We start from the raw sequence: 121,896 nt of genomic DNA on the forward strand, positions 1-121,896 counted from the left end.
AGGGAAGGGAAGGGAAGGGAAGGGAAGGGAAGGGAAGGGAAGGGAAGGGAAGGGAAGGGAAGGGAAGGGAAGGGAAGGGAAGGGAAGGGAAGGGAAGGGAAGGGAAGGGAAGGGAAGGGAAGGGAAGGGAAGGGAAGGGAAGGGAAGGGAAGGGAAGGGAAGGGAAGGGAAGGATATGCTTTTTAAATATCCAAAATATCCACTGGCCCACTTCTACTATTTTGGTATTTTAAATTAAATTTTTATTTCTAATTTCAAAATAATTACTTTTTTTTTTGATCTTATACTGTTCCAAAGGCAATTGAAATCCAAATGAAATATTTCACATTTCTTAAAGTAGAATACTTAACTTGATCTGGTGTGATCTTTCCAGATATGTGAAATTATTCATAAGCGTGCATATGAGTGCACTTTCTGACAAGTCATAACTAAGCTTACCATAGAAAATACGATTTGTAAACTCTAATAACTAACAAGATTTATAATCTTGCAAAAAACAATGAGTAACTTCAGTTAGTCACAGAACAAACAACCTATAGTCATGCTAGAATTTCATAAATTTTCAGGAAAGTAAAAACTATTACAGAGCCAGCAACTCTCTGGAGTCATAAAGCATTTTTTGCAAAGCCAATGTCATCATTATATGCACACACTCATACAAATGGAAGGCTAGAACCTGCAACTCCACTTGACTGATCTTGTATTGATTTCATTGAGAGTCTTGGATAACGATGACCCAAAGTAAGCAAAGTGTCCAGAGCAAACAGATCTTCACTTTCCTATGTACTTTGCAAAGACAAGTAAGAATTAAGGTTCTTGTTTGGCAGATATGAAAGATTATGACTTGTCTAATGTTACGCAGGCAGACAGGCAGTTATGAAGCTGAGGAGAGCCCAGTTCTGACATGTTCTGAAAGCCCTGTCTTCCATGTTACCCATCAGAAATTATCCAGTCATAGGAGATTGGAAGAACTGTTCAGAACAGCTTCTGTCTGCTTTTTGTACAACATACATATAAAAATCCAAATTACAGTATTTAAAATTGTTAGAAATACTGAATTATTGCTAGCTGTCACCTAGGTCCTGATGAAACAAAGAGCTTAAGCATCATTGTTAAACCCTTTGACTTCAATGAGCTTTGAGTCAGTTGCTTTTTTGTATGCATACCCTTTATTGTAAGTGTTTTCTGATGCAAAACAGAGTCTAAGCTGGTTGCATTGCCTGCTTGCATACTAAATTCTGTAGCTGTGTGTAAATGACATTTTTTTTCTTTATGGTTAGTTACTAAATCTGAGGCATGATATTCGTTCCAAGTATCTAAAAGAGTTGGATCATATTGCACTACGTATTAACTAACATCCCATGAATGCAATATAATATATGCGAGGATTTGAACCTGCATGGATTTTGGTATTCTAAAATATAATTCCTTCTTTGGAGCTAAATATATTGAAATCTCTTTAGTGCACTTACATGAAAGAAACATCCTACCTTAAGAAATGCAAAAAATATTATCTCTGAAAGTTCTTGCTATGATTTAGAAGAAAAATGTATGATTTTGTGACTGTTCACTTCTGCCTTAGAAACTAGGGTAATATTTGATTTATTTGAGAAAATTTCATCAGGATAAACTAAATTTTTAGTTAACATATGCAGTTTAAAATAATAACGACAAAACCCTCCATATGTACAGTCCCTACAGGGAAAAAAATAGGAAAACACAAACTAAGAAGAAAGTTTAGAAAATATCTAAAATAAGTATTCACAACGAACTTGGACAGCTTAAAAGTTAACCCAAGTATTTCTGTTTGTCTACCACTACGTTATTTCATGTGTATAAATAGCTGAACACATTATATATATTTTTCTCTATTTAGGATAATCAATCATTCTGATTTCTCTCTAGTCTTAATCATTTAGTTCCTTTTTTATATCTTTTTGCCTCAGAAATGTTTATTGTTAGATGAGATCATCCCATGTGTACAGACATGCTAATGACTAGTTTCAACACTTGAAGAAAGAAAATCTCAAATGAAAACATTGCATAAACACAAAAGGCTTTGGCAGTAGGTCTTAACTAGAGCCATGTAGCTATGAATGTATTTGGCAGGGCGGGGTGGGGGGAGGGGGAAGAATAGCTTTTCACCAATACTTGGCTTATGATTGGAACGTTTTTCACATTAATTTCATTCCAAGTTTTTTGCAAGGAATTGAAAGTGAGAGTGTTTTATCAGTGACCTGGGAAATAAATTAGAGTACTCACGACAACTATTTCTCTTGAATTAAAAGTAATATACTTCACAAAGATGTAACTGGATAAATGATATGCTATGGGAAAGGCAGCTGAGACACACAAGTAAAAGAAATAAGTACGGTATATGACTACCTGAAACTTAGAAGGTGTCTGAGTTTAAAAAAAAAAAAAAAGTGCTCTCATTAATATTAAAGTCATAAAATATTTTGTCAGATATATGTGAGGACTATGGCGAATACAAATGATTAAGCTTTTTCTAAGCACTAAATAAAAAATAAAAAATAATAAAAAAAGAAGTTAATTTTTAAATCTCTCATTGGAAGGAGATGTTTTTACATGGATGCAGATAGTCTTGCACTTTACTATGTTGTGGTTTTCTAAAAAAAATATCATGGGTATATCTCAGCTGCGAGTAAACAGAACAAAAGCAACACAGGAAGGAAGAAGAGACCAAATAATTTATTTTTTCTTCTCCATGGTGTGTGTAAAATGAACTGTTTATATATAAAATACCAGATTCATGCTGGTGGATTTCTGCTCAACACTGATGGTATGGAGTTTGCTACTTTACTTGTTCATATATATATATTTATTTCTACTAAAGGAAATGGGTCCTTACCCCAAGACTTTCAAAGCTGATGGAAAGTCTTCCCTTTTTACTTTCCATTCCCTGGATCCAGCTCATGGAGCATAGGAAAGATATATATATATATTCCTGTATATTTGGGATATGGTAACAACATAGTTGCTGGTACAGAGGATTATATAGTTTTATTGGTGGTGTAGGTGGGGTTCAGTTCGCTGAACAGAGCACATGTGGCTCCAGAAGTTCTCATATACCTGCCCAGACCAGAAATCTCGAGGCCCGGCAACCTTAACTGCCCTGACCAGCCTTACTGGGTTCCAGCCTCCGCACTCTGCAGCTTTGGGCCTAGGAGTTCCATTTAGGCTCAGGCCCAGGTGCCCTGCTCCTTACCTGAGCTAAAACCTCGTGAGACCTGTGCTCAGGCCTTTCCTGGGCTTGCAGACTAGACTTGCCGGGTTGATGCTGGACTTGATTCATTACCTTTAAGTTGTCTTATGATTGCTAGATTCCTGATGGCCCTGTTGTCACAAGCTCTGCACTGCTCACATTGCTCAGCTACTGTCAGACTGCACCTGTTTTGGGTGGGCTCTCTTGGCTCCCATCCCATCTTCTGTTGTGGAGCAGTCCCACTCTTGCTCTTCCCTGACAAGAAAGTCTGTCTGTAGATCTGAGGTGCAGAATTGTTAACCGTTAGTCTTTAAGCACAGCTTGCAGAGAGAAATTAACTATGAACATAACATCAGCATCATCTCTTTTTTAGCTGTTGCTAGATGATTCAGAATGCTTTATCCAAGCACCTTGAGAAGGTGCTATGGGGGTGAAAAAGGTGGCTGCAACCAGAAGACTGCACCAGAAGAAGTGGGAGGAGAGGTCAGCAGACAGTCTTTGTGGGCTTTACCATGTGGCACCCCTGTACTTGCTGAGAGGAAACAAGGCAGCCAAAGAGATGGCAATCTGGCTTGGAAATAGCAGAGGAAATGGGACACATTTTTGTGTGCCTCAGCCTTCTCTGGCTAAAGGGGGTGGATCATAAATCTTTAGCCTTCCTTTAAGTTATGAGAGGACTACAGGAGGAGGAGGTAGTAGCCATCTTAGATAACAGAAACAAGAAAGACTTCATGCCAAAGGAGGGAAATGCCAGCTTAGTCTAAGAAAAAAAAGAAATACAGAAACTGAGGTGCTGACCAGCCAAGGAACTGCAAAACAACATTTTTAAAGAGCAATTTTTTCTTCAAATCCTGCCTGTCATTAAGTCTAAATGAGCAGTCTGAAACAAGAGTTAGCATCTCATTTCCACAGGCATGGTGAAAAAGGTGGGAATGAAAAACAGCACCTCCAGCATAAATTGTCCTGTTGTATTTGAAATATTGGAAGGTAGGCATTCATATGAATTGCAGGGACTTGAGAGCTGACAAAATAAAAAGCCTTTAATACAGGCTCTCACCCTGCATATTTCCAGCTTTTCAAATGGCTTGAATGCTCTTCTGGATGTGTTTGCAATAATTTTCTGTAAGTGTAGTCTCCTCATTGTTCTACATACAAAAGTAGGTGTCTCTTGCAGCACTGTTAATGCGGTAGCTGATACAGTAGCTTAAATAAAGCACATGTGCTTCAGCCAGTTTTATGGCTACTTTTCCTTTCAGGCAATTATCACCTAAAGAGGTTACAGTTTTACTCCTAAGTCACTGAAATAAGGGAAATTCTAAGTCACATAATAACTAGGTAGAAGACTCAGAAAGACTTTCAAAAGCTGCTAAGTTTAATCTTAAATGAATTCAATGTGCAGGTTTTTGAAAGTTCTGCACTAAGGCACCTAAATCTTTAGGTACCCTAATACCTGTAAACACTGGTGCCTTGATAATAATCAATATAGACTTCCAGGGATATTCTTCCAGTGAGTAATAAACCCTCTTTGTAGAACAAAACAAATGTATTTCTGCTGTTTCTTTTACTGCACATGCTTACCAATTTAAACAGCAAAAAGGTCATTTCGAGCTATAGTGTAGGGAAAACAAACAAGTTGGTATGAGTGCTACAGCCTCTGGCAGATTGTGTAGAGAATTAAAAAGTATATTCTTCAGAGGTGGTTTAACATCTAAGTGCTTAAGCATAGATATCAAATACAATTAATTAAAATGTACACTGTCTTTTCTTCAGATTAAGGCATTATGGCAATATATGGAGAATATATATATAATGATATTTAAGTTTTATTTTTTAACTCTTGCAAAAAGAAAAGCTCAGAATGACATTTTAAACATTATTTAATTAGGATAGAACACTGACTAAATAAACAGCTCCCATCAAATGAAAGCATCATTTCCACTTGTCTGCAATAGCCTTGCAATTCACAGGACATCTTGTCTCTCTGTAAACTTCTGCCATGAACTTCACAAAGTCACACTTTTGGTGTATTTTCTATTTTAAACTTAAAAATATTAAAGGAATATTAACAATACTTGGAATGAATGATCATTTCCTAGTTCACTCAGTACTGTACTTGAATTTATTTTCACTTCCATCACTAGCACCATGCAGTTCAATCGCACACAGCAGTGTCAGCTGAGACACTCCCCTCTTGGCTACATGTCTTACAAGGCAATAGGTCCCTTTTGTTTCTTTGCCCAAAACATGGGAATTTCCATGCAGCCTTCATCCTCAAGAGACCACCCACCCGCAAGTGCTGACAACAGTTACTATATACTAAGCATTTCCCAGCAGAGAATGATGCCAAATTATTTGACCTTTTCTTTACCTTTTGCAGTAGTTTTGTTCCACTGGCAATGCATAGTCCTGCCTAGAGAGGTTCTGCAAAACTGTCTGTAAAACCAGTTTTAAAGGAGAACATTTAGAAGTGGCATCACTTACTCATTAACTTTTCAAACCGTTACAGTCCAGGAATCAAGCCTGGTAGCCATGACTTTAAATATTTGGGATTATTTCTCTGCTCCCTCCCCTTCCCCACCCGCTTTTACGGAAACCGTTGTGGTGGCACGATGTGAAGCCAGCGGCTCCTTCGTGCTGACCTCTGTACATGGTTATGAGTTCTCCATCCTGAACAGGACGCAGAAACACTGGAAGAGGTTCATGGGACAGCAAAGCAGATCAATGAGCAGTAGCAGTGTAGAAGAAGGAACACATGCGCTGGGTCTCCGCCCTTTGGAGAAGACTGAGGAGGAACAAGAGAGAAGTTAAGAAAAGTTATTAATGACAGAGAAGAGGCATGCAGGGAGTGACTGTTCATTGCCTCTTCAAATGCAAGTATTAGGAGACATCTAATAAAACTACTGTCTGGCACGTTCAGATAAAACAAAAGTGTTATATAACTTGATGCTAGGAGCAGAGAATGATGAAATTTTTCATGCATTCAAAAAGTGACCAGGTAAATTCAATGGAAGAAAAAGCCAGCAAGGGTTGTAAAATATATTGCTTCTGACTCAGTTAGTCCTTGGAGTGCCAGTTACTGGATGTTGTGACTTTTCTGGGGAAATATTATTACTAAGAGATGTTAGTATTCTCTCTTCTTATCTTACATACCCAATGTTGACATCTACTTCCTGCACACTCTTCACTTCTCTAGTTTTTTTTATGCTTCTCTGTAGATTTTGAAAAGACATTGACACTGCTTGTTGCTGTCATTTTTTTTTAATTTCTGCAATTATCATCGGATCTTGTCATGGTAATTGCAGCACTCTACCTACTCTACCCACTAAGGGTACACTACTTTCCAAACAGAGGGGTTACCAACTGCTCAGATTTGATTCACTATGATCCTTTGGCATTGCCCTCTGGGATAATTGGGAAGTCCTTATTTCTCTCCCCCATTTTGCTACACTGCAATGATGCTCTACATTTGACTGCTTTATGCTTATATAGCAAAATCAGTGAGGTGAGGCTCACAGACAAGAATTGTCAGTTGCATAAGAGCTTTCCTTCACAATAAATCAGATTGAATTTCTTAGCAGTTTTTTCTTACACATTTCTGGGATATCTGAAGGATTCTATGCACATAGCCATTTCTTTGAATGTATTACACAAAAGGCTAGCTCCTGTTTGCAGGTAGGATTCAACCAGAACATTATTCCTTGCTTCCTGTGGGCAGCTTCCCATGCGGTCCTATTAAATTTGTCATTTATTGACCTATTAGCTATAGTCATTTATTCTGCCAATGAGCTTAACTGAGTAGCTTCACAACAAACCAGAAGGAGGGCTTTGAGTCTGAGCAATTGTCAGCAGAAAGTTCTGCCTGTTGCTGGCACTGAGTTCAGCTGAGCTCATAAGTGGAGCCCTGGGTCCAATGGGAAGAGGAAGGGCCTGAGGGTTGGATCAAACAGGGCAGTAGCTGCCAGGAGCATGCAGATCAGGTAGCTTACCAAATGGAGCCTGGAGCACTGCCCATACAAACTCATCGAGAAGCAGAGAGTGCAAACCCACAGTGGAGACACAACAATTTCTACTGAGCTTCCCTGCAAAATGCTGAGGGGATGTTTCTCGGGCTGTGTTCAAGGTGACTGGATAGGGTGTAGGTATTTCAGGCAACATGTGTGCATGCCAGTAAGCTGTGGCATATGCAGTACTGTAGCCTAACTATATACTGACATGGAAATTTACTTACCTGAAGATTAGTGCTTTGGTGTTTTAGAACAGCAGTGAATCCTACATTTAATATTATGTAAGCTCTGTGCAACTCCTCAGTTGCTGTTTTCCCATTTTTCAAACTTTTTTTGGCATCTGTGAACACAGCAATCCAGCTGATCACATCATATTTGTGCTTTTTGCATGTCCCAGAAATATGATGAAGAAAATGCACTTTTTGATTTAAATTTGTGAGCTGTTCACCTACTAGAGGGAAAGCCAGAAAAGCCTCTTCTCACTTTTTGTTTCTGAAAGAGATGAATTATTTTTTCCATGCTCCTGTGAGGTAATTAGAGTAGTAGCCCACTTCTTATACATGCAATGATAGGGGCACAAAGAAATTTTCAAAAGTCAGACTGAGAACAAGGTCCAGAGTTCTGACATTGACTCTCCTGCTCAGACTAACAAGAAACACACACACAGACACAAAAAAAAAGAAACCCAACTTCTCACATACAGATTATTCTGTTCCTTTGAAAGAGAAATATAAATACAGCAAAGCTGAACCACCATTTATAGGTGCAGTTTTGTGATTCTAAAAATAGCTGTAAGCAGAGTCTCTAATGCAGGAGTATTCCCTACAGGACAGAAGCAAAATTCCTGTGATGTCCTCACAAATTATCTTGTGCCTTGGAGTAACCTCCTCTACTGTGGAACTCTCTTTTTTCAGCCTTGCTACGCTGTTGAGACACCCAGTCATGGGAAACTGCGATTAAAACCCTCCTCCTAACACATTGTGGGAAGAGTCCTTTCAGTTGCTACCATGGCTACGATACATAAGCCAAGGTCATTGTTTGTTATGATTGTAGCTGTGCTGAGCCTTTTTTTTTTTTTTTTTAAACCAACAGCTGTTGCGTATCAGTGAAATTAAATCATTTCAGGCAGATATAAAGTATAGGATTATTCTAATTCAGGTGAGTCATGCTGTAAAGCCATATCTCAGTCCTATATAGAGCTATTTCTATCTTCTCTGTAGGCCAATCTCTGATCTTCATTATCACGATACTTTAAATATAGAGTAATTTAATTACTTAAATTTTTTTTGCACTATTAGTAAGGAGATCAGCTTGTGCTGCTGTAGTTGATACTGCACCTCCTTACTGGTGTAGTATAAGTTTGTATAGATAATTTGAAACAAACTTGTAGTTAGAGAAGTGGTTTAAGTGTGTATAATTGCAAACTTAGTCATGTTTTAGAGACGCATTTCCTAAAACTAATGACATTGGTGGCAATCAGTACTCGCACTTTATTTAAGTCGTATTATCCTCTGAATTAATCAGATTTATTCTGAGTGGATTTGGTATGAAGCATTCACAATTTCCAGAACAAGATCCACAAAGAAATGTGATGTAAAAAATGATTCTTCTCTTTTCAACTGTAGGGTTGATTTGGCTATTTTTATTTTTTTATTTTTTGATATTTCTAATTTAAATAAATTACTCTTAAGTATCTGTGCTATGAGAAAATCTGCCATATATTTTAAAACAGACTGCTATACTAAGGACCAGTTACAGACATCTGGTTAAACCATAGCCTGAGATGCTAAGACATGGTCCAGTGCTGTTCTCCTTTTATTCAGCCCCTGGCAGAGGTAAACCCAATTCCTAGTGTAAATTAAAGCAGATTCTGCTTTGCTTTATTTTAAGTGTACTGGGATTATTTTTTGTCAAGTATCTCTCAAGAGACTTACTCGTCACTTATTAGTTAATATTGGTGCAGCAGTCTAGCAGGGGGGTTGATATAAGGCAGAAACCCAGGCTGCAAATGGTGTAATGTTGGCTAACTTCTTTGGGTTAGTTTTTCCTATATATAACATTGAGAACCAACATACAAAAAAACACAGTCGTGCAATTGTTCTGCATTTTATTTACTTGCTGTTTCTAAAAGCTGTTTTTCATAGGTATCTTTCTGAAATACATAATGATAGTTGTGACAGGGGTTTCTCTCAAAAAGAGAAATATTGCCAATGTCTATTTCTCTGCAGAGAATTTTCAGTATGTCTACATTCAGCTTTGGAAATGGTGTATAACAACATATTTGGCATCTCTGGATCAAATATCATTCAATATCTACTTCCATAAAACATATGTATACAGGCACAAATATAAGCAAAACTGTGATTATCTTCCATTTCATGGGGACAGTCATCTAATACATGCTCTCAAATACATCTGTGACCTTAGTAAAACCTTACAGTTCAGGCTCTTATTCTCCATCGTTTCCTTTCTGATGGTGTTGACAGTATGCCAAGCAAGCAGAGAGCATTTCTATCTTGATATATGCTGAAAGGTTTATTAAGCACATCACTTTCCAAGGTTGAATTAGTGTTCAATTTCAGAAAAGTATACGAAATAGAATACCTCAGAAAGAATCTCTGAATATTAATTATCTCTTTAGTCTTAAGTCCTAACATATTGCAATATTTCTGAAGGTAAACAGGCCAAAGATCTGTTAGTAGGGAGAATACTGGATGACAAATTCTTGGGTAAAATTATTTACAGGAAGATAGGAAATGAGTCAGGTATCTCAGGAAAAAATAGCTGTCTCACAGGCATCTGAAAAAATGTCCAGATTCATTTTTTCATTTCAGATGGAGAAAGGAAGGGGAAATACATCAATAGGAGTTACAAATCACAAATTCCCGACTTCCTTCTTAGCTGCATACCAGCTTTGTCTTAAATTTTTAGTGCTAGGCACCAACGGGTAAAACAGGCAAGGGAGAGAAATTATTTGGCTTTATTCCGTACATTAACAAATCCTGGATGCTGACACTGAATAGAACTTGAATAAGTAATTGCTCTGCTTCTGAAATTCTTTGAAAATATCAATAGCACCACACAGAAAAAGGTTTCTGAAAGCTGCTTCAGGAGCTTTTTATATGCTATACGGAGAGTATTTTCATATGCTAAGCAGAATAAGTACAGAGTTACATGCAAGGAGGAATCCAAAAGATTCATGGAAAAAATATTTACTTCTTTCCAGGTTTTATCGTGCTGCAGCAAGATAAAGATAAAAATGCAGCAAATATGGATAGTTAAAAGAGTGGACTAAGTAGGAGAATGTTTGAGGACTAGAGAAAACAGAATTTCATAACTTCCATTTGCTCTAAGGAAGGTATCAGGGCAGCAATCACTAAGTAACATGGTTTAAACTTAGATATTTCAAAGAAAAGGCTTTCTAGCTGAGGGAAAGAAGCTTTCAACAGCATCATCCGGTACATTCTTTTGGGATGACTTGCCATTCACATGTGGCAGTGTATGAGATGGATGTCTTCCTGCAGTCTGAACTCTCTCCATCTCTTTGGTGTCCTAGAGGCACTGAAGAGCCTGTGAGATTCTTTGTAGGATCCAGTGGGAAAGGCAGCTTTCTAGTCAGGCACTTCAGGGAAATGCAGGACAGGACTGCGGTGGTTTGACACAGATGGGCAGCTATGATCCATCATGCCACTTACTCTCCCTCCTCAAAAGAACAGGGGAAGAAAATATGAGGAAAAAAGGCTCAAGGGCTGAGATAAGAACAAGGAGATCACTCACCATTTACTGTCATGGGCAAAACAGACTTAGCATATGGAGATAAATGTAATTTATTGCCTATTTATAACAGACTACAGCATAGAAAACTAAAAGCAAACTTAAAACACTTTCTCCCCATCCACTTTCTTCTACTTCCTCCCCCCAAGCAGCGCAGGGGAAAGGGAAATGGGTCCGCAGTCAGTCCCTGATGCTCCGTCTCCGCCGCTCCCTCACGGTCCCTCCCTGCCCCTGCTCCCCGTGGGGTCCCTCCCACGGGATGCCGTCCTTCCCGAACTGAGCCTGCGGGGGCTGCCCACAGGCAGCAGCTCTTCAAGACCTGCTCCCACACGGCTCCGTACCACGGGGTCCATCCATCCCCCAGGAGCAAACTGCTCCAGCACGGGTCCCCCACGGGTGGGCGGCAGCTCCCCCCAGACCCCCTGCTCCTGCGTGGGCTCCTCTCCACGGGCTGCAGCTCCGGCCCGGGGCCTGCTCCTGCGGGGGCTCTCCATGGGCCGCAGCCTCCTCCAGGCCACAGCCACCTGCTCCACCGGGGGCTCCTCCACGGGGGGGCTGCAGCGTGGAGATCTGCTCCGTGTGGGACCCATGGGCTGCAGGGGGACAGCCTGCTCCACCAGGGGCCTCTCCCTGCACAGGCCGCAGGGGAACTGCTGCTGCCTGCCTGGAGCGCTGCCTGCCTGGAGCACCTCCTGCCTTCCTGCTGCACTGATCTTGGGGTGTGCAGGGATATAGCTCTCATTTTTCACTCCTCTCTCCCAGCTGCTGTTGCACAGCAGTTTTCCCCTTTCTTAAATCTGCCCTCACAGAGATGCGAACACCACCACTTACTGGCTCGGCTTTGGCCAGCAGCGGGTCCCTTTTGGAGCTGGCTGGAACGGGCTCTGCTCTGACATGGGGCAGCTGCTCACAAAGGCCACCCCTACAGCCCCCATGCTGCCAAAACCTTGCCAGGTAAGCTGAACAGAAGGGTAATACTGAGAACACCTTTGATAATGCATAAATTGCTAATACATGAGGAAAATGAAAGAATAATTGATAGGGTAAGCTCTTTGTTTTTCTAAACAAATGACAGGAACAAGAACACTGGGACAAAGGACTTGCTTATACAAGATACGTGACCAGATTTTCCAGATAGTATAATTCACTAAAACAAACAAACAAAAAAGACATTTGTTCATACTTCCAAGGTTTACTGGTGCAGCAATAGTATAGTAGGTATTTCAGTATGGAAAAGTCAGTTGGTTTCCTCTTGTAGAGGAGCTTGCATGGAGTAGCTTTCAAAGCGTGCATGCTTGCTTTTAATACCTTTTTCAGGATTTGAAAAATAGAAGGGGTCTGGATCTTTTTTTCAGTTAAACTGTTGTAATTTCCTTTAATAGTTGGTCCTTTAACAGGAGTTAGATCCAGTCTGACATCTTTACTTCCATGTAGCAGGTCAGTTTATAGCTCCACAGACTATAAATCTGTTCAACTAGATCAGTGGAGAAACATCTCTCTCTTAGCCCCAGGAAAGCACCTATATCCACAGCTCTAGACCATTACCCTCTACAAGACAAGCTCTCTGAATAGTTGGTGATTCCCTGACCATTCCTTTACGGTGAGGAATGGAGGAAGACAGCCTGACTGAACAGACTGTTCACAGTTTGTTCACACAGATTGAGATATATTCGGAAAAAGAACAGCATGTCAATCACATCTCACAGAAGTCTTGTTCCCAGGGTACCTGTAACTTATTTTTATTGTAATCCTCACATACACATATCAGCAGTAAAAGCCATCAGCACAAAGGGCAGACCAGGCTTTAAAGAACAATACATGCTGAATATACTAAGAAAAATGAGTAATGACATTTTTATTTTTTTCAGCACAGGTCTCCTTAGATTAAATTACTAAGTGTTTATTTGCTGCTGCTCCCCAAAAGCAACATCAATTGACTTACATGCACATTTAAATCCAGAGCTGCTCTTGTCTACAAATATCTCTTTGATTGTGACAGAATAACTGTCTTCCATTGTGTTGTCATCCAAGATCATGATTTAGCAAAAGAAGCAGGAAATGACCTAATTAATTCTCTGTACTTAGTTGCACTCTTTCCAAAACTTCAGAAAAGTATTTGAAGTATATAACCTGCACTTGAGACAGCCTGTGTCCCCTTAGAAATACTACTCATTGAAAATAAGTACTTGGATTATTTTCATATCAGATTAGCTTAATATCTTCTTTTATAGTTCACAGGATGGGTGATGATCAAAAAATGAATAGCCAGCTAGTATTGTTATGCTATAATTTGGTGTGAGACCTCATACCCTTGTGCATTATTTACTGTCTATAATTGAAATGATATGGTGCATAGAGAACGATTAATTTCCTCCTAGAGTTTCCTCTAGTAACCTCATTATTTTAGAATTTCTTTTAAAGTGATTTAATCACCTTCCAAAGTGCTAATTGCTCTTGTGAGTTTTTAATATGATAATTTCATTAATTGCCATTAATGACCTAACTCTTGGTTGTTTAGAAATGTTGGCTTAATAACATCCTGTGAAATTACTTGGCAGTTTTCTTAATTGAATGTGGGGCGGTAGGGAACAGGAGGAAACATTAAAACTAAAATTCTTTCAGAATTTACAGCTTTATGAGACTTAAAATGTATTTTTTTTCTGAATGTTTAGCATGTAGCTAAACTTGTTTTACTGAATGATTAGTATATTTAGCATCTTTGAAAAGTCAAATTCTTGACTTCAACTACAAAAGGCATTGCTCAACTCTGCTGCATATCAGACCCTACATGCTTTAAATTTAGCTCCCAGAATACAAGAAATGCATAGTGTCTGTTCTGGAAAGATGTGACTTGGCCAGTATTACATACAATTTTAATAAAAGAGGCAAGAATAAAATCTAATTATTCAAGATAACATTCAGTTGCCGTGAATATGAAGCCACATTTTTTTTCCTGGAGTTTTTCATGCTTTATTTGTTACTCATGTGTGATTACATGCATTAAGTTGTACAGGTTTCTTTATTTCTTACAGCTTGAAAGGCTAAAACAAATCTATGATACTAGCAATTTAGCTGTTGAACAAACATTTCAGATCTTGGAATTTTTAGCTTTGGATAGAATTTATAGAGTCATGACGTTTGGCAAGTTTTTCATTGTTGAAAAGTATTTGAAAATATACCAATGCATATTATTTTGATAATTTACATTGAATACACTTACTTTAGAATGCACACCTACTTCTGTGATGTATGATTCCCAAACACTGAAAATGGTGGTTTTATTTATATTTGTATGTTCTTCTGTGTGCAATACATTTGTATGGAGCCAAAGTCCTGGTCTCTGAAATACCTAAGTCAATTTCAGAACTTTGCTCCTAAAACTGTTGTCATGGATTACACTGTTCTTTCAGTTATATAGATGAAACAAGAGGTCTGTTACTTCATAATTTAATAAATGAGAAGGAGAAAGAAAGAAAAGATTTGGCTTATTAACAAATACATTCAAGAGTTCAGCCATGCCAAGATGTTCTTACCACCATGTGAACTTTCAGGCTACAGGATTGAGCAAAATGAATACAGCTTTCATTTTAAGTGTCAGTTGATGTTAAAATTTCTCTTCAACAGAGATTTCTTCACCCTCTGAATTCTTACCAGGCTAAAACCTGTTAGCCAAATCAAGCCCAAATCTCTGATTTTCAGGTCCATTTGGTCCAATATGTGTACCTTTTAAGCTGGTCATTCATGATACCTACTGAGTAGGTAGCTCCTTTGAAATTGGAGAATTTCCCATTTATATTAGTATTTCAGTCACAAGTACAGGTGCCAGGCTTCTCTTTCCACCTTTAAATCTAGAGCATGTTCTGTTTTTTCATATTTATTTAAAAGCCAGAAAGCTGTATAAACCAGCTGATCATCCCCACAACTGTGTACAGCTTAAAGGTAGTTAGTAGTGGGTTGGGAGGTGGGAAGATAAAGTACAAATACAACTTCTTGATTCATTGTTGTTTGTTGTAATTTTTAACATTACAGTAGTAAATGAGGACTTCAGCAGGACTGTTGGTACATGGAAAAGTTGTGGTCTAACCTGAGACGAGATAAAGCAAGAGAATAACTAACGGAATCATGAAGAGAAAATAAAAAGTCATAGCAAAATATATCTAATTGTTATATAGCCAGCAGCTGATTATCTTAAGGTACTCATATATTTCCAATTAGTTTAATTATTTTTTTTATTGCACCTTTCTGTCAATGTATAATGATATCTGTTCAGACTTTGCCAATGTGATAACACACACATAAGAGCAGACTGCATCATCACTATATTATGGGGCTGTTACAGACCTTCTCTTGTCAGCAATGTCTGTCAAATAAATTAAGCTGCTTGACAGATAAGTAATTAAAAGATGCTTATCTATGATTTTTGGAAAAATTCCCAAAACCATAGATGGCAGGTTTAGAAGCTTATTTTAGTAACAATGGTACTGTATGAGTTCTGCAGTATGCATTAGCAGTTAACTCCCATACTACTGCAGTAGGTTGACTGGAGCATGACAGTTTCATTTCTCATACAAGGTAAACTAGGCAAATCTGCGCAGCTGGTAAAAATATAAAAAAAATAGAAGAAGTGAAAATCCCTTAGGTTCTCTTTGGCCTTCTGCCCATTTAAGGAGAAAGTAGCTCAGGCAACATGAATTTCCCACAAAATTAAAACAGCAATGTAAATAGAATCCATGATTCACAAGAGATGGGGCTTCATGTTTTATTATGTTTTCATCTCTCAGGACTACGAGGCTTTGTGCTTTTTAAATTAGGATACTCTGGACTCAGAAAAGGAAATGTGTTATTTTTCTTGACCCCCAGTACAGGAAATGATTAAAAGTGGTATTTACTTTCAGCAATAAAACGCTGGGTTAAACATGCCCTAGATCAGTAGCGCTAATCATCTGTTATGGTTCAAAATGTTTGGCTTTAGCACATTCTCAACACACAAAAGTCTTGAATTGCATTAATTAATTCATGAGACCACACAGTTGAAGAGAATGTGTCCAGTTGATGAGGTTCTTGGATGGGAATCAATGGCTTCATTGCATGGCCATATTAACTTTCTAAGTACCAGCACTATGAGTTTCATTACAGAGGACATAATAGATGGCAAGCATCTGAGCGAGGTACACCCGGGCAGCCAGTCACTTGCAATTAATAAACAGCCCCCTATGAATCAAGCTGTCCCGTTGGTGTTCAGAAAGGGAGAGAAGGACATCCCTGAACGTTCTGATTCACAGCTGACATCTAACCTCTCTTTCAAGTATCATGAAATGGATGTGACAGGATGGGGTTTTGTGCATTTGTAGAATATGTGCTACCGTGATAAATAGAGAGGAAAGATGATCAAAAATAGGAATGAGGAAAATAAGGAAGTTTGATTTTGGTAGTTTTACAGAAATCAGATGGTTTGACAAAAACTTTTTTTTTATTGACAATGGGATATTTTTGAAAATAAACTCAAAACAAGATTTTATGTATATTTTCTGTCTATTTTCTTCTGTCTGTTCCATCCTGTTGTTCTTTTTCCCCCACTGAAGACAATGCAGTCTAGTATTTAGGGCTTTCTTTTTTTTCTTTCGTTTTTTTTTTTCTTGTTTCCATTTATAGTTTTTCCAGAGAGAAGAACATTTTGAAAAGAAAAACAGGTAACTTGGATTTTTTCCTCCAATTTTCATATTTTTATAGCTTGGGAATTACCTATTCTGCTACACTCAGTTGCAAACAGAAAGGAAAAATGAGAAAAGTTAATTTGTATGAAAATAAGCACGGTGTTCTGGAATGAAAATCAGAAAATGCTTTTACAAAAAAAAAAAAAAAAAAACCTTCTTTATCTTTGGTTTTAATTCTTCCTGTTCCATGAGGTGTACTACAGTATATAACATAAGTATGAACTGCACAGGATCTCGAGATACTCAAGATGTGTTGGCCTCATTTACAAAATGTTGCCCTCATTTCCAAAACGGAGGGCTCTTCAGTGACATCCCTGAACATGGTGATAACACTGGCAGGGGCACCTGTCGAATGGGCTGTTAATCTGGGGTCCCACTGTGTTTGGGATGCTCCAGAGCCACAGCGTGTTAGCATAACATGGTACTTTATTTTGTTCTATTGAGTTCCTTGGTCTTGTTTTTCAGTTCCTCCTTCTTCTAAGTCTTATCTCTTCTATTTTTATTCCCATTTTCAGTGCTTTTCTTCTAAATTTTTGTTCTCTAAGTAGGAAAAAATTTTTTTTGAAGTAAAAATGAAATTGCTAGTGAGATACCAGTTGGGAAGTACTCCTGACTTGCTACACGAATCACCCACCGGCTTATTTGATGTATACTTGGCTACAAAAATGAATGCTACATAATTTTTTGTGGCAGTGCATTTGGATGATGGTGCATTGCCCTACAAATTTCTGCACTCTCCTCTAGCATGTCTTTTCGTGGTGCACCAGTGTACTGAAGCACAGGCTCCTGCAGAGCTGAGCAGTAGCCTACTGCAGCCAGCTCCTCCTTCCCCCTGCAGTGGGTGTAGTAACGTAACCATCAGATGCTCTGCAAGTTAATGTACCATTTTTACTCTGTGTGTGTGTTTCAAATTCCTCTCCAAAGAGTATCCTTTCTATGGCATCCTACAAAGCTTTACAACAGTAGGAACATTTGTTTTACTTGACATTATTTTGAGGTTGAATTGGACATACAGTTAAAAATATTTTTCTCTAACTAATGGGGAACTGGGTTCCTGATGTTGAGTATATGCAGGGTGTTGAAAAGATATAAAGCCCTTCTCTGTTAACATCTTAATGAACTTACTGAAAATCCCATCTGATGTCTTAAACTCACATTTCACATGTGCTGAACAGTTATATGTTTCTTTTACATTCCTTTGAAGTCCTTATACAAAAAAGATCATCACAGAATTTTTTAATCTGAAATATTAAAAGCAGTTGCATATCTGACTTGAGGCATGCTACTAACTGCTGATATAAGGCATACCAGAACAGGAAAAAAAAAAGTGTCAGGCCTTTATCTTACATGCCACCTGTTTCAGAAACAGTCAGCCACCAGCCTTTTGAACTTACTTCGGTAAAAGCACAGAACTGAGAAGGAGGAAAGGGAGCTGGGGAAGGACAGAGAGATTTCAAGGCAAAAGTTCCAAAAACAAACTGCAGTTTCCTTCCAATCTAGGGAGTACCCCAGCAAAGTCCCTGCCCGAAACAAAAGGCCTATCCTTGAACGGGGAGGGAGGAAGGGTGAGGTTGAATTTTGTGTTTTAAAGGGCACCTTAGTTCCATGTAAGTGTTTGTTATAGCACAGACCTGAAACACAGTCATTGCTGGCATCAACAAGTATAAGATCGGTTTGTTGCAACTGGGATGTGGATGTACTGCTTCATAAAATAATTTAATAGTTTTACGTTTTCGCTCCCTGAGCTTCATAGTTTAGTTCCCTTAGATGGACCATTTCCATTGGCTATATAATTTGTGAGACTTACAATAATTACAAAGGAACCCAATTTTCAACCTAAGCCTCTTTGTATTTTAGTAATACCTTAAAAGACTGAGTGGGAATTGATTAGTTAACTCTTCTTTTTTGTTTTGTTTTGTTTTGTTTGATTGATTGTTTGTTTTTAGAAAATTCTGTGCTTACATTTTAATTTTCAGGAACTAAATTCCAAATTGTTCAATGAAGTGAGATGAAGGCATTTAATTTGTCGTGGTCACTGTTCAGATGGAATAATTATGATGTTAAAGAGACAGCTACTCCGTGATGTCAGTGCCAGTGTCAGATGTCTCATGGTGCAGAAGCCTAAGAACAGTGTATGGAAAAAGAATCTAATAATCTAATAGCACCAAGTTATAGAAACTGGAAATATTAATATTGTGGACTATCAGTTTTGTTCACAGAACTTCCTGTGGTCAATCTTGAGAGCCAGAAGCAATAGTCTTACTTTGCTCTTGCTTTTTTCTGGAGCAACTTAAGCAGTGTATGTGGTTTGGAATACTTCTCATGCTTTTTGCCCTCTCATTCTGGTTACATGTATGGAAAAGAATTTACCAAAGAGTTTTGAAAATAAAAGGTCTTCAAGAGCTGACAACAATGTATGAACCTTCAAAAACTCAATGAACTGGGGTGCTTGTATTCTAGGACAAGAAATAGGATTGATGTATTTGCGTGTATTGCTTTTGTCAATGTATAGAAGAGCTTGCTGGCTTTAGACTTACAGCAGTAAGCTGTTTGATAAAGTGAGAAATAGTGTCTTAAGGCCACTTGTGCTGTGAAAGGGAGAATAAATGCTGTAAGGCACAGTGGAGACCTTAAAAAGCAGCACTGGCATGTTATGATTGTAATTCATGTTTACGTCACTTTGGTTGTCACAGACTCAGAAAAGCCAGACAAACTGAGTCATCCTGGATAACATCCAAAACCTCCCACATGCAACCTGGAAAAGACCGCCCTTTCTAAAATACATATATATCTTAAATATCCTACCCATTTTCTGAAAAGTTAGTTTGACATTCTGATGTTTTCATTTACAAGAACTTAATTACAAATAGTAAATAATACACCATTTTCTACTGTTTTTCTAGTAATAGTTTAAAATCCTGAAAGCAGATGGATGCACCTTCCTAAAAATACATAAATTACTGTTAATACTAAGAAACTCATAGGTCATGACTGCCATTCTGGCGCATGTTTCTATAGACTGGAATTCAACTTCTGTTTTAAGTTGTTTTAAGAGTACAAATGAAATATTCTCAAAAGTACTTTGTACATCTAAGAGCTGTCATGGAGATACAATTGGACCTGCATGGCAATTTCCCATCAGTGACTTCCCACAAAAGTGGGTAGAGTTACACAGAATCAAGCTGAATGAACTCTGGGAACTCAACAGACATTCAGTATAAATGACCTACAGCTGTACCAGATGTTGCATGACACTAAAAAGGCATCATTTAAGTTTTTTAGACCAAAGCTGGAGAACACTATGATCCATTAGTGTTCTTGGGAAAGTTTCTGTAGACCAACTTATGGTCAATTTTTGTAAAATTTTTGTAAAATCACGAATAGAGACCTTATTTGCATGTTTCCCCTGTGCACACCATGGATAAGCCCTCCACATGGAATCATCTGATGGTTACCTGATCTGTATAGCACCTAAGAGGGCAAGCTGTATAACAGTACCACTTATTGCCCTCTAACTGGGAGCTACCATATCCCAGTCTAGCTTGTCACTGAAGGACTTTGAGCTAAGTTTAAATGTCACGATGTATGGATTTGTTTTGTTGATAATTCAGAATGTGTTGAAGGGGAATACTGGGACACATCTGATAATCTGCCTTATCACCACTGTACAAATTTTCATGTTTCCAGTTCTGAACTCAGAATAAAAGGGGCTTTTATCATGTCTAACAGACAGTGGAGCATCACAGCAGTTTATAAACTGCTGGATTCTTTTAAAAATTATGCTGGCAAATATTTTTATGTGGTAATTGCCCTTTTTAGAAACTTGTTTGCCCGCCTACTAGATTCTTATAATCTCTCTTTTAATTGCTGTATATTTATTGGATTCTGACAGAAAGTTGCCAAACATGCCTCTGATGACTGCATACAGTCAAACACATTTAGATAGCACTTGCCTTAAGCAATCAGTGCTGTGAAAGCAATCCTTATGTAAAAGAGAAGGAAAAACCCTGTAAACCAAAAAAAGACAATGTTCTGTCATCTTCAGAATCATGCAGTCAGTCTAACACTAATGCCAAGCATGCTAAAACGGTGGAAAAACCCCAAGCATTGTACGTCAGCATTCCGGTATCTTTCAGAAATAATTCTTGTAGCTTTGGACTGGTGCGACAAGAAGACACAAGACATCAATATTTCCCGAACTGTAGCAATAAAATTATATGTCACTTGAAACATGTAACTTATTTTCTCTGTTTTATGTGCAGGATGTTTGCTCATGCTTTAAAATGCTCTGAGCTATATGTGGAACAGTGCTGTGTAAAAGAGAAGTGTTACTGGAAGACGTGTGAGAGGTAAGGTTAGTAACGGTAGGTTTTCTCTCTTATAGTTTATTTGGCCAGCTGGAAAAAGGGTCAGACAGAATGTTCTTATTGTCTAAATAATTGACTTGATTGGCTTAAGAGGTCTGTCATCTCCCTTTTTCTGCAAAAATAAATAAATAAATAAATAAACAAACATTCTTCTATCACTTTGCTGTAATAATTATTATGGGGACCTGGCTCCCTCTTAACTCTAACAGTAGAAGGCCTGACAGTGGTGCCAGTTGGGCCAAGAGTAAGACGGAAGGGGGGATAGAGGGGAAGGACTATAATAGAATTTTAGGGAAAAGTGGGTGGAAGTAACTAATGTGATCGGAACAAGCAATTCCATTACAAAAGAAAGTTTGGTGACCTATTTCTATCACCAGTTTTAGTTGCAGTACTAGCATGTCTTAAACTGACACATCCCATGCAAAGCGGGTAACAGATTTCTGCTCCCAAAGTGCATTAAGTAACAATATGTAAAAGCGCGTGGCTGGCTACCCATTGATTTGAACACATGTGCCTTTTTCCTACATGCTGGCACTACTTCTTCCTCAAATTTAGTAACCTAGAGGATTAAAGCTGTCAGTTACATATAAGGGTTAAGAACTCCAGGGAGGATTTATGATCTCTGCGCAGTCTCCAGGGAGAATAAGCAGACTGTTCCCTGCCAAAACACTCCTAAACTGCCCTGCAGTGAGGAGCGTTACAAGAAAAGCACCAGAGATAGATGGGGGGAGGGGGAACAGTGAAGGAATAGGGAAATGCATCTGTCAGCATCTTACCTGCTCTGTTTATTCTCCACTCTTACTTCAGTATACTTCCTCTTTTCTTTCAAGAAATACATTCACTGAAATTAATATAAAGGTGACTTAATTCAAGTTGCAGCTTTGTAGCATGTCTTCTGCTGCAAATATAAACTTCCTTAGAATAATGAACTTAAGCAGCTTTCTGGTAAAGACGTCTCGTCTCTCTATAGATGTGTTAATTGCTAGGTATCTAGCCTGAGCTAATTTTCATAGTTTACAAGTCTACTGATGCCTGAGACAGTGTTTTTTCACTTTAGTGCTCTTCTAGAGAATAATGCTTTTTTACTCCAATTAAAGATTAAAGTCTTTCTGTGCCTGAAAATCTGGGAATACAATTTGTTTTCAGCTTCTGTCATTTAGGTATTAAATAAAAATGAGTTTCTGGAATTACCACAGTCCAGCCTCCTGTCAAAACATGATCACATTCTCTGCCTCTCTCTCCACCCCAATACCTTCAGCAAAAATGTAGCAGTAAGCAGAGGTCTTTGAATCACTAATTTCTCAAAGGCTTTGTGAATGGGCTGTTTAAATGAGAAAAACCCCAGCTGGGGAAAAAAAAAATAAATGTGATTTATTCTGCAAATCTGCACCTGAGACAAACTGCTTCTATGCCCCAGCTGTGTGAAGTCTCTAGCTGAAAGAATACATATCTTTTTAAAAATGTAAAACAAACATCAGCCACAGTTCATTCATTCCATTGCTTGCAGAACAGCTTGCTTTTCCACAGCTGTATTCAGACTGGGGCAAAGGTGAGGGCAAGCACCAAGGTTCACAGGACTGTAAGTTAACCCATATGTGTATTCTTATGAGTAACATCATTTGGGTCAGCTCTTTACAAACTATCCAGTCAGCACTGAATTCCCTTACCTAAAAGTATGTGTGGTAGTGTTCAACACAGCCTTGAACCTGCATTGGGTGCTGTTTCTCACGGTGCAGCTCTTCCCCACAAGTGATGAAGTAGCAATGTCTTGTCAGTCAGAAACAGAGAAAAACAAGCCAAAGGGAGGGTTTCACTCTTTGGCCCGGGGAAGGGCCATGTCAACTTCACCTCAATAGCCTTTCCAAACTTCACATTGCGTGTCCTCACTTGTGTAACAATTCGCATCTTGTTTGCATAAGGTGTGCGAATGAGATGCATCTTTCCTGTGAAGCAGGAGCATTATTGAACAGTTATGTAATAAAGGTGTTAGTGTGCTTGTATGCACACATAATGCTGAGGGGAAAAGAGAATAGTGTGTGAAACTTAAGAAAACACAAAAAGTTTAAAACTCTTCTATAAATCCAAATTCAATATCTGTGCATCCTTGGTCAACCCTGTTGCACTTTATAAAACATTGGCAGTAGGAGGTGCAGTCTAGTGCAAGCTACACACAAACACCAGGACTATGATTTTGAATATGCTATGTAGCCCTGTGTATGTTCACACCCTTAGCATAGCTGTGAAGTAGTTTTCTTGTAGTTTCACTGGGCAAAGAGTGTCCATGTGTAACAATTCATAGATGGAGGGAAAAAACATACAGATTACGCAGACATTTAGTTCTAGCGGAACCCTGTAATTTGGCATGCTTTGGGTTGAAGCATCTAGCCAAATGACTCATTGAAACTGGATTGTTACATTAGAAAAGTATTGTTCTGGAAGGAAATTTAATGAATTGAAGGTACAATCTAACAAGACTCAGGATGCCAATATCAGTTCCAAGCAAATAGGCAGCTTCTTTATGGAGCACATGTATTTTTGGATAGCACTGAGACAGTGCCATAAGAACTGTAGGAGGATAGCAGAGTACAAGCCAGGATCTTAGAAAAAGTCACAGGCAGGAAACAAGCAGAAGAAATCATGGGGAGTCTGTCTACATCCAAAAGCCTCTTTGGAATGCCTCTGAAGTTAGGAACTGAGAATATATAAAAGAAGTGAGACAAGCTAATTTTATTTTTTTCAAAGGATACTTTGCTTTTACTGTTATCTTAACCACTTCTGTGCCAGAGGTACCAGCTTGGTAGATTTTATGAATGTTTTTGTCAAAAGGTGAACTGAGGCAGTATCACTACATCCTTTTTTTTCCTTTAGTTCCAGCACTGAGCTTCAGTGTCAGTCCTGTCACCCTTCAACACCTGACTTGGCTCTTTTTCCAAGCAATGCAGAATTTTTTAGCCTTGTCTGAATCCTTTTCCAGCATGGTCCCTCTTCCATGGAGGCCAGAAGTCCAAGGCAGATGGCTGATAGCAGTTGACTAAATCATGTCTCTAGCCACTGACTGAATAGGTGTAAAAGTCAAACTAAGCATAAGTATATGAAATACAGTAAAGCAATCATAGTGATGATGAATCATGGTTCCTTGAAACACTTCAGTGTTAGACACTGAAACCAGAGCATTTATTAGAGAAAGCTGGAAAGGAATTTTAATATTTCTTCTTTTCTCAAGGATAGTTTAAGATTTTTTTTTTATTGCTTTAGTTTTGTAGTTTAATAATCAGGTAATAATAATTTTCCTGGATTCCCTGATATTTTTTTCTCTGCCTTTCCTGCTCTGGAGTATATTTCTTTGAAAGAAATTCCTTTGGATTTCTTTCAAATAATTTTACCTGTTTGAAAGTTAGATGTCTTGTATAAATTCATCATCTAGATTCCTTCTCTACTAAGTGGAAAGAAAAGCACTTACCACCTATCTTAGATTTCTATCTTAAGGTGGCATGAATCATACCCTAGGCGTAAATCTCTCTCTCCATTCTCATAGTATGAGATTAGACAATTTAAAATTGATGTTTAAATTTAGATGGCTAAAGTTAGGGGTAATAAATCCCACCCTAGAGACTGTTAACAAAAACTTAAGTTATTCTTCTCTCTTACTTCCAAGTGAGAATAGATTAGATGTCTTTGTAATTGTTGATGCCATAAAGTTCTTGCAGACAAACACAAAGCAATCAGATATGAGAATAATTTATAAATATTTATGAAGAATAGAAAAAAGCAAGCCATGGTATTTATTCCCTGGAAGATATTAATGGCATTCATGGACAGGAGCGAAATTTGTTACTGATTTTTGGCAATTTCTACAAACAGAGGAAGACACTTTATTTTTCGTTGGAATTGTTTGGTAGACTGAATCACTTACAAAATTTAGCACACTGGTTTTCTGCATTACAGAAGAGGCAATGTTTTCAAACTGCAAGTTGTAAAATTTATAGTAGCTTAGTGTTCAAGTATGTGGTTAGAACTCAGTGATAGCAAGTGTTTTGGAAGTTCAGAGAAACTAATTGTATCAGTGGTATATTAATATTATTTATAATATTCATATAAATGTGCACAGTCTTGCTATAGGTATAGACAGGAAAAATAATGTTAACTGAACTCAACTATGCCTATCTGGTTTATTGATATTATTACTCTTGCCTTGATGCAAAACACAAGATGTGCTTAATACAATAAAATCTATCAAAAAATGAACTTTTGTGTAGTAATTGAATTATCACCTCATTTTTGCTGAAGTTAATTATTGGATGGTAAACCTCATTCATAAGCATAATATTGTATTATCAGTGTTATGCAGCAATTAACATAAATCAGTCTGTAAGTGAATAGCTTTTGTGATCTCTCAAAAAACATTGTGACTAAACACTGTTCCTTAAAAATATTTGCCATTAATTCCATTGTTATCCAGAAGATGTTCAGAACATGCTAACTGACTTCATAATTTTTATTTATGGTCTGTATTAGGACAATTTTGCATATATTGGCAAGAGAGCTAAAATGGGGATTACAAGATATATATTTTTTTAAAGCTCTGTTTAATGGTGGAGCTTATTGGGGATTTTAATTTTAAATTTAAATACCATTTAAATTGTCCTGTACTGAATTCTGATACTCTTACTGAAGTGCACAGTATCCTAGATTGTCATCATAGGAAGGTCAGTCCCTATATACCTTTTATTGACTTTGCAGAATCAGGGGATGCTTTTGGAAGCTTTCACATAAATGATTATTTGAGGCTACCCTCAAAGACAGTAGTAAATCTAGAAACAAAGACTACTTGTTCACAATCTGCTGTTCCTTTTTTTTTTTTTTTAAATATTTTTCCTAGTTTCTAGGTTTAGCTTTTTACCTCAAAATTGAACTGATGACAATTACAAAACACTATTAATATCTTGTGCCTTAAATGCAGTGTATATTTAAGAGAACCCTGAATGCATATATGGAATTCCCAGACATATCCCCAAATCAATGTAAGACGTGGTTTTTCTTACCTCCATAGTTCACACTTTTTTTTCCTTTTTTTTTCCTTTTTTTTTCCTTTTTTTTTTTCACAAAACATTAACTGAAAGAATTTATCTCTTACCAATAACGAAAAAAACAAATATCCATTTGATCATGACTTTGAATCATGACCATGCTAAGGCAATAAAATAAAAGCATAGTAACCAATAAGTAAACCATATACTTATGAAGGAAAGAAAGCTTCGCCACCATGTCTCTTTAGAAAATGGCTGACAAAGAGCATGAATCAGGAAGAGCCTCAGCAGTGAGTTCAGTAGTACAGCCTTTAAGTCCATCATAAAGCGTATGCTTGCCACAGATTTCTCCATTTTCTGTAGAGAAACAAAACGAAAGAAAACAAAAACATGAGAGAGAGAAAGAGAATTTGATTACTTAAGCTTAGCAGATCCAGAAAGTGCAATGTGGTTTTTTTTCTTGTAGTTGGAAGAATGCTAGAATCACTTGATCTCTAAAAGTGCTCTTAGTGAGAAGCACATGAGAAGGACATTTCCTAAATGTCTTTACAAGTTTTGACTGTGTTACTTCAGATTTATCTGCCATCTTGCTAAAAAGTGACTTCATCTGAGAAAGTTGCACCAAGTTGCAGCCAAGTGTCAAAGAATGCAAACAATAAGACAGAGAATGTAGAAGTTTAATATTTACTTAGTGTTTTAAAATAGAACATCTATTCCAACATACGTAGGGTTTAGATGCCATAGAAAAGGCTGAGAGAGCACTGAAAATTGGTGCACTATGCATCTGTTCTTGACCTGTAACTTTCCCCCTTCTTGCTTTTCACCATTAATGAGTTTTCACTTGCAATTATTTTCAATTTACATATTGTCTTATATGTGTTATTTTTGTCTAGAATATCATGGGAAGGAAAGCTAATTGGAGGATGTGTGTAACATGAAACATTTGCAGATTTGTTTCAAGTTAGTCTCTTGTTTGTTTCCCATGTCATACTTTCAGAATTTGGAAGTAGGCCCAAAGGAATAACATTAATATGTGTGTCAGGTACATATGGCCACATCTCACAGAGAAGTATTAAGTGGGATGGCACTGGACACTAGATAGATTTTTACAGATGTTTTGTACATCAGTACATCCTGCAAAACAGAAAGGTGAGTAATTATATATGCAGGCACTTCTATGTTTTTCAAAATTCGAAATACAAGCAGGTAGTATGTTGGCAGTTAATCTACCTGAGTGCAGGTATGGACTTTGGGCTTTTATTGAAAAACTAAGCCACAATGCCCAAACACTGTTTTCTAAATCCATGTATTTATATTCTAGGCTGTAGCCTAGAATAAGGGTAGCCCGATCCTGCACCACAAACTCCAGGTGGTCCTGCAGGCACTGGTATCTTCAGCATCTCACTGGAAGATGAGGTTCCAACATACTGCTTGGAAGAGTTAGTTCTCAGAGGAATGGACTTCTAGAAGATAAAGTGAGCATGAGCTCAAAAGAAAAACTTTATTAAGAAGAGAAGCTTATGACTAATCTGATTCAGCCAGCTGATAGGCCTGTGTCCCAAGATAATCAGCTTTTGATCCTTTCCTGTTGGTAGTAATCATTCAAGTAGCTTAGTTTGAACCTGCTAAAAAACCCTACCTATCATTTGTTCATACTGGCTTCCTCCCACATATTCCTTAAATTCCAAGGTTTTTTTGCATGAGTCCCCTGCTGTCTCTCACCTACTAGGGAACTGTCTCTTCTCATGTTTCTGTTAAGTAATAGTTAAGCAGCCATGTTGTAAGAGTGACGATGATAAGGGAAGTGGGAAGCGTGCCTGTGGCTCGTGTACTGCTTGTGCATAGTGCAGCTGTGGCTCCCATAAAAGACTATTTCATGGCCATATAAGATAGACAGAAAATTCCTCGGTAATCCTAATCCTCATCTCTTCCAGGAACTAGATTATCATGAGTCTCAGCTGCACATCAGCCACATCCCATCTGGACAAGATTCAAATTAAATCCATCTGAAACTACTGTCATCTGCCTTTAAATTCCCAGAACTCTTTCCTTTTGCCCCCTTCCTGTTCTGTAGCACATTTTCTTCAGGATCTAACCTTTGTGAACATTTTGATGTATGGTTCATAACATCAGGAAAACTGATTTAAGGAATGGTACATCTTCAGCTAATTAAATAATTCCCTTCAGGGGCCTTAGGACTACCTGAAGTTTGGTTCTAAGAAGCTTTTTAGAGCCATCAGTGTTTTCTAAATACAAAAAGGTAGAAAAACAAATGATAGCAGTCACCTGAGTAATTCTAAGGTGTGCTGGATTAAGATGAGAATGAACTTTGAAATTGCTATTACAACTTGCATGTCAGCCTCTCTTCATCTTTTTGTTAATTTTGTTTCTTACAGTAATGACTAGAGTAAACATGAACAGGGCCTCAGTTACATATGTAGAGTTTTGTATTGTTATTTCTATAGTGCCTTATATCGTAAGTTCTTTTGGAGGCTCTGAAGTGTGTGTTGTCCTGTTTGCAGCCAGTAAGACAAACAAGCATTGTGTACTCTTCAAAACTGTTCTCATAATGTTGCACCTCCTATATGTTGGCCTGCAAGCACTTTACTAATACACAAACCTGTTTATGCTCAAATAAGAGAGAGTTTCCAGATGTGGAACTAAACTGATATGAAGACTGGGACAAACTCAAAATGACTGGAACCATTCCATCCAACACAGGTGCAATGTCAGCATAATCCAAGTAAGCTGGGAGTTTAAAATTGCTCAGCAACTTCTTCTGTGAATTGATTCTGCAGATCCACCTTGTTCATATTAGCACTAGAGTGATCCTCCTGGGAAGGGTTGCTGCAACAGGAATGAAAAAATTGTTTACTCATCCTCATGCAAATGTTCAGATACTTGCTTCTGCTTCTCCTTCACCTATCCGTAGGGTTGTGAGAATTTGGGTGGTCCAGCCTCATGAGCATGTAGTGAGATTAGAGTCATGGTGCTTGTAAAGCAAAGATAGGTGCATAGGTACAGAAATGTTGATACTGGCAACTGGCAGCAAGGGAACCTTTTAAGGGTGCATGGCTCTAAGGCCTTTGGCAGGAGCCATACAGTGGTTGCTTGAAGTAGCACCATTTTATTGTCAATACTGCTATCAAAAATATGAGTGTTGTTTCTAACTTGATCACGACTGAATGTCTCCTGAATAGTTTGGTACCCTTAGTATTTCTACAAACACAGCTTCAAGGATCCCACCCTAAGGTACATTCTTTTGTCTCCCTTTGTAAATGTTTAATTACTGGCTCACAGAATAATGTTCAGTTGACACAAGAGTTCGCACATCCTGGAATATACATTTCCATTACGTTATGGTCACACAATATTTTATGAATGTTGTATTAGAAGAGATTTAAACATTTTGTATTAAAGGAAAATTCTTGTGAAGCTATACAGTGTTCTCATATTAATATGCAAAATCCCACACAATTATCATCATATTTTAGTGTCTGATAATTAAAATGTAACTTATTAATTCTATAAATATATTCACACATGTAGGAAAAATATAAAAAATAAAACCTCAAAATTCATTTTTCTGCTTTAGAGAAGTTGGACATACAGAAAAGATATTCCTGCATTGTAAATTATACCAATTCATGAAAATATTTGTATTAAATTTCTCTTAGATATGTAACTCTGAGCTCTGCTGAAGTATATCAGAATTCATCACGATACGCCAAGCAAAGCATTCATATTTGTATCGTACCAATACAGCAAATCTAACCCAATGTTCAAAACCCAGCAGAATGCATATAAAGTCTTAACAGTCCTGCCTGACAGGTATCTGTAAATGGTTTGTTTATATGTGTGATAGCTTGTTCCATTTTTAACATTTTTAGCAGAAAACAAGTTAACACTCCAGAGGTGAAAATAAATGTGGAAGTACTTATCAGTTCATGAATGTGTGGGAAAGATGACATTGCCTATGGCTTTCTTATTGTTAAAGTAAGTGTTTTTGTAGATTGTAATTTATCCTCCTGTAAAAGAAAATGCTTTAGAATGTGTCAACATTTTGGCACCAAGTAATTCTATTTCTATTTAGCAAAACTTAAATATGCATTAAAAATATAAGTTCAAATGTTTTGCTCAAAGCCACTCTTCATCTTCTGACACAGAATTTTATTTCTCCTGAACAGAAATGCCATAAATTAAACAGAACTGTGCTATTTTCACTCTTGGGATTTTATTGATAGAACATTTTAAAATTAACAACTTTACTCTTTCAGCACTTAGTTTGATGTTGCTCTACTGAAATTAATCAATTTTTCTATCAACAACTCACAAAGATTGGATTTAGATTTAAAATTAAAAAAGAATAAAAATAATATTTCAGTCCAGTCCATGCTGAGAGGTACACTAAAATCTGTTTTGTCTGATACAGATTTCTAACTTTTGACAATATAGATGATGATGTTTTAATCTAATTTCCACTGAGACTTGATAACCAGCATATTTCAAACTCTGAGGAAAATCTTGTATTCCCCAAAGTGCAAGTTATCAAAGTACTTCATAGCCGTAACAATAGCCTTTTGGTTTTAATAGCCTAAAAAGCAAATGACATCCGTTGGCTATTTGTTAATTATGTTTTTGAATTGCTTATGGCTACACTAGAGGATATATTCCAGGCTCTAATTTCTATTAATAGATGCCTGCTTTGGACAGTGTAAGAAAAACCCTCTGTTCTATCCAGCCTCATTAAGACAGTAAGTCCTCCTTTTTTTAGATTGTCTACTCTCAATAAAGTACCACAAACTGCTACTCTCCCATAACAGATAAGTAATGCCAATGTGGATGTACAAGGTGTTGTCCTCTAAGTTTTGGGAAATCATTTGTGATTCTCAAGAAATATGGAAGACTAATTAATTTGAGAGCAGTTGTATTTAGTGCTTTCATAGACTTCAGTGTTCTGTAATCCTTCAGAAGTAGGCTAGGTTCAGTTCAAAGGGATATTTATCGCAGTTATTGTAAATGTCTTGAGATTAGACTAGACTGTAGATAACATAAAGTGAGCTTTCTTATTAGGTATGTATTAATTTGTGTTTTGATCATTCGGAAACAATTCAAGTGTAATCAGGGTCTGAAACAAAACCTGTAACTGCGAACTTATAATGTTTACGCAATGTTTTGATAACAACTATTGAATTTCGGAAAGTTCTGACAGGAGTTCAGGTCTGCTTTTGTTTTACCTCTTCAGCTCTACTTAATTAGCTAAAGCAAAAAAAGGGAGACGGGTGTGTAAATTTTCTGCCCAGTTCGAGAACAACTAAGAATATTACAGCTATTCCATATTACAGAAGCTCAAACATAAGCCCCCATCTCCTTCTACACTCAAGGGGAGGAAGACAAACAATTAAGTACCTATTTTCCCATGGGTGTTATCAATAGAAAATATACATTTTGAAAATTAAGAAGACGTAAGTAAGAATGACAATAATTTAATCCTGAAAAAGCTGTAGAATGATCTCTTCAGAAAATGCAACATTGCTGTGATAAAACTACGTATCTTAAAAATTACAGTACTTACTCAAAACCATTACAATTTATATTATTAAATTCATTGCTATCTCCTGTTGTGACTAGGGGATAGCCTGTTAATAAGTCTTATCCTGTTTTTCAAAAATGTCCTTGAACAGCATACACGCACGGCAGACACAAACATTTACATGTTGCAACTCGTGGTACAGATAAAAAAAAATTCCATAAAAACATATTACGTACATATTGACAAGTTGGATAAGAATGTAAAGACTGATCCAGGAACATGTATCTGCTACCTTTGGCACTGAATAAGCCCGACATTACACCTGCCCTGGCTAGGTGAAAGATTGTCTAGATATGAAAAGGCAGAGCAAACACTAACAATGAAGCTTTCATGCGAGGAACAGGAGAACTATGTGGTGAGAGCGTAGGGCAGATAGAAACATCTGCTCAGATGAGCTCTCCAAATGCACAGCGTCAAAGCTAGTTAAACACCTGAAGAAAGAACTGGTGAGAAGTCTACTGCTGCAGGTTTTATTAACAGATTAGACAAACATATGTCATGAATGTCACTAGTGCAGTCAATTTCTCTTGCTCCAAGGTAACGATTACACGCCTTCTCAAAATCTGTTTTCCTTCCTCACCCCTCCCTGCTCCAGTTAATGTTCGTACTATCTTTGTCCACTGATTTTTTTTTAGTCATATTTACTTCTCTAGGTCTTCTTCAGCAATTGGAAGTCAGTTCTATAAATCTACTGCTTCCTTTCAAGAGAGGAAAAGAGTCAAGAAATCTAGACACACTGAATACACAGGCAAAGGTTTTATTCTCTAGTAGTAGGTTTAAAACAGCTCTCTTCCCATAACCTGTGCAACAGGAAGATGTATTCTCCTATCTTTGCCTTATAGTCTCTAAAATCCAGAGTCTTCATGCAGGTATCATTCCTAGCATTCATACATCTTGTGTTTGAATACCATCTACTTAATTTTACATACTTTACTGATGCCTAAATTAAGAATTTAGCTAGCCTATCTTCTCTTCAAAGCTAATAGAAGGAGGCAGGACCCTCTATGGAATGATTCAGACCAGTTGCCTTCTAGAAGTGCTTAGGTCTCTCCACCAATTTCAGGCTGGCTCTGGGAAGCCAAGGCACCTCAGCTGAATGGATGCATTCACTTCATTTGAACTGAGGCTTCTGTTCAGTAAAATAAAGGAATTTCCTCAGAGAATGGGAATGCAAAACTAAAGGACTCTCAGAGTTAACCTTTAACTTGAGTAGTTAATCCAATGTTTTGAATACTTAGGATAGGGAAGTTCCAAGTGTTTCAATAAGAACAGGAGAAGGTACATTGCCAAAGTTAAGATGTAGGGTGTTGGCACTTGGAGGAAGTTCAAGTGGAAGTTCTGGGAGAGACTGTTTTGTTGCTGTCTTTGGATAATTCACTCAGACTAGGTCTGCAGTGTACAACAGACTACCCATAAGGAGAAATGAGGAATACAAGCTGTAAATGTATAGGCATAGAATGGCTTTGTTAGAAGTTATGTGTATGCTTGTGGGTTTGTATGCATGGTGGTGGGGAGCAAAAGAGAGACCTGGCTTTACTGAATGAGTTGGAGAGAGAAGGAAGAAATGAAACAGTCTTAACCCTGACAGGGAAAGAGCTGGAAAGAAAGACTGCACTTTGGTCACAACAACCCCATGCAGTGCTACAGGCTTTGGGCAGAGTGGCTTGAAAGCTGTGCAGAGGAAAAGGATCTGGGGGTGTTGATCGACACTTGCCTGAACACGAGCCGGCAGTGTGCCCAGGTGTCCAAGAAGGACTATGGCATCCTGGCTTGTATCAGGAATAGTGTAGCCAGCAGAACCAGGGAGGTGATCATCCCCCCTTACTCTGCTCTGGTGAGGCTGCACCTCGAGTACTGTGTTCAGTTTTGGGCCTCTCACTACAAGAAGGACATCAAGGCCCTGGAGTGTGTCCAGAGAAGGGCTACGAAGCTGGTGAAGGGCCTGGAACACAAGTCCTATGAGGAGGGGCAGAGGGAACTGGGGTTGTTTAGGCTGGAGAAGAAGAAGCTCAGGGGAGACCTTATTGCTCTCTACAACTACCTGAAAGGAAGGTGTGGGGAGCTGGGGGTTGGCCTCTTCTCACAGAAAAGTAGTGATAGGACTAGAGGGAATGGCCTCAAAGTGCACCAGGGGAGGTTTAGGTTAGAAATTACGAGAAATTTATTCTCAGAAAGAGTGGTCAGGCATTGGAACAGGTTGTCCAGGGAAGTGGTGGAGTCACCATCCCTGGGGGTGTTCAAGGAAAGGTTGGACGTGGTGCTTAGGGACATGGTTTAGTGGGTGACATTGGTAGTAGAGTGATGGTTGGACCAGATGATCTTGAAGGTCTTTTCCAACCTTAATGATTCTATTATTCTACTGGGAAAGAATTTCCTCTGCTTCTTTTCCCAAGCAAAAATACCTCTGAGAAAGTGTCTGTTTGATTTAGTTCTCTGAAGATCATTTGGACCCTTGAATCTTTTGACAATAATTTGACAAATGTGATAATACGCCTTTGTTAATTTACCAGACACCACCTTTACCAGACATGAAAAATCTAAGTACAGCATTTCTTTTGTGAAATTAAGAAGATAAGAAATGACTGACAGCCAATTACCTACATTGCTTATAACATTTTTGCCAAATATATATGTGCACCCTCAGCAAGTTTGCAGATGACACCAAGCTCAGTGGTGCAGTCCATACCAAAGAAGGAAGAAATGCCATCCAAAGGGACCTGGACAGGCTGGAGAAGTGGGCCCATGTGAACTGCATGAGGTTCAACAAGTCCAAGTGCAAGGTGTTGCACCTGGGTTGGGGCAATCCCATACAGGAGTACAGACAGGGAGAAGGCTGCTCACTGTAAGCAGCCCTGTGGAGACAGGGGACTTGAGGGTTCTGGTAGACGAAAGGCTCAACATGAGCCAGCAGTGCATGCTTGCAGCCCAGAAGGCCAACTGCATCCTGGGCTGCATCAAAAGAGGAGTGACCAGCAGGTTGAGGGTGGTGATTGTCCCCCTCTGCTCTGCCCTTGTGAGGCCCCACTTGGAGTACTGCGTCCAGGTTTGGGGCCCCCAGCACAAGAAAGATGTGGACCTGTTAGAGCTAGTCCAAAAGAGTGCTACAAAGATGATCAGAGGGCTGGAGCACCTCTCCTATGAAGAAAGGCTGAAAGAGCTGGGGATGTTCAGCCTGGAGAAGAGAAAGCTCCGTGGAGACCTCATTGCGGCCTTTCAATACTTAAAAGGGTCTTATAAAATGATGGAGAAGGACTCTCTACTCGGGTAGATGATGATAGGACAAGGGGGAATGGTCTTAAACTAAAAGAGGACAGATTTAGACTAGACAGGAGGAAATTCTTCACTGTAAGGGTAGCAAGGCACTGGCACAGGTTGCCCAGAGAAGCTGTGGATGCCCCATCCCTGGAAGTGTTCAAGGCCAGGCTGGATGGAGCCTTGGCCATCCTGATCTGGTGGGTGGCATTGCTGTCTATTGCAGGGGGGTTGGAGTTAGGTGATCTTTAAGGTCCTTTCCAACCTGAGCCATTCTATGATTCTATTATAATTTTCTACTACTGTATGACCTTAATCAGGCTAACAGTCATAATTAAGACAGATATATAATAGATATAAGTTTCAGTGGTTTGTGGGGACAGGACAAGGGGCAATGGCCACAAAATGGAGCACAGGAAGTTCCGCACCAACATGCGAAAGAACTTCTTCACGGTGAGGGTGACTGAGCACTGGAACAGGCTGCCCAGGGAGGTTGTGGAGTCTCCGTCTCTGGAGATATTCAAGGCCTGTCTGAACGCCTACCTGGGCAACCTGCTTCAGGCAACCTGCTTTGGCAGGGGGGTTGGACCCGATGATCTCTTGAGGTCCCTTCCAACCCCTACAATTCTGTGATTCTGTGATAAGTAAATAACCCCCGACTTTCCTGAATAATAAATGCAAAACAGATTTTTTTCAGATCCCATTTCCTAGGCAAAGTTTTAATGCAAAAGGGCTGATATTTTCTTTTCTCTATTTACCCATAGTATCTATGAATTACCAGTGTATGGTTTGATTAGTGTATTGTGATGAAACTCTACAGTTATTTTTGCAAAGTTATTGTTTAGAAGAAAAACTAGTTCAAATTCAGAAAATAAATCTTAGGAAAATAAAGCTGTTGATACCAATTTTCAGACCCATGAACCAGATTCAGAACAAAGCAAAAAAGAATCTACTACAAACCTAGTGTGCAAACCTGACAAGGACTTGCACAGAGGTCACTGTATTATCACAGAGACGGTATGATTAACATAAACATACTGATAATAATTTTTGACCTTTTTTTTTATGGAAAAAAAAAAGTTATGTAACTCAGTAGTAGTCCATTTTTATTAATCAGATTAAAAAAGCAGCACAACATAAATGCAAGTTAGAACTGAAACAATCTCACAACAGAATAATGGAAAAATTAACCAGCAGAATCTGTTTTATCTCAGTATTGTGTTCTTCCTAATATCTGCAGTATGACTCCACTGGTAAAAAATAGTTCTGAAATTTGACCTGCATCCAAGTCAAAATGCAGGTGAAGAAATCAAGAGTGTCTTCAATTGTGTTTAATGTTCACTGTGATGTTTGCCAGATTAAAAACGTGGGTTTTGGTACATCTGGATAGTACAGAAAGAGGGACAGCAACAGCTGCAAAAATTTAAAATGTATTATGAACCATAACTTTTTGTCCTGGATTTCTAAACTTTCTGCCTTTGGCCCTGTCCTTTCCTTCCTGTGAATAGTGAATAAACAAAAAACAAATTTTGTACTGTAGAATTCTCAGTGAATCATATTTGTTAATCAGTTATCTTAAATGAATCTTCATTAATCCACAAAAAGAACATTATTTACAGAAAGAGTAATTTTATCCAGAAATGCAAAATTATGCAAAGTATTCATAGTTTACAGAACAGTTTTAATATGAAGTTATTTTCTAATTTCATTATCCTTAGTGGGAAAATCATTATGGTATATAATATTTTAACATCAGACTAGTGTATTTGCTAAATGTCATTCCTTATCTTTGGGAACAAATGGATACATTTTATTTTTCCATTGGAAAAAAAAAAAAATATCAGAAATCTGAGTAATGCAATAGCTGGGTTAAGCACAATATGTGAATGTATGCAAAATGTTCAGATTATGACATGAAAGTCATAGTTTTTACACAGTGCTGCTAAGTTTTCAGGTAATCATATCAATAATCAAACACCTTTATAAGGTCTTCTATATATTTTAAAATGCCTACACTTTAGTACTAAGACACCACAGTAATCTTTCATAAATTGACAAGACCATTTATTTGTATATAGTTGCCAAATGCCAGAGACGTCTACACTTCATCAACCTCTTGACAGTGAGCCAAGGAATGAGCAGAGTGACAAGCACTGCCATATTTGGCATTTACTTATTTGATTTGGTAAAACAAGAAAACACCTGCTCTCCTACTGGAACAACAAAATTGGTACATTAACAGCCTAACTAAATAGAATAGTTGCAAGTTAGCAAAGTAATGGTTGAATCCATGTTCTAACATATATAGGACTTTTGAAAAAAAATTTTGTTTTGTATATCATATTTCTGAAGTTTGTATTCCCCTTCACACAAAGTATGTTGTGTATAATTTACTTTATAATTTACTTTAATAGTTGTATTTATAATTTAAAATGTACCAGGAGTTCTCCTAAAATAATGAACTAACAACAATGCCCATGGATGGACAGTTCTGTTGCATGTGCCAGTATATGTTTATCTGAAGAACAAAAGCTGTAGGATTAAATACAAAAACCCTGTGTGAATCTTAAAAGAATCTTATATGGAGTCCACTGACTATGGCTCACAATTAGGCTCAAATGCTAAAAAAATAAATCCAGGGAATTTCAATGTAAGCATCATTCATCAATTCTATTTTCAGTTTCTATTAAATACATTTTCTTACAAAAAAGAATATCTAAATAAACGACTCCAGTAAAAACATTTAAACATGTCTGGTGAAACATGAAATATTTCAATCCAGAACTCTGAAACTCCTCTTTAGCTACCATTCGTTTACCTTATTTTTCCATGTGCCAAATTGCAAAATAATTTTTCAACAGGGATCTCTTGTAGCAATCTACCTCTCTTTCATATAGTGATTAAACGAGCTGCTTGACCATAGTGGATCTGGACAACTTTAATGCTGAGTACTCTTTTCAGTGCTTCATGGAACAGCAAATGAGATAAATACATACTTCCGTGATTTGCTAAGTTGGTGATCTAGCTATGTAAATTAAATATATATATTATACATGTGTATTTCAATACACTACAAGTCATTAAAGAAATTTTTAAAATGCAGTGGCCTAGAGCACTACTGAATACTGAATATTATCATCTGGAATCTGATACCTTTCAACCTGCTAAAACACAAACTATATTACTGGACGAAGGCCAAAATGAAAGACAGAAACAAAAGAAGATAAGGAATATAAAACAATATACTATCAATAACTTTAGGAGAAGTTATTAGATAGGAATTTGAAATTTCACTTGTAAATCAATCAATACAATGATAGAATGGAAGTATGTTCTGTTCCAAGATGTGTCTTTGTTACATGAGGTAGCTTGTCATACAAAGAATGATGTTGTGACATTTGTAATTATGGGGTCGACCAGGAGGACAAAAGCAATGAAGAATCAGTTATCACTCCTACTTAAAACAAAAACAAACAAACAAACAAAAACACTAAAAATTATTTTAAAAGATCATACCATACACGGTAAAACTATTGTGTGCTATCAGAATAAAGAGATAACAGGAAACATTCAGCAATGCAAAAAAGCAAATCTAGAGATTTTTGCATATTGATGTTCTAGTTGATAAAGGATAACCAGATTCCCTCACAATTAGAGGATATGCAGAGACAGCTGCAGGGAAGTATTTCTACTGCATTTCCTTCCAGCCCATTCTGAAAGATTAAGGAGTGTCTATGATATTAATTCCCTTTGACATAAATGGGCGATGACAATAGGCTGCAATGTGTGGGGGTGATGCTTGCCATATGTTTTTTGACACAATTGAAGTAGCTATTTTTGAAACTGGATAAAACAGGAGTTTTACAATGTGACACATGGGATAGAAATGACTCTAGTTACAGCAGTAGTTCTCCCTCTTGGTCTAGATGAACTGTTTACAGGATGTCTTCAAGATATGAACTGGTTAAATGATCAAAACAGGAGCATGTTGGTATCTGTACAGCTCAAGTTTTATGCAACTTTTATCAAGGGAGAATAAAATCAAAAGTACAGATTCTCTTTTGAACATGCCTACCATCATTTGAGTCAGATTTTGAGCTGCCAATTTAGTTTTCCAGAATTTATAAAGATACCTGATAGGCACTTTTGCATTGCCAATGGTGTTGTGCCAATGCAGTCACGATAAAAGATCTCTGAACTGTTTCATTATAAAATGACTGGCTTATGGTCCCAGTGGCTATCTGAGCAAGATCATCAGAGGTCATGCTTCCTTTGCTAATTCCCTTCTTTTCTTAACCAAGCAGCCACCACCTTCCTCTGAACAGAGATATTTTCCTAGAACCAAAAGCATTGTATGAAGTAAGAAAATGCAAACGCTGCCTGAAAATGTAGCCTCTAAGAGTGGCCAGTGTCAGGATTGAGCATGGGGAAGTTTAGAGTAGCAATTAATAAACTGACCTGGGAAGAATTTTTTTCTAATTGCTTATATTCTGACAGAAACATATTTAGATCTTTAAAATTTTATTTTACCTGAAAAATGCTGATGTTTTTACTGGACATTAAAATGGCTAGTCCTTTCTTCCAACCTACCTAAGCATATCACATCTGCATCAATAAGTTAATTATGCTGTGTCATTACTTTTTAATTTCATTGATTATCCTATTCTGTTAGAAAAGTAGACAGTACCTCTGTGTTTTCTCTCTTCCATGGCCTTCTAGCATTTTGCACACATCTACCAAGTCCCTTTCTATCTGACCTCTCTAAAGAACCACAGGCTTCTCAGTCTCTTATTTCCCTACCTCTAAGTACTTTTATTCCCCTAAAAATGGAAACCTCTGTCTACCACTGTTTTTTTTTCTTAAACAGACTAATCAGAACTGTGTCTATGTTATTTAAAACATAGGTGGGTGACTGCTTGAATCTTCATAAACATTAAATTTTCTTAGGTTTCCCAGGAACCATCCATTCAGGTCACCCTAAAATTATCATAGGAAAAAAAATAGTTCAAAAATATTTTTAGGAAGAAAAATGTTTCTAACAAGTGATTCTAACCTATATAAAGATACAGGGCTACATATATATATATATATATATATATTTATTGTAATTCTTTGGTGTGATAGTCTTCATAGTCCAGTGGTAAACTCTTTGAATGGTTTCAGGTGAGTCACTATCTAAGCATTTAAAGTCTTTAAGAGCACATACGAAAACACCCCAAGAAAAAAAAGAACACTACACCACAGTATTTAGGCATTGTTCAGGAATACAATAAATTATACAGCAACTTGTCCTGCCAACATATCTTAAAAAGCTACACAAAGGACCCACAACTAATATCTGTAATGCAATCTGAAGTTCTAAGATAAAGACTGAAAGCAAGGGAAAAACAAGTACATTACGACAAACCTTTTTTCAGCTCCCACTGCTTATAAGATTATAATGGATTTGACTGCCACTGGTATTAGTAATTTCCCAGATGAATCTGTGGGTGGAACAAAAATATAGAAATGAAAACTGAAAGGGCATTGTATGTTTAAAATATCCAACTCCACTTACACACCATAAATTTGATTCAAGCTGTCATCTTTCCGTGCCTCAGTTTTCTCCTTTTTGAAACAAGTCAGAAGACTATGCTCTTTCACTTCTCTTCAACTTCTTTCTTCTTTCTTCTTTCAACTTCTCCTAGTTCTTAGTTCCCTTGTCTTCCTACATTCATATCCTTTTCTGAAGATGAAGAGGGAGAAATCATTATTAAAACTGGTTACTATGAAATATACTTGGTTGTGTACCACTGGTTATACTCCTAAGTGCCATCACTCCAAAGACCATACGCATGCTTGGACACAAGTTCCATATGCACCCATCCTCGGTGATGCAGTAAAGGTCTGTCTTCCTTGACCAGTCACCTAGAATCTCATCTCTTGCTGTCTAACAAACTTCATAACCAAGACAACTACATGACATACCTCCCGAAGTATTTGAATATTAATTAATATTGAAAGGTTATTGATGAGGTACGATAGAAGTAATCTACCTTTCTCATATTCTTAACTTCCTGAAGGTTAAATTTTAAACTCTTTAAACCATAACTCATGAACCAACATGAAAAAATGTATAATGAGTAAATATATAACATTTTATGCTGGTGGTATATGGGAGACTTTTAATTTGTCCTTTTAGACGAAGGTATAAAGATTTCCATTCAAACAATGACACTTCTTACTCCAGACTGTACTACTTAGTTTTAAGTGGCAGAGGTTATCGTGCTGTACTTTGTGAAATATGTTTATGGCATCTATGAGTGAGAACCTGGAGCACAATTCTGCTTTTCTAACCATCTTCAACAGCATCATAGAATTAATAAGTATCCATCTCCTTGGCATAAATTTGGCATAAGACAGGAATGAAAAATTCTTGTAGAGCAGGAATATATAGGACGTGAATCTCTCCGGCAATGCCTAGTCAGCTTGCCACTCTTATTAAAATGCATGTTTGGACTTCTGCTGGAGAGCACTAAATCACAAATATAACTGAATGTGACTTAACTTTTATAAGGTTCACATACAAGACTTGGCAAGTTTAAGCTGTTGGAGTGCTATATAGAAGGAGTACACTGATTCCACAAAAATATAATGCAAAAAAATTATAATTGAGATATGACTGGAATCAAGTAACAGAAGGCAACAACAACAAAAATCTTAAGACTCATACTAGTAGTTACATTCTACAATCAAGTCATGACAGTTTGGAACTGTTATGAGGGGTGGTAAAATTGTTTGAAGAGCCATGGTCAAGAAATGGTAAAGTAAGTCTACACAAAACTGTCAGCCTCACTTGGACTAGAAAGGTTGTGAATGCAAAATGACATCCTATTAATTTTTATACCTTCTATTAGTTGTGGATTGTTTAAGATTTTCTTGTTTTCCTGCTTTTGAGAAAAGTTTTATAATCATCCAGATGTTTTTCATCTAAAGAGTTGATCAGTATTTAAATCATTTATTTGCCTCATTATTCGTCTGACAATTTTCTTAATAAAGGTAACACAGAAATTAGTAGGAAAACGTGACATGGATAGATCACTTATCTACTTCTTGGTGCAGGAAACAGCATTAGCACAAACTTAAGAAGGAAATGATAAAAATACTTGTCAGAGAAGCAAAAAGATATGTAAATGGCAAAGCAAATTCAAGTGTGTCACAGTGACAAAAGATGGTGGGCCTTTTAAAAAAAAATTACAATATCTGAAAGTAACAAAGGGTACTACCCAAACGAGAAGTCCTTTATGCTAAGCTATGTGACAATGTCAGCCTGCGGAGCCACGGAGCGCCTCGCAGAGCCTGTGGCCAGAGGGGAGCCCACCCTGTGCCCTGCACCAGCTGCTTCCAGGCTGAACTGGGGGCCAGTGGCCTCCCTGAGGCCTGCCCAAGGAGGAGCAGAGGGCACGGTGGCCGGTGGCGGCCCGAGTGTGGGGCTCCAAGGGGTGAGTGCCGTGCCCAGGCCCTCCCAAGGCTACCCCAGGGAGCCTCAGCCCCGTGTCCCATGGCTGTGGCCTGGCCATCAGTTGGGCCTGGTGATAAGGAGAGGTGCCAGTGGCCTGCTCACTCCGAGCTGGCATCATATTCTTCTTCACACACTTTATTTCTTACCTTTTCTTTTTGTTTGTTTTTTACCTCTATAGTTTTACCAACTGGTTGCTCAACAGTACGAATAAATGGTGTCATGGTATTTCTTGGAAATGCTTAGTAGTTTTCCATGAGATTAACTGAGGAAACTCCTAAACTAATGTGTTATAATAAGGCATAATAAAAACTATGTTTTCCAAACACTGAACAAAGTGGGCAAGATGAAAGAGACAAAAAGGATGGCCCTAACATTGGTAGCCTGTGTAGTTGGTAGCCTCCACTCAATTTGTACTGAGGGTTTATAGAACATCAAAGAAAATAAGTTAATGGACTAACAGTGATAATAGGAGTTAAAAGAAGAGGGCTGCAAATTAATTGTGTAAAATAGAATGTGGTTAGCTGGCTTGAGTTTCTGGAAATACAGATGTCTTGCCTGGTGGGCAGCTGGCCAACCCACTCCCCTAGGCTTCCTTATAAAGTGGATGTCTACTGCAAAGGGCATCCATTTCAGAAGCTAATGAATGGGATTCAAAGATGGGAAAGTTATTTTTATCTTCAAGAAACATGATTAAATAAACAAGCAAAAAATGCCACTTTGAAAATGGAAAACGAGAAACAGAAATCACTTAGGTACACTCCTGAAGGGTAAAACAGTTCCTCGTCCCTGCATTCTGCCTGTTTCCTGTATATATTGAGAACCATCTCCAGCTGAACATTTGAGATAACTTCTTGCACTTTATTCTAGAGAGCAAAGAGATGAACTAAAGAAGGAACTGGGTCATGTAAAATGGACTTCGTTCATGCAGAAGTGTCAGGGAGGAAACATCTAAGTAGGTTCATAGCTCAGGAAGAAATGAAATTGAAGGATCTCTGGTGAGAGAGTGTGTGATGTCCATCCTGAGCTACCTGGCTGTAATCTGCATGTAAGCTTTAGAATCAAAATTAGTACTCTGGTCTGGACTGAACAGTTATTGAGCATTCAGGCTGTCCACTTTACATTTCAGCAGAGACTCAACAGTTCCCTGCAGCTTTGTCTACTATAAACTTGCTTAGAGACTCAGACACGGAAATGACTAACACTAGAAACAAAATGAAAAAGGTTTAATGAAGAACATCACTTTGAAGATAAATCAGGCTGGACAAAACAGTCTGTTTGTTTGTATTTATATTTACATTTCCAGAATTGTTGCAATATGCTCACCTATGTTCTCTGTGGATCTTGATGGAACTTCCTATAACCACAGCAGATTAATATAGCAAATGCTATCCCCAGCCTGAGTAATTTATTCTTCCTAATGCGTATACACACCATATACAAACTACAGTTTTCAAATGTCAGTCAAAAACAGGAATGAGTCAGGCATTTAATACTCTGGATGATATATGATAATTAAACACCATAATTATAAGAATTTGACATTTAATCTCATTTTGTCACATGGAGACCTTGGCAATGGTTTCTAGAGGCTGTGGGGGTTTGCTGGGCTTGCCTGAACTGATATGGCCGTGAGAAGAAATTCATTCCCTTAGATACAAAGACAACTAGAACTTTAAAGATAAAAGTGCACCCTAAAACTAGACATGAAAGCTCACAAATTCAGGCAGGGAGCAAGTGCTGAATCTCCTTCTTCCAGTTACCAAAAAAGCATGGCATCTTGCAAAAATTTCCATTTCTGTATGGATATGAGGTATGACCACCACCTTGCTCCCAAGTAAATGCACTGTTAATATAGTATTAAATATTGAAGTCTGTTGAAGGAGCCATCCAAAATCTCTGGAATGTCAGTCTTCAAATACATTAGAAATATCTAGAATCCTTTTGGAGGTACTCTTGTTAACACTTGGTTAGTTAAAACACAGCAGTGCAATGAAGTGTGTGTTAGGGCAGTGGAATAGTGAAGACACACAGGGACACATCAAAAACACAGACAGAACAAGCAAGGCCCCTGAAACAGATTGTTCCTCCGACACATATGGCTGGCAGTAAAAGGGCTTCATTTCTTAGCATCTTAATCATAGGCTTTGTCTGGCGGCCTTTCAGAAGTGTTGCTGCAATTACCTTTTTTTCTTGTAAGCTACGATTAGTATAATACAAATACAGGTAAATTGCCACGTGACGATACAGTATTTGTCAGGATTTCATCCAGATTTCTGAGAAAGGCAGTATTACTGCACACTTGGATGAACACCTGCAATAATTACAAAGGACACAGTAAACAGCGGGGTAGCAGAACACCATTATAAAGTGTACCTCTACTTGTTATGGAACAGGAAGCTAAAAAGAAGGAGGGAAAGAAGACACAAGAAACAGAGGAAGAAAAAGGACAGATTAGGCCATGTGTTGACTGAGAAAATATAACATGGAATCATGGTGCAGAAACAAAATTTTTAGATGCTAACAATGACTGTATCAAGGAGCAACTAGTTAGGTAGTATAGAAGAGGACAAACAATCTTCATTGTGGTTCAAGCAGCACACGGGTCCTGTTTCAGAATTCTAGCGCTGAAGAATTGCATTGCAACAGTGACTATAACTTCCCCTGAAATTATATCCTTGCCAAGAAAAAATAAAATGCACAAAGGCCCCAAATTCACCAGATCTGTGTTCAACACAATAAAACACATAACAAGGAAGCCTATCAAAGACCAAGATGGATAGGAGACCTAAAATAGCTAGGTTCTTGCAGCTGGTAATTGCTGAAAAATTCCATGTTAGAGAGAGCAAGGAAATTTATACCACCAATCAAGAATGACCTAAGAAAAGCAGAACTGAAGCTGGCACAGCTAGACAGCAGGAATAAGGCAAGCTACTAGAAGTCATCCTCTGAAAAGCTGAAGTTATGTCCAAACATATAAAACAAAAACAAAACCACCACCAACAAAAAATCATACGCATAACAAGCCTACCCAAACAGAATCTGCAGGAAAATAAAATAGTAGGATACTATCTCTCACACTTATCTGGAACAGCAAGCCTGTCAAGAGTCTAAATCTTGATGAGAAAAAGATCACTGCAAGAAGATAAAGCTGTATCAGGCAGCCAAAATGAGTTGTCATCTCCCTGCGCTGTGGAAGAGGTATGAGAGGTTCCTCTGCTGGAACTCTTTGCAAGGGGTGAATAGGAGGGTTCTGCATGAACAGCAACAAAGCACCAGGTCCAAATGGCACTCAACCCTAAGCTCTAGAGGAACTCAGTGATGAAAGTGCTGAATTATTAACTCTCTTAAAACTAACTTTGGGCCTGAGGACACGAACTTTGGAAATAAGATATCTATTTTTAATAATTTGAGGGGAGATCTGTAGATCTACAGGCTTGTAAGTCTGTATCAGACTTAGAGGTTGTTATCAGACAATCTGAGAAACTGTAATAAAGCACAGAATCAGTGACCATATTGGTAAATATCACTTCTGGGGTGTCCTGAATCTTCTCATTTTTAATGTTACTCCTGGGAGTTTTGGAGTCTCCTAATGAATTTGTCAAAATTGGTAGCATTCACAAGCCTGTGGGTAAAGATTTGTTGAAAGCATTTATATGTTTTTCTGAAACACAGTCAATAAGGTATCTTGTCAAAGACTCTTACGGAAACTAAGGAGCCTTGAAGTAAGATGGATGGTCTGTGTTTTGATAAATAGCTGATTTCAAATTAGGAAAGAGAATAGAACTAAGTGGTCTGTTTGCACAATGAAAAGAGATCCTCAGTGGACTCTCAAGTTGGACGACTGTTTGTGCATCTCAAAAGGGATCCAGTAGAACTACAGCAGCACAAGGATGTGTGGAACAGCATCCATAGGTGAAAGGAGTTCACTACAATTCTTCTGCTTGGGAAAGAGGCAAGCGATCTAGTGAGAGTCTAGATACCAACCATAACAGTCATAATGTCATAAAGAGTTTGTGTTTTCCTGTATTTCATACTGGGTATCAAGTGAACGCTATGGAGTATCCACTGAAGATGGCAAATGGCAGATTGCAAGCAAAAAGGGATGCTTAGATGTGGAAATCCCTGCCAAAGGACGTTGCAGAAAGTTAACATTTTAATATCAGGAGGAAAAACAGACAAGTTCATGGAAGAGAAAGCACCTCTGCCTTGCCTAATCCCTTAGTCACAATGTCTTGGAGGCTGGGAAGGTACCTGCAAGACCAATGCTTGCACTGCTCTTAGTCTTTCCTTGGTGGCCACTGCTTCAGGCTGGTGACTGGACTAAATGAACTCTTTATCTGACCCACTACAGTTCTTCTGTTTTGGTGTTCTTATGTTTTAGGTTCATAGGATGTTAGACTCCTTAGTAATGCTGACAGCCATGCCAACGGGCCATTCAGTCCTCCAGCCCTCCAGTCAGAAGGGTTTATCTGGTGACAAGTTGCATCTCTGGTAATAGTAAGCCAATTCCATCTGGTATTCCTTCTGTGTGTGTGTGTGTGTATTATATATGTCTACATAAATAATAATCTAATGTTCTTTAGTTTCTAAACTACCAAAACCTAATTTGGAACTTTCACTAGTGCTTTTACATCTTTGACAGGACACTGAAACCCTCCACAGTTCCTCCCTCCACACTTTGTAAATAGTAATAATATTTGGTGGTAAATAATCTTACCTAGTATTACAGTAATTTATTCCTTGCTTTTATTTAATGTGTTGGTTTTGTTTTGTTCACCAATGACACCCAGACTCTACTATGTTAGTGCTTCAAATAGTGCTATGCCATGAAATGTTTACTTGAGAGCTTAATGTGAATATCCTTCACAATTTTTTTCTTCAAAGTGTATTTTTTGGAATCAATGACACTTGACTTAGCAGTCTGATCAGGGAGTGCATGCCTTCTATTCCCACTTACTGTTGCAGATTCCCTCACCTTTCTCACAGGTGATGTGAAGTCCCAGGACCTTTATGAAGACTTGGTCCATTTACTCGTGTGTTTCCTGTATAACGGTATTTAATCTCTTCCATGCTTTCAGTTCTGAGTGGTCTGTATTTTCTTTATTGATCTTCTTTCTGTTCTTGGGTCCTCTGTTTCCTTGTCTTTTGTTGGGACTGTGGTGGTATCCCCATGTCTTTGCTTCCTTCACAGCCAGTATTCATCATCATCTCACATCACATGTGAGGGGTGCACACAACAAACTTCATTTGCTATGAACGCCGTAGCCTGTCATTTCCTCTAATTCCCATAAGGGTCTCCCTCATGCGGATTCATGTGCCCCTACTCCTTTCTCATTAGGATGATGTACTCTTCTCTCCTATGGCTTTTCTATGCCCCATTTTCTTCTCACTTTCCACCCAATTCCCTCTTTCTGCTTCTCAGAAGGAGCCCCTTCTTGAAGCTTGAAAGGCAGGGGCTCCATCTGCCACCTGTTCAACTCAGACCAGTGGTTTGGCTGCCCTCAGTGTGACTGAGACCCACAATCCCTCAATTCTGGGAATGTAGAATTGCAGGACTAGCTAAAAGTTCAAGCAATCCTTTACAAGACAGAGGAGGAACTGGCATTTAGCAGGCTGTAGGCCTTGCAAGTGTAGCCCGTACATATCTAAACATACCCACAGAAAACTGATTTAAAATAGTTAAGTGTCATAATATAACCCCATTGTACCTATGAGTATGGGAGCTAGTAGAAGCTGCTCAACTCCTTTTTTGTTATTAATACAGAGAATTGATGGAAATCACTAATGACCATTTCCAAATCTATATTGCTTCCAAGCCCCTTACCAGAGGATAAATTTTCTGCAGGTGTGGATCACTCAGTGTTTATGTCTGCTTATGCAAAACATATGCTGGAGGATTTTCTTTTCAACTATTCAAGTGCTGTTTGCTCTCCATTCTGATGTCCTTTATTCTGACTTTTTATCACCCACTGTTTTTCAAGTTCTTGCCTATTGGCCAAAGCCAAAATTGCCCCATGGTTTAACCTTTTACTTTCCAGTTCTCTGATTTTCATGTTTGTGCTTTACACTCTGAAAATTTCCCAAACTGTTTCTTGTAATGTTAGTCTCTAGAGCTTTGGAGTCTATTAAGAAACATCTCAAAAAAAAAAAATGAGGTGTATGATTTCTGTTCTTTTGTAGAATAGTGTTTGAATAGGAAACACTCACAAAAGGACCAGTGTACCCATCTTTTCAACCTACTGAAGTGTCCTCAACTCTTTTAGGCACTCATCTATAAAACTGAAAAGCTTCTTCCTCTAAGTAATTGTTGTTAAGAAAGAAAAGCAAGCTTTGTTTTAAAACTCCAGTCCTTTTTTATTGGATTATGTCACCAAATTTGTTGTGAATTCAAGTAAAACATTAGAGATATGGTGAGCTACAAAACGAATGTTGGCCATCAGACTTTGCTAGGCAGAAAGGAAAAACATTAAAAAAAAAAAGCATACAAACAAATAAAAAAAAAAAACAGGAAAAAAATTGACTGGAACCAAGAAATACAAACCAAAATGTTTGTGAAGTAAACTGATGCCACTGCTTGACGGCACTAAGTTAAGTAAATGTTTTGAATGTTAGCTGAATGATTTTTAATTACTAAAGAAGGTGCTTTTTGGTGTGTGTGGGGGGGTGGACAATGGTCAATGATGACACTGTTGCCTAACTCTTCCACTATTCTGTAAGCTATTACCTTCAAGAATAAGGAAAATAACAATAAATGATGAGTTGGCTGGTCTGTTAATTTCTTACTGTGGAAGCAGGAGGATTTTGTGTAACTGAGATTCGTTCGCCTTTCAGTCTCAGAAGTAACTTAATGGATTATCCAGACACCTGCACTCGACTGAGGCACGAGAAAAGGTCAGAAAGGTTGCATTTTTAAAAAAATTAAAGAAGGAGTACTCTTTTAGGGAAAGAATACCTTTGAAGAGAGTAGGGGGAAAGGCTCGCAGGACAGGACACATGAGAGGACATTACCGACACCAAACTACGCAGGGAGAAGCGCGTTACGTGAACAATTTCACAGTGCCCTCGGAGGCTGGGCGGCGAAAGGTGCACTTCAGCGCTCATCTCCCATCTCCGCGCTCGCCCGTCCGAGCCCCACACCCTCCCACACCCTCCCGCCTTCAGCGAGCCGCCGGAGACCGAGAGGAGCGAAAAAAAAGCGGGAAAAAAAAGCGAAAAAGGCGAAAAAGCGACGCTGGAGGCAGCGGCAGGCCCGGGGCGTTGGACACCCGCCACCTGCGGCGGGCCGCTCCTGAGGCGGCTGCAGGGCCGCCGGGCTCCTCTCGCGAGACGCGGCCCCGGCCGGGCGGGCTCCGTGCGGCTGCCTCGGGCCGGGGGGACGCGGCCCCGCGCTCCGGTGCCGGTGGGGGCGGATGCGGCGCCCTCCGCCGCCGCTGACGGCCGGGAGGAGCCGGCAGCCGCCGCCCTGCCCGCCGGCGCTCCGCGGGGCCGCGCCTACCGAGGGCGGGCGGAGCCTGGCGGTGCCGGCGGCCTCCCCGCCGAGCCGCGAAGCGAGCGGGCGCGGCCGGGCCGCTTCGCCTTACAGTTCCTAACCGCCACCGCCAACACCGCCACCGCCCGCCCCTCCTCCCCGGCCGGGATCTCCCGGCGCCGCTTCCTTCCCGGCGCCCCCGCGGGGCCCGCGCGGCGCTGTCGGGGCGGCGGGGAGGCGCCGCCGCGTAACGGGCGCGATCGGGGCGAGGAGAGGAGGGAGGAGGAGGAGGAGGGAGGCGAGCGGCGGCAGGAAGGCGGGGAGCGGCGGGCAGGGAGGGAGGGAGGGAGGGAGAGGGAGAGGAAGGGGGCGGCGGCGGCGGCGGGGGTCGGGCGGGGGGCGGCGGCCGGCCCGGCGGCATCATCACCTGGCGCTGCGGCGGGGCGGCGCCTGGCGTTGTCTGCGGCGCGCTGCAGCCGCCGGCGCTGGTTGGCGGCTTAAAGCAGCGGAGCCGCCGCCGCGAGGGGCGGTCAGAGCAGACGGGGCCGCTGCCGAGCGTAGTGCTCGCCCGCGGGCAGCCATGGAGGGGAAGCAGCAGCAGCCCGGCCTCGCCGAGCTGAAGGTGCCGGGGGCAGTGGGTGAGGATCAGCGCTGCGAAGAGGGGAAGGATGCGGGCACGGCCGGCGGCGATGCGCTGGGCAGACCGCTGGGACCCACGCCGAGCCAGAGCCGCTTCCAGGTGGACCTGGTGGCCGAGGCCGCCGGGCGCCCGGTCGAGGCGCCCCGCAAGGCGAGCGGGGAAGGCGGCGCGGCGGGGAAGGGCGGCGAGGAAGCCAAGGGCCGCTTTCGGGTGAACTTCGTGGACCCGTCGGCCGGCGACGAGAGCCCCGGCGAGCCCGGCGGCGGCAGCTCGGAGGGCGCCAACGTCAGCTTCCAGAACGGCGGCGACACGGTGCTGAGTGAGGGCAGCCTGCACTCGGGCGGCCACCACCACTACTACTACGACACCCACACCAACACCTACTACCTGCGCACCTTCGGCCACAACACCATGGACGCCGTGCCCCGCATCGACCACTACCGGCACACGGCCGCCGACCTGGGCGAGAAGCTCATCCGGCCCAGCCTGGCCGAGCTGCACGACGAGCTGGACAAGGTGAGAGAGGGGGCTTGCCCCCAGTACCCTACACCTCACACCGCACCGCCGACCCTCCACGGCCACCCCTCGGCCTCCTGGCGGCGCTGCTCCCAGGAGCTGGAGGGCAGCCGGCTGCGGGTGCCAGCCAAAGGGATCCCTTCCTCTAGCTCCCCCCTCCTTTTATTTTATTTTTATTTTTTCCTTCTCCCTCCGTGCCGCAGTGGGTATTCCCCCCAGCGGGCGCCAGGATGGGGAGGGAGCTGCGAGCGATGGAAGCGGTGCTAAAAAAGGAGGAGGAGGCGGCAACGCGCGCGTCACCCTGATTCTTGTGGCCCCTGCTTTCTGGGGCTGCTCCTCGTTTTGGGGAGGGGAGCGGGGACTGCCGGCCCAGGGGGGGCACCCTGCACCACGGGGGGGTGCTCAGGAGGTTTGGGAGCCCTGCACTCCCGGTTACAGCCGCCCTGCGAAGCCCGTTTGCGCTGCAGGCTGGCACTGCTGAAGGACAGGCTGCGGGCAAGCTGCACCCGATGTGGTTTTGGGGTCATGTGGCGGGGGGAGCCAAGTTAAACCATCGCAGTGCTGCTTTCTTGCAGCATCTGGGTGCTTTGTCGCGCACTAATAAGTACACGTTTCAGCGGGTCTTTCTGCTGGTGTAGGGAAACGAGGGAACATGTGGGCCACATCCTAATGAGGCGAGGAATGCTCTGCTTCCAGAACTCTTTCCGTCCTGCCTCTCGCTCCTTGTAGGTGGAAGCCCATGGGAAAATGTCTTCTGAGACCCTTCGCACCATTGTTAAGCAGCTTAGTGCATGTGTACTGATTTAGGATTTTTATTTTTGGTGATTATTTAGCTGTGTTTCTTTTTTTTTTTTCTTGAAACAGTGGCTCTTTATCTGTTCTGATAAAGGTGATTGTTGCAGGAAAGCATCTCTATGGCACAATTAAGATTAGATATCAGAGTAATTACGAGCAGTAACAGTGAATTACTGTTGCCTCTTAGGTTCTCTCATGACTGAGTTATATGAAAGTCTTTAGTCTGGTTCTGAGCTGGTGTGGAATGGAAGTGGATGTCTTGTGCATGGGGTTAGAGATGCTGTAAAAAAGCCATGTGATCTGTGCAGAAACAGTGTATGTTTCAAATTTCTGACACCTGGTTCCTAACTGGATGAGAAGGAGTAGAAGGGAGAAGTTCATTAGATACTCTGTTCAGTAAGTAAAACATAACCTGAAATTCTGAGCTTGGCAAATACTTATTCAGTGTGTTTACACAATAGCAGTCAAGGAAGCTCTTTATGATACCATTAAGACATTTTGGTGCACAACCTGACTTAGTCTGGAACTGCACTTTCTGTAAGTGTCTATATAAGTCTATAATTTCTTTGTATTTAATTTAAAGGATGGCAAGCAATTTTCTTGGTGGGTTGTAGCAAAGAGGAGCTGTGGACAACGTAATTATTCATTCTCAAAATCATTCTCAAAACAATTATGTTGTAAGCGTTATTTAACTTAAAGTATTAATTTCTAAAATGTCCTTAATTTAATATGCAGTATGGATAGGTGTCTAAGTGAAGAAGGGATTTTTAAAAATAAGTGATTTCCCCCACCCCCACTTCTTAGAAACTTGAAAAGTTAAACCCTTTCCTTAGCTGTGGGTTTTTGTACTAGCTTACCTGTACAGCATGTATGTCAAAGGCTTAGCAGGGCAGCTAGTATAAACATCCTAGTCCCATTGAATAAAACTTAGACTAAGTAAAGACCTATTGTTACATCCACAAAATGCTTGTTTTTGTGTGGGAACTGTTGTTGGGTTTCTGTCCTGATCAGCTTCTTGATCCAGTGCATCAAGGTGGGCATTTATTTTGCATCACGACTGTTTGAAATGTGTTCACCAGCCATGTGGTTCGTTGCTTTGAATTTAGCTATTTCATCTTGCAGGGTGTTTGCACTGTACTCTAGTTTCAAAGGTAAATGCATGTTGAGAGGCAGAGTTACAGTATTGCTGGTGCTAGTACCAATTAAATAACTCTTTTTCATAGCCTTGTTTACAAGCTTCATATGTCTCCTCATTCTGTTCTCACAGAAAAGGCCAACATGAGGATGATGCAGTTTGTGGAAGATACACATGTACACACGAGTTTGCCTTGTCACGATAGGATAGGTTTCTAACCACCTCAACCGTTGTTCGATCATTCCAGCTGAAACTCTTAGAGTAGAAAGGGTTGTGGCAATACAGCTGGGAGATGCTCCAGTACTCATATGGATGAATTGCATGCTACTGGTCTTGGTTCCTCACCTTAAATTTAAGGTGAGGAGCTTGTCGCTTATCACTGGCTGCAAATAGCCAAGGCGATCAGTTCATTGCTTACCCACTTGGTGTGCATTAATCTCTCCATCCTCCAGAGAGATGGCAGAGGGAATTTGGTGATATTTTTACAGCTGCTAATGTCACAGATAAGGTGATGCTTTGCAGGAGCATCGGTCTCCAGAGATGTAGAGCTGTGAGGATGGTTATCATTAACAAAGAAGTGGGAGGGAGACAGCATACTGTGCCGCGCAGGTTTTTGTTGCAGTTGCAACACTGTGCACTGCCCTGAGGAGGATCCACTGAGAGGATCTCCTTCAGACATAACGAAGACTAAAGTGTCTTAGTTTTTCTTTTTTTCTTACGTTTCAGTAGTTTTGCCAATGACTGTAAGTAAGCCTACAGCCTGTAGAATGCATTCTGTAGGCCTTCGTCTTCCTCAATACAAAAATCACTGTGCTCTAATATAGACCTTGTGGTTCTGGAAGGCAAATGCTTTTAAAGCATTCAGAATTGGATTGTTTAAATTATTCATTACTGTGCATTAATTTTTTTTGTTGCATTGCCTTAATTAGGGAGTTTTTTTTTTTGGAACAAGAAACTTAAGTCTGTGAATGATTCTGATTTAATATATGCCTTTTGTTCTGTCATTTACAGCTGTGGTAAGTAGATGGTATGTAAACCAAGCCCTCTACTGGTAGCTTTGTTATGTTGTTTGCTAAATACTTACTGAGAATACTAGTTGGTTCCTTTGACAGGCTATAAGATGGTGATCTCAGAGGAAGATCTTCCCCCTGCCCAAAGTGGGGGGGAGGGGAGGGTGGGAACACACCAAAAGACACTTAAATGCACAACTTTGCTTCCTCATCCACAGAGAAATCCATGCATCTATCCTTTGAATTTGGAGACAGGAGTAGGAAATACTGATTGTTTTGATGCAGGATTCACTCTTTCTCTCTTTTTTACTCAAGTTGGTTTACTGATGCTTGTAACTGTTTTTCAGTCTTTGATTTGTATTTTATTGAAAGCACTTAACTTAAAACATTAAGCTGCATATGGCGCTACTTCTTAACAAAGAATGCATAATCTCTTGAAAATGGTGTGAAGGGATGAAAGACACGGACTCCTGATGGCTCCTGAACAGAAGGCCTTTATTGCCCTTTCTTCTCCACTACATATACTTTCCCCGTAACCCCATGCACTGTCCACGTGCCCGAATCGGTCATACAATTGGTTAGAGACCCTCAGACACGTGCCTCAAGCCAGCCAGCAATTGGCCACTGTGCAAAGTTCATTTTTAACACTGAAGCCAAGTTAATTTATCTTGACCTTGCTCAAGTTTTTTCTAATGCTTATTTCCTCATTATCTCTAATTCAGGGATGTGTGAAACAGCGCAAAGCCACCTGCGAATTCCTTTCCTACAATGGTGAATGGCTACTGTGTCTCCCAACTTTTATCTAGCGCTTTCATCTGCTAGTCTGTAAAGAAGACAGCCTGGCTAAAGATGCACAGAAGACAAAAAGATGATTTTAGGCTATTAAGTAAGCTATGTTATGTGAGGTCTGTCTGAAAACTGCTTTCTCCCCGCTGCCCCTTTTAGAAGGCAGGAACTCTTCTTGCAGCACCTTGCCAAAGCCCCCAGTCAGTCAGCAGGCCTCTTAACTCTTGTGTTGGTGTGACTTATTTGAAATAGCTTCTTTTCTTTCTTGCTCTTTATGTTTGTAAGCAGTGCTTGCATTTCTTTCTGAATTTCCATCTCACTAAAATGAAACATGAGGAGCTCTCTTGTCCAGGCTTGGTCATTACGCTTTCGGACATCCTAGAAGCTTTTCATTTGTAATTGTTCTTGTTACCAGTTTTTGAAGAACGGTGAGCTCTGTGCACCTGCACTCAGATGTGGCTTTTACTAGCTGTGTGCAAAATGGTCTTTCAGTGCTTTTTTTAACCTGTGTGGAGAATCATTACTCTACTTATTCTGGTACCACACAATTTTTGCACCTCAGGGGTCATGGTGATAATTGATATTATGAACAACTGCTGCAAACAGCAGTAATTAATATTAGTCCTCCAGGGTTTTTTTTATAAGGACCATCTGCATTTTCAGATCTGTTGTATGAATCTCCTTATCACATGTGTGATATCTTTACTTAAAACACCTGTAGATTAACAAAACCCTTGTACAGTCATCAGCAAACAGCTAGTACTGTTCATACTTTTGTTGTTGTTTTTGCTTTGTTCCAGAGAAGCTAGAAATAACTGAAAGCTGTTAACAGGATATAGTTTGAAAATGCAAGTGTGGGCTGCTACTGAAAGGTGTAAACTGCTCTATTCTCATGGTTGTGTTTGTATTTATACGGCTTAAAGTTGGATCTGGAAACCAGTTGGGTTTACGGAAAGCAACCCCTGCCTTGTTATTCCCCCCCTAACTGCAGAAATCTTGCACTGCATGAGGTGGTTTTGTGCCCTGATACAATACAGGATTTGTCTCCATTTTGATCGCACAACTGTCAGTAAAAAAAAAAAGTTTTGAGCAAGCACCCCCAATATATGTTAATTTGTAAATTACATACATGTACTACTCTACTAATATTATGTATACTATAAAACATGCACATAAATAGAGGTTAAAGGATGAGATGGAGATGAGGGAAACTGATTTAACAATATTTTAAAATTTTGCATGTTAACATTATGAAAAAAATACTTTATTCTCATACTCCAGTGGATTCTCCTGCACACACATTGGTTTGTGTGTATCCCTCCTTGGAGATTACCGCAATACACTGAAACCCCGGAGCACTAATGTCAGAAGAAGAGATGACACTGTAATTTTCCAGTGGAGTGCAACTAGAGAAGGAAAGAAAGAGGGAGTGCTTGTTCAGAGAAGCTTGACTTTTAATAAGCCAATCTTAGCTCCCATATCATCAGTATCAGTAAGACATTCAAGACCAGAATGCGAAAGAGCAGTACTAACTTTTTGTTTGGCTAGGTAGCTTTTCTTTCAGCATAAACTACATCAGAACTGGTTAAAAAATAAGGTGACACGGAGTGAATATTAATCTGCAGTTTAACTTTTTCCCCATTTGGTACTGTACTTGATTAGACATCATCTGACTTTCATTCCTGAAGAATATTCTTGCAGAGAAGGAGGTTGGCAAGATCGCTATCTCGGAGTAATTCAAACCAGTGTACTACATCTTCAGCTGCATCCTTCAGATTTTTTCCTGAAGTTCCACATAATACTCAAACAATGTGGGCAACCACAAACCCATCTGCTTTCTCTGTGCTGCCTCTCTCCCTGCCCCCCTCATGCCCCTGTTTGGCATAGGTAATGGCATTTACAGTGTGTTCATTTGTTAACTATTTTTAAACAAAAATCTTATTAGTGGACTTAGAATTGTTTGCCTTTCGGTATTCTGGAAGTTATCCAGTTCTTACAGCTTCGGCACGTGGAACATCTTTGATTTATTTCTCTACTTCAGCATGCTGATTAGACCTGATAAACTTAATTGTGGTTGGTTGTTTTTTCTCTATAAAACACATCTTTTCTGTCTGATAAATTTAACTGACTTTAAAGATGTAGTGAGTTTAAAAAAAAAATAATTCAGTCTGTCTGAAGCCTTTTTAACAAGGAAGCTTATCTCACATCTTCATTCTTGCTAGCTAATTTTCCTTCTTCAAATGAACTGCTTCTATTTCAGATTATTCAGGCTTTTGAATTCAAAGGAAATAGCAACATTTGTTGCATCTGTGAAGAATATGTCAGTGTTATACGTTAGTGTTTCAACTTACTCCAAGGGGTTTACATGGTAGAGAAACCCTAAAACCATTCCAAGTAATCTTCTTCTGAGCTGTAAGCAGTTCGTCAACTTGACTTGAATGTAATGTTGTGCCAGTACAAGTGCAGTGCTGCATGAATGTACCAGCTCAGCTCTGTGCTGGCTTAGGGTACTGTGCCATTAGCTGTATCTACCACATTGTGGTATGATGTTAAAAACTTGGTCAGTGTCTAACTGACTTTAATTACTTCAGTGGGCTATTTAGTCTGTCATAAGAAAATGGGTTAAATGTAACTTTGTGAAAAATTATTATAGCTAAAAAAAAGTCACTTTCTAAGTGTAATTATAAGGTTGTGCCTGTGTACTGTGACATACTTACTCCCCATTCCCCACCTCTTGACTGGGAAATGCATCATGCTTTCTATGTTAGAAATACATGACAATTGGAAAGTGAACAGCAAGAATTCTAAAAATCATCCTTTTTGGGGAGAAAGGGTACAGAATGTAGAAGATAACTTGGGAATTTGCTGTACTGGAAACAAGTTCTGCAGAAAGGTTGAGGCAAGAATTCTCTTTTGTATTTTTTGACAGAACACTGAGTTTCTTGAACTACTTAAGTATGCAAAACTGCTATGCAAGTAGCTTGCTAATAGGATTTGATTCATCTTTATGCAGTTAAATGCTGCATCTGCTTCATTCTGGAGAACAAGAAAATAGTATGAAACACTTAAAGGGTCTCTTAACTGTTTTATGTAGTAGACATGTCTTTCAGATATCGAGTGAAAATCGAGTGTGTTCAGAACCTAACCTGTTTTCCCAAGGAATAATTCCTCTTTTTGTGTCAGAGGAGTATGACAGTCAGTGGACAGTAATGAATAATGACTTATATAATCATTCACTGTACTAGTTGTAATGGTTCTTCTGGAAAGGATCAAATTCATTGGTGCAGCAGGAAGACTAATATGATTCTGAAGGGCACTGGAAAGGTATTCTAGCTTCCAGCTTGGACGTTCTTCACCAAAAGATCCTAGTGCTCCCCAGTCAAGACTTCTTAAACAGAGGGTAAGGTTTGATCTAAATCAAAAAGGACTTAGGTTTATACAAGAACAGGAACTTTTATGGTGATCCATCACCGTCATGACGGAGGTGTACTCTTGAGTTGTGAAGCTACATACACTTCTTCCTCATAAAGCTTGATGGATTGGTTACCCCTACGTCTGTGCAGGAAGCCGTACCTCCGTTTTTTTGTAACTTGATGTTAATGGTGCAATTTCCTGTTAACTGAAAGTCTAGACACTTCCTGGCAAAGGAAGATTTAAAATATATATTTATATCTATATATTTTTAAATGAGGGCAGACCATTCCTTGCCAGGAAGGGCTGACTTTGAATATAATATTTCTAGAAATACAGAACGTGAGCATTGTAGGTCTACCATGGGGTAGTCCCATCATACAGCCGCTGCATGGAGGTCTCTTCTAATTTCTTACATTTCAGCTTGCTTGGAGTATTCGTATTATCATGTCCTTATGGAGAGATGTTTGAATCAAGATGTGAAGATGTGGAGAGTTTTTTTTCTGTCTTGATGCTTTTGAAAAATGCTCCTAACCTCTAGTGATTTTTGTTATACAAACAAATACTATTGGTCTTTCAGACAGGTACAAAAGAGTCTAGTCTCCTGCAGATGTCAACAAAACTGGTGCCATGTCACGTGTAAGAACTGCTCGAAAGGATTCCATCGGTCATTGGATGCTGGCTGCAGCCTTTCAAATCTCAACATCTTTGTGGATATCTAGATTTCAGTGCTTTCCCTCTGTCAATATAGCTAGTCCTCTGTTTATTGAAGTTTAAATGGAGTGAAAAGATTTGAATCTGAACTTCCTATGCTAACATTAAGACAGCTAGATCAAATAGTGTTGGCATAGTCACCATTTACAGATGCACTGATGAACATGTTACTTTGAGAGAGACTTTATTTTGAGATGTTTAGGAAAGCAATGCGATGTTTGTGATTTTTTTTTTTCTTATAAAGAGTGGAAAGCCTCAGAATTCCTAGTAATGCAAAAGAGGCCAGAAGAAAGGTTGGGAATCAACCTTGGAATACTATGCACTGCTTTAATGTCTGTTAATGTGACATGACAAGTTAGCGGCTATGGAATTTTTCTCACTTTTGTCTCTGTCCTGATTTTTTTTCCCCTCTCAGAAGGAGTTTGTTGTAAAATATCCAGGGAAATGATGACAAGGGACAGGTAAGGCTTATTATAAGCTCTAGTTGAATTCTGCAGTTTGGGCAAGTTACTTCGTGTCCTGAAGCCCCCTTTTTGTTGCTGTACTTCTTTCTTTTGAGGTGGTAAGATCAAGATCAAAGATCATGTTCTCTTCATTTTCACTAACTAAAGTACTCTTTAGGTATGGGCAATTTGCTGTTACTTATTTGTGAATTGGTTGCAGACCTTTTTCTTCAAATAAAAGTACCCCAGAATGCAGCTTGCATCCATCCTGTATTTGGAGGGGAGGATCATAATTGCTTCCTTGAAGAGAAAAGTCTGTGGCCATGGTTTGGTTTCTAAGCTATATCAGAGATCGTTCAATAACAATTTATGCATGTAAGATCTAAGTGGTGGTGAGCTTAATAAACAAGTCACCTATCCTTTTGTAAGTACACTACCTTGTGAGTACAGTGATTAACTCCTAAGTTGAAATCAGTTGTCCAAGTAAGTTTCTTGATTAACAATCTTGCTAGCCTGGTTAATAATTCCAACTAGTGGTGAGAGTTGGGAGGAAAAATAGATGATTCTCTACCTGTTAAAAAGTAAAAATGTCTTCGAAAATCAGAAAATACATGTATGAATAAGTATACACAAATATTGCTTAATGTCTGTGTTAAAAGCAGTATTGAGTTGCAAGACAGTGAAATACAAGCTGATGGCAGAGATGTGGAGCTGGCTAATTCTTCAGTTGACATGTTAATTGTAACTATAAATTTCTTCTGTGTTCAAAATTGTTCCACTGTAATCAAAGTAATACAAACTAATTTCAGCTCAAGATAACATTATGTTCTGTGCTTGCTGCAATCTCTTTTAAAATCTCTAGAAGCGGATGCCAAAAGTATTTGCTGCTATATTTTAAATATGTAATTGTAGAGAAGGTAATGTAGCCAGAGCACTTAAGTTTTTTTGGTCTCTTGGCTGCAAACTTGGAAATGACTTCCTTCGATTGAGGCTAGTATCCAGTGGTCAAAGGTGTTCATGTTTGATCCAAGGAAGAAAATCTGCATTTTAAGAGCAGATCATGTCTCATCTGGGTGATCTATCTCCTGTTGCTGTAGGTAACCTCTGGGTGCCTTTTAATGGGTTAGTAGGCATTTCTAGGTCACAACTGTAAAGCTAGTGAAATCACGGTATATAGTAGCAGGATTTCATGTGCTGGAAGTGGGAGTTATAAACTCTAGTAGGAAATCTGTTAACTCATTCCTGGCTTAAAACCAAGCAATAAAGTACCTAATGTGCCAGGCATTGACTGCTGAATTTTCTGAACTGCATTCAACTCCTATTCAGTGCACAATAACTAGCAGCATTCCTTGAAGGTGTGTGTTCTTTAGTTTGTTTTTTAAAGAAAATTCTCAAGAGGCATTTAGTCAGACTGAGATGTCTTCGGCATGTGTTCTTCTGTGCTTGCTACTTGACTGGGTTTTTCCCTCCCTCACACACTGGTAGCCATAATAACCATTCAAGCTTTGTAAGAAACAAAGTTGTTTTTGCAGTAGAGAACTAATTCTCTGTATTCCAAGGCAGTTGTGTAGTCATAATAAGGAGAAATCTTAAGTAGATAAGCGGACAGTAGAAGGCCTCACTGTTCCAAAGTAAGGTAGAAGCTTGAGGAAAAACAGGATGAGCAGTGTGAGAACAGTAGAACAAAGATCACAAGTTCTCAAAACATAAGAAAGGAGAAATTAAAGGGTTAAAAAAAAAAAAAGAAAATTGTACCTATATGGTATAGAGGAGCGTCGAGTAGCTTGTGAACCTGTAGTACTCAGCCAATGAGGAAACAGGAGAGGTGATCAGGTTCTGGGTAATAGGGAATAAAAGGTTATGATTTGTTTACTAAAATGCGCTCCTGATTGACAGGACGCCTGCCATTGTAATCATGAATAAAAAAGTTTCACAGAAGATCCTGTCTGAAGAAAATTATTTGAGATGTTTTGGTTGGAGGTTTTTTCTTCCCTCACACACTGGTAGCCATAATAACCATTCAAGCTTCCAATTTAACTCCTGCAAATCCTCATGCAGAATATCTAAATCTGTTTTTGTAAACTTGGCAAGTTCATTTTTAAGTAAAGAGTTATCAGGACCTTGTAAACTCTCTAAGTGCCCGTGGAAACTACTGTCTTTGAGTAGCAATCGTAAACTGAAAAGATAATGGTGTTTGCTTGGATTATCGCCCTGTTTGAGGTACCAAATATACCTGTCATCATCCCCTGTAGGTAAGATGTAGATTAGTGGTGTGTGAAGGTGTAAAAATGTGACAGCCTACCTCCATGCTCAGATTGAGGGCTATTATGAAACATCTAGAGTTGGGCATACAGTTCTCAATTCATATGCTAACTCGTGGTAAATCTATCATCATCCTCATCTCAACAAGACTGGTGAGGAACAACTAGAACTGCATGCAATATTTGAAGTGCAGGTGTACTACAGATTTTTTTGTGATTTACTCATTACAAGACACTTCTTTAATTTTATTTTTATTCTGTTCAACTGTTACTGAGTAACAAGGTGGTAGCTCTCTCAAATTATTAGGGTAGGCCTGAAAAGCGTTTTTTCACAGGTAATGAGGGATGCAGACAGCACATGTATGTTTGTTTTTTCCCAACACGTTAGCTTGCTTTCACAGAGATTGAGCTAGAAACTGGAAATTAATACAACAGAAACTCAAACAAGATTCTTCTGCCTCATTTGATAGTTCTAAATAGCAAATTGTGTTGAAGCAACTGCTTCCTCCAGGTCTGAATATTGATACATACTCCTCAGTTCTGGGGTCTCAATGGGAGGGAGGTTTAGGTAAACTCCTTTTGGCATAAATGAAAGATTTACTGAAATGGATCAGTAGAGAGAAGAAAATAGCTGTTTGTCTACAACAGTATTGTTAGTGTTACTAGATGACAAAATAGACTGCCCATACCAGTAGTGATTGTTCCCTAACCAAGTTATAGTAGAGTAAAATATTTGTCTTCAATACTTCTTTCCATTTAAAGCTTTTTGTTAATGTTACAGAGAACATTTTAAAACTGTCGGACTTAGTAGATATGTTTTTCAAGTTAAGTATGAAAAACTTGCTGTGATTTGTTATTACTCTCCAGAGCAAAGTTAACAACAGTATTTGAACCATTTTGAACATTAGTAGGTCGAAGGAATGGTTAAATATAGGAGTCGGTGTTATCAGATCGAGTGAAAGAGACTCGAGAACTGTTTTCATTCCTGTGTATTTAATTACCTAAATACTCTGTATTCACAGGCAGACAGTCAAATTTAATACTGTTCTCAATAAAATACTCATGCATATTAATTGCAGGACTGTTTTGTGTCCCTGGACAACAATATACACAAAATGACTTCACAGAGATTTACAAGTTTTGGAAAGGAATCTCAATGCTCTGTTTCTTGCTCTACACTGAACTATGAAGATAAAACTATTAAAACATAAAAACAGTTTATGAAGGACCCTTGAGCACAAACGGGGGATCCGTGCTTCTGTATTAAGCGACTGTCAGCATGCTGCAAGTGCAGTGTTTGAAGAACAGAGGTGCTTGATAGTGCAGTGTACGTCAGCCTGCTTTTAGTAGCAGGTTTATTCTTTGCTAGCGTGGTATCACACTTAAAATACATTTGTGACCGGTTTGTACTGGTACAGAAGTTGTCAGTGTTGCGTCAGAGGTAATTATTCTATGTAGTCACTCTCTGTATAGAGTACATTTAGCACTTTTTAAATGTTAGACCATTGGAAGCATCACAAGTGAAGTGGGAGGAAGAATCCAAAAGTTCATTCCAGAAGGGGAAGTGGAAGGTCTGTTCCTGCAAGAGAAGACTTGTGGTCATTAAAAATCATGGGAAATGTTTTTTTTTTTTTTAAGCAAAACATATAGTAATTCTGCTATTATTTGATAACTTTTCCTGATCTCTCACTTATCTGTACTCTAGCAATAGAATGTCTTAATTAAAAAAGTAAGACAAATGTTGAACAGTTTTTTTCCCTCATATTTTTTGAGCCCTGTTAACTCGGAAAATTTTCTGTACTTTCCATGGTGACAAGTTTTGTGTTTGAGTAGCCGTAGCATTAACTGTGTGCAGATAGAGTTGGGCTGTTTAGGAGTGTAATCACTGCATGTGATGGATTCCTTGATTGTTGAGACTGCTGGCATGTTATATCTAGATCAATACATTTTACCAATCACTTCCTTCCACAAAAAGGAGTTTATAAGAAGTGGCAGTGCCAGTAGAGTTGAGCTTTTGTAAGAGGAAAAAAAGAAATTGTTATGGTGGTGAACAGCTGTGTGTGAGCAGTGTAGTGTACAGCTTGGCAATTCAGATGGAAGCTTCAGTGAAGGGATGTAGAAGATGTGTGAACATCTCTCCTCCTGAAGAATTCCACTGTCAACAGTAATTGCTGAAAACATCTGTAAACACAAAAGTGTTAGAAGATAAAAGCTTAGTTACCTTGTCAAGGCTTTGGCTGTAGTTGGTGACAACAGGAGACCTGATGTTAAACTGTATTGTCATGTCTATACTGCAGATGATGAAAGACCATTCTCAGGTGGCTTCCCTAGTGTCCTGTCCTCAGGAGGTGTGTTAAATGACCAAAGTGCTATGCTTCGTGTCAGAATATGTAAATAGAAGGCGATTTTGAATACAAGCAACTGTTCTCTTGATTAAATATCATTGAGTACCATTTTTAAATACTGCTGCAGAAACTGGAGCTTGAAAAAGTGAGGCTCTGTTGGTTTTCTGTGACACTTTGATAGTAATAGCTATTTAAGTCCATTTCACTACCATATCCTACAAAGACAAGGAAAAGCTGCTGTTGTGGAGCCTAAGGAACTAGTGTGAGGAAAAGCCCATACTTTATGGCATGTGCTAACCCAGTAGTTGGTCAGACTTAGAAAAAAGAAAGTTAAGTCCTTCTCTGGCCTCTGCTTGCACAAGAGTAACGGGAATAGGAAGAGTTAGCTAAATAAGTTATTCACTACTTGGAGCACGCTAAATCAGGCAGACCACAAAGAAAGTACAGATTATTCATCTACGAGCTTCTACTTAAAGGTTGTAGGTACAGATTTTATGTGGATAAAAGCCTGTAAGGTTTAACTACTCCGCCAAGAATTTTGTGGAGGGGAAAAAAGAGCAGTGGGGGGTGGCAACCACCTACTCCTACCCTAAGATTTTTGACAAAACATTATTCAAATTGGAATGAACATGTGGAATCAGATCTAAACTCAACATTGTATCAAGTGTTTTATTTTGTAGTGGCATAAATTTGAGTCAATGTTTTTCTGTTGCCTAACATAAATGGTATTTACACCAGGAGGAGAACCCACATTTGGTAAGAAGTCAAGAATCTGTAAAGCCTTTGTTCAGAATCTGGAATTTCTTTACCTTTATGATATAATAAACTAACTTTTTTCTTCTGGCTGCCAAAGATGAGTGTTGTACTCTTACTATAATAGCACCCTTTCCCCTCCCTCTCCTAGAACAACCCAGTTGTAAACTTGAAAAATCAATCTAGTAATGTTCAGACTTACAGAGCTATTGCTCAGCAACTGTTTGCCACCTGACAATTCCTGATCTTTCATTCATTCATTGACTTTAATATGAGTGTAAACAGGGTGTTTTCAAAGTACAGAGAAATCAAATGCGTTGTAAGAAAAACCAATAGCAATTGAGAGAAATAATTGACTAAAGTAACTTTCAGTAAGATCTTGTCCAAAAAGAGGTAATCTTAAATACAGACTTAATAGCCATCTTGTCCTTTTGAGTCTTCCATACAACAATACTTGAAAAGAAGCAAGAGCAAATGACTTCATATACATTCATTCTGGTACCACCCCATTCAGGGCAACAAAGCCTCAGTATGTTGTTCTTAAAATGGAATCTAGATAAGTTCACCACAAATAAAAAATGCAGCATAATTTAAACAGTTATCAGTTGTTTCAGGATTCGCCGTAAATCTGAATAATAATTTTGCTGATGAGAGAGTTTTCTGGACACCAGTATGTTACAGGCTGGATGTGGAAAAATCTGAAGTCTCTTCTGGCTAACAACTTGTTTCTCATTTCTAATGCACTTCTAATAAATATGTGGGCTATTCATAATTGGTACAAATAACTTATTGTTATACTTACGAAGCTGTACTGGAGATGAAATAGTAGATTATCTTGTACTACAGTCCACTGAACAGTTTAGCAATGGAGATTTGTGTGTAGGAATAGAGTTTAACTGTTTCTTGGCTAGATCCTATCGATATATGATAGTTGTCAGCCTGTAAATGTAGATTATTTTTCCTTAGTGGAAGTGAACACTGGCTCTATGCTTTCTGTAGATTTCTTAGATAAAAGACAATATTTTGATAAATAATTGTGTTTAAAAGATCATTTGTGATCTGAAATGACAAAACTCTTTTCTTTCCTTCTCTTCTATTGCCTCCAAATCCTCAGTACCATATTGTTTATTTTTTTTACTGTTTGTGAAGATCTCATCATACACATATTGCTGTTTTTAAAATAGTGCTCATGAGTTTTTTCCCCACTCAGTGACTTGACTAAAAACGACCACAAGCATGAAAAATACTGTCTGTTTTATTTACAGCTGAGACCACAGTGGTGCTTTATTAATCTGGCATTAAAGGGCTAAACTTGGAGCCTTGTGTAGTTGAATACTTTTGTGCCCACGCTTTGTAATATCTGTGTTCTCACTGGTGTTTTTTGGGCACCCACTAGCACTGATAACCAGCAATAACCTTTCAGTTATTAAGTTTTTTTGTACACTCGGAAATAGTTTTCTATAAAAAAAAATTGCATAGTGTAGAGCGACAAGGCATACAGAACAAAACTCTCTTGTATTCATACTGTGAATAGCTTGAAAATAATCTGTTAACTGATAAATATCAGTTACGAGCTGTTATCTCCTTCAGAGTAAGACAGGCTGATGGACTTGTTGGAGCGCTACAGCAAAATGTGCAGCTCTATAATGGGTGCAGGTTCTACTAGTACCTGGTCAGCCATGGTCAGGTTGCTGAAATATGTAACTGTCCCTTACAGTAGATGCTAGGACCCTCTCAACCTTCTCTTAAAACCTAAATGTGAAGCAAACTAAAACATTTATTTATTTTGTCTTAAAGTGTTATGACGCACTATTACAGCATTGACTGCTTTAGTTGAATATAATGTTTCAGTGTTTTGGGACAGACGGATACTGATTTCTTCTAGCTTGGTCCTCCCCTGACTAGCCTTTTCAAAAAAAAAAAGTTTTATTGTTTCTTACTGGAAACATGACATGCCTTTTTGTAATACCAAAAGGTGTTATCAGTGTTGGCTGTTTTCTTGGCCAAAGCATTAAAAACTGCTTTTTTGATACAAACAGGACTCCCTGAATGCTAGACGTTAAAATTGAGTTTGTTACAAATGTGGTGTAGTGATTTCTTATGGCAATGTGTATTTTCTATGAAGGAATAATAATGTATGGTCACACAATTGTGCGCTTGGTTGGAGGTCTTGGTTCAAGATTGTGAACATGTTTATTAAACTACCTGTGGGACTTCAGGACTTGTTTCCTGCGCTCTGTTTGAAAGTGTTTTAAGGTAACATCGAGATTCCTCAGTGTTCTCTGGTTACTGTGGTCGCGCAGTTTAGTAACAATGAGAGTGTACAGTTCAGCATGGAACGCCTATGAAGAGCTTAAATTGCGGACACTGACAAATTTCCATGCATCGTATTAAATGTTCACATGATAAAGCAGCATAGCATAGTAATAAGGTTTGACACAATCCAAATCTGTTCTTCTTGTAGTAGTTGGTTCTTTCTGGTTGACAGATAAGAGTAAGAAATACTTTCATATACTTTTCGTACTTTTTTATACCCCAACTTAAGAGTACAAAAGCATTTTCTGTGCAGCATTTAGATATACCAGTCAGGCTTTTGTAGCTGAAGTTAAATGTTTGTTCCTCATAAGTTTGTTTTTGAAGAAAGAATAGAAAATAAAGAATGCAAAATAAATTCTAAGGAAAGAAAAGGTTTCTTATAGTAGTTTATAAAGTCTAGTAGTGCACTTACCCTGAACCCTGTGTTAAGGAGAGCCCAAAGGGTGCTGTTGAGTTAGTGAGCATCCCACAGCCGTGGGAGGCTGTACTGCTCCCTTGAATTGTTGTCAAAAGTTTTTTTTGACTGTGAAAACTCAAATAGCAAAAAAACATTAATCACTGTAGAAGATCCTGGCTAACAGGCTTCTGTTTATGGCTATAGTCTATCCGTTGTTTTTAATATTTCTTCTTTTTTCCTTTCCTTGTTCTTGGTGTTCTTGGAGAGGATGGTGGAGAAGGGGAGAGACAATTCTGGGAAATGTTGTGGGAAAACATCAGTATTTGATGAGGGAAGACATTAATACGTAGAAAGAGTTTTGAGTGTTTTGTTAATAATTACGTATTCCAGTATTTCTAGGGAAGTTATCCTAAGGAAGAGTTTTCAAGTGTACTAGGGCATATCAGTATGTAGACTTACTCTTTTCCATCATAAATTTCAGGTATGTCTGAGCTGAGTGACAAGCCTGATGAGGTGCCTTTCTGTTTCTTCAGCTCTGGCCTGGGCAGGTCAGCATAGGCTCAGTAACCTAGGTTACTTGTGGTGGCTTGTAGCTGTAGGCATTCAAGAAGAAGTAGATATTCTCCTTCCTGACAAGCAGATGCTGGGATTAATTCTATATAGAATTTTAAGTGTTGCAGTATGGTAACCTCCTTGTTTAATCCTCACCATTTTTTTCCACTCCACATAGATCACACACCATTTCTTGCTTGATTTGTTTCAAGTCTAGAGTGCTTAAATACAAGTAATCAGCAGATAGATTGATCTGTTCAAAGGCTATGCAAAACTCCCATGAAGTTACAGCCATTAGATCTCCTCTGTCTAGAAGAAGTGCAGTTCAGCAAGCTGGGTAATTTCCTTTTATGTTTCTTTTTGCCCTCTGTTTGGGGTTTGTGTATCTATTACCTCCTTCCTTGAGACAAGAAAGCCAACTATTTAAGAAACCTTCCTGGTAGAGGTAATGATCTGTAAACTGATGAGAATTTTGCCTGATGGTAGAGATCTTATGCCACGCAGGATCTCCAGATGTGTTGCCGGTATATCTGTTTTCGTGAGAATTTTATGACACAAGGTACTTGAAGGAAACAGCAGACATGAATCTGAGCTAATAATCTTGGTGTAAGGTTGACATAATTGTATTTTTTAATCTGTTCATGTGTTTGCCTCTAATTATTAAGGAATATAGATGGCACCTGTTGTAAGTGACAGCTCTGTAAATGTTTCCTTGGGAAACATCTGTGCTGATGACATATTTGATATTAATGCATCAGAAAGAGGAACTTGGAGCTTCTCATAGTAAACTTCCTGACTGCGTGCCTTCAGCGTTGAACATACTTCTTGAAAGTGTACACTGTGCCCAGTCTGTTTTGTCTTATTTAGCAGATGTAAGTTCTGTCTCTTACCTCATTGGGATAGAGCCTCTAATTGCTTAAATATTTTCTAAGCATGTTAAGATGCAGGCTGCCTAGCAAAAACTGCTTGAGCTGTTTTGTTGAATAGCACCCTCTGAATGATTTCAGTTTTTTTCGAGTGTATTCATTCCATATACTTGTTGCCTTGGATAGCTAACATACTTTGCCTAGAGTCTTTTCTGAAGGTTTCTTACAGCAAGTGTAGGAAATACTTAGGCTTAAATGCTGAGGTGTTGGTTTGGCTTGGCAAAACGGAACTGCTTTTTGAAGAGCAAGCCTACAGTGTGCGCTTGAGCACACTTAGGTGTATGTAGTTATGTACATCAAACAGTTGAGGCTTCTGCATTGTAAGTCTGAGTTAAACTGAAAAAAAAAAAGCCACAAACTGTTTTTTGCATGGGACTGATACTTTCTGTCTGTTATGCTTCTCTTTTAAACTGTGCTGGGATGTCTGGGAGCAGATTCCTCTTCCTTCCTTCTATCTTCCTGAAATGCCACTCCTCTACCTTCCTTTTTAGCAGCATCATCTTACAATGAATAGCAGAATAATTTACAGGGAAGTCAATGTACTGAAAAATTGATCAACTGACAGCTAAGCCTGGACTACAGGAAATGGTGTAGATGAGGGCCAGTAACTTGTGGTAGTACGCTTTCAGATTAAGAAATAAAACTTTCCGTGTGGTAGCAGTCACTGCATATGAAATTGCATAGTTCTTTTAGGAAAAAAAATCCATAACTGTAGGACACATTCTTTAAAAATATTTATTGCTCAGCGGTAACAGTTCACAGGTAATTTTGGTAAATGAAGAGGAACTCCAAAGTTGTCCTCTTAAGTTTGGTGTATATTCACTGAAAACTGTAAGGTGTGCTGTATGTAAATGGTAACTTCTACCTCATCATTTTTTAATTATTCTGTTTGCACAAGTACACTATTTTTAAGACTTGAGCATCACATTGCCTCTGTACTCTGTTAAACCTCAAAGAAATATATATATATTTTTTTTTCAAGGAACCATTTGAAGATGGCTATGCAAATGGAGAGGAGGGAACTCCTGCTGGGGAAGCAGCTGCCACTTACACACCTGATAGCAAAGGGGTAGTCAAGTTTGGCTGGATAAAAGGTGTTTTGGTAAGTTTGATAAATTGTGCCTTAGTGATTTAAATACCTTTCTTATTTACTTATACAGAAGCAAAAAAAAAAAAAAATACTGTGGTGAGAGTACCTACATGTGTATGGTAAAGCTTGAATTAAGTATGTAAATTTTGTTGAACCTGTTACAAAGTCGTCATCTCCTAAGCTGTCGTTCTCAACACTAAATATTTTGGGGGGGGAAGGGGAGAATCTGAGTCTGCCCCCATTCAGAATAATGAAAAACTAAGGGTAACAAAAAGGATTTTATTTCAAGTACATATGAATTTATTTTTTAATACTTTGGCAGAGAGGAAACGTGATTAATACACGTACTCTCCAAAGCTATAAGATTTTTTTAGTGGAGGCTGCAAATGCAACAATTGGTTAATACACATCGAACTCAAGCATTCAGAATACCTAATTTTAGTTCAGGAAGCTTCCACTGCGCGTTAGCAACTTCCTTACAAGACCTGAAGCAGCCATACCCTTTCTCTTGGGAGAAAGAGTGCTGACAGCAGCTGTGTAACAGATACTAGGACCTCCTGTTGATATACCCCAACCAAGGACTGAGTTATTCTGCTTCTTACCTGCTTTAAAATGACCTTGAATTTCTCTATTCCCAAATTCTGTATTGTACTATTTTTGTAAGCAACAATACTAAGTATTAAAGTTTGGAAGACATATTGATAGTATGTGTTCTGTATGCTGGTTTGAAGCTGATACTAGATGTTAGCATAGGGTAAATGTTGCTGGCCAGTTTCTTCCAAAGTCTGTTAAAAAGTTTTAAGCAGGTTTTAAAATTCCACTTTTAAATTTTCAAAAAAATTAAATTTTAAAAATTTAAAATTAGTGTTTCCTTATAGGCACAAGCTGCTGAGGTGAATGTTTCTAGCTCAGGTGTTTTTGCATTTTGCAAGACTGCATAAAAATCTCTGAAAACATTCTTACTTCCATGGTTTGGACAGGTACTTGTCTCACTTCAGTGACCACCTAAACCTTTTGCAGGGTTGATGCTGTAATCTCCAGGTGAGAGATTCACACAAGACCTGCTGCTTGTCTTCTGTCTAAACTGTGCATGTTGCAAACTATTTTATTGAGGAAAAGAAGAAACAGACTTTATCCCTCCCTCTTCTACATTCCTCACTTCCCCATTCTGTTAGTGTCCTTTAGTAAGTTAGTCCATTGTAAGATACGAAAGTTCAAGGGCTGTCAAGTTGTGGGGGTTTTCTGTTTGTTTTTTTAAATGGAGAAAATATTTGGTAGGTTATTGTTTTAGTACTTGAAAAAGGAGTTATGGGAGATCTGAGCTAAGAGTATTGGCAACCTCACAATGTTAATGATGTATTCTGTATATAATGATGTAATGATGAATTTTAGATCCTAAAGGTTGGGGTCTAAATTACTTATTTGTATTGTTTGATCAAGAATTACTACAACTGTCAAATGTAACTATAACTCTGTTGTTCAAGGCAGTATTTTTTTAATTATGCTTCCTTTTAATTTTTAATCAAAAAAACTTGTCTAATTAAAGAATCTATTCTTGTAAAACAATTTGAAAAGTGGTGAGGAAGGACTACGAGATAAGTCAGACAATATTAAAAGTAAAATGAAGAATTAGTGGAAATGATTGCAGATGTAAGACTCATGTTAAATGTCTGTTTTATTACCCTAGGTACGATGTATGCTAAATATCTGGGGCGTAATGCTCTTCATCAGACTATCATGGATTGTTGGACAAGCTGGGATAGGTATGTGTACAAATTAAATAGTTTTATTTCAGTGGAAATGTGACCTAAGAGATTTTCATCCTGAATTTGCTGTTAGACTGGTACAGAAAATTGCTTTAATATTCTCAGTATTTTACCCTTATCAAAAGTTTAAGCAATATGAAATCACTTACTTTCCATTTATCTAGAAGATACATGATTTTAAAAATGATCTTTTCAAGTCTTCAATAAATTGTGGAGAGAAACTTTTGGTCTCTAGTTATTAAAATCTGCATATAAACTATGTAGGATATATGCCTTAGAAAATTATTGAAGTTAGCTTTGAACTGCAAAAGATCTGTCACCTTCCAAAGGGACGTGTTTCCTTGAAGCTCTAGGGTACAGCTTCTACTCTGATTGAAAATATCACTTATCCAGTTTTGTTTGTATCCACAAAACACTTCCGTACAAAAGGGAAATAAAGCCTCGAATGTACAGGACCACATACAATAAACTTGTGTCAGGTTTAGAAGACTAATTTTTTTAAATAAAGTTGAGTTGAAGATCTGTATGCTTGAATTCTGCTGGACTTAAACTCTTTTCCTCTTTTTCAAAAGGTCTGTCTGTTGTTGTTATTGCAATGGCTACTGTTGTGACAACTATTACAGGACTGTCTACTTCTGCTATAGCCACAAATGGATTTGTAAGAGGAGGTAAAGCTTCTTTCATAAAACTTTTAAAGTATATTATCATTCTCAAGCATACACTTTAAAGGTGGAGTCTCTAAATTGTTTTCCATTTTCTTTTAGCGGGGGAGTAAGAACAGAATGGATAAAAATAGGAAGGAATTAAGTTTTCTGAAGAGCATGGTCTTTCTAATTTTCTGTATTTGACTTCAGTCATGTAACGAAAAGCCAACAGTTAGCCTAGTAACTTGACTTGAATGGTGGCTTTCTTTTGTAACATGGAAGAAACATCATCTGTTTTAGTTCTTGGAATACAAACATTGTCAGAAACTTACCCAGGAACAAACAGGGTCTTGATATTCACCTGCGTCTGCATGGGCTGGTGAAGAATGTGTTGCTTTTGTGTTCATGTCCTGAAACAAATCTTTCTAATGAAGTAAATCCTATAAAGGGATATGCTATATCTATATATAAACATACAAAAGGACATGTTCTAGGTCTAGCGTGATTTCTTTTCTTATGTACAAAAGAAATTCTCTGAACTCTTTTGATCATCTCCAACTCTTCCCAAGGGTGATGATTTTCATTTGCTTTGATAGTGTATGCACTGTTGTCATCAGTTCCTGTAAAATGGTTTTATAAATGGTCAGTACCTGTGGCATGCTCAAACTACTTCATGACAGTACAAGATGGCTACTGCTAGAACTTGTGGTAGAATTAAAAAAGAAGCAGTTCATTTTTCTGTGCATATAAAATTCTGTTGTTTTAAGAACGAAGAGAAAGGAAAAAAAATCACCACAACATAGTAAACAGACTCAATGGGAAAGATCAAATATGAATCTTAGTATTATGTCGAGCTTAGTTTCTAAACTTTTCTCTACCGCATTATATGTATCAGATTATCCTCTTCTAATGGGAGACATTTGTTTTGAACCACTTCTACAAAATAATGCCTTATTCAAAATTTTGAAGTTCTTAGTTTCTTGAGCTATAGCTAATATAACTGTAATAGTAATATTATGCACAGTTGCTTTTAAATTTCAAATAAATCGTAAAGTACAGGCAGCTGTACTACTGGCCTTTTTTAACAATGGAACTGGTTGCATAGGTGAGTAATATGATGTGGTACATGAGTTGGGTGATTACTTCCAACTGGTGCCTTTTCTTAGAAACTTGAAATATACTTCTGTAGCTTCAGCATGCCTGTTCCTAAAATACTGGGTTTGCGGTTCTTTTCTAATACATCAGGAAAGATAAAAGAATAAATTGTACCATGTTCATGTAAACACTATGTTGCTGATGCTTGTACATTTTTCTTAGTTTCTTTATTGTAGTGTTTTTTTGTTCATTTTTTTCCTTTCAGGAGGAGCATATTACTTAATTTCCAGAAGTTTGGGACCAGAATTCGGTGGTGCCATAGGACTGATTTTTGCATTTGCCAATGCTGTTGCAGTAGCAATGTATGTTGTTGGCTTTGCAGAGACAGTTGTGGAGCTGCTTAAGGTATATGGATAATACTGATTGTATTGATCATGCTGCACTCTATGCAGGTTATGCAGGTTTGTGCTGTCATTTAATGGCAGAAGATTTCATAGTTAACAAGAGGAGGAATGCTACTGATATATGAATAAATTAATACTGTAATTCAGTAGCTTTTTGATGTGTAACAAATTATCATTGATGTCAAACTGGAATTTTACTTGCTGTTTTTCCGTGAAAAAATAAAATGCAGAACTTATTCTGAAGTTGAAACTGCTGGCTGTTGAGAAGAGTGGAAGTATAGATACCTGATGCAGAATCATAAATTATTCATACTAAGATTCCTAGTTAGCTGTTTTTTTGTTAACTGAAAGTAGTTTATATTAAGTTCCTTTCCAAAGAGTTTTGTTTGTTAAAACACACACAACCAATTTATCTGTTGCATTTTTTGATATAAATGAGAAGAACTGAATTATAGTTATCATAGAAGGGAAGATGTCTGAAATGCATTGAAAGAATTAAGAGTAATGGTGAACAACAAATATATCTATAGATGCAGGATGGTAGCTGTTGCTGTGCTGATTAATTCTCTGGCAGTTAAAAGATAGGCCATTTTCTCTGGGGATGGGTTATGATGAGATTTTTTTTCTTTGTTTCATATCACTGAATAATTCTAAATGAAAATAAATTGCGTCTCTATAGGGAATTTAAAGTGAGCACATTTGTGATAGAGGTTATGTCTAAAATAATATTCAACAATACATTTCTATTCTGTAATAGGGAAGATAGGTACTTGATAAAAGTATATGACTGTTTCCATTTTTAGGAAAATGGGACACTGATGATTGATGAAATGAATGACATCAGAATCATCGGAGCCATCACAGTAGTTATATTACTTGGAATTTCTGTTGCAGGAATGGAATGGGAAGCAAAAGTAAGGAACTATTACTTTCTCTTTTTTGCTTTGCTTTGTATTTCTGCCTTTTTCTTTACTCAGCTGCCTGATTAATTTTTAATATATTTAGCACATTCAATATTGCATACACGGTATGTTAGGAGTCAAACAGTGGGCAGTTTTTAATCTATAGAATCATAGAATATCCTGAGTGGAAATGGACCCACATGGATCATTGAGTCCAACTCCTGCATCCACACGGGACTGTCCAAAAATCAGACTATATGCCTAAGAGCGTTGTCCAAACGCTTCTTCAGCTCTGGCAGGCTCAGTGTTGTGACCACTTCCCTGGGGAGTCTGAAGTGCCTGACCATCCTCTCAGTGAAGAACCTTTTCCTAACAGCCAGCCAGAACCTCCCCTGTCACAGCTTCATGCTATTCCAGTAGGACTTGGGTCCTGTTGCAGGTTGCCAGAGAGCAGAGATCGGCGTCTTCCCTTCTGATCCCCCTTGTGAGGAAGCTGCAGGCAACCATGAGGCCTCCCTTCTGTCTCCTCTTCTTTAGGTAGAAAAGACCAAGCCGCTTCTCATGCGTCTTATTCTCTAGACCCTTCACTATCTTTGTGGCCCTCCTTTAGATGCTCTCTGATAGTTTTATGTCGTCCTTATACCGTGGTGCCCAAAAATGCACACAGTGCTCAAGGTAAGGCCACACCAGTGCAGAGTAGAGTAGTAGGACAGTCGTTTCCCTTGACAAGCTAGCAGTGCAATGTTCGATGCATCCCAGGATACAATTGGAGCTTTTGGCTGCTAGGGCACACTGACTCATGTTCAACTTACTGTCGAACAAAACACCTAGATAAATTTCTGTGGGGTTGCTCTCCAGCCTCTCTTCCCCCAGTATATACAGGGTTGCCCTGTCCCAGGTGTAGAGTCTGACAGTTGCTCTTGTGAAACTTCATATTGTTGGTGATGGCCTAGCTCTCTAATTTGTCAAGATCTCTGCAAGGACCCTCCACCTTTGAGGGAGTCAACAGCTGCTCCGAATTCAGTAGTGCCTTCTGCAAACTTACTCAAAATACCTAGTCTACATCCAAGCCATTTATGAAAACTTTGAAGAGAACTGGCACTAAAATGGAGTTCTGGCAAACTCCAGTAGTGACTGCCTGCTAGCCTGATGTAACCCAATTTACTAGAACCCTTTGAGCTTGACCTGTCAGCCAGTTGTTCACCCATTGTAGTATGTGCTTGTGAGAAACGTTGTCAAAAGCTTTACTGAAATCCCAAAAGATCACAGCAACCATCTTCCCTTAGTCAACTAGATGGGTAACCTTGTCATGTAAGGTGGTTTAGCAGGACAGTCCTGTTGTGAACCTGTTGGCTATGATCAATGACCAAATTGTCCTTCAGGTATGATGACTGTCTATCACTAGCTCACTAATTTGCATAGATCTGTACAGCTATCCAGACTGCTTTGCTGAACTGCAAGCTTAGGTGTCTCCAGCTGAGAAACAGCAAAATCTATCCTTAATGACGCTATCAAGAAGGTTAACAGTATTACTTTCTGCTGAGCAATTTCAACACAAGAAAAAGTAAGAGCAATAAAATGGAAGTTTTCTTTCACTGGGAACTTCACATGAGCTCTCTGCTTGGAGAATATATGGCCAGAATTGAAACCAAGTTACGTAGTTACTGCTAACTGAAAACCAGGATTCTGACTTCTCTCGTATTCTCTTCTATATTTGTTTTCACTTGGAGCAGCCAGACAGTGCTTTCGCAGTTAGTCAGCCCAGCATCAAGGGGATTTGTGAACACTGGTAGTGATGAATGTGTAGGAGGGGTAACCTACTTTTCTTATCTTTTTGTGGCTGTATGGTCTTAGGTCAGCTCTGATTGTGGAAACAAACATGTACAGATTATAAGATATCTTAAGATAAACCGTATTATTAGTGTTCTGATAGGCAGTCTAGCTTGCTCAGTTTTTTTGTGTGACTGGTGGCTTTTTCTGTATACTCCATAGTGTGCTCACTTGATGTTTTTTAAATAATTGAGAGGCTTACTTGTCTCTATTCCCATTTATAGGTGATTGTGAACCAAGTATTTTTTGCAGTGAGAATCATCCTTATTTTCTGCACTGAGAGGCAACTGAAAGATCTTCTTAATGCAGATGTTAAAAATTTCTTGTGCTTGTGTGTCAAGTTGATGATGCTCATAATCAGAATGAGGGTTCTTGTTGCTTCCAGCCCTAGAACTAGGGATTGTAGAAAAAAGCAGTGAAAATAAGTGCCTTACTTGGATCTACCACATGGAGGAGAGAATCTACAGAAAACAGTTTTGGCTTGTGCTTTTAACTTGAACAACATACTTCTGTAAAAATTGTTTGCCTTCTCAGACAGTGAATTTCAGTTCTTAACGGTATCTCTATGCCCCCAACTTTGAACAACCCTGTTTCTAACCACTTATTTTTTGCTTTGAAGGAATTAGTTGTTAGTGACTGTGTGGTCATGGTCATCTAAAATCTTGAGAAACATCATGCTTTTTCTCTGCAGCATGAGAAATTCGATAACAATAGCTTGCAGAGAAATGGCCCATTTTTTTTTTTAAATGTCTCTGTGACACCTGAACCATCATACTTGGCAGCCTTATTAGGAATTCAATAGCTCTTAAAAATGCTGCTCAGTGCAAAAATCAAGGCTTGTTGGCTTGGTTTGTGCAACATGGAAGAAGATATATAGGAGCTATGGTAAGCAACTGAACCTGTCAAACAAGCGCTTCATGTGGGTTGACAGCCAGCCTACCATAGCAAAACACCGATCCTTTCCTCTTGATAATAGTGTCTATGATGTTCTTCCATGCCTTCTCAATGGCTTAGAGAATTCCTTGGTCTACTTAAAACCTACTATTGATTTGCTTGTCTCATTTTCCAAAAAGCTTATAAAGAGACTAGGAAAACAGGAAAGCGTGCTTCAAAAATAACTTTTCAGAATGAATTCATTCAGCTCTCACCCATTCTTTCTAAAGTCTGAGACTTCTAAGTGCAAAGAAGAGACTTGGAAAATGTTCTTATCTTTGTAGAGAAGCTGTGGTTCATAGAATAAATACATCTACAGAAATTTTTCTCGGTAGCTTCATATTGAATTCTCTGGGTTTATTGAAGACTTCTGTAAGCACCCAGCTGCATCCTTCCACCTCACTTCTTCTGTAGGCTTGGCAAAGGCGAGATAAAAATATGATGCACAAACTGGTTTCTTCAGGTGGTCTTCTAACTACTACGATAGGCTGTCTTGCTCTGTATGGTTCTGTACTACTTGGTTTTACCTGTAAGGTTGCATGAACTGAAAACTGTTTTGTTTTTTCTTTAACAATCAGCAATGCCACAGTACTGTTGTATACAAACTTATTTTTCCAGGCTTGGGAAACAAAGGCAAGCTACAAAGAGTTTTACCCCCAAGACACTAGCACACCAAGCCATTCTATGATTCTGTATATGACATTGTAAGGAATCAACCCAAAAATAATGGATCAGAGTGTTTGCTAGTTAAATGAAAAGTCCTGATCTTTAGGCTTGTCATTGTGCGCCCATTTCAGCTCTTGGATGGTATAAAAATACTTGGATGGTATAAAACACCTTTTTGTTCATAATGTAGAATTTTGTAATGGTTTTATTGTCTGTCACTAGTCCATTGTGTCAAATAGCAAACAAATGCTGTTGATTCCCTGATGTGATAGAATTCTCACTAAATATAACATAGTAATGTATAATACACATATAACGTGTATTGTAATTATAGTTAATAGTCCTGGCATTTGTGTGCATTCTTTTCCTGTCAGTTTATTCAATCTACTCAAATCCTTTCCTTCTGGAAGTCTTACGGGAAAAAATAGGTCTTCTAAGTACTTTGTCTTTAGAGGAATAATTTTTTGATGGGTTTGGTAATAATAATACAAAAAATACTTCCCATTTTCAAATTATTCATACTTCTTTCTTGGAAATCATGATACATGTTCTCTCAATCATGTTTTAATTTGGGGTGGGGGGTGGGGAAATTAGAATACCAAACTGAATTTGAAATAAAGTCAGTATTTACACTTTAGAACACATTCATAACATGGAGACTTAAAAACTAAAATGCAAGTTCTTTCTGACTGTAATGCTAATATTTCTATTTCAGGCACAGATAGTCTTATTGGTGATCCTTGTACTTGCTATTGGAGACTTTGTTATTGGAACATTTATTCCTTTGGACAGCAAGAAGGCTAAAGGTTTCTTTGGTTATAAAGGTATGCTGGAACAGTTAATACCTTATTAACAGTTAATATCTTTGCAATGTGGAGGCTTGCTGTCATAAGTGAGTGAACATCTAAAATAGTTTAGTCCTATTTAACTACAGAGATTATTTTCTGTGATTCTTTCAAACTCCTGCTGTTTTATTCCATTGGAAGTTTTAAGGCACAGAATTGGTTCTGCCTGCTTAATATTGATTATACTAAATTATAATACCATATTATAAAAATTACTAAATATTGTAGTTGTACTATTTTTAAAAGTTGGAGGAGAATATAAGTACTTCTGGTTTTAAAGGCTATTTAAGTTTACTGTGACTTTTATTTTGATGAATTAGGGCTTTTCTATCTTAAAATGTTCTACAGTTGATTTTTTGTTAAATAGGTTAAATGCTGTGATTTTTAGATTTTTCACAGAGCTATTAATGTCTAGAATTGGCTAATACTGTAGTTTCTATATCAGCATTGGCAGACATAAATAAATCTTTTTCTACAGCTGAAATATTTATGGAGAATTTTGGACCAGATTTCCGAAAGGAGGAAACTTTCTTCTCTGTATTTTCTATTTTCTTCCCTGCTGCAACTGGCATACTTGCTGGAGCAAATATCTCAGGTGATCTTGCGGTGAGTAGTAAACTAGCAAACTAAACACTTTTTTTCCGACAACCAATGAATGTACGTCTCTGTCATGACTGCTGAAATTTTTGTTTCAGGATCCCCAGTCAGCCATACCTAAAGGAACACTGTTGGCCATCTTAATTACCACGTTGGTTTACATGGGAATTGCAGTATCTGTAGGTAAGTAGTAAATATTTTTAACTTTATCCTTTCACATTCTTTGAGTGTGTTTTGATATAGTTTGTAGTACAGTTTGTCTTTCATGCATGGGAGAGGAACAGTTGGAACTGTCTAATTTTTTACTGTTGGAGATTGAATTTTCAGCTGTTCTTATTTCCTAAAATGAGTGAAGCAGTCACTAGTCTTACGAGAACAGCAGACTAAAGACGACAGACTTCACACTGATACTTACTAATTTGTTGCAGGTACTTAGATTAATATGTTTAGAATTCAGCAATGGGATGATGATCCTTGGATTAGAAAGGTGTATTTTCAGGAAATACTCACTGAACAAACATCTTTTGATCTGAAGATGATGGTAGTCAGCTACTTTATCAGAATAAATCATGGGAAGATTACACAGCTCCTTGGAGAGGTTGAATGAGCAGTAAATCCCCAGAAGACGGAGAAGAGCAAGTAGGGAGGAGAAACAATCCTAGATTTGTCTGAGTACTCTATAATTTCCCTTTTGAGGCTTTCTTCCTTTCGCCACAGTAGTCTGAATAATCTCAGTAGAACTTGCCTTGGTGTTGGATGTTCTGTCTGTTCTGCTCCAGGGCTTCAATGGTCATGCAAGTTTTTCCTGATCCATCATCTATTATAGTAATCTTAAGAATATAAGCATGTCTCTAATATTTCTTGCCTATAATTGGAAATATTTTTATACACGTCAGACAAATCAGTTTTTGGCAGTGCTAATCAGTTTTCTTTTATGAAAGACCTTGTTTTATCTTAGCTACATTGCTTTTTGAATGAAATTGACATTTATAAAAGTACCATTGATCTTACCGCTAATGATATTTCCTTTCCAAAGATATTAATCTTGCCAGTCTGCCTCTGTTGGCTAATGTTGTACTGTAGCTCTGCCAAATACTTGCTCTGTAGCAATTGAGCCCTATGCAACATAATGATCTACATTATTTCCTAATTAGATTGACCACAGGCTCCTGCTACCAAATCTGAATACTTTAGAACTTGAAACCACATGAGAGTAAAGTACTTATTAATATTAATATTAATTTGTTAATAGAATACTTTGATCATCTTTCAGACATGAAAAACTTCAATTTTCATATTACAAAAAGAACACTTTACAGAACTAACTGAACATGAAATCGTTTACATCAGATATGCTGTGCCCTAGTTGTTGCTTATAACTTAAAATTAGAATTCTGGTAATTAAAGGCCAGTGTGATTGCAGAAGATAAATATTATGAAATGAGTGAAGTCTAGTCTTTTTGAAGCTTTGGATCAGGAATCAGGCAAATGGAAATACTCTTGTTCCTTCCCCTGCAGACTATTCCCTACTTCCAAGTGTAGTGATGAGAAAGTCACTAAAACTTTGAAGAGGCTAGTAAACGTAACAGTAGTGATATCTGAAGAGGAAGAAGATATTTTGAATGTAGTGTAGTATTTGTGTTCTGTAGTAAGCAAGAGGCTTAAGACGCTGGCTAGAGAGGGCTTAGTAGGGGAAAACTTATACTAGAGAGTTAGGCAGCCTGTTTAAAAACAAGATAGCAGTAGCGAGGGAAAAGTGTGTGGTTTCATGCTTTGACAAGGGAATAATGCAGGTGTGCAGGTAGCAGGATTAAGGTTGCATAAGCAACTTCTCAATGGGAATTCCTGAAAGAGAAAAATTAAACAAAAACATTTAGACTGTAATTTATTTACATTAAAAACAGAAGCTCCAGTTTAAAAAAAAAAAAAAAAAAAAAAAACCTTCTCAGTAGGGTTTCCATACACAAGGAAATAAAACTAATTTAATGAGTAGCCATTCATAGTACCAGAGAAGCTAAGAAGCCCACTTATTTGCAGTCTGAAGTGCTAAGGAGCTGCATGAAGTTAGGAGAAAACTTGATATAGATGGCCTGTTAACCTTCTTGGGCTTATGGAATGACAACTTCATTTTACTTTGGAAGGAACGTGCCTCTAAAAGCTTATAAAAAGACAAAATCCTTTTATCCTATTCTTACAAAAAATAAAAGTTGCAGGATCTTAGTGAAAACACTGCCAGAATCTATCATAAATAAAACATTTCTGAATGAGGGTTATGTCTGAATTAAGATGTCTGAACTGTTACTTATACTTAAGTATCTTCTGCTGAGAATGCAGCTTGCCCAGCTGGCATCTGTCCTGCTTTCTCTTGTAGTAAGGCTCACATCACGTTTGCTCATAGTGCTGTTGAACCTTTCCATTGTACTTTGAATCCCTGTCTGAAAGAGCTGCCAGCCAGCTTTGTCTCATACTGATCTTTTAATCTCAATTAAAACAAAACAAAAAAACCCAACCCTTCCACATACCCATAAAAAAAAGCATAGGAGAAGTCATTGGTGTAGGAAACACCTGTTGAAATTTAATCAAATGGGCTTATTAAGCATCTGAAAAATAACTAGAAGCAATGAGTAACATCCACCTACCAGGACTAGGTGTTCTAGAGTATTACTGAAGTTCTAAAGGTTTGGCAGCAATATGATACAGATATTTAAGAGTTCTTCTCAATAGGCAGAGATAAATTAATTTAGATAACAGGCACTCTCACTTGAGAAACTTAATCTTGTTTCATCTCTGTGCCCTACTTTTTATTACTATTCTTCAAGTAAGTCATTGAAGTCATCAGTAGTCACATGCTTCTTTTCCCAGGACCTCCTTGTTGTTTAAATTCCTAGAAGACTGGATTAAGGGATTTCTCTCAACCTTTTTGCTCTGTAGGGTTCCTTCTCTTCCCCATTCTGTATTTAATTCCTTGAAATATTGTCCAAAAGACTTAATGCTGTTTTAACAGTTGAGGTATTTAAATAATGGTAAGTCTGTTCTACACTTCTAAAAGAGCAAAACATAACATCTTGTTAATCAGATGAGCATTCTTAGTGTTTAAAGGGTGAAACGCTGTGACTACAGTTTTCTTAAGCAGTGAAACAGCATATAATCATAGACAATTGAAGATAGCAGTTTGTGATAGAACTTAATTACAAAAAATGTGGTAGCTGTGGGGCTGTGGTTAAGTATTTCACCAAGACATCAACTTTTAAAATACCACAGTTACATAGGATGTGGGTAGTATCAGAAATGGGCTTGAAAGGCTTTTGTGATAAGCACTTCATTATTTTTGAATGGCTGGGACATGTTGACTGAGCTGTGCAGCCTGTTTGTATGCCTAGAAAAACAGAAATGTGTATGTTACAAGGAGATTAAAACTTCTCAAAGTGTTCTGTAAGAACGTGCTTCCATGGGGAATATGTAATAGTACGATCTAAAAACCGAAGCATGTATGTAAAACTTTATAACATAAGTCATCTTATAGATCTTAGTTTCTCACAGAGTGGAGGGTAAGGGGAAAATTCCAAGACTACTACTTACGAAATAATCTAAGAACATTAACTTTCTTGTGTGATTTACCTGTTAGCAAAGAGACCGGCCTTTTTGGTCATTACATCTGAATGACTTCTACTGTGGAGATTGTCACAGCTGAGTTTCTAGAAAAGATAAAGCTGCAATGCCATGTATACCTGTATGCATATATTTGTGCATACAAATACAAAACTTCATTCCTCTAGGAAGATTGAAAAAAAAAAAAAACACGCAAAAAACACAAACTCAAGTGATAAGTTAGTAAACAATGCTAATTACAAATACAAAGTTATGGGGAAACTCATGACTGAAAGTAATGTGAGTTAAAATTTTGCATTTAAACTTCATCAGTTCTATTGATGTAGCTTTCCTCTGTGTTAAAGCGTTCCGTGTTAGACTCATTTTTTTCTAAAGCTTAAGAACTTCTCAGGTAAGTAAACAGCTAGTTAGCTTGTTTTTATTCTTCATCGTGAACATGTGCTTAAATCTGGGATGTATTAAAACCGTAAATGCTGTATTTAATTTTCATCTGAAAGAATATACTTAAAAAGGAAGTTGAGCTTGACACATCTCTAAATTCAGGTTTAGTCTGATTATTTTTGCTTGTGGGTCCACTCTAGGTTCCTGTGTTGTTCGAGATGCCACAGGGAATGTTAATAACACCATTATCACTGAGCTGACGAATTGCACTACTGCAGCTTGCAAGTTAAACTATGATTTCTCATCCTGTCAGGCAGGGGCAGGGTGTCAGTATGGGCTGATGAACAATTTCCAGGTATGAAACTTTCTCTTAAATCTGTTCATTGGATTTTTTGATCTTTTTAATTGCTTATTGAGGAGAAAATCATACACTAAAAATTCTTACTTGCATAACTGTTCCACATAACTTTATATTTAAGTGGTACACTCTATCTAGTATGAAGGGCAAGGTAATTTAAGTTTTGGGGTGTTTATATACAAGTGTTTATAAATACTCACTCTGTTCCCAGATAAACTGTGTAGGTTATGTTTTGGGACTGCAGCCTGCTCTGTTTAGATACCTGAATGCTATTCTTCATGGATGTGGATAGATGTACTGGATGCGGATAGATGTACTCAGTGTTAAATAGTGATTCATAGAAGTCATAGGTGGTCTCTTTCAGTAACTTTGTTTCTTAAGTTTCTTAGCAACCATATTTTTGGAAAATGTTGATGCATACTTGCCATATCATATATAATGGTAAGAATGTTGTGAGGCTTCATAAAATCTAATGTTATCATATTTAAAAATCATAGGGTTGTTTATAGTCTTACAGGTACTCGTGAACTATTAAGGGTTCACGAGTTCACTATTATTAAGGGTTTGAAAGAAACCAAGGAAAACATACTAATTGCCACTTGACTTAAACTTTCCTTACGGTAGTCTCTCTGCCCTCATTTTTTGTAATAGGCCTACAAAAGGTGGGCTTGAGATTAATTGGAAATCTGCTGATGGAAAGCATGTCTGTTTCAATGGCATGTGTGTTTTGGTCAAAAGTACGTATAATTACATGCAACTAAGATTGTCGGCCTTCCTGCAAGGCTCTGTTGAAAAACTAATTACAGTTTGCATGTGCCAAAATAATGTTTAATGCAGACCATTTTATCAGAGCAAAACACATTTTTTAGTGAAGTATTTATGTATCGGTATGGTGTTGCATTGTGCTGGTTTAGAAAAAGCATATATTGGAAACAGTTTGGAACTGCTGTTGTGAGAATCATTATTTTGCAAAATCTGAGTTTCCTAACTTCTTCAAGCTTGAAAGAAGCTGGTATCCCGCTATATTATCAGTGTACAGCTGAGAATAGTGTAGAACAGGTGTAGAACTTGATAATCCTTGTTGATCATTCCAACTAAGTGTGATTCAAAGACCTGGCTTCCTCTGATCGTAACTTTCTTCAAGTCATAACTTCAATAAGGTTACTTCTCATAAGTTGCTAGCACTTCTAATAAGTCACTAGTGTTCTAGTTTGTCATGATTTTTGTCCAAAGAGTACTTGTGTGTTCCACACTAGTCTTACTTGTTTCTGGGGGGGGGGGGGGGGGGGGGGAAGTAGGTTCTGAATAGGATAAGAGTTTCAAGGCCTGGGCCTACAGAGAGAATGCAGTGCCCTTTGTCTCCCCTTGTGTTGGATTTTGAAAACTTATTGGAGGCTGCACCGCAGCTCTGAGCAACCTGCTGCAGTGTTGACCACCCTTTTGGTGGGACATTGTTCTTCTGGTAGCTAGCTGGACTTCCACTGGCTGTCTTCTCCTCTCGTGCTTCTGTTCTTTCTCTCTGTGAAAGAAATTGAATAAGAGTGTGTACCTTCAGAGAAATTAGGACCTCTGTCTAGTTAAAAAGAAATTTGTACATATTCTTACCGAACTTCCCTCAATTTAGTATTTCTGAGTAATAGGGGTAAATAGAGACTGTTTCCCTGTGCATGTGACCGTTGGGGTCTGGGGAGCCACGCTTAAATACCTCTCAAGCTCTTCATACAAAAAACTTCTTCATGCATGATAAATAACTGAGAACATATACTTCACAAACTTATCTCTAAAGTGAGCAAATGTATTTCATATACAAGTGAGTTGTATTTCCTATGACTTCTGAGTTTGCAAGTCATAAGTCTGAAAGTGCCAACTTACTCTTGTGCCCAGCTGCATGAAAAATGAGAGATATTTTATATCACTTCTCTTACACTTTATCCACCATTCTGTTCTTTCAGCAAAGAATTAATCTGAAGTTAGTGCGTAGCTTGGGTTTTGAATATGTTTGGACAGAAAATGGGTAACTCACAGGATGGTTAACCAATACAAAAACCAATAACCAAAACTTAAATGAAAACTGATGGTGAAAGGCTTAGAATCAGATGCTTGGGCCATCTTGAGTTTCTGTTACAGTCAATGCAAATGAAGTATATGTAGGCCCTCACAGCCTTTAGACAGCTTTCTGCTCAGCATCAAAAGGGCTGTCACCTTGTAGGCAAGTAACTTTGGGAACTTGTTTTGTCTCTGTAGCCTCATTCTGGAACTCACTTAGAATAAATTACAATTTTGGGTAGTTTAAATGCAGAATTTGTTCACATATCCGCTTTGTATATAGAAATTATCTTTATAAAAATGTTTAACTTTGGATGAAAATGTAAAGTAGCATGAATGGAAGTACTCCACTTCAGAAACAGCATAAAAGTTCTGCTAAAACCTTTTTCCTGTAAAGGAAGGAGGCTGTAAAACACAAAATAGTTGAAAGAAACGGGTTGAATAGCATTTCGTGCAAATTAATTTTGAAGAGTTAACTTTAAAATTATCTTTATTGGAGTTTGTATTCATTTGGCATTTTTCTGCTCCACAATGGTTGGACCGAAGAACTGAAATTGAAGTCAAAATAGAATATTTCAATATGCCAAATCTTTCAGTAACAAACTGTCTAAAGAGGAAACGCCGAGCAAACTTAACGAGTCCTTTAGCAGCCGTAACAATGTATTTCTCACAGGACCAATTGAAATAGGGCAGTTCTTACTGGATGTCTGTACTTCCAATTCTGTGTGTTCTTTCAAGGATGAAGATTTCACTGCTACAGCAACTCCATATGTGGGCTCTTTTGGTTTTGTGGTCCTGACTTTTAGATTATAGTCTATATATTGTGTGGGTTTTCTTAACACTAGCATACTGGTTCAGCTGGAACTGGTTCCTCTTTACTCCCTCCCCAGTTTAGAAGTTTCGTAATGTCTCTTACTCTAGTAACCTAAGCTGTAACTTGCTAGCTTTTAAAATGGACAAACACAGTCTGCATATATCTTGGATTTCTTTCAAATTTATAAAACAGATGTAAGATTCAAAAATAGTGTAAATAAACAGAGACAATGAACAGCACCTAGAAAGAATATAAAATTGGAGTGTAGGTAAGGACTAGGTTGCAGACTCTCAAAGCAAATGTAGTAGACTGAAGGCCTAGGAAGAGAAATGTTTTAAATTACCTGGTAAGAAAAGTAAGGATGACTTGTAAACATATTCTGTCTATAAGAAGTCCATCCAGGGAAGATGAAAGATAGATCAAGTGGCCATTGCAACAAAGAAGACTGTCATGCTGTTTCTGCAAGGATTATTCTGTTTGTTTATTATGTTGCTGAAGCATAGATTTTCTCAAAAAATAAATAAATTCATCAGTAAATAACTTATTTCCAGAAGAGAATGTAAGAATGTACAGTATAGTGTTATTACAGTCTGGCATTTACAGCTGTGATTTCTTGTTTATTGTAAAACTAACCTAACCCTGGGCATAAGAGGGATAGCTTAATCTTGTGTAAGCAAGTGTGAAAGTACGGAGTTAACTCAAGGGAAAACATTAAGGAAGTATTAGGAGTATGAACATATTCCTGATATGCTTAACTAATGTGTATCATTAGTTTTGTTCATGTATGAATAAAAGCCTGTCCTACCATAACCTATTTTGTTGTAAACTTAAGATATACTTCAGGAAATCCCACCCCCATTCTTAACGATACCAGCTATGACAGCTGCTTCATTCTCGTCTTGTCTGTAATTTTCATTTCTGTTGTTGTAGAAAACCTGATGTATGAAACCTGATGCAATCTAGAAATTTAAAGACTGCTGGGTCTCTCAAACAGAATTAATCTGATATAGAGAAAAATGCTAAATTTTTATTATTAGTTTGGCACTAGGTATGTGAATAAAACTTCATCAGCCCCCTGTATATTGTTTTTGGGAGCACATCTTACTTACTAAGATTGCTGTAGACAGCTGGATTTTACAATTTCAAATGGCAGTAATGTAAAAAAAAAAAAAAAAAAGACACTTCTGCACGATACTCTTCCTGCTTCTACAGCCCCAATCCTTGTATTGTAGACAAGGTTGCCAGAATGAACGAGTTATCTGTTTAGTGTAAATGATGCAAAACCTCATTTGAACATATATATATTCTATTAAACCATGACTGTTATTAAATACGTGGTTCTATATCTTAATTGACTTGCTGCATGAAAAGCCATATGCAGCTATGGTAAGGGAATAGAGCAGAATGGCAGACAAGGGTTTTTAGGGTGTATGACAATTAGAAGCTGCCTTGGTTTTAATTTGAGATCTTATCATACCAACATTTTTCCTTCATATTTAGCTTACTGAGCATCCCTTGCTTTGTTAGTCATCCAGTCTGCCAAGAACTGCGTATTGCATTTCATGCACTGAGGTTACAGAATTGTCCAAGGATGTGATCTTGGGGAGACTGGAAGCAAACTCGTCCTGTTATTGTGGTTTTGTATGGGAAACAAGCCCAACTTAGAGTGGTAGAGATGTTGAGAAAGACAAGATAAATTTTCCCAAGTTGTTCAACTTCAGCTGCTTTGTCATTTTGTCACCTTGGCTTTCTGCGGCCATGGTATTCAGTGGTACGTTAGTCAAATAATGTAACTATTTCCAATGAGTTTTTTCTTCCATGACTTACTTTCCAGTCCTTGTATGAGGTCATGGAGACTTCCACCATCAATTATTTCATGTGGTTGTACTACGTATTGTGTGATAAGCCACTTTCTCTTGTTCTGAAACTAGGATCTGTTTGTGTCCTGACTTTCCCCTACTTCATTCATTGCTATGAATGCATGATATTTAATGGCTTTTGAGTGGAGTAAGAAGTATTTTATTTTTTTGTTTGTGTAGTGAATATTGTCATCCATCTGTATAGTACGCTTTTCCATTTTGTTTTAAAAAAAAATATTCTGTTTGCAGGTAATGAGCATGGTGTCAGGATTTGCACCACTGATTTCTGCAGGTATTTTTTCAGCCACTTTGTCATCTGCATTAGCATCTCTTGTGAGTGCACCTAAGATCTTTCAGGTACGTATGGAAGCAAAACCATAATCTCTTAAAGAATTATTCAAAATAAACTTTGAAACAGAACTTAAGTGGCAGCCAAATTTTCTGCTGTCCTGCTTTCTGCTATGAAGAGTGAGGAAAACATAGCATCTAGGCATTCAGGAAATTGCTTTGCCTTGGAACTAGGAAGCATTAAAATGAAGTACAAATGGAACACATACAACAATAATGGATTAGTTCATTTCTCAAAGTAATCAGAAGGCAGCATAAATTAGTACCTGTAGCTGCTGAATATTCATCTGCACAGAATACTTAATCAAAATAGTATGACTGTGAACCAGTTCTTGTGTGAATCACTTTACGTTGATTTTTGTTGGCATTTTTGAATGAATTTTGCCACTTCTGAATGAATTTTGCTTTACCTTTTTAACTCTTTAATCTCATTGTTTGTCCTGTAAGGTCTTTCTAATTCAGTAAAACTTCACTGTTTGCTAATGGGCATTCATCCTCAAAAGTTCAGTATAGAGTTCAACACAGAAGGGGATTTGCAGTATATAAACACAAGTGTCAATGCAGAGAACTGGTGTAAACACTGGGCAAACTTTTCACTTTCTGAGGAAACAATTTTTGTCTCTAAAAATCGACTCTGATTGTAAGACTCCAGTGAAGCACAGTAGTCAACCACTTAGAGAAGAGCGGAGCTTGTTCTTACAGATAGGAATCACTGAAGGACAGAATACTGGAAATGCAAAATACAAAGGCAATTGCAAATGGAATTAGTACGTTAGCTACAAACATTCCTTCTTTTAGGAAGAGAATATGTGCAGTGAAAAGACAGCATTAGCAAACATAAATGAGGATACATTTTGAACAAAGTATAGATGCTGACTCTTGGATTTTATTTTTCTTAGGCTTTGTGCAAGGACAACATCTATCCAGGATTTCAGATGTTTGCTAAAGGCTATGGGAAGAACAATGAACCACTGAGAGGATATCTTCTAACATTTTTAATTGCTCTTGGATTCATACTAATTGGTTAGTTTGAAATTATAATAAATCTCAATATCCTTTTGTCCTTCATGAAGCATTCTATTCCATCTCATGACTTGATGACAATGTCCTTGAGGTCTAATGCACTGCTTGTTTCTATGTGAGCATTCGAAATTTGTTTAGTTTGAGGATTTTCTTCTGTCTCCTAGATACATCTCTGTATAGAGCTAGAATAAATCTGAACAGTAGGAATACTACACTTTTGCTAGTCACTTCAGGTATCTGTTTTTAGATACTGTCAATGAATGAAAATATTTTGCTTGAGGTAGCGATGCAATAAGCTATAAAGATTAAAACTCTGAAATGAACTTTCCTAATTACAAACAGCTTCAGTAAATGGCACACTTAATGAACAGAACTTGTTGGAGTATGTTCTTCTGTTATGGTACAAACAGTAGAGATGATTGCTCGCACTGCTGTTGGCAAAGGTAAAGACTGTCTAGCTAGGATTACATGTGTTCTACATGGATAGTGAACTAATTGTGCTGTGTCCACCCATGTGACCTGTGCTAGTGCTGTTAAACTCTTCCTGATTTTATTTTATCCTTCCCTGTCTCTGCTTAGAGGAGGTACAGTCATGCTGTCTCAACTACAGCATGCTGACTGGAAACCTGATTATAACAAATGAAAACTTGCAGATTAACATGGCAAGTTCTGCATTTTGATTGCAGTTATTTGATGGTGAGAGTGCATGTGAATGTTTTACACTATACCTCTTAATGGAAAAAGAAGTGTCAAGCTCTTCCATCTCTTTCACTAATGAGAGTATTCATCACTGTTGCAATGGTATTGATACATTATAATGCATTAATAGTACCATCAGTTCAACTTTTAGTGGCAGACAGATGAACGTGTTTGTTGCATTGGCTCACACTAACTGCTGTTACCATTCACCATAGATGAGTGTCTCTTAGTTTCATTATAGTCTTATTCTTTGCTATTTGACAGCTGAGACTTCAGCTAGAGACATGCTGCATTTATATTAATGGTCTAGTACTCCTGGGGTTCTGAAGAACCCAATATATTGCTGCAGTGTTTGATCAAATCATGGTGGGAAAGGAATTGTCTCAATGAATTATTTTGAGAAAGTACGTAATGCTGAGAGGCAGTCCTGGAATACTAGATGGCATGGAAAAATGTTTAACTTCTTTTAAACTCAGAGTTGCACTTCCTGACTATCAGAAGATAACTTTGTAAATAAGAGACTGCAAGTTAATAGCTCTCTTTGTTGAATAGAAAGGACAAACTGCTTCTGCCTAGATAACAAAAAAAGATTGGTTGTAACAGAATTGACTTTGAAATGTACAAAGTCATTGGATGATATGTTTCATAACAGCCTGCTTTGTTCTTGTTTTACAGCTGAACTGAATGTTATTGCACCTATTATCTCTAATTTCTTCTTGGCTTCATATGCCTTGATTAACTTCTCCGTGTTCCATGCTTCTCTTGCAAAATCTCCAGGTACGAAACACATTTTGGGGTTGAGAATTAAGCTTCCAATTTCTAAATGCAGAAATAAATTTAAAAACTACTCATATAAATGAAAGTCTGGTTTAATTAAATGTCTATTTGACTTTCATGGTGCATCTGAGGTATAGTCTTAACATGGTGTATGCTTGAGTCTTCCAAAATTTGGAGGATTGAATGATTCAGAAAAGCTTGAGAGCTACAGATATGTCATCTTTGCTGAGGGAAAAGATTATTACTCAGTGTTTATTCAGAGATTCTCAAATAAGTGTCTGATGATTTGTCTCTGTTGTATCTCACTTCTGTTATTACCTATCCTTAAGAACTATTGCTTAAGAAAGCTTTCTTACTAATTCAATTTCTGGTTTTCAGGGCTCACCCTTTTGTTATCTTTGGGTTTCTCTCCTAATATGTTTAGCCTTCCAGCCCAGAAGAAAGTGGTATTGACATACTTCTTGATATTTTTTGGCTTTGCCCTTCTATGGTATTTTGCATTTTTTTTGGTATTGCAGGTAGTATTGCTATATTTTTACAGCTCTTGCTTGGTGTGAGAGGCTAGTTATGATGTAGGACTAAGCCAAATGACAATACTTGCAGAAAATGTTTCTTAGACTTGGTCTGCCATGCGTTTGTGCTGAAATGCCCCTAAAAGTTTTAGTTACTGCCTTAGTAGGTATTGTTATTTTTTGAGAGCGTGTGCATAACTCTGTCTACCCAACAACTCTATGCAAAATACACTTGTAAAGTGGGTGTGTGGATTGACAAATAAGGATGTAAAATAAGCAGTGACAGTCCAGCATTTTGACATACTTAGATTCTGCTTGGATGTTCTTTTTGTGTGGTGAAAATGTCTGGCCATGTGCAAATAATAAAAATACACACCTAGAAACAATACTATGGGAGAGAGGCACTTGCTGATGATTCGTGTTACGCTATCTTAGAAAGCAAAAATCAATTGTCAGTCAAGTTCTTGGCAAAGATTCTTTTAGCCTGATTCAGTAAACACAAGCATCTTCAAATTTTCCTTTTGAGATAGCTTTTAGAGGTCAAAATATGCAACATAGAGCTGTTGCATATAAGATGCGAATTTGAAAGGTGTTGGAAAATTAAAAGCTTAAATGTGTCAAAGTCTTTATTTGATATGTTACTGGAATTGCCATGCCTATGAAATGTGATTGAAAGCACAGGAAGGAAAAGATGAACAGCACCTTTCTTCTCTTGAAGATTAAATTCTTTTCCACTCTTACCTTCCCTATCCTCCAAACTACATTTTGACTAGGTTGGCGCCCTGCTTTCAAATACTACAATATGTGGATTTCTCTCCTTGGAGCTATTCTCTGCTGCATTGTGATGTTCATCATTAATTGGTGGGCAGCACTTCTGACGTATGTCATAGTCCTTGGACTCTACATTTATGTCACGTACAAGAAGCCAGGTATGTATAGGGGCTGCTTTTGGTTCTGATGGGAGGAAGAGGTAGAAAGAAGAAGTGTGACCTTTGGGGGTAGGGAGGGTGGCAGAATGGATGGATGGACAGGACAAAAAACCTTGATGCTGATTAGTTCAAACTTCTGTTTCAAGCTTTTCATTTGTAGTGAAATGTAATTACACCTGTATATTCACTGCTGTTGCTCTTTCCCCCACCCCTCAACAACATGCCTCTCAATCAAATATGGTTGCTGCTAAACATAAACATTTGAAAAAAGATGAAAAGAAGAGATACAAATGGATTGCAGTGCTGAAGGCACCAAGAAAGCATGTTTTTGTCAGGAAGTGAAAGGGGGTACTTTACCATTCCTGTTTGAAAAAGGATTTGAGTAGTACTTGTTTTTTCAGTAAACTATTCTTGTAGCTTTGAACAACAATTTATATGCTCTTCCTTCCTCTAAGAATACTGTATGATCTAAAGTAAAAGATGGAGCAGAACTGAGCCACAAAGTGTTCGTGTAGTTGACTATAAGGAAAATCCTTATAAAAAAGTTGACTATAAGGAAAATCCTAAATCTTGGGCCATGAAGATTAAGTACTTGGGAGACAAGTTCATTGTAGATATCAACAGTAAATGGAAACAAATAGAGAGGATACTGGGACTCGTTTCCTTTTAGATTTATTTTTCATAAGGAACTGCTTAATCGAGGTCATTTCCTTGTCTTTATTGCACTAGTTATTCACTAAAAGTATTTGACTTTGGTTAGGAAATATTTTGAGGTGAATTTCTCCTTTCCTGTGACGTAAAAGAACTAATCACATTTTCTCCCTAAGTGTTACTTTTGAACTTTGACTTCATATTATGGGGAAAAAAAAATCATTTTTTCTTCCTAATTGTAAAATGAACTCTTATTTGCTAGAATTTCTACAGAAGTCTTATCTTCAAGTGGAATTGTCTATTTAACTGTAGGGTTTGTTGACTAGAATAGTGTAGAATGTACTGAGATGGAGTTTAAATCTTGTGTGTTTTGAGTTGGTATCAACAACTGTTTTGTGATCATGTAGTTCTATGTTGAACAACTAAGATATTGAAATTTTACAGATGTGAACTGGGGATCATCAACACAAGCTTTAACTTATTTGAATGCACTACAGCATTCTATTCGTCTATCTGGAGTGGAAGATCACGTGAAAAACTTCAGGTAATGTCTTTAATATTAAGACAAAAAATTATGTTGCGTAGTCAGTAGGATAGACTCACGGTGTTTACGGTCATATTTTTCATTAAATTGACTGTTTACCACCTGTGGGTTTTAACAGCTTTGAATTTCATGATCATGGACATCCTCTGGATGTAACTACATTAGCGTTTTATTTCAGATTAAGAAGGCAATTCAGAAGCAAGTTGATGGATGATGCCTATTTGCCATTCATGCATCATGGTTTTTGTGGCTGGCAGAATGAACTGTTAATTGTATTCATTTCTGATGAAACTGGACTGGAAGATGACCTCCAAACAGCTAACCAGCATTTGGTCTGCATAAGGCTAAAGCTGGTTTAAGCTAATATCCCTGAAATACGTATACTGTGGATGTCATCAGCACAGGCTGTTTCACGTTAAACATTTGGTCATTATCATTGTAATGGTAAATAGACTACATGAGTGTTTCACACAACTGAAAGAAGAGAACTGATTGTTTGTTATCCAGCATGGCTGCCTAGGATGGTCCTACTGAAGTAGGCAATACTTCAATCCTACAGTATCCATGCTGCTTTTCTGGAGTAGGCTATTGTAGATGAAACATGCTTCAAGAGAGAAATTTAGAAAATGCTGTGACTGAAACTATTTCCTCAAAGTCCAGTTACAAAACTCCGTCTAATTATGAAATAGCTCTTATCTGAAATCCTAAGACCTACATGACATTATAATTCCTGATTATTTACAAACACTGTATTACCTATATTACACTGAGTTGCATTTTTACTAGGAAAAAACAATGACTTCAGAAACTCGTTGGTTGCTTAGCTATCAAGAGCAGCAATTCTTAATCTTAATGCAAATCTGAAGGCTGGCATAAGTAACTTACAATATTTTATTGTAGTTAGTCTTGAACTCTGCTGAAACTTCTGTCAGATGCAAGTCTGTTTTGGATAGCAAACTTAGATGAAGAAACAGACATAGGAAAATTCTTACTAAATGTAACTGTGCTGACAGAGTAAGTGGAGTAAGTGAATGCTCTGCTGATCAGTATGCATTTCAGATTGCATTGGAAGTACTTCAGCTGTTTTGTTTGAGAAGCTAATACGCAGCTTTTTGAGTTGTAAACTTCACTAATTGTTTTGCAAAGCAGATATGGATCTTCTTGTCAGTTTTAAGCAGAGTAGCTTTAGCAGTAGTATTTTTGGCCTGATACTGGCTTCTAACCTATGGCAAAAAGTGTTCTGGATTTTAGAGATACCTTGTAAAAACCAAGTAGTTTAGTGTTTAAAAAAGAGGTCTGGAGAGATTGAGACAGATAACTTTCAGTGATTCTTATGATCTAAAAAATTATCTTCTGAAATGAACAAGATACTTAATACTTGGATACTTAATATTTTAAAACTGATTAGAAAGAATGACTAGAATAGCTTTACCTGCAGTTGTTTGGCTTTGCCTTTTGAATGATTAAAAAAATTGCAAAAAAAAATTGCATGATCCCAGTTTTCTTGGGTGACATAAAATAATCTAAGCTAGAAGATGTAAGGATGTGGCTGACAAATGGGGGAAGAAATTCATCCCTCTGACTTAGTTTTGTCTAAAATCAATTTCTGATCATCTTAAATATGTAAATTTTCACACTGAGTGGGGTTACTACTGGAACCAGTTAATCTTAAGTCTGACAGTTGTCAAACATCTTTTTCTTCATTTAAATCTTTTAAAAATAGATGAGGTTACAACATCAACAGTAAGGATCGTGTTCTTAGGACCAATATTTAGAAGAAACTTTTCAATTAACTAAACCTTTAGATAAAATGAATTCTAACTTCCCCCCAACTGTATTCACAATTGTAGGCCTCAGTGCTTAATTATGACAGGTGCTCCAAATGCACGTCCAGCTTTGCTTCACCTTGTCCATGCTTTCACCAAAAATGTGGGCTTGATGATCTGTGGTCATGTACATATGGTAAGTGTATTCTATCTAACTTTAAAGTTACCTTACTGTGACCTTTCTTTTTTGCTTTTTTTTAATTTCAACAAATCTGTCTTTCATTTTAAGTGAAAGGTATTAGTATCCTGAGATGTGCAAAAATCTTACTAGTAGGATATACTCCTGTAGGGGTCATCCCCATTCCCAGCTAGCTGTGCTGCCACGTTAGGGAAGCTTTGAAAGTTATGTTAGCTGCCATAACTTTCAATGTGGTATGCTTTGCATCATCCACTTGTAGTTAAAGGAAAGTCTTGTACTGACAGTTGTGCTGTAGGATATGTGGTGGGAGAGGGAGAAAGTTTTCAAAACCAGTACCTTTAATCAGGTGACTTTTAAATACTTAGGAAGCTTTGTAGGAGTAAAGGGAATACTGGATTACAATCTGGGTCTCTTTCTGTCCTTGTCTCATTCAGCCTTACATACTCTGTCATGCTTTGGACAGAGTGGTTTGTCAAAATGACAGTGTCTGGCTCAGTTTCTTTTCAGTGCTCCTGTGAAACAGGTAGATTGATTCCTGAGTATATACTTCTTACAGAGAGTGTTCTAAAATCTTATTGAGCAGTGAATTCAGTTATCAATTTAGCCGGTAGTTTAAAATTGCTTTTACCTTTCAGCTAGTTTTTTTATCCCTTCAGTTATCTAATTGGTTTCATTGGTGAGGTGAAACAGCAATGTGAGTAATTATTTCCTCCATTTTTGCTGTTTCTGACCAGCCCTGAGTATTTCACTAGCTTTTCCTCATTTCCATCAGGATATGATGATTCTGGGTAGGGAGTGAAGGGTTGTTCAATAAGGATGTAATTTCAGCAGTTCTTACTACTTGAAAACAAACAACAGGGGAAAAAAAAAAAGGAAAAAAAAAGGTCCCTTAAAGCACAAGAACAAAACGTGTCTGGTATCTTCTACAGAAGACCAGAAAGGGTTTTGGGGTGGTGGTGGGGAAGGAAGCAAGCTTCATGTAACCATTTTTCAAAATTGCATTGACAGGAGTTGTCTTAACTAATACAAGGTGTCTGTTATACTATGACCCGTAACAAAACCGCAGTTAACTACAGAGTAGCTGTTGCATCTTTGGTAAACATTACTAAATATACTTTAGTATATTAGGATTATGTAGTTGTTGCTAGACATTTTAACACCAGACTTTTTCTGTTGCATCACTAAGATCATTTAAGCAAGTATAACTTTAAGCTTAATCAAGCTTTGTATTTATATATGCTTAGACTTACCAAATTTGCTAAATAAGGCTTGCTTCTGATCTAATGAATGGAAGAGAGCAAATCGAGTTAGTGCAGTCAACAGAGTATGTTTTTAATTAAGCAAATATTGGTCAGTTCGGTCTTGAGAACCTTTTAATTTCAACATATGGATATCTTGGAGGAACACAATGATTCATCCTGGTGCAGGTAGTGGAAAAAAAAAAGTATTTAAAGAGAAGATGACTTTAACGGCAATACATTTCCTACCATCATAGACAGAATTGTGGTCCTATTTTAGATAACCTTCTAAGAAGGCTGGGATTTATCATAAGCAAATGCATGGAGACTTAATTAGCTTCTCACGAATGACGAGTAAGTTAGACTGTCAACAATCCCAGCAGAAACAAGTAGATTATTACACTTCCTTTGTGATAATCTACAAGTGTAGGGAAAACTTGAGCAAACTGGACATTAAGTATGACCCTGGAGGGATGCACCCACAATTGCTGAGGTAGCTGGCAGAAAAATAAACAGGGTGTTAACTACTCAATGCTCATAATTCTTACTCACTTTCCTCCGTATTTCCTTATTTTGAAAGGGTCCTCGGAGGCAAGCCATGAAAGAGCTGTCCACTGATTTGGCCAAATATCAACGATGGCTAATTAAAAACAAGATGAAGGCCTTCTATGCACCAGTACATGCAGAGGACTTGAGAGATGGGGGACAGTACTTAATGCAGGTACATCTCTCCCTTCATTTTTCTTAATGAAAGCAATGATGTTGAATGTCAAAAGTGGAAATGTTTTGGTATTTTGCATGCTGGAGTATTTCATTATGTGAAGTTATCTTAAAAATTAGTTTTCTGATTTGAAGAAAAAAATACTTTGTTTCAGTAATATGTTGGGTGTTTTCATTTTAGTTTTTCTTTAAAAAAAAAAAAAAGACAAACATTTTATGTTCTCTTTAGGCTGCTGGTCTGGGAAGAATGAGACCTAACACCCTTGTTGTTGGGTTTAAGAAAAACTGGAGACAAAGTGATATGAGAGATGTTGAAACCTACATCAATTTATTCCAGTGAGTAGAAGATGTGGATGTGTAGCATTTCTGTGCCATTTCAGTACACTTGGTAATAAGTGAAAACTCTTACCTCAATTAGGTCTTTGTTGCATAAGCTCTTGTCTCTGTCAGGTCGATTCAGATTTTCCATATTGTGGATATACTTTTTCCTGATACAGAAATTAATAAGCAACTCTTGATAGGTTAAGCACATCAGATTTCTGTGTAGTCACTTTCTGCATGTAGAAGTTATGGCAGTGGTCTGAAATTTAAGAGTTACTGCCTTTAGAAAGGGAATTAGTGCCTTACATGTCTGCTGAATTCATTAAACTATATTTTGTATTGAAAGCAGGGTTTTTTCCCTTACTTTCACCCTACGATTTTCAGACAAAATGAACTTCTATGCTGAAGCTCTGTCTTCATTAAACCTTGCCCTAATGTAAGTGAGTGTTGTGCATCTGCAAAAAATACTTTAAAGTATTAAAGTAGCAAAAGTACATGGGAAAGGAAGTCCCTAGTTTACTTTGCCAGTACTGAAATTCAGTCCAGTTCTGGCTGAAAAACTTAATACAATGACTTGTGCTGCTAAAATTTAAGGAAAATACAACTAGCTTTTCTCACTTACAGAGACTTTTTGTTTTCTTTATATGCTGTTTAACTTGTTCTATCAGTACTTTACATTTCTAATTTACTATGCCTAAGAAAGAAAGTTGGGAAGGGGGTTACAGGCAGAGATAAGAAAAGGAAAAACACACACAAACACACATTTTCCCAGTTACTTAAGAGAAAAGCAGGAGAACCAAATGCAATGAAAAAATAAGGCAACGTGTTGGTTAGTTCTTGTTGGTTTTTTTTTTTTTCCTAATTTCATTTGGAATGGCTTGTACTAGAAGAACTCTCAGGGCATACAAAGTCAGGTGGTTCTCCACATCCCAAAGAGAAACCTTAGGAGGTAAACATCGTATTTCAAGCATATTTTCAGAAATTTCCTGGGAAATTGAATGTTACTAAAGTTCACAATAGAAATACACTTAATATGTGTTCAGCTACTTCCAGCAAAGCAGGGCTCATCATGCATAACGGATTCTTGGGAAGACAAGCATCATTGCTTCAAACATCTCTCCATTCCTCCTTCTTTACCTCAGTTTTTATTGCTGAGCACGGCAACATGTGATATAGGACATCCATTTTACCAATTTGTGTCAGCTGTTCTGGCTGTGTCCCAGCTTCATCTTGTTCACCCCCAGTCTCCTTGCTGTCAGGGCAGCATGAGAAGCTGAAAAGTCCTTGGCTCTATGTAAGCACTCCTCTGCAACAACTAAAAACATTGGTGTGTAATCAGCACTATTTTCATTAAAATTCCAAAGCACAGCATCATCTGAGCCTCTACAAAGAAAACTAGCTCTATCCTAGCCACAACCATAACAATAAAATATGCTGATACTTTGAACACTTCTCTTTAAAATCAGTAAGGCTTGATAAAAAGTGTTCACTGAGTGAAATCTTGCGGAATTTCTGTCTATGTGAATAATGTGGAGTTTTAATTACAGCAACTAATTCAGAAGTATTTATAAGACTGATTAATGACTAATGCAAACTGTATCATAGGATCACAGAATAGTTGGGGTTGGAAGGGACCTCTGCCATGGGCAGGGACACCTCCCACCAGACCAGGTTGCTCAAAGCCCCATCCAGCCCGGCCTTGAACCACCTTCAGGAATGGGGCATCCACAGCTTCTCTGGGCAACCTGCTCCAGTGCCTCACCATCCCCAGAGTGAAGAATTTCTTCTGAATATCTGATGTAAACAATATCATAAATGAGGGTAGATTAAGTTTATAATTCTTTCAGTCTTAAATCTTTCAGTCTTAAATCTTTGGGATTTCTTTGTCCTTCATTTTACTCAGACTTTAATCCAGGCTTTTATTCAGTCCTTTTGCTTGTTTCTAAAATCATGAAGTTTTCTCTTTTAGTTTCTTTTTTAAAGGAGCAAATTCCTTCCCCTCCAGATATAATGGAAATAAGCATGTGATAGCTAACTTATAACTATTTTGATTATAACTTCTTGGCTTCCTTTAATACCCAGGTGTCTTGGAAATTCATAACTCACAGATGAAGGAGATCTCAAATCTGACATCTCACCCGACATCAGTATTTATAGTTACCAATGTATCTTGTCATCTGTGCACATCTCAGTTGATCTCTTATTTTTTATTTGATGCACAGTGGTTAAATAAGTACTAGATCTACTTTTATTTAATCACTGTTTTATATAGGGGAGCGAGGAAAAGGGAATAGAAATACTGTGTGTTGCTTTTCAAGATAAGTGACCTGCAGTTGGTGGTTTAGAACTGAAACTTAGATTATTACATAAATGTGTGATTTGAGAGTTTAAATGGCAACATATAAACACTGAAATCTGTTCAGAGGGTGTGTAAAGTAGCTCTTTTGGGAAGGAAGAGGTAGTAACATGTTTGATTTTTTTGTTTCGTTTAGTGATGCCTTTGACATTCAGTATGGTGTGGTTGTCATCCGACTGAAGGAGGGCTTGGACATTTCCCACCTTCAGGGACAAGGTGAGATTTATTGTTTTCTTTAGCTTGTAAGCTTTTTCCCTTTTAATACCATTTCATGAAGATACTAATGAAGATAAATTACTTAGAAAAAAATAGAAAAATGCACAAAGGCAAAAAAAACCCCACCCTACTCTTCATAGAATAAAAATCATTGAAATGAGTAAGCCTGAAATGTGTAATAAAAATAGCGCATGTTTAAAGACAGAATTTGTTTTTCTGTGCATTTCAACTATCTGTATTTGTAAGCTGTTGCTTCCCAGAGACCTACTATTTTACTGAAACACAGAGGCTACCAAATTGGCATCAAGTACTTAAAATTTCTAGACTTGGGTTGTATGATCAGATACTCTGGGTCAGGTGTAAGGTGTTCCCTTCTTCCCTCCTACCCCAGTGTAGTTTGGAGACCTCAGCAGTAGTCAGCCTTAAGTTTGGAATTGTATCAGGAAGGTCTTTGTGTTCACTGATATCCACCAACTCCTAGGTTGCTTCAACTCTGGCAGCCATCAAGTAACTCTACTGAAGCCAAGCATGGAAAAAAGCTGTGAGACACTTTCTGGTCTCTGCCTTGTGTAAAGCTCATCCTTTACTTGGAGTTAGTTTACAATCTTCTTTTGTATGGAAAATAATTCACCATTTTTTCTTCTATGGTTGTAAATAAAAAGATCTTGATGTGAGATGCTATTAGTAGTGTAACGCAATTAATCTAACAATAGAAAATGCAATACCTTTACTACGCATTTCAAACTTAGGGCATCTTGACAACATTAGGTTCACCCTGTCCAGTCTTCTGTGATTGGTGATACTGGTGATACTCTGGCATCAGCAGTTGTCTCTTGTACTTAGTGTTTTTCCTGCTAAAATCTATCTGATTTTTTTTGTAACAGGCTTTTTTTCCTTCAAAGGAAGGAAATGTTTGCTACCATGTGAAATACTTCTAGCTAATGTTTCTATTTAGCTCCTATTTTCAAATCTTATTTATACTAGATGTACTGTGTCTTCACAGTTCTACACTTGGAAAAAAATTAGCATGTACAAAATAAATTATTATAATGGTAATTAGTACAAGCATAACAAGTGTCCTTCCCACCGGGGAATTGATATTAGGTAGCTCTGTTTTAGGTTTAGCCTGTGGTAATACAATTAAAACTCAAAATCGGTGAAGGAAGTAGCAGAAAATAAAAGCTCTGTTCAGGAGAGGTGCCTCTTTGTACTTTGAAACAGTTTGTATATATTATTTTGCCTTTTTTTCCTTGTAACAGCGTGCTAGTTGCAGTGCAGTTTAACCAACTGCAAACCACCTCAGTAGTCACATGCCTTTGTCTTACTCCATTTGGGACAAATAAGTAACTTATATTGTGGTTCTTTGTTTTCCCAAAGAAGAGTTACTATCATCTCAAGAAAAATCTCCATGTTCCAAGGATGTCATAGTAAAAGTGGATTATAGCAAGAAGGCTGAGACTGATACTTCTATAGCTTTTGTTCCATCGTCTAGTGAGAGAACTCCTGCTCTACATAAAGGTAACTTCCTAGTTAGCAGTGAAATTTGAGTTCTTATTCCTTGTAGTTCTTATTCTTTTTCTATCTTGTTCCTTCTTCAGTCTCTTTCATCCTCCCAAGGAATTAAAAAGGTTTTTGTTGTGTTTGTGGAACAGAGAAGCATGTCATGCTTTTCTAGCTGTTGATGTCTAATTACTCATATTTTGCTTTAGAGACTACAGGATGTAAAAAAATCTTCATGACCTAAATAAAAACAGGTGGTGGATTATGATCTACGATACACTTTTTGTTTTTGTTAATGAGATTGAGTGCTATTAAAAATTGCTTGAGAAGGCCACACAGCTGTGTATTGCATGATTTTTAAGGCTGCTAACTTTATGAAGGTGCTTTTTACCTCAGACTAGAACATTTTATTATATGGATGTTAACAGACACAAATCATTCAGGATTCTTTGACATATGACAATAACCAACTTTCTTCTCTTTAAAGTAAAACCTTGAATTAACTGAAGTATTTGGGTGAGAAATATGATTAATTCAAAAAAATACAAATCAATTATCAGGACATGATTCTCAGGACTCTGTGTGCTTTTCTTTGTATGAAAATTCATTTCATTCTACATCTTTATTTTCTTTTTGTTTATTTTATAGACTAGTAGTATTTTCATTAACATCGCAAAGGAAATTAACCTTTTTATTTTATATCTTTAAAAATCTTCCAGAGGAGGACGAGGATGGAAAGACTCCAGCACAACCACTGTTGAAAAAAGGCAGGCATTTTCCACCTTTCGTTAAATCATTCTTTTGCATTGTTAATTTCAGTTTTCCTTTTGCACTCCTTTCTACACATACATTTGAGAAAGAAAAATATCAGCCATGCAAGCTTAATTCTTTTTTCATATTTGGGAATGTGTTTTATCTGTAGGGATTAGGTTGTGGAAAAATAAAGCTTTTGGAAATTACTAGAAGTTCCTACTGAGAAAGGATCATTCATGTGTCTAAGATATGAATGTATCTGGGTCCTTACTTGATTTAGATGTAGTGGAAGAGCTCCATCAGTCTGCTCAGAAAAATTCTAAAGCCGTAGGTGTTGCTCTGTTCAGAATTGCTCAAAAGCTTGCAAAGCAAAGAATAATACAGCCAGTCAGTGAGATTAACATCCGAAATAAAGTGCAGTAGTAATTTAAATAAACAGCATTTTCAGAGGTGAATTAAACAGCTTTCACTTATTGGTTTATTTCAAACTTTTATGAGAGTTAAGCACAAGTCTTTTGCTTTACCAAAGATGCCTCTTACTTTTTTGATGTTTTCTTCATAATTTCAAAAGCCATAAGCTGTTATGTTTCAATAATGAAAAGTGATATTACATCTTGAACCACAAGATGGCAGTTTGGAAGAAGTCCCAGTGTACAGTAAAATAGAATATTAATACAAATCAGTCACAGATGTACTCTAAATTTAAAAATTCCTAATAAAATAAAGACTGAGATGAATATCAAACTCCTGGTTCTTGTTAAAATTCAGGTTTTAACTAAGGGAAAGGAGTTAAGTTTTATTTTGTTTTTTAAATAATTACTTAATTTTATTTGTATAATCTCATTGAAAATGCCAATATTGGATTTGCTGAGAACAATAAAATAACTTCATTGCACAAAATAGTCTATATTGTGCTTCAGAGCCTTGCACATGGGAAACTAACTTAAGGAATCCTATGTTTTGTAAAAAGATGAATTAGCTCTTTTTTCATCCATGCACTTAAAGGTAAAATGGATTTGAAGAAACAGTGCTTAGGAGATAGTGTTTCCTTTTACATTAAGCATCAAGATGAGTTTCAGGGAAATTCTTATCTACAAGAGGTAGCAACAGCGCATTACTGAATGCTATGAAGTGTGTACGAAATGTTAATGTCTGGGCAAATGAGTGTATAAAAATCTTGCAAATCTCTTGTTTGTCAAATGTGTGCTAAATGAATTGGAGGCTTAAATCTTTAACTTATAAAATTAATTTAGGGAGTTTGTGGACTCCATAAATACAGCTCAGTTGATACCCATTTAATCAATAGTGGAATCTGGGGAAAATAGTTTAAATGTTGTTTTTTAATTAATTTATAACTTGGAGAAGTTATAATCAAATAAGTTATGTTGCATTTGAATTTAGGGGTTATTAAGAAAAACACTTTAAAAATGAAATGCCATCACTCTTTCTTTCCAGATTCAAAGAGTCAATCTTCTCCTTTAAATGTGGCTGACCAAAGACTTCTCGATGCAAGTACTCAGTTTCAGAAGAAACAGGGCAAAAGCAATATTGATGTGTGGTGGCTGTTTGATGACGGAGGTAACATACTTAATACTTCTAAAAGCATGTGTTGAGAAGACTTAGTGATTTTGAATTAATTGGTAATTATTTTTCAGTCAGTTCATATATAGGTTACAAGTTTGTACTGTTAAACTCTATGTGATGCTGTGTTTTCTGATACATTCTCAAATTCTGGTTAAAATGCAGGTTTGACATTGTTGATTCCATATCTTATTACAACCAAGAAAAAATGGAAAGACTGTAAGATCAGAGTGTTCATTGGTGGAAAAATAAACAGAATTGATCATGATAGAAGAGCGTAAGTTTACCTTTATAATTTTCATTTAAAATGCTAGAAGAACATGTTAAACAGTAGATGACTTACGAGTAGCCTTCTTTCAATTGTTATTTGGCAGAGATGTAACCGTATTCTATTCTTGCTCTCCAAGAAAGTTCCATTGCTACCAGATTGTGTTGGATGAGTTACCTCTTGTTAAACTAGTATTTCTGTGGCATTTTCTGACAGTAATGTTTTCTCTTTGTTAAATATTGTTTGGGAGAGCTTTAAGGGAGAGTTTTTACTTTATTTGGGAAAAGAATAATAGTGTATTGTTGATTTATAGCTGTAAGCCAGGTTTGTATAATGTTATTTAGACAATTTAACACTTCTGTTGCCTTTTTAAGCTATTTTTCTTATCTGTTTACCCTGTTAAATAATTAAAAATCTGAACATGTGTAAAGGCTTGCTTTTCTGATACAGGATGGCTACCCTGCTCAGCAAATTTCGGATAGACTTCTCAGACATCATGGTTCTTGGAGATATTAATACTAAGCCAAAGAAAGAAAAGTAAGTCTCAAAACAGAAACAAAAAAGCTCATTTGTTAGTTGAGTTCTTGATCTATTTCATGAATTAGAATAGTTACTTACTATATAATGTGAACATGGTGTTACATGTTCACAAAAATCAAGGAAATAAACTAAGCAAGAACTCTTACACTCAAGAATATACAATTCTGCTTTTTATGTATTTTTTAACTCTCTTGCCTTTAGATTGTAATCTTAAACTTGAAAAGGCAGGCAGGTAGGAAAATGGACTTAATCTTACGTGGATGCTTATATGTAATGATGTCTTGTCTTCAAATAGCCTGGTCTATTTTTCTTTCTTCTGTTTTAAATTCACATTGACATTTAAGTTACATGTCTATGATTGTACATGTGATACTGATTTTCCATTTTTAAAAAGTGCTAGTTGTATAGAACATACCAAGTAACTAAAATGGTAGAGTACTTCTGGCACTCTGATACTTTTGGATGTCTTTGTTCTTGGGAGTCTGCTACTGTGAAATGCATAAACTTAAAATTAATTCTCAATTATGCATTAAAAGTTGAGACTGTAGAATTTCAGAGAACTCATGAATAACTTCTGTGAATGAAAATTATTTCTTCTGAGAGCATTTTTATTTGTCTCAGTGGAAACATTTTCCACAATAAATCCAAAAGCTGCTTGAGAAATCCAGTCGGAGTTAACAATAGCTGTAAATTAACTAGAAAAAAAAAGATTTATCTGTAATATTTTCTGTGCTGTACAATAGAATATTGTTAACGGTTAGTTTTGTTCTGTCAGAAAGTAGCAGTTTGTGTTTGTTTTTTTTGTAATGAAGGTGAAGTCATTGTGTCAACTAACTCAGTAAAGACCACCAAGGGCAAGAAAAAATACCCTTATAATGTGATAGTTTACTAGAGGACAGGAACACCTCAGGTTGAAAATGGTCATGGGGGAGTAACTACTGTAACTGCATGGAAGCTTAGGTGTTAAACATAATGATATTACAGTATATACTAAGTGGTAGTTTTTTAACTTTCCAAACTATAATTAGCAACTACAGAAGCTTGTCAATACCTTATGTTCTTTATGAAAGGGAGAAAAGCGTCAGAATTCCTTATTCCATTGGACATAAAGCATACATTTCATTGTGCTCTGCGAAATTGTTTTTACTTTTCTGACTTCTCACATCTTAGGGCTATTCAAAGACAAGTTCTCTCTCTCGAAGCAGCCTTAGTTTGATGCTTAAGTATTGTAATGTGGATAGAGGAAAGTAGACGAGAAGGATCAAAATATGGGTAGAAAAAGCTGCTTTTATAGAAATGAATGCCTCTTTGGCCTTCAGAAGATTTTCTTTTAAAGTTCCTGCTAAATGTCCAGGTGAAATCAAAATAACAGTTCACATTCTAAAAAGAAATATAACAGCAAGACAAGATGGTTCTGCTTATTGGGATTTGAATGTAGGTCTTAAACTGTATTGGAAAGATCAAAAAAGCAACATGAAAATGTAGCTAAAAACCCTAATGGCGCTGGCATGAGACCTGATAGCAGTCTGGTGCTTTTTACTCTGTGACATGTAAGCTCCTCTTTCAAACCTAATTTGGAAGAAGCTGTTGTTAGTGATTGGTTCTATGTATTTTCTAAGCTAGTATCTTCAGCTTTAGAACAATTGCAGTAAAATTATTTAGCAAAACTTTTGCAGTGAATAGTACAAACTCCTACAGATGTCACTAATTGCATGTCGAATTGTAATGTTTGCCTTTACCTTTTGTATGGCCTGTGCACAGCTGATTGTGTGCAAATAGTTCGTTCATTTTTGTGGTATTAAAATGTACTTTCTAATAGCATGAAAGTAATTGCTGACATACAGACTAGTGTCATATACGTTTTAATATGTCTATTCATATAATCATTCCAGTATTGCAGCTTTTGAGGAAATGATAGAGCCCTTCAGACTTCATGAAGATGATAAAGAACAAGAAGTTGCAGATAAAACGAAGGAGGATGAACCATGGAGGATAACAGATAACGAACTTGAGCTTTATAAAACAAAGGTTCTGTATTCCTTAGCTTGTTATGTTAAACATTGTAAAGTGTTTTTTCATCTACTGTATTTGTGCATGTGATATTGTCAAACTGATTCTTGTTATTTTACCTCTTTTATAGCAGCTTTTATGAATAACTAGGGGAAAACAGCATCTAAAACCAGTTGGGGAGGGGGCACGGTAAAAAAAAACAAACTGTTCCTGTTTCTGTCATTGCAGGTTCTAAACTGATATCCCACAGGGTTTTAGCAGTTCATTTAGAACACTAAGCTATATTCAGCTCTTCCTGATGTTTTGTTTAGTTGAGCCCAGACTACCCTTTGGTGCTTCATTATTTAAAACCAACACACAGGTAACTGTGTTGTTAAGGAGCAGTTGAAGGTTTGACTTCTTTTTCCCAAATGGTTGTGCTCTGTAGACATGGGAGGCATTCCTCATTCTTCCATCAGTGTTTCTGTGGAGGACACTCAAGCAGCATCCCATAACAGGATACAGATACACCCATGTATCTAAAGAAAAGACTGGTTAAAGCTTCGGTGATCTGAAGTTCTTCACTTTTTTCACTTTCACCTCTTTTTTTTTTTGTATTCCTGTCTTGATTTTTACAACTTCTGTGATTATTTGCAGTAGAGAAGAAACAGGAATAGTCGGTCACTCTGTATTGTAAGTGTAAAAAGCAGGGATACAATTAACATGTACGTACAGATTGGCAGCTGATGGCAGGATCTCGTAACTGCATATTATGCAGGGACTAGAGGAAAGACTTTATAATTAATGAGCTGCATGATGTCTTGCTGTGACTTATGCCTTACCCCCAAAACTCTTTTTCAATGAGATAATAGCAGCGATGTATTCTTTTGTCTCCTGATAGCTTATTTGTTTCTGCCAACACTATCCAGCAGGCTAGCAGGACTTCTGCTGACATGAGAACAGCAGAACTGTAAGAAATAGCTGCAAGTTAGTTGACATACAAGAACTAAAAATGACTATATGAATGCAAGCTAAGAAAAATCATCAGTAGGAGGAAGGGGAGGAGCTGCTTAAGATGTTAAGAAAGGACAGAGTACTAAATAAGGAGATACATTATGGAGAAGGGCTTCACTGCAGTAACACCACCTTGATCTGAGCTTACGGGATATAGCTAAGGGAACCTCGAAGAGAGCATAGAGGGCTCTTGCTTCCAGCAGCTGCAGAGGGATGGTATCATTAGAAGAACAATCTTAAACTTAGCTTACAAGGTACTTGATTTTCACGTTAGGCTTACCACTTTCTTTTCTCTCAGCTTTGGAACCATAGGTACTTCGGGAAAGCAAGCAAGATACCAACCTGAGGGGGCAAACACATGCTTACTCGAAATGACTCACACCAATTAACTATAACTGTTCTTATATTGATTAAATGAATTTTTTGCAGTTTCTGTAGAGGATTTTCCTAACAAGTTTCATTTTAATTACAGACTTATCGCCAGATTAGGCTAAATGAGTTGCTGAAAGAACATTCGAGTACAGCTAACATAATTGTCATGTAAGTAAATGATTTTTATTCTTATCTTAATTGATGCAGAACTGTGTGTACTGTAAATGTGTAAGTACAGGTCAGGAAAAAGACTGGTTTGGCATTGAAGTATGGAAAAGTACTCAAGGAGGTTTCAGAGCTGGAAGTGTTTTAGAAATACAGAGTTAGTATGATCCATGCAAAATGGCCTGTGTAGCTTGATCATTCTGATATGCTACTTCAGATGATTACCTCCACATTCCTGGTGCAGCTTGGGATTCTCACATTGGTTCTACTCCCACATGCCAACTATCCCCACCTTTCTCAAGTCCTTCATCTCAATTTTTTTGTAGGTGATCTCTGTAGATAGTGGTAGCAGTGTTGTCTGATGATGGATTTCCATGGAACTACTTTTGGGATAAGCAAGGAAGACACAGAATGTGTTTTTTCACTGATTTCCTTGAGGATGCTGCTTCAGAGCTCTACGAAGTGGTACCACAAGCAAATTTTGAACAGGGCAAATAGACTTCCAGGAGTTTTTTGTTACTGTTTTTTGAAAGAAAATAGTATGGCATTCTTTGGAAAGAGAGACTCTGAGAAGGAATATTAGACTGCATCCAACCTAGTAGCATAAGAAAAAGCAGTATTTTAAAATCCTCAGGAGTCTTTAAATATATATGTATGTCTCATTGAGGAGAATTTCCCCTGAAGCTGCCTGAATTAGATGGTGGTGAGAAGCCAGAAGTGAGGTGTGAGTAGATCCTGTAGTGCTTAACATAACAAGCTCTTCAACTCATTAACTAAGTTCTGAGGAAAAACCAAAAACCAAAAAGGTTAGGAAATTTGACTTAGTATCTATCTCTTTGCAGAATCATACTTTCGTTTTCATATATGACTTGCACTTGTTACAGGTTTAACTGTTCTTTTTTGTGTATTTTAGGAGTTTGCCAGTTGCACGAAAAGGTGCAGTTTCTAGTGCACTATACATGGCCTGGTTAGAAGCTCTTTCTAAAGATCTGCCACCGATTCTCCTTGTTCGTGGGAATCATCAGAGTGTTCTTACCTTCTATTCCTAAGAGTACTGCACAGGGGACAGCTATGATGACATGGTACTTCAGTGCCCGGGGAGACTGACTGACATGGTCTATAGATTCTTAACATCACAAAGGCAAAAAGTGACTCTTCTTTCACTATTTCACTGACTTGAAAGCACACAAGGAAAGTTAATGTATTCCTAAAGTTGTGACATCTTCAGTTTATTTTATATTTTCTGTAATTTAATCTTGCTTAATGGGGGAGGATTCCTTGTTAGACTGAAGAACAAGACAAGCTTTTTGTTTGCTATTTGAATAGCAGCAATAAAAGTGTTTTATTTTTAATCAATGAAAGGATTATAGATTTATAAAAGCCTTTTAGCCTTGAGGTGCCTTCTGAAATTAACCAAATCTCATCCACGTACATCCTATTTTGTAAATTTATATAGAATGTCAAAATCTGCCTTCAACTAAGACTTTAGATCGGACTTCCTTTAGTTTTTAATCTCTTCCATATTACGATAAAAATGAATGCTGCTTTTCAGTCTTCCATTGAGCTATTAGTTCTTAGTACTGTATGTTTTCTATTGTCAGAAAGTTTTGTTTTTATTATTATTATTATTTTATCTGTTAGATTTAAAGGTGAGAATTGGGGCAGGTCAATTGAACTAAGACAAATTCCTGCTGTCAGGACTCTGTACCACCAAATTTTGTAACAGTTAAAATAAAATCAAACAGTTAAAATAAAACTACATTGTCAGAGGATCCTCTTCTCAAATTTGACATTGTGTACTTCCTTGGCATTAGTCTGAAATACACAGCTAAGGTTAGCTGACTTGGTGAAGGATGCTGTGTAAATCTATAGCTCTAGTTAGAAGCAATTCATCTTAACAGACAAAGGCCATTTATCTCCTGAAAAATTGGAAGAAAGAAAAAATCCTGTCCTAGTTCTTGGCCTATTAATGTTTTGGTGTCACTTACAACTTAATTTGAAACAAAACTCAACTTAAGGCTTAAATGGGGATAATATGAGCAATGTGATACTATCTGACAGAAAACAGTAAACACTATGTGGAATCTTGCTATCCGATATAAAAAGCAAAAGCTAAAGTTCTCTCGCGTTTTTCAACAAATGGTTAAAAGGACCACTAGTTACTAGGGGAGATGTTTTTAGTCAATTCACTCAAGTTGTGAGAAAATACACTTAGTCTTATTAAAAGATACTCAGGTTTGATCATCTGCCAGTTTAGATTTTTTCCATACATTCTACTTTATACATTTTCTATGTTCAATCAAGAAACTGCCAATCTTGTGTGCCCTTTCATTGTATATTTTGACAACTTCATAATTTAGTCTACTATGAACACCTACACAAGAAATTACACTTGAGCCTTTATACAAAGGTAAAATGTGAACTGTTTTTAAATTCCTATATATTTTGGACAGAAAGGATTGCCTAAAAACATTTCACAAGCTTTTGATATTAGCATTGGACATGCTACTGGATCAGTTTACCAGTGCTTCAGTGACTTTCATTTAAGGATGCACAGAAAAGGTGTATTATGCTAAATACGAGATCAAATTGAAATGTACCCCTTTCTTTTTGAAGGACAAAGCAATTAGTCATTGTGTGGCAAGGTAGAGCTTCAAGTTGTTATGATTCAAGATGTAAAAAAAAATCTACACAGTGCAGTGTATGCCGTTGTCAATTTCTTGTTGAACTGCAAATTTTTTTCCATTTGTTTCTATCAATTGGATTTGAGTCTATTGAATCATTTCACTTTAAAAAAAACAAGAACATGCATGTTTTGCTGCTAAGTGTGAGAAAACTGATGCCAGCATGAACCCAGCTTGTTAAAATAAACATAAGACAGTTTGCAGTAAAAGTGCTACTTCCTCCCAAGTGAGGGGGTGGAAATCAGAATAACCATTGTGTCTACTACAGATTTTACCATGGTTGTTGGGGGATATGGATATCACATTGTGAATATGGAATCATTGCCATGATTTTTCTTGTTTTGTGGGTTATGTTATTTTGAACAGATGGACAGTAAGGCATGGACATAGTGCTGCTATCTTTAAAAAAAAAAGTGCACAGGTACACTTATTTAAAAGTTTTTTTTTGCCCATTCAGGAAACCATTGCTTGTGATCTGTAACACAGAAACCAAATGAAGTGTCTGTATACATGCATATATGTGTATAAAATTATATAAAATATATCTAAATATGCATATGGGGATAGTTAGGGTAATGTCTGTGAAATATGTAGGATGCTTTTCACATATGCACTCTCAGAAGTCCACTAATGCTAGGCACAAGGTCAAGTTTCAAGATTATTTGCTACACTAAAACTTCAACAGGTAATAGTAATTGTTAGCAACAAATGTCAGTTAGTGGCAGTCGTTCCAACTTCTGCTTTGATTTTGATGCCAAATTTAATTATGTTCCAATCGTTAATTACTTGAAAAATGAAATATCACTGACACATGAAAATTCATACTTTCTATAGATTAGGTTTCTTTGTATGGGTTTAGAAAGTCAGCAATGGCTGGTGAAAATCAATTATTTATTTGCTCACTCTATTTGTATTTAGGTTTCCTTTTACATACATTCTTTTTATATGCTTTTCTGACATTACATATTTAAAAATAACTGAAAATAATTTAAAGATTTGAGCGTTAGTGGGTAATGACCCACTTGGTTTGAAGATGTAATATTTGATACTGTACTGTAACTGTCACACACAAATGCTTTTCTAATGTTTTAACGTAACTATTGCAGTTAATACTTTGTACCATGGGGATGTCACTGCAATAAAAGGAGATGAATTCAATACAACTGTCTTGTCTAAAGAAAAAACCTTTTATTGGTAAAGGATAGTGAATTGTGCTCATAATTTAACCAAGTAATTATAAAAATGTTACCTGATACATGGATCTGCTTATTGTATACATCTGATATTTCACCTGTTGTTGTGGAATTTGTATGGGACTATTACTAAAAGGAATATAGGTATAAGGTATAATATAGGTATAAGGAATATATATATCTATTTGTTCACAGGTGGAATGCTTGCCACTAGCCGGAAGGATTATTTTTCATATGCAACCAACACTTTGATATGTCATTAGAAATTTTAGAGAGCAGAACAGACAATGGGGACCAATCAGCAATATGCAGTATGTTTAAGCTGGAATAGTAGTATCAGAAAATATGTTCCTATTACAAATGGAACTTGTGAAAGACTGTCTAACTCCTCTCTCAAGGTAGTTACCCACTGGGATGTGAGGAAGTAAGTAGGGAAAATAATTTTGACATTCAGTGCCAAAGCCACTTGTAAGCAAGACAAGCTTGGGTTTAGCTATGTTATGTATATTCAACTAGGAACTAGTGAAATTTAAGCTTGAAAGCAAAATTACAAATTGTAAGTTGTGTTCTCATATAAGATAATACTTAGAATCACTAAAGAACTTAACCTCATTAATTTTGGTGTTTCGTAGTACAGCTCAATGACTCTTAACTGTTATTTAAAAATCAGTGATCTGAAATTATTAGGGGTTAATCTGTCCTCAATTTACTAAATATCTTTCCCATGTATTTAAAGATAGGCCTTGAGAGGGAGATTTGAAGGCCAGTGGAAAGGGAACTCTTGTTTAGAGTATGCTGCGAACTTCTATGCTGTTGGCTCTAACCTATCTTTTGGTTGGTAAAAGAGCTACAGTATATGGTGTGTAATGGCTTTTCTGGATTATGTGTGCTGAAGAATGTGTTGACCTAAATAATCAAACAGTACCATTAGCTGAATTCATAAATAAGTGACTTCACATATGGTTTACAAGCTTTTTTTTTATATATATATAAAAAAAAGGCCAAGGTTGTGCTCATCACTTGCCTACAAAAATCAAATAAATGATCACACTGTATAGTTAGTTGTTCTGTTGTGGAACAGGAAAGCAGGGCTCCCTTCACCTTAGTGAATATCAGCCTGGTTACAGTTCTCATATAACCTCTCTGGGCTCCAGTAAATCTTGCCTTTGTGCACTTAAAACCTGCTTTAATTTTAGCTGCAGGCTTAAAGTCTGTGTGGCTATGGAGGTGTTGAATAGTGCTTCCATAGCACTGCCTTACTTCTTTTGGTGCAGGGTGAAAATAGCAGGTTTGGGTTTCAGAAAATTTAGCAGTGTATTCTCGTGCTGCTCTTGATGGAGGGGCAGTGAAGAGATTTTTGGAGTTAAGATGGGGTTAGTTTGATACGAGCCAATGCCTGTGTTTAGGATGGGGAGAAACAAGCTAGTACAAATCAATTTGTTAACTTCTGAAGGAGATCAGTTAATGATGAAGCAGCAGCGCGTGCATCCTCAAAACAAAATACATTTCAGTTAAAACACGAGCCTTATATGCCCGGAGCTCAGATCGGCTATGACACACTGTACTCTATCGTATGTAGAGCGTGGACCACAGTTCCTGACAGGGTAGCGTAATCCCGCGAGTTTGGGGAGGAGTCCAGAGTCGCCCTCAGACCGGCCCCGCCCCTCCCGCCAGCCCCGCGCCCCTATTGGCTGCGGTCGCCTCCCCTCCTCTTCTTATTGGCTGCTGCGGGGAGCGGGAAGCTCGCGGTATGACTGCCGTGATGGTGACTGCCATGATGGCGGTTGCCTAGTCAGCGGGGCGTGGGGGGAGTCCTCCCCGTGTGGGGTGCCGTGTGCGCGGCACCTCCGCGAGCAACTGCCGCTGTGGGGTCGCCGCGCGAAACCCCCCAGTGGCTTGGGCCCTTAGGAGCACGTTCTGCACGTTTCCCTTCGTGTTTAGCCGATGTTCCCAGTTTATCAGCTCCTGGGCTCTGAGGTGTTTGGGGGGTCATTCACGGCAGGAATGCGGGTTATAAACGACCACAGAAAGGGAAAACCTAGCTTCACGCAAACACTTGCTATGAAGAAAGTACCTAAACGTTCCCTAGTGCACTATATCCAGTGTGGGTTGGGTGAACTTCCGAGTCCTAAGAGGCTGGGGAGAGCTCAGCTCATTTGCTTTGCAGATGTTAAACAAGTTGCCAATCCAACACCGGTAATGTGCAGGAAAAGTATTAAGGTCATCAGCTTAAGGTTATTTCGTAACGTGCTCTGATGTTTGCTAATGTCTGGTGGTGTGTAATGCAAACATATATATATATATATATTTTTTTTTCCTGTGTGTTTTGGTGAAATCTTACAAAATGTGCTACTAACCAGTGTCTTAATATCACTGGCATCCACGTGTAAGGGAAGAAAGGCCACTATGTTCCCACCTCCCGGGGAGCTGGTGCAAGCAGAACCTGAAAATCTGCAGCCAAATCAAAGCCTAGTGGGAAGTGTTGGGTCTAGGAACCTCATCTCCCTAGTCCTTCAGTTACCATCCACATTAGTAATGACAAAATAATAGTTACAAAACCTTACTAATAAAACCTGGGGTTTAGTGAAAGAGGCAGGAAATATTTTCTCCGCAATTTGTGAGTAGTTCCAACTATAATAACAACACAAGGTGGCACTGTTGTCTTTTAGTATTTTGGTTAACGAGTTATCTGAAGTATCAAATACTCATTTCTTGCACTGTTCCTATGGTTTCATGGGCTAAATGACTCAGTGCTTTGAATAAACTTCACGCGTCAGCGTAATAGGACTCTTATGCGTTATATATTTTTTTTTTTCGTAGTTTTGACTGTGAATTGGAGAAAAGAAGTAGACAAATGCTGCTTTTCCCTTTCTGTTAAGGGCAAATTACTCTGGTTGTGTTCTAAAGGACGTACAAATCTCCATGTAAACGTTTCCTGTCGAGTTCAAACAGCCTCTTGGAGGTAACCACCATTTTGTAAAACACCGAGTGATGTCCATTTTTCTTAGTGGTTAATTCTAGTTGTCTTAACCTTAGTGAGCCAGAAGGATAAAAGCTCCAGGCAGAGGAGGAGATCTTTTAAATAGAGAGGTTTGACTAACATCCCACCTAATTTCAGAGTGATTCGTAACATTTCAGCAAGATTTTTTTGCTTCATAAGTAAGAGGCATGACAAATGTCTACCACCTTTCAGCAGTAGAGAGCTAGAAGGAAGAAGATAAAGCTTTGTCTCATGTCATCCCTAAATATTCCAGTACTGGCTATTTAAAATATTGGAGGAGACTGAATAGTGTAGCATTTGGCATTTTCAAGCATTTGGCATTTTCAAGCTTATTAAGCTTATCAAACTTTATCGCTCTGTTGAAGTGTTTTACAACTAATAACTAAATCTTAGAACATCTCTCAGCAATTAAATTTGTCTCTGCAAAACAGATGGTGAAATGGAGTCACAAGCAAAAGGATTTCCACAGGCTCTTGGTGAAAAACCGGAGAGCTGAGATTAGCCTTGAAACATGCTCACTCCCAGCCCTGTTTGATCATTTGCAAATTATAGGAACTCCTTTTTATTACTGTTGCTGACTGCATAGATTAAGAACTGTATTAAAAAACTATATATATGAAAGAGGGGATGGGATGTACATACAAAAGAATTTTCCTGATAGTCCAGTGTTAACCTATGTGTTCAATAAATGTGTTGGTCTATTTAATGCAGCTCTTCTTTGATGAGCAATGGGTAAAGAAAAATCAATACATGATGTAAAATGCAAAAATAAAAGCACAAGAGTAAGCGTTGTTGCTTGTAGCAAAACATAGTAGTTTAAGCACCAGTAACCTAGAAATCACAGTGGGTCAAAACACAGTTCCTGCCAAGAGGAGCCTGCACCTCAAAGGAAATGACATTTTATGGAGTCAACCAACAACAGCCATTCATATTATTAACATATGAAATCAAGGCTAACCACAGAATAAAGTGTGGGCTTTCCCATGGGATTTTGGCTAACCTCATATAGAATTTCATTTTACTTTTGATTGCACAGTTGAGTGTTGTTAATTTTAGAGGTTTATTCTCATTAAAATCTTTGTGTATCCTTCTGCTAGCGGTGGTAGTATTTCAGACAAGGTAGGATTTATTGGGAAAACTCAAGCTTTGGCAAATACATGCCAAACCCTGCTAAGTACTCTTGATCTGTGATATCTTTATTTTAATTGGATTGCAGGCTTTTAGCTGCTTTCTTGCCATACTTGTATGCACCTATCAAAATGAGGCTTGATTCTCATCTGGGGCCTCAGAATCACCATGATGCAAGTAATTCTAACAGATAAAAAAAAAGTAATAATAGAAGTTATGATCACTTATTGGCTCTGGGAACTGAGCTTTTTTTCTACCCAGAAAATGGATCTTCTTCTGTGCTGGCCAGCCCTGGGACTATTAGGTCATTGTAGAAAGCTCATTCTGTCCCAGACACAAAACACTCCAGTATTCATTTATGATTTGGAGCCTGTCTTTCTGAATCTCTGGGCCATCACTCCACACATAATCGAGGAATTTTCACTTTCCCAGGATAAAGCCAGGTTAGTAATAAAAGGCATCTTCTCCTGTTGCAACTTTGACTGCGGGTAGTCAGCCTCTAAATAAAGAGTGATAGGTTCTGAGTTTGTAGTCCTCTCCTTGTTCTGGAAGTAATTAACCCTATTATATGGCAGTTTTTGTACCTGGAAGTGACTTAGTGGCAGATTCAGAATTCAGATTAAATCCTAATTTCTAGGTTTTGCTGCAAGTACTAGGAATATTCTCTCTTCACCTTAATGCGAAATATATATATATATTTTTTGTAATTACTTCTAACTTCGAAACAGGGCAGTCTTCTGTAGGAAGCTGCTACACAGATCTTCAAAGCCAACATCTGCTCTCCTGAAGCCCAGGGTTGTAATTCTGCTTATTGTCTTGCTTACATCTCTCAGGATTTAAAACTCCACTCTCTGTCATAGTCACTGCAGCCAAGACTGCTTTTGGCCTTCACATCCCCAGCCAATTCTTTCTTGTGAGAAAACAGATTCAGTAGAGAATTTGTTCTAAGTGGCTTTTTGAGCAACTACATCAAGAAATTATCAAGACACTCAAGAAACACGGAATTGCTTTTTCCTAGGTGTATTTCCCTTCCAGCAGGTATTGCTGTTTAAAATACCCTGTATCTACCAGAGCTTGTGATCAGATGGCCTCTTTCTGTGATCTATTTCATTGTCAAGTATGTTCTGAGACATTATGGATAATACTCCTAGGAAAGGAGAACAACTCCAGAGAAGGGCCGTGAGGATGATCAAAGGGCTGGAGGACCTCTCCTATGAAGACAGGCTGAGGGAGTTGGGGTTGTTAATAATATGTTAAAGCTGACTGGAAGAAGAAGAATGCACGTGAATGAGATCCTATGGTTCTGAGTTCTACTTTGTGGGCTTTGTAGACATTGTAGGCTTTGGCTAGAATTGTTTTAGGTAACTGCAAAGATGACAGGGAATTTTAAGAGTATGGGAATCTAAATGGAAACCAGTAACAGGCACATTAGAATCACCTCAGAATGAAAGGTAGAGCAGGGATTAGAAAGATGAATGTGTTTTGTGTGTGAGAATTGTGAAGTCAAAGGTTAATGAAAAAAAAAGTGGGGTAGATATAGAAAATAAATGCAACGTAAAATTCAACTGGCATAAATAAATGAGTGCAGATCAAAACAATAAATTCTTGCATTTGTGAAGAGGATGAGGACCACGACTTTGTCCCCTTATTTTGTCATTTTTTTCTTCTACTCTTTTGGAGAAATTGAAGTATTGTGTGGAAAGATAAGTGGGCATAAAAAGGCATTTGAGAAAAGTTCTAGACTACCTCTATGTGTAGATGTGGAGTCTTATCCAAATGGGAGTGCATGTGAGGGAAGAAACTTAGTAATGGAGCTTTATGTTTTGAATCATTTTTCTTGTTATTTCCATTTTCTGTCAGAGCTAATGTGTGAAGGGAATAAATACCCTCTGTGCATGCTAATTATTTTTGAAGAAGCACAATATACTAGGGCAGTGCTTAATGTATTTTGCTGTTTTTTCTTTGCCTTTTTTGTCTTTTTTGTTGTTGTTGTTGTTGTTTTTCTTTATTTCTTCATAATTAACCATTTAGTTATGGAATGCTTGGTGCTCCTTGCATCATTGAAAGTGCTGTTGTGAATATGACATCTTATGTGGCCGATATTCTGGAGTGTGCTTCCTCTTGCTTTTTAACACATCTTGTTTTCTATGAGAATCTTGGTCACTTGAAAATATTTGGTTTTGGTTGCTTTCATAATCAGCTTTCCTTCTTGCATGCTTGTTTGAGGTAGACTGCGTTCTGTGAATGAATGCATAGTTCTTTGGTATGTCACCAAAGGAGCATATGGTGAAGTCTCTGTATTTATGAGATTTGGTGATGGTTGTACTACTTTTGGAGAGGAGACTTGTGGCTATTATGGAGGAAAATCTGGGAAATGTCCTGACACTAGGAAATTGGGACATAATTTTTTTTTTTTAATTGATAGGTGAACGTGAAATATTAAAAAAAATAAATAAATAATGAGTGGCTAACTAGGTATCAAAACTAACCGGTTGGTTTCCTAACAAGCTGATGGATATTACACAAAAGTGTAGATTATATTAACTGATGCTGTTGTTAGTCTGAAGAGTGATAAGAGACTGCAAGTATTAAGAATGTTTCTTTCTCATGCCTAGAAGATATTTCTATTTTATTAATTTAGGAAAGTGTTATCTGAACAATAGAAAAGGTCAACCTGACACTGTGACTGCCCCTTTTTTCATGTTCTGTGGGCAAATAGGTATGACCTCCTTTTCTGTGAATGTCAGTCTTGAAACCTCAGAAACATTGTTTTAAAAAGTGCTGCTTTCTACAAAAGACTGGTTTGGGGATAGTTTTTCTTTTTGGTATTAACCATACCAAGTTATATACATGTTTGAGGTCCATTTCATGTTCACTTTTACTGGCTTTTGTCTTGCAAGCAGAAATATTTTGGTGGGTTTTTAATGTAACTTTATGGGAACAAGAGCTTTTCAATTATTTGCTTTGGTTGTGCTCAATTCAAGCACTGGTTACTGTGGTTTGTTTTTCTTGGATGTTTCCTCTGGACTGTGCTTTCCTAAGAGCATGTGTCCTGATGAAGTGTAGTTTAGTCTTTATTTCACTGAAAGAAGTTGGAGAACATACATGGGTAGATAGGATGTTAAATACAAACACAAATACACAAGAGCCTGTTTAGTCCATTTGAAAAGGAGAGGAGAGGAAGGGAAGACACTGAAATGCCTTACAGCATGTTGGATTCACATAAATAATCTGACTGTGAGTAGTGCTCTCACATTCTGTTCGATGTTGTGTGAAGCAAGTGTTGCTGCTCTTCTCAGGAGAGAAGGCTAGACCAAAAAAGTGGTGGGTTCCTTTCATTGAGAAGGAAACAAGACTCATATGTGGTTATCTCCATATTCCAAAAACTCTTGTATTTTGAAGTGGGCACATTTTTAAAATTTTCATCTGTGTTCTCACCAGTTAAGAAATTATTTATAACAATGAATTTTCCTTTCAAACACTCTTTTTATGCTTTCATCCTAGCTTTAAAATTGATTCCCAGACAGCTACTGTTTAGCCAAAAAACAGCTGTATTGAGATTGAATGGATATTATTTTTATGTGGGATGCTTAGGAACAATGTTTCTTTGCATCCCGTGGTAAACAGGAAAAGGAATTTCAATCCATGTAATTAACAGCTTGCCTGGTATACTTGGTATTTTCCATGGATTAATATTTAGTAGATGGACTGCATTATGAGCAATCCTAGTGGAGCTCGGCTCTGATTCAAGAGCAGCTATTTTTGACCATCTCTATGTACTTTTATCAGTGTAACAATAGAATACAGTGTAAGGATTTCCTTGGATTTTAGGCATACGGAAACCAGAGGCTTAAAATATTGTGTATTATGTGTCTTAACAATTCACTGAATGATACAGAAAAGTGCTTTCCTACACACTTCAGAGGCATGTTGAACAATACATTGCACTCCCCAGTGATGGGGCTGTTGTTGACTACGCCGCCTAGTGATGTTGGTCTTATTGATCAAGAGTGAGAGACATAAAGCTGAGGTGTCTCAGTAGTACACTTAGCCTTAAAAATACTGTAGTTTTTTTTTGTTTGTTTGTTTTTAATTTGGCTTTTCTAAGCTGTGTGGGTTATGCACTGATCAATAAATCTACTGATGGATGAGCATTTCAAGCTGAAACTTGATTTTTAATTATGACTTTTCAGCCTCTCAGCCAGCAAACATCAGGTCTTCTAATTTTTCTATCTTTCATTTTCATTTGATGACTTAAAACTATTGGAAATAAAAAACTTAAACTATTGGAATAAAACTCATTTTAGATCTAATTCAATTCAATTCCTTTAAATCTTTAAGTAGTATGCATTATTAAATGTGTAGATGGTTGTGCATTTATATTAGGTCCAGTATTCAAGATTATTTTGGAATATAAATGGAGAAAGTGTTCATTAATCCAAAAGTAGAGTCCTCGTGGCCATTTAAAAAAATACTTTTTCTAAAACTTTTTTTTGAAAAGGGAGTTGGATTCATTGTGTTATACAGTTTGTTTTCTTTTCAAATTGACCCATGTCTGAGTGCATCATTCATAAGTCAACTAATTTACTTTTGTTCTTAATCAATAGACATTTGATGAACTAATATACCTTTGGAAGTGAAAAG

General features: G+C 37.8%; 1 protein-coding gene and 1 long non-coding RNA gene across 3 annotated transcripts; one reads left to right on the top strand and one right to left on the bottom strand.

Annotated features, from left to right (window-relative positions):
• Positions 1 to 38,968: 38,968 nt before the first annotated feature.
• On the bottom strand, positions 38,969 to 42,163 carry LOC106045247 (uncharacterized). Its single transcript, XR_001212673.3, has 3 exons — positions 40,519 to 42,163; positions 40,365 to 40,440; positions 38,969 to 39,292 (listed from the first exon to the last, which is right to left on the bottom strand). It is a non-coding gene; the product is annotated as an uncharacterized lncRNA (long non-coding RNA).
• An 8,139-nt stretch (positions 42,164 to 50,302) lies between these two features.
• SLC12A2 (solute carrier family 12 member 2) lies at positions 50,303 to 113,093 on the top strand. 2 transcript variants are annotated; one of them, XM_013195621.3, is made up of 27 exons: positions 50,339 to 51,082; positions 69,909 to 70,028; positions 71,704 to 71,779; positions 72,355 to 72,450; positions 73,787 to 73,926; positions 74,729 to 74,839; positions 78,972 to 79,080; positions 79,580 to 79,707; positions 79,797 to 79,881; positions 83,889 to 84,043; positions 89,015 to 89,122; positions 90,013 to 90,136; positions 91,511 to 91,612; positions 92,898 to 93,053; positions 94,149 to 94,248; positions 96,099 to 96,210; positions 98,032 to 98,172; positions 98,401 to 98,507; positions 100,985 to 101,064; positions 102,442 to 102,582; positions 103,284 to 103,331; positions 104,773 to 104,895; positions 105,064 to 105,175; positions 105,617 to 105,703; positions 107,599 to 107,734; positions 109,182 to 109,249; positions 110,160 to 113,093. In XM_013195621.3, exons 1-27 carry the CDS (start codon positions 50,507 to 50,509, stop codon positions 110,293 to 110,295), a joined length of 3,477 nt encoding a protein of 1,158 aa, XP_013051075.2. In that variant the 5' UTR covers positions 50,339 to 50,506; the 3' UTR covers positions 110,296 to 113,093. The 2 variants fall into 2 exon arrangements, with proteins under 2 accessions (XP_047906475.1, XP_013051075.2); XM_048050518.2 differs by lacking the exon at positions 103,284 to 103,331 and having other exon boundaries at positions 50,303 to 51,082.
• The last annotated feature ends 8,803 nt before the right edge of the window (positions 113,094 to 121,896 follow it).

Source organism: Anser cygnoides, chromosome Z, assembly GCF_040182565.1.
Source record: "Anser cygnoides isolate HZ-2024a breed goose chromosome Z, Taihu_goose_T2T_genome, whole genome shotgun sequence".
NCBI classification, from domain to species: domain Eukaryota; kingdom Metazoa; phylum Chordata; class Aves; order Anseriformes; family Anatidae; genus Anser; species Anser cygnoides.

Excerpts from the sequence above, each read along its gene's own strand:
- SLC12A2 (XM_013195621.3), top strand. The coding sequence starts at position 50,507 with ATGGAGGGGAAGCAGCAGCAGCCCGGCCTCGCCGAGCTGAAGGTGCCG. Across the intron at positions 70,029-71,703 it reads GCTGGATAAAAGGTGTTTTG|GTACGATGTATGCTAAATAT; the intron begins GTAAGTTTGATA and ends TTATTACCCTAG. Across the intron at positions 79,708-79,796 it reads ATATCTCAGGTGATCTTGCG|GATCCCCAGTCAGCCATACC; the intron begins GTGAGTAGTAAA and ends TTTTTGTTTCAG.